The 144179-nt window shown below is 37.1% G+C and overlaps 5 protein-coding genes across 5 annotated transcripts; 3 read left to right on the forward strand and 2 right to left on the reverse strand.

Annotated features, from left to right (window-relative positions):
• Window positions 1-5870: 5870 nt before the first annotated feature.
• On the forward strand, window positions 5871-14424 carry LOC130723796 (gibberellin 2-beta-dioxygenase 2-like). The gene is made up of 3 exons (XM_057574926.1): window positions 5871-6448; window positions 12489-12828; window positions 13870-14424. Exons 1-3 carry the CDS (start codon window positions 6060-6062, stop codon window positions 14122-14124), a joined length of 984 nt encoding a protein of 327 aa, XP_057430909.1. The 5' UTR covers window positions 5871-6059; the 3' UTR covers window positions 14125-14424.
• A 14490-nt stretch (window positions 14425-28914) lies between these two features.
• On the reverse strand, window positions 28915-31106 carry LOC130726711 (transcription factor MYB108-like). Its single transcript, XM_057578008.1, has 3 exons — window positions 30708-31106; window positions 30054-30183; window positions 28915-29902 (listed from the first exon to the last, which is right to left on the reverse strand). Exons 1-3 carry the CDS (start codon window positions 30883-30885, stop codon window positions 29200-29202), a joined length of 1011 nt encoding a protein of 336 aa, XP_057433991.1. The 5' UTR covers window positions 30886-31106; the 3' UTR covers window positions 28915-29199.
• Window positions 31107-68846: 37740 nt separating this feature from the next.
• On the forward strand, window positions 68847-95850 carry LOC130723227 (E3 ubiquitin-protein ligase UPL6). The gene is made up of 27 exons (XM_057574196.1): window positions 68847-68930; window positions 69055-69331; window positions 71595-71692; window positions 71829-71956; window positions 72346-72457; window positions 73400-73580; window positions 74895-75077; window positions 86351-86533; window positions 86655-86730; window positions 87230-87345; window positions 87454-87755; window positions 87920-88016; window positions 88356-88499; window positions 88903-88986; window positions 89071-89157; window positions 89320-89460; window positions 89560-89685; window positions 90757-90855; window positions 91060-91127; window positions 91610-91676; window positions 92350-92520; window positions 92611-92700; window positions 93662-93742; window positions 94740-94813; window positions 94895-94966; window positions 95049-95138; window positions 95553-95850. Exons 2-27 carry the CDS (start codon window positions 69173-69175, stop codon window positions 95617-95619), a joined length of 3096 nt encoding a protein of 1031 aa, XP_057430179.1. The 5' UTR covers window positions 68847-68930; window positions 69055-69172; the 3' UTR covers window positions 95620-95850.
• Window positions 95851-102229: 6379 nt separating this feature from the next.
• Window positions 102230-116150, forward strand: LOC130726105 (uncharacterized). The gene is made up of 14 exons (XM_057577333.1): window positions 102230-102468; window positions 102559-102671; window positions 102775-102871; window positions 102975-103099; window positions 103592-104087; window positions 104212-104397; window positions 104681-104974; window positions 105708-105860; window positions 112210-112364; window positions 113107-113212; window positions 113530-114477; window positions 114802-114880; window positions 115226-115576; window positions 115695-116150. Exons 1-14 carry the CDS (start codon window positions 102364-102366, stop codon window positions 115886-115888), a joined length of 3402 nt encoding a protein of 1133 aa, XP_057433316.1. The 5' UTR covers window positions 102230-102363; the 3' UTR covers window positions 115889-116150.
• A 1488-nt stretch (window positions 116151-117638) lies between these two features.
• Window positions 117639-120653, reverse strand: LOC130724043 (30S ribosomal protein S1, chloroplastic). The gene is made up of 7 exons (XM_057575203.1): window positions 120316-120653; window positions 119637-119912; window positions 119363-119443; window positions 118705-118986; window positions 118510-118620; window positions 118152-118238; window positions 117639-117882 (listed from the first exon to the last, which is right to left on the reverse strand). The coding sequence occupies exons 1-7, from the start codon at window positions 120589-120591 to the stop codon at window positions 117781-117783; spliced, it is 1215 nt and encodes a 404-aa protein (XP_057431186.1). The 5' UTR covers window positions 120592-120653; the 3' UTR covers window positions 117639-117780.
• Between the last annotated feature and the right edge of the window lie 23526 nt (window positions 120654-144179).

Raw genomic sequence — 144179 nt, forward strand, 5'->3', positions numbered from 1 at the left:
AAAAGACGTGACTGACGGTTATAATGATGGCGATATATCAACGTAATAAGGGACGCGAAAACAGCGCCATATTGGCAAGAATGCGATAATAGGCCCCCGACTACAAAGAATGGCGATATACTATAAGGCAGCGCATCAAAGACATCTCGACTCAAGGAACCTAAGTCTCATGTCTTGGGGGCATGTGGAATGGGCGGGACATAAAGGATACTTATGCCCGCCCAAATCGAGTAACTAGATGAACGAAAGACGCCTTGGCGGGATTCACGGGACAACATCGAATCCCGCCCTTCCTTTAGTCAGGCCCACACGCCAGCTGGAAGATTCCTTTAGATTTGTCTTATATGCATAAATGCTTGGGCCTCGGTTGTCAGGCCCAAGTACAGTAAAGGTCCACATCATGATCACTTCCTCTATAAAAGGAGAGGTCAACACCTTGTAAAAGGCACCTTTTGAACATTTAATGAGAATATTTCTTTTATGATATTTTTAGTACTCTGCTAGGGTTTACTTTCTGTCAGTCTTCTACGTCAGATCTCCCTAGTACAGAACATATATATATACATATATGTTTTGTATATAGTCCATAATAGAATTGCACCTATGATAATATCAATAACAAATCAACTAGTTCTTATAAACAAAAGTGTAGGTGTTTGAAACAATAATGTGACACCAAACCTTGTAAAATAAACCAAGACAAACAGTTCATTTGGTTCCATATTAGACCAACAAATAGGGAAACCTCGTCTAGGAGGAGTTGGACTGTGGATAAAGATAAGAAGGAACCTTCTCTCCAACGTTGGGAAAATCATAGTTATGCCATTTTTGTCTAATGGTTAAATAGCATTTGGCATTGATGGGACTATATCTTCCGCATAAGGTAAAGAAAAACCACAAAATAGTCAATAGTACTCCGGGACAAAGCATGTCTACTATAATATCATGTTAATCTTTCTTTCAAAAAATATATAATGTTTTTTTTTTCAAAGGTGCAAAGGTTATCATTCAAAGTTTGCCTAACGACACTTACATCAGTGAGACTTTTCTCCCAAGAAGTGATTTTGCAATGCATAATCAGAACATAAATTAAGCTTAAAACATGCTCACTCATGCTGATCTAAGAAATCAAACAAACTAAGGAAAATCATACAGACTCTTAAATCCAAATCCTAGAATCACCAGCACAGCAACTCAACTTTCAGAACAGTTTTAAAGCTACAAATACAAATTTAAACATCTGCTCCCTACAAATCATCCGACACTGCCGGAGTTGCACAAACTTACAACCTTTAAAGAAGCAAACAAAGCTTCAACGACATGATCAAGAGGAGTCAAGTTAGCAGTACTAGCCCCATGGAAAGAGGCAGCAGATCTACACAGCAGCAGAACAGAGGGAGGGGGTGGTTGCGGTCGATGGAGAGAGCACGCAGTTTAGGCACGGCGACGGCGGTGGCACGGTGGCGCATCAGAGCTTCAGGATCTGGAACAGCAACAGCCCAACCCTTCTCAACCCAGAGCTTTGCCAAGAGGGGCGTTTGGAGAAGGGAGCCTCAAGACTGGGTTGAAGGGGCACGCAGAGCAGCGATGGCGGTGAGGTGACGGTCGCAACGTCTAGAAGCCAGATCTGCGTCTCTGAACACGGTGGGAGATGGAGGAGACGAAAACAGTCAAAGTGGGAGTAACATCGGAGTGAATGGATGAAGTGGTGGCTAGAGAAGAGGACAACTAGGAAAGCAAGAAAAAAAAAACCCACTTATTTGGGTATCAAATCCACCTGATGTGGAAGAAATCCACCTAATGTGAAAGAAACCCACCGATTGTGGGAGAAAAGACCTAGCAAGAAAGAGAAGAATCTCCCTAGAGGAGGAGGATCCCCAAGGGGGAGAAACAGCGCTGCACAAAGAAGCAAACCCTAGCAGAGCGTGTTTTGGTTGTCCCACATATAATGTTTATCTTATGATGTGTTTTCAGTTTTTTATTTGTCAAGGTGGGTCTTCCTGGGCCAGGTTGGTCCATCATGAGTGGATAAAAAGTGAACCAACCCAACTTGTCTTACTTTTTAGTGCGTTAAAAATTGAAAAAAGTTCAAATAATTTAAAAAAATAAAAGAGTACAAAAGAATATTGTTAACATTAAAAAATAAAAGTTGATTCACCTCAACTAAATTTAATTTGTCTAACACATTTAACTCTAGAGTTAAGTGAGACACTTGTAGCTGAATGGTTTTTTTCCCAACAATTGTGAGTCGGGTTGACTAATGAGTCTGAACTTATATCAATAGCATAAGATTTAAGAGGCTTTAAGAAAAGAAAGAATGTGACAATTGAGAGAGGCAAATTCATCCCTAATTTGGTATATGTAAGAGGAATAATGTTAGTCTCATGATTTTTTGATTGATCAAAAATTTATTTATGCAAAATTTAGTTCAGCTCAACCTATTTAGGGTACTTAAAGCTCTCTCTTAAAGGAGAGATTGTAGGTTTCAAAATAAGAGAGAAAATAAATGTGATTAAAGGTTTTCAGGGAATCAAACTACTCTCTTTAAAGGAGGAATTGAAGGACACGAGTTAGAAAGTAGAAGAAAATCAAGCGAATAAAAGGTCTACCTTCTATACATTGCCATGAATCAAAAGGCTAATGAGTGACCAAGTAAAAGCGTTGCCACTCAGTATGACAATGGACTAGTGTAACAATATATACTTGGAAATGGGGCCTATGCATACAACTTGTATGCTATTATCAGTCTATCACCTATATAGTACTTACATTGCACTCACACGTCAATTCCATGAGATCAATTGGAACGGCCAATTACTGCATAACGATTGCACTCTATGCATGAGTTAATGCTATGATATAGCATCTTTGAAATCCAGATGCTTTAGCAGATTTGGGCACAAATTGGGTAAAGAAGAAAATGAAGTATTGAAAGGATTTTGAATGGTGGAGGTGTGGATTTCCAGATGAAAATGGTACTATGATATTTTAATTAAAGGGATGTGAGACTACTCAATGACAGTTGAGGTGAGAGGGACGCGTGGGATAGTGATATATATGCTTGACCATAACCAGCAAAGCTTGGACCTCAGATGTCCATTATGTGGGAACAAGAAATAGCCTATTTGAAGAAAGTGATGGAAGCTTAAAGAAACCCTATAGTTTGAAGGCACAGACCAAAATAAATTGGTTTCTTTTTTCTTCCCCAAGGCTTGAAGAATATATTGATGATTTGTAAATGCTTGAGTACACTCCACTCAAGTAGGTAATTCAAAAAAGCAAATTAGTTGTTATCAAATTAGTTTCATGTATGTTTCTTTTCTTTTTGGGTGCCTTGTGGTTCAACTACTTTGTAGTGAACCAGGGAGCCTTGAACCTTGTTGTTTCTTTAAAACGTATTGTGCTGTTTAATGCAATATTTTTGGCTTCTAAATTTTTTTTTTCTTCCATAAAATGTGCTTCACTTCAATTCAATTCAATTAATCTCTTCTCTTAGGTAATCAAAGTTCAACCCATTGAAGAGTTTCTAAAGGTCTTTCTGAATTGTTAATCACTCACCCTTCTACTAAAGTAGAATTGCTTTTGATCACAATATATATTTTCAAAGCTAATTAAATTGATGGTAGGAAAGAAGAACATTGTTCACGACGAAGATTTCTGCTTCATGAGCCCAAACATGCCCAATTGGTATCAAGAAGCATCCCAACACTAATCCCTTCCAAGTTCTCAAAGCTCCATGATCCCACTAATGTCGGTATTGTTTTTGGAGAATCCATCAACATTGAACTTTAAAAGTTTTAACGAGTGAGGAATTGGTATACCCAAGCTATTAGTCTTGGGCGCAATCAAAAACTTTATATTTTCTAGGCATCATAAACTTTATATAAAGCATATTCTGGACGAACTGAGAAGACGGGTAGAGACAATTTTTCTAACCAGCTTTAATCCACCATATGATGCTTAACCTATCAATTTCCCCAACTTGATCTTGAAAACATATGGTTAAAGATCAGTTCATTGCGCCCTATCTATAATGACCCACTCATGGGAAGTGAGACAGGTCCTAAATTGTGGTATTAATGAATGTAATGTGTGAGTTTAGTTCAAAAGAAATTTATTTATCTTTAACATTTTGTTAATCATCTTTCGAAAAAAAAAAGAAATATTTTGTTAATATATCAACGCGATGTTGACTTGGTGTATTCTTCTTGAATCTAGATAAAACTCACTACATACTTATTAGTGGACAGTTTCTCATCGCTCAAATAGTATTCCATCTGGTGAATTATTTTGAGCTTGATGAGATCTTCATTATAGTGGTCATGCACGTGTTCGTTATCATCGTATGAAATCATGGCATGAATTTTAGGTTTTATAACATCGTCCAAGCAAACAAGATTTGGACTTAACAAGAACATTGAGAGAAGGAGACATGGCAGTGACATTGTTGGCTTCAATTGACAAGAGAGAAACTTCTCTAAGCTAGATGCATAATATTTGGATTTCATCATAAACTTGAACGCTAAGATAGATTTAAATACAAATGTAATATTAAATTTAGAAATATTAATGTTCGAAGATCGAACTTATATTTTCACTCTTACGCTTGTCTATTAGTACTAGACAACTCCATGTTAGTCTTATCATAATGTAAAAATTAAACAAATCACAACAATATCTTAAAAGAAAAATAAAATCTTAGAAATAAAATAATCGCTCTTAATTGCAGCTGTTTTTTTTTGACAGGTACAATATCTTCTTTTCATATATCTCATTAATTCTTGCTATAAATATTTCATTATTGTTGTTATAATTCTCACATTATGTCTCTTTCATGCGATCGTAATTTTTTAAATTATTAATTTTATTAATTTTCCTTAAATTGAAAATGTTTTTTTATAAGCAAATTGAAAATATGTGATTATCTCTCTTCATATCTAATATGAGATTAAAATATATTAAATATTCACACTCTTTAATTATTAATGAAATTAAATGAGATAGACACAATATTTAAATTGACTTATCAAATATTCACCTGTCATCTTCTTTTCTATTGCCCTTTTGCGTGGAATATTTGGATGGCCTGTTACAAATGGTTCGGTATCTCAACTGTCCTACCTAAAGATGGTGTGAATCACTTCCTTCAACACACCTTCTCTTGCTGGTCAAAGAATCAAAGAAGGGGGGCATGGGTCATTTGGATTGCTACTATTTGGTCTATTTGGTCTCAGAGAAATGCAAGTATATTTAAAGAAGAGGAAATTGACATTGATAAAGTCATTGACAATTTACAATTCAGGTCTTGGGTTTGGCTTCGTGGAAAATTCAAAGATTTTGGATGCTCCTTCTATGAATGGCAAATTCATCCTTCTTTATATCTGTCTTTGGTATAGTTCCTTGGATACATTCTTGACTGTTTGTTGATCACAGGGAGCTCTCGATTGATTTTTATATTGCTTCTGGACCTTGCACATACATTACTTTTGAGACCTGGTTTAGGATTGCTTTGTGGATACTTTGATAGTTCTTACTGGGATTAGGATTGCTTAGTAACTGTTTTTCTTTTCTGTTTTTGTGTTTCTCTTGGTTTGAAGTACACCTAGTACTTCCCTTAATACAATTGTTTGGCTGATAAAAAAAAAATCAATTCACTTAAGATTATCACAAAACCTTACAGTGGAAAGAGCTAGAGGACATAAGGGTTAGAGAGGTGAAGGTTTAGGGTTCCAATCCTGAAAGGAAAATTTGAATGGATTTTCTAACTTACTAATAACTAATCACTAACATTTGTCCATAAAAAAAAACTTTAAGATTATCTTAATCATTCCCTCACACACTCTCTCTCCAACACTTATGATACAGTACAACCCAAATCTTCCTTTCCTTCCTTTTATTTATCATCTCCCTCTCCCTATATAATATAACCCACCATACACCACCAACTCACTAACCTATCTCCCAAATCCCTCTTTTGCGTTCCCTCTATTTCCTAATACACAAAACCATATAGTTTCCTGCTTCAATATATTATTCACTTTCCACCACTAATACCAAATATGGTGTTGGCTTCCCCAGATTCAATTCTGGACGAAAGAATTAAACTCATCGACCTTCCCAGGGTGGACCTTACGGCCGAGAGGTCCACCGCGGCGAAACTCATCGTGAAAGCGTGCGAAGAATACGGTTTCTTCAACGTGGTTAACCATGGCATCCCTCATGACATCATAACCAAGATGGAAGAAGCAGGTTTCGATTTCTTCGCGAAACCGCTGCAAGAAAAGAAAGAGGCAGCGTTTGGCGATTACCCCTTTGGTTATGGCAGCAAGAACATTGGTTTCAATGGAGACAAAGGTGAAGTGGAGTATCTTCTTCTCAAAGCCAGTAGTGCTACCGATTCTGTTGCTCCGCTGTCAAAAAACGTGTACAATGATCCATCAAACTTCAGGTACGTGCACTCACTCGTACGTTTTTTTAATCTGTCATTGTCTATTACTTTTTCATTCATTGCGTGTGTTTTTTTACTATATCGATCGTCATCTTTCTCCTCTTGTGTTTTGGTTCAAGAAAATGCTCTTTCGTAATCTTGAAAGAGTAGTTTTGTGTTTGAGTGAAATAGTAGGTATGGGGTTTGTTTGTTTTGCCCCATGGCTTCTTGCAGTATGAGAAAAATAACAATGGGTATTGAAAAGTCCATATTCACTAGAGATAAGGCCACAATATTCCTTATAAAAGGTATATAAAACATTTCTCATTTTTAAACTAGTTTTTTTACAAGTTAGACATTACTTAAATTCTGATAATTGATGAACAAATAAGACTTAGATAATGAATATTAACACTTACTCGGTGATAAAAATTGAATAAAACACATGAATTAAAATAAAAGTTAGTGTTGTATTCGAAACAAGTTTGCCAAATATACACAACAAAATAGTTGTGCAACTTTGTGCAAGGAGATTTTGACTCACTATGAAGGATTACATGTTTTTTTGTTTTGTGATTATTAAAAGTAATGTTTTTTTTACTTTTAGGTTCAATAATCTATCTTAAATTATATTAGGACATCACCTCTATCCCACTATCTTTCCCTTCTTCCAACTACTCTCCACCACAACCCCTGCCCTCAACCTCCATGCCCTTCGGCACAACCACCACCACCCCAAATCTTCTCCACCCACCAATCACATTTCCTACACTCGCTCCATCTCCTCTCCACCACATATTTTGTTTCGCTCCCTGTCTTCTCTCATGAAGATGTCCTCCTCCTCCTCGCACTTTGCGAGCATTAGGTTGCGGAACTATCGTGCTTCGCCGCCTTTTGTGATATCCCATATCCTTCCTTTGTGAAGTGACATGGTGATCAAAACTGAAAATCAGCAGAGAAACTTAGTGGCCTTGAAAATTGTGAAACCTTAGGGGGCGTTTGTTTCAAGGTTTGAGATCACATTCCCGGGAATGTTATTCCCAAGAATATGATTACCGAGTATGTTATTCCTAGGTAAATTTTATAAATGTGTTTGGTAAGTATTTTGTATTCCCGGGAACATTTTAAAATTTTCTTAATTTAAAAATTAAAAAAACTTAAAAATAAAGGTAAAAATGATAAATTGTGGGAGAAGTGGGAAGTTACATTCATCTTTCCCATGGAAATGTAAGATTCCCAACCTTTTTCATGGGAATCAATATGAAGGAAATCATGAGAATTGTAGAAGTTATTTTATTCCCGGGAATGATTGATACCCAGGAATCATAGTTTTCAATCTTGTAACAAACGCAGGAATGTTCATTCCCAACCTTCATATTCCCGGGAATCTCTTTCCAAATCTTGAAACAAACGCCTCCTTACACTCGATGTGATCTGAGGGCTAATTTGATGACCCGAACGAAAACCGCACGAGAAATGGTGGACCTCAACCCATGATTAAGCTAATGAAAATGATGGTGATAATGGTAGCGGCAAGCATTGGGTGCGATTGGGTAAGGTTCAAAAAAATGTTTTGAAATCTCTATTGAAAACGATAGCAATAATGTCGATTGAAGAATCAAATGTCGATTGGGTGCGATTGGGTAAGGTTGGGAAATACATTCCCGGGAATAATATTCCAGGGAGTCTGTTTGTTGGGAATATCATTCCTGGTAAGACTTATAAGTGTGTTTGGTTAGGATTTATGATTCCCATGAATATTTTTAAATTTTACTTAATTTAAAATTCAAAATGAAAAAAAAAATATGATGGAATTTGTGAGTAGTGAGATGTTACATCACTTTCCCATGGGAAAGAATCAAATGACGGAAGTTATGGAAGTTATTTCATTCCCGAGAATGTTTTATGTCCGGGCATCTAATTTCCAACATTATAACAAACACGAGAATATGATTCCCTACCTCAACATTTCCAAAAATGTATTTCTCAACTTTGTATCAAACTTCAAAATTCACAGATGACATGAATTAATTTGGATCAATTAAGGGTCATATAGAATCACTGAAAAACTTGTTTTGGACCTTATATATTTTAATTTAAATTATAGTTACTCGTTAGTGAGCTATGGTAGAGAATCAAAAGTACTAATACAAAGGTTGCACAAGAATTTTCTTGTGCCATACTAGGGGACCCATCCAAAACACGTTAACATATTAAATAATGAAAGATGATGCACACAGCTCTCTTCACATCACGTAGCCCCTCTCTTAGAAAAAAAAATTGTGGGGCTAACTGGCTAAGAATTTTTGTTTAGTTACTTTACATTTTTGGTCCCCTTTTTCAGTTGGAGTCGAAGTTATGTGTGTTTGTCACTATTCTTATCTAGGGAGTCAAAACAATTTCTTATTCTGTAATTATAAAATACAATATATCACCTTAATTATATTTATATCATTGAGAACATAAACAAATGAGTAATGTTACTCACACACCTCTCTTTTGAGGTGTGTGAGGTGGAATGATGAGAGAGATAGGAAGAAAAAAAAAAGTAAGGGAGAGAAAGTATGAGATGTGATAGATGGTAAGAGGAGAGAGATAGAAACAAAAAGAGGTGGAAATGAAGTGTTTTAAAAATGAGGTGTGTACTGGTAGTACTCCCTCCATTCCTAATTATAAGACCTAGTTTTAAAATTTTCTAGTTCCTAAATATAAGACCTTTAACAATAATCTAGCAAAAAGTATTCTACTCTTCCATATAGAACTCTTACATTAATGGTGTGTTTTCAATTCTAAAGTTTTAATTACCACCTATCATTTATTAGTGAGAGAAAATAACAAAGGGTAAATATGAAAGAATGTATGCATTTTTAAAAAACCAACACACTAATTAGACACATTTAATGTTTTCTTAATAAGCGCAATTTTTTGTATTAGATCTCATAATTAGGAACGGAGGGAGGGAGGGAGTAAGTTTTTGCCAGCTTAAGATGTGACTCTCTGTGAGCAATGAATTATAGTTGATACTACGTACCTTGTGCTCCAATGAGTTGTATCTGACCAAGAAAGAACGGAGAGAGAATATGAATTGTGAGTTTCAACGTTAGTTAGTCCTTCTAGTTCTAGCTGCTAGCTAAGAGTGACGGAACTGTGCCAAGTGCCAACCATCCTCTATACAACAGCTAGCTAGCACGTTCCTACTGTGGTCCTATCCTATATAGCCTCTGCAAATTCTCATTTTCAACAGCAATTTCATTTTATTTTATTTTTTCATGTTTTGGAAATTTATGGTACTTTATAAGATATGCAATATTATTTTTCAATACTCTCATCCTCATCTAATGGTCATGGATAATTTACTTTGGTGTGTTTTTATTTATTCACATTTTGGTTTCTTATTCACCTCATTTTTATCTATTTAATCTTTTTATATTACATCACATATCATATTTTTTATTTTTCTCAATTTTTTTCTTATATCTCTAAGTTATGTGGTATTATAGAAAACAAAGATAAAGGGAAAACAAAGAATAACATGAACACTTTAATCTCTAGTTTGATTAAATAGAAAAGGAGTAAAATCAGAAATTGTTTTCTAGGAAATTACACTTTTATCTTAAATATACAATTTCTTTTAAAAATAATAAAAATTGAGGGATAAAATTGAAAAGTATGTTTATAATAACAAGTTTCTCCTCTCTTTCGTCACAATTTTAGGCGGACTCCTAAAAGGTGGAGTAACTCACCACTGATTTTTCTCATCTGCTGTAGTAAAATACAACCAAATGAAGGATGAACTGCATCTTACTCATTTCTCTATTTAGAGTATCCTTAAACAAACTAAGTGTTAGAGAAAGATAGAAACAAAAGAGAGAAAAGTAAAATATATAATAAGTGATGTCATGAGAAAATAATGGAAAATAAAAAGAAAAAATAGATGTAAATCGAATAAAAGATAAAGACTAAATGTAGAGATTGTTTAACTCATGATAAAGTTTATGTTAAATAACCCATCATTCAATCATATTGGAGATAAATTAGTTGGAAATGAATTAATAAATAAAATATAGAAATTACAACTCACTTATCTCCAATATAATTGGATGATGAGTTATTTAATCCAAATTTTATCATGGTCATTTAGAAAACTCCCTAAATGTATATTGTGTATAACATTTATTCCTTATTTTTCATCTCCTATTATGCCACAATGTACAACAATTTTTATTAGAGAAGAGATTCATAATGCACGTGAGAATATTAAGGCATTGATGTCACACACATGGGATAATGGAAAAAGGAGTAGGTGCTCCTAGGAGGTGGGATTGTATGTCAGAAATCCTTTTAGCTTCTTTCTACTCTTCAATGTCATGTCAACACAGTAGTGAATTATTACTCTGTCATGGTTATGATTAATTTGGTAAGTAGGTGAAATCAAAGAGGAAAGGTCAGAAGAACAGAAGTACTGTTAAGATAAATTGTGACAGAGATCTCAAAACAAATCAATAACACGTCCATTCAAATCAATGCTAAAAGCTGAATTTCAATGAATGTTGAAAAAAGTTCGTTATTAATTAACAATTTTTACCAAATTAACCAAAACCAGAAATGAAACAGAGCAGATGGTGGCAGTGTAGTGTCTGCTCAACCAGAGCCTGATTTATTAATTGATTTCAGTTAACTTGCAATGTGATTTACAAATTTGAAATCTTTGTATCTTTTTCTCTTTTATCATAATAAATTTTGAAATTGAGAAGTTATTCACTACCTCTTCTTATACTCAAGTGTGATTTATTTCAAATTAAAGGCTTAAATATGTTGGAAGTCCCTCTAAAATAGGGGTGCTTTGGTTAAGGTCCCTACAAACTTTTTTGGGTGGAATAAGCCCCTAATGTGAAAATAATATATGGTGATAAGCCCCTGCCGTGAGGTTCCGTTTAATTTCTGATGATTCTGTAAACGGCGTTGGCGTGGATTATATTTTGTGAAAATTATTCAATTAAAGAGGGTGCTACGTAAGTAAATGAGGGATCAAAAAATAAAAATAAAATGAAAATCCAAAGTAAAAAACACAAGTACGTTTGGGGATTTTACTTGAGTTTTTTACTTGGGTTTTTATTTTTTCAACCCTAATTTACTTACGTGGCACCCTCTTTAATTGAATAATTTTCACAAAATATAATCCACGTCAGCGTCGTTTGCAGAATCATGAGAAATTAAACGGAACCTCACGGTAGGGGTTTATCACTATATATTATTTTCACATTAGGGGCTTATTCCACCAAAAAAAAATTGTAGGGGCCTTAACCAAAAGACCCCTATTTTAAAGGGACCTCCAACATATTTAAGCCCAAATTAAATATATTTGTGAAAAAATAATTATTTTTCTAATGTTGTGAAATTTAAGTTATACACTTGAAGCTGGGGATTCTCCCCTGCCTCTCTTCATGTATGCAGTCATCTAAATCACCATTATTTATTCAAATGATAAGTTGATTTTTTAGTTTGGTTAACCTTAACCATTTTAACCAAAAATCAATGGTTCAAATTTTGCTAGAGGGGATTCCATCCACTTCCTGAACTTCACATTAATTGATTTCGATTGTGAACCTAATTCTTCATATAACTCTTGAACATCAATACTTTTTTTTGGTGTTTGGTTGATTTAGAAACTAATATAATGCTTTATGTAACTCTAAAACATCAATATTTTTTGTGTGTTTTGCTTTCAATTCATCCATATTACAAGTAACATCTTAGAAAAATGGATTGGATGTGTTTTCAAGTTGAATTTACTCTAAATTCAAACACACCTCATGTAGAATTAATTTTATTCTACCAAGATTGATTCTCGTTTCCAGCAGAAACGGAAGCACACTTTTTCTAAACATGTAAACTTATTTACTTTTTAATTTTTCATGAATTGCTTTGCTATTTCAACTGCCATGTCATTTACATCCACATATATTTTGGTATATCCTCCTCTGAGCATTGTTTTGGTTAGAGGAAAAGAACAGCCACCTGATTTGCTCTGAATGTGTTACTGTTTGATTGTACATGACAGCTCTACTGTGAGTGCATACACAGATGCTTTGAGAGAGCTAGCATGTGAGATATTGGAGCTAATGGCAGAGGGTCTGGGGGTCCCTGATACACTGGTTTTCAGCAGGTTGATCAGGGACGTTGATAGTGACTCAGTCCTCAGGTTCAATCACTACCCTCCTTTACTTAACAAAGACCCCTATACTAAGGTTGGGTTTGGGGAGCATTCTGACCCTCAGATACTGACCATCCTCAGATCCAACGATGTGGGTGGCCTCCAAATCTCTGTTCAAGATGGCGTGTGGAACCCAGTCACTCCTGATCCCTATGCTTTCTGTGTTAACGTGGGAGATCTACTACAGGTATGATGCATGTTCTTAAGATCTTATCTTATGCATCAATTTTTATGATCTTATCTTATAGGTGGTGGTTTCATTTTGCTATGAACAGAGAAGGTAGGGTAGGGTAGGAACTAGGAAATATATCTTAAAATTAATAAGAAAAAGCTTGACTTGATAAGAAAAGTTAAATGTAGAAATTATCCTATAGTGGATTAGTGGTTAGCCTTTTAAAATTCTTTTAATTGATTGTGAATAGATAATCAATTGAGTAATGTTTTATTCACACCTCTCTTTTGAGGTGGAGAGGTGGAATGATGAGAGAGATAGGAAGAAAAGAAAAAGTAAGAGAGAGAAAATATGAGATGTGATAGATGATAAGATGAGAGATAGAAATAGAAAGAAGTGAAAATTGAGTGTTTAAAAAATGAGGTGTGTATATATCATTACTCATAATCAATTATTTCTGTTGGATAAACGTCTTTTTAGTAGCTTCAGCTAGCATTTAAAAATTGATTCCTGATAAAAGAAAAAATGATGTAAACATACTAATAATGTGTTGCTTGCACCGTCAAATTTGTCAAAAACACATTCACTTCAATGTACAAAAGACATTAAGTTAATCCGTGAGTTTATCCGCACACCTTAGTGAGTTAAATTTGTGGGTTATGTGTGTTGCAAGTTAGATTGTCATACCCTCCGACCTACCTGATAGGTTAGCTTGGCGGGTTGAACCACATTGCTACTCCTAGAGTCCATGCATACTGAGCTGAGTTGTAATGGATTTGGATTGGATATATATCTCACTCTCCCTTGAGTGATGATTTTCTCTCTGATTTTAAAATGGGGGTACACATAACATGTTACAGAGGAACAGGACAACCAACATGTCGTGTACTACATCTTAACAAATGGATGGAATGAAAATTAATTGCGAAGGATTTTGGATAGAAGTATAGAACAATTAAGGCTTGGTGACAATTTAGCCTTCAATTTTGTGGTTAAGTAATTGTGCAAAGATGGAAGTGATTGATCAATACTAAGTGTTTATTTGTTGTCTTGAAGGTGATGACAAATGGAAGATTTATGAGCGTGAGACACAGGGCCGTGACCAACTCATGCAAGTCTAGAATGTCAGTGGCATATTTTGGGGCTCCACCACTTGATTCCTTCATTGTTGCTCCTCCAGTTATGGTTACACCCGAGAGGCCCTCCCTCTTCAAAGTATTTACTTGGGCTGAATACAAGAAAGTCACCTACTCTCTCAGGCTTGGAGACAGCCGCATTGACCTTTTCAGGAAGTGCACACAAGTAGAGTAATAGGGCATGAGCAATCAAAAGTAGATTTGGTACTAATAGTGTAAAGGTTTTTTCCCTTTTCTGTTTGTAAAATGATGGCCTCAAAGGAAAGACACCTAACAGTAGTGCACACTTAATAGACGTTCACAGTGGAAAAAAAAAGAGAAACTAGATAAGTAATTTAGTGTTTAATTTGTATTGTTTAGGTGTTGAAATACCCATTAAAAGTTTATATTTTGCCAAAATGTGGCAACAAATTTTTGCATTTGAGTGGAATTGTGAAAGTTAATAGAAAAAATTAGTTACTACTTTATGGCAACTATAATCTATAGTGCGTATGATTCTTGGCACTGGCAACAGTACATTATTAGCTAGATAGTGGTGTGTGTGTTTGCATGATATGTTTTTATGACATTTGTGATGGATGAGCAGAGCTCATAGTGGACAATTGCAGTGGCCCTGCTAGTCCTGTATAACGATTAGGTGGTTTGTGACAAGTGAATTAGGCCCAATAAGATGATAAGATGGGCTTCTTTGAGATCATATGTTTATCTTTTATGTTGGGCTGAACCCTGGATATCAAACGAAGTTTAAGCCCTTTAGGTTTGGACTTCGATTGTATCTATTTTAAAGCCCTTTATTCAATTCAACAAAAAAAAGTCATTTATATGTGTATGAATGCAAAATTTAAGCTATTTGAAATGAACTTGGAGTTCAATTGGTATTTCAAAATTTTGAATACTATTTTCACAAGTCTTCCACAAAACGACGTGATCACCAATAATTAATTGATTTTTTACTACTTTTTTTGCATACTTAGTATACAAAAGGACATTAATTTATTAAAATGGTTCATTTATCCACTTAATATTGTGGAAAATCACGAACTAGCTACTACTATATGATTGATGGGAACCAGAAATAACAGTGAAATGGAGATAGAGTAAGCAATGAAATGAACAACCGATTTTGATTAATTGAAAAGGGAAAAACAATAGCCTAAGCTAATGCCCAGAGTAGAACTCCTATAGAGAAGAAGAGACTCTCTTCCCTCTATTCTTACTCAGCAATTCTCATCATAATCCCTCTCTCAACTAACAGAGATCCTATATAGGGTCACACACCTCACACACTCCTTCCTCTCCGCAAATATCGTAACTAACTTTGCCAGCTCAGCTTTCTCTAGGATTCCCCTCGTTTGTTCTTCCTTGCATAGACTTTCCACACTTTGGGCCCTTTCTCATACTCTGCGGCCCAATGCTCTTCTGAGGCTCTATCAATCCCACCGGCTTGAGAGACAACCTTGTCCTCAAGGTTGAAAGCGGGAAATTGATTTAAAATAGTCAAAGCGTCTTCCCAGGTAGCTTCTTCTGCGGACTTCCCCTGCCACTGAATAAGGTACTGTGTCACAGTTGCCCCTTGCTGCTGTATGGTCCGGGATGCCAGAACAGATTCAGGTTCCACAGAGCTGGGCAACTCACCAGCTAACCCTTCAGGGAGCTCTTGTTCCACATGATAGTTCCCAATAGCCTTTTTAAGGAGTGAAATGTGGAACACCGGGTGAATGCGGGAGGTCTGAGGTAAACGGAGCTTATAAGTGACCGCTCCTATACGTTCCAGGATTTCAAAAGGACCATAAAAACGGGGTGAAAGCTTTGGGTTAATGCGTTGAGCCAAGGATTGTTGTCGGTGAGGTCGGAGCTTCACGAAGACCCATTCCCCAACCATGAAACTGGAATCCTTTCTCTTTTTATCGGCCTGGGATTTCATATACTCCTGAGCTCGTAGAAGATGACTTTTCAGTTGACGCAAAGCTTCATCTCTATCCAGAAGTTCCTTGGCTACAGCTTCTACCTTCGTTTCCCCAATCGTGAAACGCAGCAAATTAGGAGGGGCGCGGCCATAGACGACCTCAAATGGAGTCACCCCGGTAGAAGCATGGTATGTAGTATTATACCAATACTCTGCCCATGGTAGCCAATATAACCAAGCTCGCGGCTGATCAGCAATAAAACAACGTAAGTAGGTCTCAAGGCAGCGGTTAATTACCTCAGTTTGGCCATCCGTTTCCGGATGGTACGCTGTGCTCATAGTAAGGTGAGTTCCCTGCAACTTAAAAAGTTCAACCCAGAAATTACTCACAAAAATGGGGTCTCGATCACTGACTATAGACATTGGAACCCCATGAAGACGCACTATTTCCTTAGCGAATACCTCGGCCACGCCTCTGGCAGAAAAGGGATGACGTAAAGGAATGAAGTGTGCATACTTTGAGAGTCGATCGACAACCACGAAGATAGTGTCAGCTCCTTTAATTTTGGGGAGTCCTGTTATAAAGTCCATCGACAATTCCTCCCAGATGCGGTCGGGAATTGGCAAAGGCTGGAGCAAACCACCAGGGGATGTGGTTAGGTACTTCTGCCACTGGCATACATCACAGGCCTTGACAAATTCTTGGATCACTCCCTTCATGCCTATCCAGTAGATGTTTGCAGCAATACGACGATACGTGCGATAGAACCCCGAATGACCTCCTTGAGGAGTCGAATGGTATTCTTGAAGGAGGGTCGGAATCCACTTAGAAGAGGCAGAGATGACAAGACGCTGCTCATAAAACAACACCCCTTGCACATAAGTGAAACCCGGTTTACTAGTCGGGTCTTGTTGAATTGCAGCAATGATTGCAGCAAGCTTCTTATCTTCGTGAGCCTCACAAATGATCTCCTTTCCCTCAGTCCATTGGGGGTAAGAGATAATAGACTTGAACTCGCCTTCCCCAAACCTGCGAGACAGGGCATCTGCCCCTTTATTGGTGATTCCCGGCTTGTAAACTATATCAAAACGGTAACCCAGGAGCTTGGCGGCCCAGTTTTGTTGATCAACTGTCGTGATCCTTTGATGCAGTAATTGACGCAAACTCTTTTGGTCTGTGCATACTGTGAAGTGTCTACCCAAAAGGTAGGGCCGCCAATGTTGGATAGCAAGTACAATTGCCATGAGCTCTTTCTCATACGCTGATTTGGTCAAATTACGTTCGCTGAGTGCCTTGCTGAAGTAAGCTATGGGTTTCCCATGTTGGAGCAGAATTGCCCCAACTCCATTCCCAGAAGCGTCGCTCTCAATAGTGAACGGTTGGGTGAAATTTGGAAGGGCCAAAACAGGTTCCGTGATCATGCGAGCCTTTAGAGCTTCAAAAGCTTCTTGAGCCTTCGGGTTCCATTTGAACCCCTCTTTCTTGGTCAGTTCTGTCAAGGGACGGGCGATCTTGCCATAGTCCTTGACGAATTTTCGATAATACCCTGTCAGACCCAAAAACCCTCGCACCCCTTTGACATTCTTAGGGGTCGGCCACTCTGTGATACTCTTGACCTTGCTGGGATCCATGGCCACGCCTTGGTGTGAAACAATATGTCCCAGGTACTCAACAGCTCCTTGAGCGAAAGTGCATTTCTTCTTATTGGCCACCAAACGTTGTGCCCGGAGTCTATCAAATACCTCAGTCAATTGTTGCAAATGCAAATCCCAGCTTGTACTATACACAAGGATGTCGTCGAAGAAAACAAGGACTCCGCGGCGGAGGAGGTCACGAAACACTTCATTCATCAAGGCCTGAAACGTTGATGGGGCGTTCATCAACCCAAAGGGCATTACCAAGTACTCGTAATGTCCTTCATGGGTGCGAAACGCAGTTTTATGGACATCACTTTCCCTCACCAAGACCTGATGATACCCGGATTTGAGGTCCAACTTGGAGAAATATCGCGCTCCATGAAGCTCGTCAAGAAGCTCATCAATGACCGGTATCGGGAACTTGTCGGGGACTGTGGCTTTGTTCAATTCCCTATAATCGACACACATCCTCCAAGTCCCATCTTTCTTCTTAACTAAGATAACGGGACTGGAAAAAGCACTCTGGCTTGGCCTGATGATCCCCGTATGCAGCATGTCCTGTACTTGTTTCTCAATCTCATCTTTGTGGTGGTGTGAGTAACGGTAGGGCCTTACATTGATAGGGCCTTGGCCAGGAATCAGCGTGATTTGGTGTTCGTTCTTCCTTTTAGGAGGCAAACCAGTAGGAGCAATGAAAATGTCCTCATACAACTTCAGTAACTTAGCTAATTGGGTGCTCTGAGTTTCAGTTAGCAGCGAAACCTCTCCTGCATGTCTTCCTGGGTCTTGTGATTCTAACACTGCCAAGTGTCCAGTCTCTTCTTTTCCATGATCTATGATGCTCTGCAGTGCCCACTGCCGGAGCTGTAGCCCCTTTTGTCCCTGTAAAAGGATCCATTTCCCTTCCTGCTGGAACCTCATGGTTTGCTTTCCCCAATTAACCAACATATCTCCCAGAGTGATTAACCAAGTGACCCCCAAAACCAAATCAATATCCTCGAGATCAAAAAGGATAGCATCCACAGCAGTTTTGTAATTCCCAATTTCTACCATTACCTGATCACACCTGCCACTGGCCATAACCTTACTGCCATCTCCCAAAAGAATGCGCATCTCAGAAGTTGCTTGCACCGTCCAACCCATCGCCTCAGCGACCTTCTTGGAGATGAAATTGTGGGTCGCTCCACTATCCACCAAGATGAGAATCGGAACCCCTTGCAGTGTGCCTTGTAACTTCATTGTGTGTGGTTGCAAAGGCTCTGCGCCTAGTTTCATGATGCTAAGTTCCCCGTCAATAGCTGTGGTGTCACCTATCTCAGCCTCCGGCGACTCTTCCTGGTCTTCTCCGTTCTCGTCCCCTTCATCCAGAAGCATGATTCTCAGCTGACGATCGGGGCACTGGTGGAGCGGATGGAATTTACCACCGCATTTGAAACAAAGCCCTTTTTGCCGGCGGTCGATGAGTTCCTGATAAGGGAGGTGACGAATCCCCTTATCGCGCGGTGCAGTACGTTGGATTCCCTTATCCTCTCGACGATCAACTTTATCGTCTCGATTTTTCACCACGACCCAGCCTTGTCCCGGTTCACGACCCGTTGGGCCTGACCCAAGGTTTGATTGATGGGCTGATCGGTTAAAAGAGCTTGCTCCGTACGGGTAGCGAGACCCGCTACCTTTTGACCCGCTTAAAGCGCGACCCGAACCATGAAGCTCTGTTTCAATTGCTCGGGCTAAAGGGATCAATCGTGAACGAGGAAGATGGGTGAGGGCTCGCATACTGCGAACACGAGCTCGAATATCCTCTCGCAATCCATGGATAAAATACCCAAAGAATTGCTCGTCAGGGAGATTCGGAGTTTGGGATAAGAAGCGTTCAAACTCAATCACATACTCATCGACGGTTCCTCGCTGCTGCAAATCCGAGAGTTGCTCGAAAACATCTCCCCTGTTGGCGGTGCCATAGCGTTCCAGAAGCTAATTAGTGAGTTTCTCCCAGGTCAAGCCTGGATCCTGATGCAACAATGAGTTGAAGTAATGAATAGTAGCACCCTCCATGCACAGATGAGCTAGGTTTACCTTGACTTCTGGACTGGTACCCATGACATGGAAGTAAACTTCTGCCCGTGCAATCCAGCCTGCAGGGTCTTCTCCATTGAAAAGAGGAAGCTCCACCTTCTTTGCGGACTTGCGGAATTCATCGAGAAATCCTCCATCCAATTTGGTCCATCCCGAAACATACGAAGGACCTCCTTGCTCAGTACCAGATCTAGCTGGCGTTTCCAGGTTGCGTACGCTTCCCGAGTCGTCTTGTCCCTGAGGTTGTTTGGATAATTTCTGGGACAGCAGGTCAATCAAGCGAGCCTGATTGTTCTCCGCTTGCTCTTGCATGGTGACAAGAGTCGATCGGAGATTTGCGACCTCAGTTTCCAGAGCAGCAACTTTCGATTCCATTTTTTTTTAGGTGGCATTCGTCGGTGTTACTCCGATCGTCGATTCACTGGTCACCGTTTTCAAACGATCCGGCAGGTCGGACCAATTTGATGGGAACCAGAAATAACAGTGAAATGGAGATAGAGTAAGCAATGAAATGAACAACCGATTTTGATTAATTGAAAAGGGAAAAACAATAGCCTAAGCTAATGCCCAGAGTAGAACTCCTATAGAGAAGAAGAGACTCTCTTCCCTCTATTCTTACTCAGCAATTCTCATCATAATCCCTCTCTCAACTAACAGAGATCCTATATAGGGTCACACACCTCACACACTCCTTCCTCTCCGCAAATATCGTAACTAACTTTGCCAGCTCAGCTTTCTCTAGGATTCCCCTCGTTTGTTCTTCCTTGCATAGACTTTCCACACTTTGGGCCCTTTCTCATACTCTGCGGCCCAATGCTCTTCTAAGGCTCTATCAATGATGGCCATATATTAAGAAATTTAATAGGGATTAGCGAGTTGTTGCATCACGTAATAAGATTTGGTCTTATCCAAATGTTATGGAGATCAAGAACGTGTCCTATATGGCTCCATGAAGCCATGCCCAGCTAACCACGCACGCTTAAGAACATGATTTATTGCTTGTCATTATAATTTTTACTTTAAATGAAAGAACTCTCTTTTTTATTTCATCATAACTAAGCCATCCTTTTGACTAATTAAGATAAACCAGTACATGTTATCTACACTAATTAGTAATTAGCATAACTAGATTTTTTACTCGTGTGATGCACGACATGAACAGTGACACTCTAGCATACTCTGATATTTCCCACACTGAATCTTAGGAAATCTTGACACTTTTTGCCAACATTTACAAATTTTTACAAGGAGAAAGTTGTAAATATTCTCAAAATCATTAAGTTACCCAAGCATTCAATTCATTCGATAAAAGACTGAAGTTGTCGTTGTGAAGGAAGGGGAGGAGGTTGGGATGGTGGAGCGGAAGGATGGATATCAGGAGGGGGAAATGGAACCTTATATCCAGTCGCATGTCATTCGTTAGAAAACGACCGTAGCCGCATGAGCACATTTGTTTCATAGCACACCACAGGTGGGTTTGAGATTCTCTGTCATGTTCGACGGTGAAGCATCGTCATCCAAGAAGAGACTTGGAAGGTGCTACGTCCTCACCAACCTTCTCTATTCAAGATTGAACAAGACAAAAAACTCATCTCATGATTCGTGCAAACCTTCTTCATCATTATCTCTTGTCGTCGTGGTCCTCGATAATCTTCCCTACTCACCAGGGAAAATGACTAACGAGGTGCCGACAATTAGATTGGGCGCCATCACTGATTGTGATGACCAAAGCATAATAAGAGGGAGGCAATAGGAAGGATTGAGGTTGGGAGAGAGGGGATATCTATCACATTCTTACCCTTTTAACACTAATTAAATCATACTTATTTAAACAATTTTTCTATATTCTCACATCCAACCGTTCATAGTCCTTGCTCCATGGTGAACCAAAATATCTTTAGTCCGCTCTAATCAAACCTTGTGTCATTTTTATCTAAATTGACCAAATTTGATTTAAGGAATATAAAAGACAACTAATACATTATAGAAGAAAATGAAAAAAAAACCATTATATGCTATAGTATTACACCAATATGTGTTGCTTGTAATTGGCAACTATCCTACTCCATAGGAGCGTTTGGTAGAAGGAATTTTTAAACATTTTCGAGTAAGTGAAGTTGGGAATGTAACATTCCCATGTTTGTTACAAGTTTTAGAAAAATTATTCGCAAGTATTATGGATTTTCATACATGTAATTTACCTTGTTTTCTCCAAAAAAAAAATATCATGTTCAAAGATGGGTATCTTACATTTCTATGAGAATGGAAGTTATATTTCCCAATAACTTTTATATTTTACTTCAAATTTTAATTTTTAAATAATTTAATTAAATCAATTTTAAGAACATACATGGGAGTTGAATTTATTAATCAAACACTTTTTTAAAAGATGTCTAGGAATAACATTCCCATCGTACTAGAGGGCGATTGGGACAAGGTTGACAAATACATTCCCGGGAATGTGGAGGTAGAGAATCATATTCTCGTGTTCGTTATAAGATAAGAAATTGGATGTCGGGCATAAAACATTCTCAGGAATGGAATAACTTGCATAACTCCCGTCATTTGATTCCCATGAAATAGGTTGAGAATCTTAGATTTCCATGGGAAGGTGAATGTAACTTTCCATTACTCACAAATTTCATCACATTTATATTTTATTTTTGAATTTTTAAATTAAATAAAATTAAAAATATTTCCGGGAATCCTAAATCCTAACCAAACACACATATAAGTCTTACCCATAAATGATATTCTCAATAATCAGACTCCCAAAAATATTTTATTCCCGAGAATGTATTTCTCAACATTGTACCAAACGCCCCCTAAGATTCCCAAGTATCATTTTCAAGAACCTGTAACAAACGCCCCTTAAGATTTTGGAATCATTATGTAACAATTATATCTCTCTAATTAATAGAACCCACCCCTCTAATTTGGTTAATTAAACATGTTTATGTACGAGATAACCGCATAATTAGAATTTCTAAAATCAAACAATAGACAATAGTTTCTTCTAACCAATTCACAGCTATAAATCACACTTTTCTTCTTAAAGCTAAGATTGAATCCCATAAACATGCTTAAGGAGTATGGATATAAATATAAACATGTTTTTCCCTTTAGTGGAAAGCCTACACAAGCATTCACTTTTTTTCGTTACGGGTTGGAAACATCTTCTCTGCATTTCGAGGCAATGACCTATGAAACTTGACAAGAAATGATCACCGTTAATTAACTCTAGTTAATTGCGCACCTTCAAGTCTTCAACTTGTGGCTATGAGGATTACGACGAGGCCTTTGAAACATCCTTAACTTCAATTAAACCATGATTTTATTCGTCACAAAGCTTCACGCAAGTGATCTATGTACGATCAATGAAAAGGATGTAACGCGGATGTACAATATCATATGACTGTACTAATGGATTAGAAATGGAACAAAAGAGTGGAAGACTCCTTTTGAAAATATCTTGCAAGTTACGCATAGGCTTTTGTTTGAAGCTAGCTTTGTAAAATTTCTCTTCCTCCTGATGTAGTTGACTGAATTTGGCTGCTGATCTAAAGAAGAATTTACTTAAATTAGAGGGAAAATATGTTGTTTCAAAGTGGATTGGGCGGGACCTGCCCATGACCGGATCTGTCTAGAGTTAGAGTCAAGCATGACTATAGGACGGCTATGCGAGGTCTCCTTAGGGCGACCAGATACATCTCTAGCTAGGGCGCCTTGACTCTTATAGAGAGAATAGGCCACGCCCATACAGACTCTTGGGCCGAAGATTTATGTGGCTCAAGAGCCCATAGGGCTAGCATTAGGATTTTATACCATCTCACTATAAAAGGGGAGGTCACTCATTGTAAATGAGATCCATTTATTATTACATGATATTATTATTTCTCCTTTCTAGGTTTGCTAGGGTTTGGTATCAAGGTCTCTATTAATTACATGTCCTTCCTAGATCTAGAACACAAGGGTAGTACTCATCCAAGTTCCAATCAAGTTGTGTGAAGAATTTGTGAGATGTTTATTTATTATTCAATTATTTTTTTATTTTATTTTTTCGTTCACTTTCTCAATCGTGATTCCTCTATGATTCCCAACAAAACTTCGAATCCAGTAATTCATCAATAATGGGATATGGGAAACGAAACGAATCATTTATAGTTATTGCATTTAAGGCTCTGTACTCGATCGATACAAAAATACCCTTCCTCCGAAACAAAAGAATATGGGCTAAAAGATACTGCTACTAGGGTTGAATATGTCGGGTTTTTATTTTAATTATCTATTTAAGTTGTGTGGATTGACATTAATCAAATAATTAGAATATGTTTTGTTTTCTCATTAATATCAATTATATGAATTATTAATTTAATTATGTACATGTATTTTGTATTATGATAGATTGTAAAGTGGACTTTTGTTATTAACTGACCTATAATGAGAGGACATTGACCTCATATGATGATATATAAACTTTTTTCTCATTAGACGGCTTACCTAAAGCGAAAAACACGCATCATCAATTAGATATAGAGCAATTTTTTTAGATAAGCCAAATATGTATTAAAAAAAATATAGAGCAGTTTATTCTCTTACGTTCACACTTCTCCTGTGGAACTAATAACAGAACCATGAATCCCTCAATCATTCCAGGTGCACAATTACTTCTACACTATTGAATCACAACATGCTATAATTTATATGTATGTGTCTATATGATCTATTTGAGTTACTTCAATTTACCAAAATAAGACCTCCATCTAGCATCTAAGCAACCATATGTTGATTATTGGTTTAATAATATTACTCCCTCTGTTCCTATATGTAAGAATCAAACCACCAATGCACACCCTTTAAGAAAGTGCTTGGTAGTATTAAATATGTTCAAATTTATCTTGACTTTCCAATATTACCCCAACTTATTTTTCTTAATTTCTACTTATCATTAATAAGTTGCATAGTGGAAAGAAAGAGAAACCTCAATTAAATGAGGGTATTGTTGCCAAAATATAATTAATGCACCTTGAAATTTGAATTGATTCTTACTCCCTCCGGTCCTATTTATAAGCATGAAAGAGAAGAAAAATCTTGGTCCTTTTTATAAGAACCAAATGAAAGTTTGAGCTATATTAATTATTTTTTTCCAATGATGCCCTTATTAATTCTAACTTGTAAAATGTGTCTCATTAATTATTCTCTCTCTTTCTCACTTTCCAACACTAATAACAAAGGGTAATTTTGGAAGTTTATTTTGATTCAAGACAAATTTAATGCATTTTATATAGTTTAACTACATTTCTTAAACTATGTGAATTTTTTTTTGTTGCTTATAAATAGGACCGGAGGGAGTATAAAAAAGGACCAAGCTACACCCCTCATTTGGTTCTTACAATAAGGGACTGAGGGAGTAATATTTAACTTAATTATTTATTAATGAGAATAGGATCAATACTTTTTCAAGTTAATTAATTTTAGTAACCCCAGGTGGCCAGGTTCATTGTAACTTGTAAGGGATACTTGGATGTTATTGAGGAGGTGTGGCTTTCCAACAGTAACCAGATAATTAATGGTTGGAAATTTGGTCATAGAAATTACTTTGAGCCTGGTGTGATGCCCACGTGGGTTCAAGCAAGTGTCTCAGTCCTTGACTCCGAAGTCCAAAGTCATCTCCAGCTGAAGCCCGAAGGTCGCTTGCAGGAATTGTGGACCAAAAATACAACATTGCTGTAATTCAAAACGTGGCTAAAAGGATCAAAAGTCTTCTTTGCGCCGTTGGCTAATTGGGGTTGTATTGTGGAGTCCAGTTATATATTTTGTTTTCATTCATTCCCCCTTTTTCTTTTAACACTCAACTTGGTACTAGGATACGTTTCTCATACGTATCTACGTTCTATTCTACCTACATCAGGTGACGCATAAGGGACACGATGCCATATGTATAATATAGCATTCAATAGGTAAAAATCATCAATTGATAATAGACTGATGTAAATCTTCATTAATTTGTTTCAGTCTTGGATTAATATTATTAACAACTTTATTATTTAATAGATTAATATTTAGGATTTATTTCGCAACACTTGGTTGATAAACTAGTTGAAAGGTAACAAACAAGCAAGGTAAGAATTGGAGACGAGACTATAAACATGGAAGGAATTCAACTATCCAAGTCATATGTTGCGTTCAATTAGGTTCAACTTTAAACCAATTTTACAATTTTGAGTAAAAAGAGTTCATAAAACTAGGTGTTGAACACTTGAACGAGCTGAAGTTGCAAAAAGACTTAAAAAATTAAAACACACTTATACTTATGTGATTGTTCTAACCTTTAACATTATTTTATCAATATATATATATATATATATATATATATATATATATATATATTAAGAAAAAAGAGGTCTATGAAAATGAAGTGTAAGAGAAGTAGAATGTGAATTAGGGATGGTAACGCTCCGCATGTAAAAATCGATAACCGTACTCGCTTCATACTTACATGAACATACATTAAGTGAATTTTAAAATGTTTTTGATCATCCATAAATACCCATGGACATAATAAATTCATAAATATTTGTTCAAATGAAAATAAAATGAAAAATGAAATTAAAATTACATTCAAGATTAAACTCACAACCTATGCATGAATGCAAATACCTAGCCTCCTTACTTTTGCGTCTAAATACTTCTTTTTTATCAGTATTGTATAAGTTTACTTAAAGAAGAACCACAACATATAACCCGAGTATAATGTTATTAGTGAAGCTACCCATTAAATAATCTTCAGACGAGGAAGAAGTACGTAGTTAACCGATAGCTTTGGAATTGGGGATTTCAGTAGGAAGAACTAGTTATACAATTTTTATTAAATTTTAGATTAAGTGAGTATCCACGATTATGTATACCTCAATATTCGTACCCAACTTGTTAACAAATGGATAATAAAGATATCATTAAATATTCCGTGAGGGCCAATTATTGTGAATAATTTTTACCCATAATAAACTTTTTATACACAAATATTCACGGTGTGTAATGTAAATTTTAACATCCTAATGTGAAATGGTGAATGAATAAAATTAGGTAATTAAAATCGTTGCGCTGCGTGCAACTAGTACTATTATTTTATTTATTTTTTTTGGTACAAACTAGTATTATTACTAGCTTAGTATGTACAGGTAAATAGAGAATAGTCATACATATACTACTACAGTATTTAATTGGAAGCCTTTTTCAATTGCGGCTGTTATCCACTAGGGGTGTTCATAACCAAACCAATCCAAATAAAACCGACAAACCGATTTAAAAAAACCGAAATCTAATCAAACCGAAAACCGAACGGACTGAAAATTGAAAAAAACCGAAATTATTTATTGGATCGGATCGGATTTTGGATTTGATTTCCAAAATCGAACCAATCCAATCCAAACCGAACATTCACAAATATGTATAATTTTAGTTATACATATATCATTCCATTTACACTTACATAGTACATATTTATTGTATATATTGATTATATCACACATGCTTATTTATAAAATTACGTTTTAATAAAAACAGTTCAAGTAATTATTTGAACTATATACATGCATCAAAGTAAACAATTATAATCATAATTTAAAAATATGTTGACTATGTTATAACTTATGAATGTTATATTAATGTTATAAATTATGTATCGTTGTATTTATCATATATTATATATTTTTTAAATTTATACAACACAATTTTTAAGTACAAAAAAGTGAAACAAAAACCGAACAATCCAATCCAATCCAAGCCGCTATAGATTGGATCGGATTGGTTCGGATTTGAATTTAGTAAAAAATCTATTGGATGACAAAATCATAAAACCGATGAGATCGGATCGGATGATTTTTCTCCTCAAAACCGATCCAATCCAATCCGCGAACACCCCTATTATCCACGAACCCTAAAATTTAAGTAATTTATTATTTAAGCTTCTTTTTTTTATCTTTTTTCCTTTTTAATTAAAAAATCAATAAATTTATTCCACAGTGACACGTGGCAACTTCTAAACACATTGCTCTTCGGGACCACTTCGATGGCTTCTCGTATAGGCACGCGGCCTACAAAGATTCCCCGCCGCCACGACCATCTTCTCTCTCTCTCATCAAAACTCAAACTATTCCCTCACGTTTTGCAACTCACTCTGCACGTGCGCTTCATCAATTTACCAAATTACCCATGCTTCTATGGATTGGACTCAAAACTTGGATCTCACTGGAATTAACTTAATTTGTTCGTACGATATCCAACAGAGCTTGACACAGATTAGAGTAGGGTCCTTGCTTTAGAATCGCACTTAGGTGTCATGCAGCTTAATTAAGCTTTTTTTAATTGTCTTTATCGATGATGGTAATAATTAATTGGGGCTCAAGTTTGAACTTTTGAAAGTTTTGTCCCTAATGAGGGCCAACTTTAGCATTCGATGGAGCTGCTAGCCCTCCAATAATGCACGACCACGTCTTAATATAAAATTACATTGGCTTTTTTCACTGCTTTTTAACAATCTAGAAACACTTTGCAGGGCTTGGTTCAGGTCCCGTGGACAGGGTTTCAAAAGTCGGGGATTACTTATATAATACTCCCTCCGTTCCCTATTATAAGTCACATTTTTTGAAAATTTTTTGTTACAAAATATAAGTCACTTTCTAATATCTAGGAAGCATTAAATAATTTTTTCCAAGTTCACCCTCATATTTAATATGAAAGAGATGATAAACTTTAGAAGTATTAACTTGGAGAGAGAAAATCATAGGAAAGTAAATAAGGGTAATCTAGGAAAGTAAATCATTTTTTTTACAAATTTATTACTAATAACTACTTTTCTTAATCTAAGAGAATTAGTTATTTGTGACTTATATATAGGAACGGAGGGAGTATCACTTTATCTTTAAGCGTCTCATGAATTAGCTCAAGTAATGGTAAAAGCTAGAAAATATAAGAGATGTGTGAGACAAAGGGCAAAGAGCTTAGAATTCAAATACTGAGAAGAATTAATTTATTAACATTATTAACAATTAACATATTCGTTGCAATTGATAGAGCTAGTTTCATAGGATATGAATATTTAGTTATTTACACCTCAATCAATATAATTAGCTCATATGGAGAATGTCTCTATTAAAAAAATGGATATATGGACAAATGAATTGTGTGGAATCAATTATATGCACACACCATTAATTACAGTATTATTTATTAATTTAATATCTACAATCATGCATCGATAGATAAATTAATGCACTCCTACTATTATCCCTATCTAGCTAGGGAATTATAATCAGAATCAAAATAAAATAGAAGGGAATAGAGTTTAGTAATTTCAAAGAATGAAATCTTGTACTAAAAAAGTAAAAAACAGCTTAAATTACAAACATCTCTCACATCACACCCCTTCTAAAACAAGAAAAACACCGAGAAGAAAGAAAAACCCTAGGCAATTCACATTTTCCTGCTCTTTGCTGATCTTAATTATATAATCTTTGGTATAAAATCTATGTCCATCGTGGATACTAAATTAATGTGTGTCCTACATATGGATTTATTCTATTTGTTCATTTTTCTAACATATCTGTAGTATTTTCACACTAGCCTTTTTCACATGTTAAGCTGTTGAAAGAGCAACATGTTATCAACATTCCAGAAATTGTCGGTTGTGTCCCCGCTTTGAATCCACGGCGTGTTTGGATCCATGGAATTGAAGTAATCCATCTCCATCTCCTGAGTAGGGAACATCCCGGAGGGGCTAGTGATGCAGTCTGAAAACCCCAGTTGATGAGCTTGTTGGTAGTAATAATCAGGGTTAGGGACATTATTATTACTACCAACAGGGACATTATTGTAATAATCCTGATGAGTCAAGTCCGAGACAGGTGAAACTTGTGTCCCAAACGAGTCTGATGATGCCGTTCCATTGCTGCTATTCTCTGGAGTAGTGTAACTTTGTGTCACGTGTGAGCCACCAAAGTTGTTGTTGTTGCTCATAATTGTGGGAGCTAACATCATGTTCCCACTATGAACCTCAAAATTGTTGTATGTGGTGTTGTTGTTGGCTGTGACCGTTGTGTTGGCACCGGCAGAAAAGGCTGGAGAAGCGGTTGTGGCCGTTGCAGTGGAGGCGGCAGCAGCTTGAATGCGCTCCACCAGCCTTGGCATCCATAGGTAGCGCATGGCATCCTTGAATTGCTTGCTGTTCACGTCACATTTGAGTTGTTTGGCATGCTTTTGGACACGAGTTCTCCAATAGTTCTTAATTTCATTGTCGGTTCTTCCGGGTAGATATTGTGCAATTTTAGACCATCTGATCAATATCAATAAATTAAATAACAGTTAAATTTTAATTGAGAAAAATGCGTGCAACTATACGTAACAAGAGTTTTAATCACCCGGGTTAAACATGAATAAAACTCTTCTTATGTGTTGAGAAAAAAAACCGATTATTTTATGCTTACCGGTTTCCCCAGCGACTATGGAGCTCGAGAATAAGAAGTTGCTCCTCGAGTGTGATGTTACCTCGTCGAACATCAGGGCGGAGATAATTCAACCACCTCAACCTACAACTTTTGCCGGTTCGTTTGAGTCCTGTAATAACAAAAGAAATTGTTTCAATTGGTAAAGTTTTAGTGCGATCAAATTTAGTAAAGAAGAAAGAGCATTTCCTTTTTTACTTTAAACTTAAATGATAGAGTTGTGGTATCAATATATTATTCTTTGTCCATATTCACAAACAAGCAATTACCGATGGCAACCTATGATTATATATTTCATTTCATAATGTCCCACCACCACACACAATTAAGTACATGCCATTAAAGTCATGGCTAACATCAACATGATCCACTAAAATACCATGATGCTCTTCATAAGAAAACCGCAAACTTTGGCTTTCTATTGAAAAAGATTGATTGGTGCAGATGAAATGGTCCATATGAGAAGTGATGGATGGGGCTTTCACCCACAATTATAGAGACGTATAAGCTAGCCAGAAAGGAAGTGTTTGATGAAAATAATAGAAGTGTTTTCTAGTCAAAAATTGCAATCATGAATAGTGTTGTATTTGGTTTTGATTATTCAATCAAACCATGAAAGAAAACTAAATAACTTACCAGCAGAACGAGCAAGGGAGTTCCAGCGACCTTCACCGTTATTGGCAATGTAATTGATGAGAGCAAGGTCTTCATCAACGGTCCAAGGACCTCTTCGAAGATCCATCTCATCTTCACTTTGGATGAGTGTGTTGTTGTTGTTGAAGATGGAGTTGCTTACCCTTCCTTTCACTTCCATGAGTTATATATATCTTACTTTTGGATATATATCTTGAAATATGATTGATTAGAAGCCAAAGAGAGAAAAGATGAGGTAGCTAGCTGTGTTACGTTTGATATTGGTTGATCGAAGAAGTAAGCGGATTTGAGAGAGAGAGAAAGAGGGTTTTGGCTTATTACAAAGAAGATAGAGAAGGGTGGGGGCCTTTTATAGATGATATTCAAGGATGGGGGAGAAGAAGAAAAAAGAAAAGAAGAAAACGAGATGATGAGAGAGAAACCAAGTCATGACATGAAGTTAGTAGTAGTGAAAGTTAATGATTTGATTAACAAACACGTTAATGAGAGTTTGGAGGATAATAATTATAGTTACGGCTTGTAAGTATGGAAAGGCTACTATGTTTGACGCTTTGACAGTTTGACTTTCCTGGCTTTGTTGTGTGCGCGCGTGCGCTTTGATGATACCCTCAGTTTGTGGTTTACTTGTTGAATATGCTAACATGTCATAGCACATAATATGATAATATGATCACCTTGAATATTATCGACATGTTGAGTTAAAAAAACACTCAATTTAACACTTTCATTTTAATATTTTTTCATTAATTTAAGTTTATGTGAGTTTCATTAAAGTTGGAGCGTGACGACTCATTTGTATTGAATAACACATAAATTTCAATCAATATATCGATATAAAATATTGAAAAAATAGTGCTAAAAATAACGTTGCTAGTATTTTTCTAATCAACTTTTGGTTTAATTGCAAATAAATTGGGACTAAGTAGCGTGTGGGTCGGCTCAGTGAAATAAACGTAGCGATTTTCTAATCAAGTGATTGCTCGATGAAGAAATTGTGTTCCTTAATGTAGGTTCTTCAGACACTCTAAAAAGTTGTTAGTAATTGCTATTGAAAAGTTTGTATCAGTGACAAAATTACTGAACTAAGGTTTTGGCGAAAAAAATGATAAATAAAGATTTAAATATATATGCTGAAAGTAAATAACAGAAAGTTGAATAAATAAAGTGCTAGAATGGTAAATGCTAAAATGTTGTGAAGGGATTTAAAGGTTGAAAATTAAAGACATAATATTAACAGACAAAGGTATGTGCAAAAAAATTGTATTTTGATTGATTAATGAGTAGTGTGTTCTATAAATAACAATTCCTCTATTTATAAAGGCAAATTCGGCTAACCTACGACAATTAACAAACACTTGCCACCACCCACATTTTGGTATCTACAAGCATTTACAATCGTAGGGGTATTGACGGTCGCTTCTCCTGATCAGTCGTCTAGAAGTTTGGTTTAAGCTGGTCTTCCTTGCATCGGCTGCTTCTTGGGCAATAACTATCTTCTCTATTTTGATGGAAATTTTTTTTTAGTGTTCTAGCACATGGGGACCTTCTAGAAGCTTGTAAAATATCCTCTAACTTGCGTTGAGACCCTTGTACCATTCCTCAAATCTTGTCTAGGTTTAAACTTCTAGTCGTTTCACTGCGTGGAAATAATGGATGGCAAAGTGTCGGGTCGGACTCGGGTTTTGCCTTTCCCAAACTCAACCCCGAACACTACCAACCCAAACCCATTGTAGCCTCAAGCCCGCGTCCTAACCTAACTTGATGCATAGACTTTTTTTGCAAGAAAATATGGTATCTTGTTATTCAAGTATAACCAAATTATTAACAAATATAAGAGTAGTTTTGTAATTTCATACATATTGTTCGGGTTCGTGTGCGGGTTTCACCAATGTCAAACCCAAACTCCATCATATCGGGTTTTACCCATAAAATCGGGTGGGGTTTGGGTAATATTGTCATCCCTACATGGAATTGATTGTTCTCACTTTCTCAATCCAAGCTATTAACTAGGTGTTGAGAATTCAAGTATGAATTGGAGTCCCACATTGGTTAAGTATCGTTGAGGGGAAGATTTTATAATATATATGACTCATAAAGCTAATGCCTTAAAGTTTTGGGCCAAGATGTGGCGTTGGTATCTCTTGGTGTCTTCCTCCTCGACTCATGGGCTCCCATGTCTCCCTAGCAAGTGGTATCGGAGCCGATGATTTGTGGGCCCATGGTAACGACTCCTTGTGTCGAAAGTCTTCCTAGCAGTGTGGCTAGGTGGCGGGTTCCATTGACGCAGCAAACGACGGTGCGGAGGGGACCATGATAATGTGGTGGTGACTCGCACTTGAGGGGGAGATTGTTGAGAATTCAAGTGTGAATTGGAGCCCTACATTGGTTAAGTATCGTTGAGGAAAAGATTTTATAAGACATGTGACCCATAAACCTAATGCCTTAAGGTTTTGGGTTAAGATGTGACATCAGTACCTCTTAGTTTTGCTACTCAGCCCATGAGGTCCCTTGTCTCCCCTAACTCTAGGAAATTGGAATAGAACGCATCACCCTTCATAATAATAGACAGTAACAATTAAAATTGTAATTAATAAATATCAGAGGCTGCAGTTAGCTTTACAAGGGGGTGATATAGAACTTTGTTTATGTTTCTCTGTGATATCTGGTTGTAGTTTGTTAATGGTTGGGTTAGGTGTTAGTTAGTCAGAGGAGCGCTATCTCCTATAGCTAGTTGTATGTTAGATTAGGTACTTTAAGCATTGCTGTTACTATTTTGTAGGTTTTTGCTACTCGGGAGGAGCTTTTGGATTGGGCTAAGAATGTAGGAAAGCAGCATGGCTTTGTGATCATAATTAGAAGGTCTGATTGTGGGAGCAAGGTCGTGGGAGAAAAGGCAGACAGGTGGCTACTTTGGTGTGTGAGATGAGCGGAAAGTACAAACAATACAAGCCTGTGTTGGTGCGGAAGGGGACAGGAACCAAGAAATGTGATTGTCCGTTCAGGCTCAAGGCGAGATACACATCAGAAGATGGTTTGTGGAGGTTGACTGTAGTACGTGGCGACCACAACCATCAGCCAGCCGAGACTCTGGTTGGTCATGCCTATGCCGGTCGTCTTACAAGTCAAGAAAAGGACATGGTTGCTAAAATGGTTGACAATAGAGTGAAGCCAGGTAACATGTTGCTTGCATTGAAGGATGCCAACCCTCAGAATGTGACTACCATAAGGCAAGTGTACAATGAGAGGGTGGCACACATTAAGGTCAAGAGGGGACAATTGTCAGAGATGCAGCACTTGATGAGGTTGTTGGAGGAAGACAGGTACACGCACTGGTCCAGAACTGAAGAGGGTTCCACGGTGATCCGATCCTTATTCTGGGCTCATTCAGTTTCCATCCAACTATTCAACCAATTTCCTACTGTTGTCTTGCTTGATAGCACGTACAAGACCAACAAGTATATGATACCATTGTTGGAGATGGTTGGCATGACATCAGTTGGATTCACATACACAATCGGTTTTGGCTACATGTGCAATGAACGTGAACCTGAAGTTACATGGGCACTTGAAAAACTAAGGGGGTTGCTACTTAAAGAAGAGGACATGCCTAAAGTCATGGTTGCTGACAAAGACACTGCTTTGATGAACGCAGTTACAGCCACATTCCCTACAGCAGCTCACTTGCTATGCCAATTCCATATTGCTAAGTGTGTGAAGGCAAAGTGCAAGCTCACTATCCAAGACAAGGAGATGTGGGATGATGTCGGGGACGCATGGAATAGAGTCATGTATGCCGAGTCAGCGGAGGAGTTTAATGCAGGCATGGACTTCTTACGTTCACTTGTTGGGGAGTACTCTGACCTCATGAATTACATTAAGGAAACTTGGTTGCCGTTTAAGCACAAGTTTGTGAAGTATGCGATTGACCGTTACATGCACATGGGTAACACAACTACTAACAGGTACATTCTTAGACACTGACATTTCAATAAGTTTGCTACATTCATTAACTATATATTAATGTGCACATTATAACTTTGCACATGGTTGAAGGTGCACAGCAAAACTGAAAGCGTGCATCAAAGATAGCAAGAGTGACATGTGTGCGGCTTGGGCAGCTATACTTAGGTGCACAGTTCTCCATCATACAAGGATTAATGCTGCTTTTCAGGCAAGTATCTTCATCAGAGAGCATACGTTTAAGGAAAAGTTGTACGACAACCTACGTGGTGTAGTCTCAAGATATGCCCTCACGTTGATCGCAAAGGAAAAAGCGCGCGTTGGAAAATGCGGCTGCACTATCAGGAGGACACACGGCCTGCCTTGCTCATGTCGCCTTGGTATGATGAACACTATTCCATTCACAGCAGTGGACCAACATTGGAGGAGGCTTACATCAACATCTGCACCTGATGAATCCCAACCTGTTTTGGGATTGAGCATTGCGACAGAGTTAGAAGTCATTGCAAAGATGTTTGAAGAAGCTAATGTTTCAAGAAGACAAACTATCAAAGAGAGGCTTCGGGAGATTGCATACCCGGATCAGACTTCTATGTGTCATCCTCCAAACAAGTTTCCTACAAGGGGTCGCCCAATGAACCTAAGGGTTCTACCAGACGCATTCCTTGTTCTTGGGAGAATGTTGATGCAGTACTTGGGTCAAAGCAAGGTAGCAACTCATCAGCTCCACAAGGCAAGGGGCGTAAGACCCGGTCAACAAAATGAAAGAGCATTCCATCCAATCAATCTGCACCTAAGAAGAGAAGCAAGAGGATAGCAAGCAAGTCAGCTCAGCTCCCGCCAAAGCACCCGAAAGGCAAAGTTTACTCGGCCAACTACATCCATGAAGTGCCCGAATTCCTCCGTGAACATGTCATTGACATTCACAATGCTGAAGATGATGGAAATTGTGGATATAGATGCATTTCTTCCTTGATGGGTAAGGGAGAACAAAATTGGAAGCAGGTCCGAGAAGACATGATAAAGGAGCTTACATTACGGCAAGGTGTTTATCATGGTATGTATGGCACCGACAAACATTACGAAAAAGTACTACAAGCCTTGCATCTTGCTCCAAATGAGTTTGCAACGGAGGAGAAGTGGTTATCCGTTCCGGATATGGGCCACATTGTTGCTACGATGTACCAGGTCGTGTTCGTGACCTTGTCGAATCGGGGGGGCGCCACCTACTTCCCTCTCACCGGTCCAGTGCTACATCCGTCAGAGCACCAGATTATATGTTTACTCCTTGTCAACAACAATCACTGGGTGAAGGTACTGATCAATATTACATTTAGTATGAATTTACCTTACATTACATGAACTTTATGAGATACTTAACAATATAATTGATCATTATGTATGTGCTTATTTCAACTGACTTTCCTTTGCCAACAGTTAATCCACAATGGATTTATCATTGTACTGTTGAAGCTCGTGGTTGGCAGTTACCATACCTGGATCGCATGACCCTATTCAACAAACTCTCCCGAGAGGCAAACATGCATAAGGTCGATGGAGGAATCATAAATCTCGCTGAAGATTAGTTTCCAAATTTTCATATTAGTTGTAATGTATCAATGACAGATTATACTGTAAGAATTAACTTGAAGTTTATTAATGTATCAATGACATATGTAATACAATTTTAGTTTCTATTGCTGTTGTGTTAAAGTAGTTTATGTTTCTGTTGGAGTTCCTGTCTCTGTCAAGTTTCTGCAAAAACTCGCACTACGGAACTGCGTCCACCACGCACGCTCAGGGTGCGATGGTAACGCATTTGAAAACAGCGACTCATATCACGTTCTTTGTAACTGCGCGACTAACGCACTTCACTAAGGGCGCATATGTGCCTCTCCTATGTATAGTCAAACACTGGGACATCAACTCTGACCCTAATTAATCGCACCTTCAACATGCGCCTGCAACGCATATTGAAGGAGCGTCTACGTCGCTCAGTGGGCAGGTGCGAGGGAAACGCACTACAAGGGTGCGTTCGAAAGGGGTACTTTCGGGTTTTAAAAATTTCCTTCGATCTAAATAGGGGTGGGGGTCTAAATAACAATTCCCTAAATTATAAAGTCAGTGGGTTGAGAAACATAACTATAGTATATAATTAACTGTGTTATGACACTCAAGCCTTTTGTTTCGGACAAAATCACACTCCAACTGAATCTAATACACGCACCCCCAACATGTGGTTTACTTTATTTTTGAATTTTGAGAGTTCTCTCTTTCTTCAATTTCTCAATCACCCCATTTTACAGACAAAACCAATTTGAAATGTGCTAGTGAATATTTAAAATATGCCAATGAATGGCACTATCTGGACAAAACTAATAGAGAAATTGAAATGAATGTTTTATAAACCCATATGATCCACATGGGATTCATGTATTTAGTAATTAACTTACCGACCAGTAAATATGATAAACACCCATGTATGGAGCATACCGGCCGGAGTATAAGCAATATAATTTGAATATATTTTAGGGAATATCATGATTTTTTTCCATTAATGATTAATCTATATCTTTGGAAGTAAATGGTCTGTTCTTTTTGGTATAATAGCTTGGCAGATTTGGAAAGACAGGTGCGACCTTGTCTTTAATAACCACATTGCGTCGCCCTCTAATCTTGCTGTGATTATTATCAACTACGCAACTGAGGTAACTAGAAACCTCTCCCTCCCTAAGACCCTCTCTGACTTGCACTTGAGAGAGACTCAAATTGGTTGGAAAAAACCACCCTTTGGCATTTTCAAACTGAATGTCGATGGCTCCTTTCTCCACCACAACTTGCGTGCTGCGTGTGGTGGATTAATTAGGGATCACAATGGCTGTCTTATTCAAGGTTTTGCTTGTGAAACCTCCCAGAACAACCCTTTGAGAACTGAGCTGTTTGGAGTGATCAAAGGCTTGGAGCTTGCTTTGAATTGCAGTCCTGGAGAATTGGAAGTGGAAACTGATTCTTTGGTGGCCTTCGAGCTTATCACTGGCAGCTGTCCCCACAAAATCACCCCTGCTCGAATCTGATCCTGGAGATAGTGAGACTAACATCCCAATTCAGAAAAGTCTCTTTCAACAACATCCGAAGAGAAGCTAACAAATGTGCTGACAGTCTTGCTAAACTTGGCCACCAGATGAAAGACTTAGTCTTCAATAGCGAGAATGCCCCTCCTCTTCTTGTCTCTGCCTTAAAGAAGGATGTAATGGGATTCTTATCCCCTAGGTTTGTGTAATTCTGGGGCGTTTGCCCTCCCAAGTAGCAAAAAAAAAAAAAAATCTATATCTTTGTTTCTAATTTAGAAAAAAAATTTATTATATTCGTTATTCCTTGATCTTATTTTAACACAAAACAGGGTGGGGTGGGGACGAAATCTTGGAATTCCACTGAATGTACATGTACTGCATATTGAGGAAGGGTGGTATTATCTCTTAAAATATTAGTACGAGCTTGAGTTTCCATATGGTCCACCATATGATTATCTAGTCACAATAGAATTTTTAATGTGGTTGGAGGAAGTGAATGGTGTATTATCGACCATTATTTTTCTCAAAATTATTTGGATTTGAGAAGTCATTTTCTTTTGGATAAAATTGCAAAGTCTTTACACAAGCTGTAATTACGGGTAGAATCTATATATACATATTGTTTGGGGGTGGTGATTGGTGTGGACACCACTAATTTAGCGCAATACTCGCAATTTGAGTCAGCTTTTTTACTGCCACAATTTATAGAGTTTTTTTAATATAGATTATACAATTTGTAAAACAATAAAAGTAAAAAGGTGTTATCGCCTATCATAAAGGTGTACGACTTAGGTAGTGTTTGGTCCGGCTTATTTTTTACTTTTAAGTCAAAATTAGACCAAATAGAATTTTTAAAAAGTTCTAAAATTTTAAGAAGCTTATTTTTTATAGTGTAAAATAGAGAAAAGATCTTTTTTAAAATAAGTTAACCAGAGAAGCTTTTTACTTAAAAGTAACTTATTTTACCTCGGGTACGACATCGCTCCTCCCGTTCTCACCCTCCGTAGCTGTATGTCTCAATGTGGCCTTTCTCTACATTTCCTTCACCGCCCACAATCGGCTGCCACCTTTCTCTCCATCACTTGTTTTGGCTTTCCCCTTCAATTGTCCTGTGATCAATGTTTGCAAGATCGCGACTCAAAGCTTAAGATGGCACGATTATGCGACTTTGTCTCTTTTATAACCCTGAATTTGTAACCTGTAACTATGAAATAAAACAAGAAGAAAGGGGCTAAATGGGTTCGGTCATGGTGTTGGGGTTGGTGGTGAACTCTACGGACAATGGTCATACATCAAATGCCCTTTCTACGTTTTGTTATTTTTGCTGGCTTCTAAAAGAATTCAATATGATACTGAGTCTATCACTGTGTCCAATTCCAGAAGTTAAATCCTTGCTATTGCCTATTGTAACGTTGTCGCTTTCGCTATTGCAGAATCCAAACGATATACGTTCAAGAAGAGATGTCTCTGCATATACACATTCCCTTGTATCATGATCGCGAATCACCATGGTCATATCCAATCCACATTGTCTCGTCCATCCAGCGTCTATATTAACCTTTATTACTCCATTTGTTGATGCTCTCCATCCAGCGATCGACGAGATTGAATCATCCATATGAGCCTGCCTCTGATCTGATTGATGCTCTGCCGCTTGCTTCCATTCATTCAATATCCCACAACCATGGTTGTTGTCCCATGTATGTCACCTACAGCAATGCAAAACATCACACTATTCCTCTGTTTCCATATTGTTCCATGTATGTGATGCTGAATTACTTATGTTTCTATATCAATGTATATTAATTAAGAGTTTAATTTTGATGCACCGACGGTGTAAAGTTTTTTTACACCGTCAACCAATCAGATTTTAAGGATGTGAGAAAATCTCTTTTTTCATTTAATTTCTTTAATTGACATGTCACATCCTTAAAATCTGATTGGTTGACGGTGTAAAAAAACTTTATACCGTCGGTGCATTAAACTTTTTCTCATTAATTAATGTCCGTGTGTATATGTATGCATATATATTGAAAATATATGGAGATGAAAAAAAAATATTAATTTTATCAAACTTAACTATTTTAGAGTGAGTCATTGGTTTATAGGGAAAGAATAAATAATTTGAATTATTAAACAAAAAAATAACAGCTGAATGAATATTTAATTATTATTATTTTTTTCATTATAACTCGTGTTTTTTTTTAATATTTTTATAGTAAAGTAAATTAATCAATTTATAAATATAAAATCCAATTCCATTACACGACAATCACGTGGCATCAGATGTAAAGTTTTTTTTTGAAAGGACATCAGATGTAAAGTTAAAATCAAACGTTCCAAGGTTTTCTATTTTAGAGGCTAGAGTTTGTTTACAAGAAATAGGGATTGAGATTTTAGAGGTATGGTTTACAGAGCTGGGTCGGGGAGAGTCTATTTGGTCGTCACTCATATGTGTGGGGGTTTCCTTCTTACTCATCTTCATCCTATTATTATAACATATACAGTGTCCACAAGAATTCTGCTACTTTGTGTTTCAGTTTTATTATATTCAGTATGCGATACTTAAATTTTGTCTTGAAGCTTTAATATATTGTGCTTTATTATCATTTTTTCTATTATTTTTTCAAGTGTCTATCATCTCTGTACTCGGGAATTCGGATTTCCATACGGGTTGTTTGGAAAAAGGGGTTTATAGATAAATGGAGGTTTTTTTTTTCATTAAAAGATGATCTAATAATTTTTATAACAAGTAAATAATCAATTAGTATATATAATTATATATTATATTTATGCTAATTTATCATTACATCAATTTTGTATCTAAAGATGAGCTGACTCATATAATTTAATAAGTATTAGATACTATGGAGAGTTATGTACCTAATATCGGTCTTAATAGGTCAACTTATAAAGAGGAGTTGACAAACAAAGCCCAATAAACATAAAATGCTTGAGGGCTTAAAGAGTTGTGTAGCTACTCAGCTATCAATCTCATAACTCTATCTATATATATATTTAAAGCACACTTGTGTTTTTTTGCATGCAATAAATGCATTAAATCATAAAAGCTCACATACTTTTATATTAAATACATTAAAAAATAAATAATTTAATAAATTAAAAACTGAAAAAATTTGTATTATAAAAAACTATTCAACTACTTATATTAAATTACAACATTCATAGACTTAAAATTGACTTGAGCTTTGCATTTAACAAATTTAAAAAATCAAAATTAAAAACAAAATAATATTTATTAATAATTAATTTAGATAAAATACTTTTAAAATAAAAAAATTTCTATATATATATATATATATATATATATATATATACACACATACATATGTAAAGTAGACTTGAAAAAATAACATTAAACACATAAAAAATAGTAAATTTATTTTGAATTAAAAACATTAAATAAAAAAATTGTAAACTAAAATAAAAACTACATGAACTTTATAATTCATTATATTAATTATTAATTGTTAAACTTTTCAATTTTTCATATTTAAAAGTAAATATTAAAATTTAAAACTTTTCAATTTCTCTTATTTAAAATGAAATATTTAAATTATTTAAATTTTAATTATTCATTACAACTTGAGGTGAATTTTTAAAAAAATAATTGAAATTGACTACCTTACATTAATGACAATAATTGATTGTTAATAATAATTTGTTTATATTCTTTACATTATTGTTAATAATAATTATAAATCTTACTAGTTATTAATCATAAGTTGAGAAATTTTAAAAAAATAAAAAATAAAACTTTATTACTATTTATTACTTATAAAAAAATATTTATTAATAATTAATATCGAAAAATAGTTGAAAATTAAAAAAAATGTCTCTATAAGATATTAATATTATTGTATCGAATGTGTATATTATTTGAAGAAAAAAAAATATGATTTTTGATCTATTATATAGAAGTAAAAATAACTTGAGGAAGCATAACAGAGAAAAATAATTATAACAAAAGTTGAATAAATTCAAATTTACTAAATAATAGTTTACGATACTAAAATTATAACTTATTATAATTTTTAAGTTAAAATTATTTCAAGTTCAAAAAAAATTTAAATTTATTTTATTGTTGATAAAAAAGTATAAAAAAATATGTTATTATAACTTATATTAAAACCTTATTACTTGATTTAAAATATTTTAAATTCACTTAAGGATTTTTCAAATTATTAAATTGGTTTTTAAAGATTAGTTATGATTGAAAAATCAAATAACATATGAGGACAATAATTGAGTATCAATGTTTACAACCGGATATATGATAAATCAGCACCTCTGCAATTGAAACCACAATAATAAACCTAAAAAAAGAGAACCCAAATCAATAAAATATATTACAACCAAAGTTTTTAAAATTAATTTAATACTAATACAAAAGAAATTTAATTACACTGTAATAATTTTTATACTATATTAAAAAAATAGTGTAAATAAACCCGTGCAACGCACGGGTATTATTTCTAGTATAAGGTAAGAGCAGGTGAGAGGAGGATTTTATTATCTGAAAGTGTCGTTTCTTAATTATGAAGTTAAGAGTTAAATTCTTGCTTATCAAGTACATTTTATAGACTTGTGAGGTATTGGTTTCAGTGGCACTTGACCACTGTCATGGAGATGAAGCTAAAATTTGGAATTGGTGACTTTATGATGCTATTATTGAAGGAAGCTACTGTTTGTGCTGGTGATCAATGGTTAATTTTTGGATGATAAATATTCATTGGGGCTGGTTCTGTTCTGTAATGGGATCCTCTTGAAGATTACGCTTTGATCCTAGATAACTTGTGCTCTTTTTTCTTATTAGGTTTTTCCAAGGGGGTTTTATCCTAGTAAGGTTTTAATGAGGCTTGTGCTTTAGGATCTTTCTTCAAGGGGTGTTGGGTTAGTTTGGTTGTTGTTGGGTTCTCGCTTTACTGTTTGTGTACATTTGTTTTTGTTTTACTTTGTATCATTTCTTCTTTTGTATTGGGTTGAAGTACCCCTTATACTTCTATTCAATATATTTGTATTGCCTATATATAAAAAAAGTACATTTTATAGGCAACATGCAACCGCAGTATTTAGTACAAACACCCGTGATAAATAATTAATAACCACTAGAAAGTACTCAAAAAATGAAAGAGATACCGTAATTAAAAAAAAAAACTAATGTTTAGTAACAAGAAAATTCATGAAATATGATTTACTTAAATAAGAACAGAAGGCGTATTTACGAGTTTTTAAAATGTTTAGCATGCATTTTTTATTTTACAACATTCTTGATAGTATTTTATATATGAATTAAAAAAGCGTGTATAAATGCGGTTGCAATAAAGCAGATCCTATATTTTGAAACTAGGTATTGAGAATATTCAAATTACTACTTATTCTTTGGTTCAATAATGCATTATCCATTTCAACAAAATAATGCATTATCTTCATGTTTTTTTATAAAGTCGATGGTTTAATTAAAAGGACGTGCTAGCTCTAGCTAGGTAGGTAGGGGCTTTGTTCTCTCATTAGTTGCTCTCAAGAAAATTGCGATTCCATAAAGTTGATGGTTCATTAATTGGTTCTTATTCTGCCACAAGTAATTCTGCACTGTTATTCAATAATTTTGGTTGTAGAAGGTTCTGAATTGTTGTAGATTCATAGCCATGTACACCAATTTAATTTAAAAGGAATATTATATTTTAAAATCTTTTAAAAGGACACTAACATATTCTACTGCCCACAGCCATTAAATTATACCACACGAGATTTTGAAATTATATGAACTGGATAGACATTTTTCTAACAAATTATTCGTCATATACATCTCCCATGCTAAATTCATTATACTGTTGATTTTCACAATTTAGTGTGAAATTAATCAATGCTAAATGATCTATGAACAAGCACTATGGTGTTAACCAATTACCTACTTACCATTTTTATCCTTCATTTGTCTCTCATGTTCGAACTTAGGCGTCACACAATCACTCTAGGCCCTATCAACTTGACTCAACAATCGATAGAAGAGTTTTAGCCCAGCTTGGAGAAGCAGTCTAGTACTGCCGAGAAAGACCACCGGCCTTGTCATTCATTCCTTGCTCAACATCCTTTTGACTCCGAGTGATTTGGTCAGATTTGTCCGATAATAATCTATATTTTATTAGATGAATTAATGAGTGGATTACACATGCTATTATATGAACCATTAAATAAATCTCCAAAAGAATTATGGATTTGCTTATTAGTTAATATGGTGGTGTGCAAATAGTCATTAAACACTGCACTTGTTCATGGGATGCAGTGTGAAAGGGGATTTCCTGCTAAAGAGACAGAGCTCTAGAAATATTCTGAAAGCATCAGCTTCCTACTCCCCACAAGGAAACTAAGTGCAAAAGCTGATCACAAATTAGAGAAAGAAAAATTTAAGTTGGATGATATTCATCGCTTCATATTTGACACGTGCCAAGCCCACTAATAAGAATTAGAATTTCAGAAAACCAGCTGTATAAAAATCATACATGCCCCACCAAAACCACCACCTATTACAGGTTCATGAGCATTATTGCCTTAATTTTAATCCTGTTTTGATTTTTCCTCTCATCATTGTTCTTCAATATTTGTCTTAGATAACTATCTCCAAAAAATGGTTTTGAAATTTATTCAATTGGCGACTGATTTTTATGGAAAGTGTATCAGATTAGTGAAGGGGTAACGAACAAAATGGAAGAATTAGGAGAAATCAAGGATCAAAGACGAAAATGTAGGCAGTTAGCATGACAATTGAAGATTGCAGAAAAGTCATAGGGGTCAAGTAGCAAAGTAGAAATTGCTGAAATGTGACATTACTAATTAAATAGCCAGTTCTTTATGTAATCTGTTCATACTTGTTTCCATTCAAAATGTCAGAACACACCTAACCCAATGTTAATTTTGTAATTAATGAGTTATGCCTCAAAACATGTACATAAATTCTTGCAATGAGCATCAATTGCGGTAGAAACTTGTATTTTTAGTAAGAAGTTAAGTGGATGAATTAATTGGTATAGATTGTCAGAGGAAGTAAGAGCATGTCAAGCTAAATGAGAATATTTCAGCATTCTTGACCACTGATTATACCATAAGAACGCATCTATGCCAACCCCAACTCTTTGGTTTTTTTTATACCTTAAACAAGCTATTACCATAGTCAAGGTATGAGACTAATCACTGATTTCATAGTCAGTAGAAGACTAACCGATAAACCTTTCCATTCACAAAAATTGTGAATCAGAATTTTAGCTTAAAAGACGAAATGTTGAAACACTACACCAACTAACTAACTTGGTTGAACTCTTTGAATCTAACATTCTTGGCTTCTTGCTAAGTAATAATTGCAGCAATTTGCAAAATTATTTTAATTTGTTAATGGAATGTGTTATTGGGATCCATGTCACAGAGAATAGATTATGGGTTCAATGAGAGTGACAGCATCCATAGTTTCCTAGTCTTTTTGTCAAAAGATAACCGGTTTTTTAGGATCCATGGAGTTGACATTACCCTTTTGGACGGTGTTACATCAAATTATCAAATTCTAAACATACTCTGAATATTGTTTCAGAATGAAAAACATCTATCTTCTTAAAATTTATTATCCTGTTGCCCTCTGTATTGTTGTCTCTGAATCGTGTTTGACTCAAACTGTTAACATTTGCTTGTTAACTGCTTTTGGTCTTCCCAATCTTTTGACCTCTTTGAATTGAGGCAAAGCGTGTGTTTTCTCCCCAATTAAGAACTAAGGAAAAATATGCTTATGTTAGGTATAGAGAAGAAGTAGATAAGTGAGCCATGAACATTGAATTAATCCAATGTATTCAAATAACTTACTGTTTGCTAGATGAATGTGGTTTTATATACATACTAGTACTTTTGACCCGTGCGATGCACGAGGATACTCAATTTTTGGTTTGTGGGTTTTTTTTAATTCTGTACTTTTTTTAAGATATTTTATTAATTATAAGAACTAAATTTATTTTGATATAAGAAATCATGAATTTACATGTTTTTTTAACTGAGTATTCATTTTTGTTCTTTTGAGTTATTGTTTTGTTTTTATCTTTTGTACTTGTTGTTTTAAATGCTGGATTGATGTTATTTTTGTTCTTTTGAATAGTTTATTACACGGATTTTTTTGAATAGCTTATTACAGGGAGTTGAAGTAACATGTATGTGCTAAGAATAGCTACTAAATATTTTGATGTTATTATTTGGCAATTAGAATAATTTAATTAAAAATAGAAATGAGAGCGTAACGTTGCACATTTTCTACAAAAGATCTTCTTCATATGACATTGCGAACGACTTCTTTGTAAACTACAGTTGAAGTACTATGAGAATTGTTGTCATCACCATCGCAAATGAGATTTTTAATCCTTTACGGTGCATGACTCTAGAGAATGCTACATATAACTGGTCATGTGAAAACACTGGTTTTGACAAATATAACCCCACTTTTTTAATGATTGTCCTTGACTTTAGTTTATTGTCATGGCAAAAGAGAGTGTTATAGGAATATGTCTCCTTTGAAATTTGAAAGAAATTCTCCTATCTGATGGAATTAATGTTAATCTTGGTATGAACACTCTCTGTCTGAGATTTGTTCTAGATATAACATTTACTTCCAAAACATATCTTCATTCGAGTATTAATCAGACGTGTACCATTACACAATCTTGATCGATGTTTTTTAGAAGCATTATTAGAGCACCAATTTTTAGCTTTAATTGACCTAAAGAGTTTATTATTTTTAAAAACTCTCGGTGTGTGGATATCAACTGACATGACCATTTTGACCTGTACGATGCATAAGGATATTCATTTTTGTTTATAGCATATCATTTTAATATATTCATATTATTTTTCTTAAGTTTATTAAAATATAGTTTATGAATTAAAAGAATAAATTTAATTTTATATATGAGAAAACATATATTTGTGAGTCATTTTCGTGATGCACGTCTCAGAATTTGTATTGTAGTACTGTTATATTAGTTTGTGTTATTCTTTATTATTTATGATTGTGGGCGGAAGAAAGTTAAAAAAAATGTAAAAACAATTAAGATTATGTTAAAGTGTATTTTTCTGCTAATAATCATATGTCAACCTAATCTTGAATAAGAAGTTCATTCCCATGTTATTTTACATTTATTTACATATAAACATTAATGTTTTTTCAGCTTCGTACATAATACTTTCACTGTTAGATTATCATATATATATATATATATATATATATATATATATATAGATAGATATATATTAATGACATATTTTCACAGAAATTGATAAAGCATAATGACTGAACTTCAAAAATTAACATGAGCAATCATATAAAATAACTCTTATACCATTAGAATATAAACTCTAGAATTATCTGATACAAATAGAAACACAACAAAAGGATAAAAATAATGAAAACTAATTGGGGCTTTGTTCAAGTGAGGAGCTCTAAATAGATTACATAATATCCCTTTTCTTACAACTTGCAGTTCCCTTGTTAAAGAAAATACTCTCTAAACTGTATTAACGTCACCATTTTCCTCTTCTTTACCTCTGTAAAAGCTCTCAAGCTCATTCCTCAATTTTTCCAGAACAACATATCCTCAAATTAATAATAAGCCTCTGTATCATGTCACAATTAATCAATTGAAACTTGAAAGAAACAAACAATAACACATGAATTGAAAATTTGGCTACTCAAAACCATCTTGATCAAGAACACGTTATCCAGGTACTTCACACATGTTGTTATCTAATGAAAACCGCGGCTAAAAATAAAGCCCACATCACTTCAACCCTCGAAGGACTTTCAGCTGAAGAAAGATGAAAACAATTATCTAGAGCACCAAAATTTCATTGAATATGTTGAAAGTTTATTCATTTTACATGCAACAACCCAACAGATTGGAGAATGAAAAAATCAGGGAATGGTTTATTTTCGCACAGGCTTCCATCTGTCATGTAATGTACATCATGCACAATAATATAATGGATCTTCCAATCGTAGACTTGGCAGATTCTCTTTTTCATTGTGTTATGTGATCAAATCCATCAGTGTGAGTACAAAGACAGCTCACTCACCAGTCTACAAAATGAGTAGTAATGCTCTACATTTAAGTTTAATATACCACTGCAAATGTGCAACTTCCTTTGAAACTTCTATCCCTTTTTTGCTTAAAATAAAGAGGGGTGAACTGAAACTCAGACTCTTTCATTGATACTTAGGTCACTTAAATACATGAAACTCATAACTAATAATTGACTAAAATTCTAACTATTAATCTCAAAGATAAATAACAAAGGTAAATACTCATAAAAATGTAACAACTCATTACTCTCCACTACAACCACTAACTATGCTCATAATAGTAAGAATTGTACAAAGAAAGCTTCTGATTCTAGGAGGAGTGTTGAGAATATGAATCAACCTATTTATTAGAGTTTATTAGATTTAATTTTAAAATTCCTATGAATACCTGGGGGGTACAACAATACTTAAAATCTTTATTAAAATCAGTTATTAATGGGGCGGTTCCAACTTCTAACCTCTACTTGTGGGAACTTTCTATTCCATATAGTTGGGAAAAAAGCACAGAAGCTTCTGTTTTTTGTGAACTAAAATGGCAAATAAGCAGTGCAAAAACGCACAAAATGCCATGAGTTGTGCCAAGCACTCCCTCCCTTTATATTTAGATGGAACTGGATTCAAATATAAAGAGGTTCAAAATGGTATAATATGGAACTGAAACTAATCACATGAATAAGTATCTTACCTAAATCCCATTTCCTTAACTCGGATCCTGGGACAAAATTGTAGGGCCCCTCCCCTGGAATCAGAAATAGTTCCTCTACCTTCATGACAATCTTCCGGGTAAATTTGTGTATTGCCACCTGAAACGTTACATATGCAAAACCAAACAATGATAGTCATGATCTTGCAGTGTGATTAGCATCTTTCTTATCCAAGGTGTTCAACCATGAATTTCTAACTATTAGATACAGGCAATTTCATATATATTAGAATTTGGAGCTTAGAGGTCCATAATCCTTGTATCATGTAACAATTAAACATTTTAAAGTGAGAAGAATTCATTCTTACTGAATGCACAATTTTACATACAAAACAAAGGCCAGTTCAAAAAAGTCTAACAAAACCCCAAGCTAATGCATAATCACAACATCCAACCACAGCTAAAAGGAAAAACGAAACCTGTTTCAGTTGAATCCTCACATGTCTCAAAACTACCTTCCACTTTTAAATTTGAATCCAGTGGTCCAGCCTCCATATGATTAACATTCGCTAAAACCTCCTCTTGCTGCTCATCCTGCAACCCTACCTACATGTAAGCAAACAGTTCATATCAACTGGATAAAGGCAAATACGCATGTTATACAGAGGTCAAAAATCTTGCCATACCTTATCCATGCCCTATCCCTTGACATCATAGTTGTAACTCTTTCTCGTGCAGTACCCTTCCACCACCGCCTTAGCCTCCTCCAACTCCATCTTCAAGCCATCCCTACAAAATTGAGCGTTGAAAACGGAAAATTTTTCAAAATCGTTTGAGCAGAAATTAGGAAGAGATAATTAAACCTCGACTCTAAGACAAAACCCCCCAAATCTTTCCAATTCAGGCTTTATCTCCACGGCCCTCACCCTCAAAATTGTGGCTGAAACCCATGTTTCATATCAGATTCTAAAGAACAGAGAAAACAAAATCACGTTCATAACCAAGATATAGACAAATCAAAGAAAAGAAAATGTTACCTTCAGATTGTTCATGGGGAGAAATAGCTCCGGAAGCCATGACAATGGCGAAAACAAAAACACCCGGAGACGACTGTTCCGCGTCTCTCCTCCTTCTTCCTCAACTGGGCGGAGTGATGATGATTTTGGTGCTGAAAGCGGCGGAAATGCATCTAAGCTAATTGGGTGCTCCGCCAGAATCATTCTCTCTGAAGCTGCGCACATCTCGGTTCCCTTTCACATGCCTGATTATTGGGAACGAACAAAACCTAATTTCAGAGAATCCAGAAGTAGAGAATGCAAATGAGGGGATGCATTTTTTTCCGCAATACGCGAATTACAATTTCATGTTCTAATATGCTTCCTTTCTTTGTTGGTACAATTCTATTAGACTTCCTATCGGCACAGAGAAGGAGAAACGGAACAGAAGAAGAACGTCAAAAGGTGCGTTTCAAATGTAATGGAATGGAAGGGTGTAACTGATGTAATTAAAAACTCAAATCCTTGTGAATCAACGGCTGAGATTCAATCTAAGTAAAATAAATTACATTTTTACTAAAATATCCATGCCCAACTTTCATAGTTTTTGAAATTAAATGTGGAATGACAGGTTTGCCCTCAAGACTGCACAAACTCTTCCTTTATATATAGTATAGATAGATATATATATATAAAGGATGCCATTTTATATGATGTCTTGTCATCGACATTCTAATACACTTCACAAAAAAAAGGCTCATTCCAAATATGTAAATTGCTGGAGTAAAAATAACAAAGAAATTGAAATTGCTAATTTTTAGTGAATCAACAATTGATTAAAAACATCAAATGATTAATGTGAAGCATGGCTTTCATTGGTTTATACATTCATTTTTTTTTCTTTAAAACATTTTGTCCTAATCTTCTAGAAAATCGGATTGGACCGACCGATCCGATTGACAATCGATCTAGTGACTAATTGAGGGTTACTAGAAAAAACTAGCAAATTCAAAACCGATAAGAACTGCTTGAACCAACCTAAATCAATGAAAACCGGGCCATAACTATTGCTGAATACTAGGTAGAACATGTAAATTTTTAAATTTTTAGCTTTTCTATAAATTAATTAAAAAAGTATTGTAACCATTTATTTTATTTTTAATTATATAAATTATATAAGAAGAACAATCTATAATGATTTGAATTCGTAAAAATTTATTAATATTTGTGGAAATATATTACATATTATAGTAAAGAATAATATAATATTATTTAATCATTATATATAGGTTCAACCACAGTTCTACTATTAAATTTTGTATTGGTATACCTTAACCGGTTTAATTTGGTGACTGTCTCAATATTCGAACATTACTAATTTAACTTTGAGTTTAATGGATATGCACTGCTGACAACCAATTACAACATGTTACATAGGTGAAGTAATAACTCTCACCTTAAATTTTAGTTAAAACAATAATATATTTACTTGATGTAGCGGAATTTAATTTAATGACTGTGTAAACAAAAACTGAGGTGCATGCAATGAATTATTAACGTTAAAGCGTTTCACATTTCCTTTATAATCTTTCTTAATTTTAAATATCACTTACATCTAATAGGTTCAAATCATCAGGAAGTTTCACTAACTCTTACGCAACATGTGATTCATGAAATTTCATTTGGCATAAAATAATTATACCTCATTGTAATTGGCTGTGGATGAAAATTATACTTATTGTATATTCATTAAAATTTACCTAATTTTAGTTACAAAATAAAGTGTCAATCAAAGCGGCAAAAAGTGATTGTTTTTTAACTCCTAAACCAAGAGTTCGGTTGTTAAGAATTGCGCACTTTTTGGGAGACCTGTGCGAGAAAAATTTAATATAAAAATCCTAATTTCATAAAATTAAACGACATAATTAGACATGAGTAGTAATCCACCGTGAAAATAAAAGCTATATTATATAAACTAAACAAATTCATTGATGCATTGAGAAAGTAGTAAAAGAAGAAGCCGCCAAAAAGAAGCAGAATTAGTATTTTTGGACACACAAGAGAAGACAGCAAGGAAAAGATGACCCCAATGTCCCTGGATCTTTAGACGCACTTCAGAGTTTTTGAACTAAATTATTAGCTTAATCAATATTATAAGCCTAAGCGTGAGGCATTGTTACCCATATAGTCTTTGCCAATTTTATAAAGTACACGTAACTTTGTTTGTCTCTAACTCTACATTTGTAGCAAATCCTACATTAAATAAATAAAACTGCTTCCTCTATCATTTACAAACACCCTCGTGTGGTCTACCACCACAGCATGATGTTTTGTTCATTGTACCCACCACACAATAATTAATAAATAATCCAAAATTAAATCTTCCACAATGATAGTAAAATTTGTCTTGGTCAATTTAATTTAACACACTCCTTTCTTCTAAGTGTTAATCATACAACACCGATCATACATCAACCATTTTTAGAAGACACTCTAACACCTATAATTTATGACAGTTTAAACTGCCACGTAACTATAAATTGCCACATATTGCATTGCCGGTAATATTTGAATTGGTTGCATTGCTCAAATGCCTCGAAATTGGAGGGTATACCATTATCATTTACCCTTTTTAAGTAACTATGGTGTGGTTATAGTTTGGGCTGCGCCACATGTCCAGTGAGCATGCAAAATGGGGTGACACATGTCTAATTGTCTATAGTGAAACTGAGGCGATGTAGGGGACCATTCAACTTTTGTGTTGGAAACGTTTCATATACAGTGGATTCGAGTCATGGTGGTACTGGTTATTATGATCTATAAAAGTTGGTTGAATGAACTAGCTAGAAAATTAACTAGATATGGTTTTTCATAAAGCAAGCAAGTTTAAGATCTTATAATTAAGATCAAATCCTAGATTTGATTGAGTATTTGTGCTCTTTTTAGCTAGGTACATTGTTTTTGTTGGATTCACAGGTAGGATCAAAGATTGAGAAGGTTAATTAATACATTCATGTGTGGAAATTTGACAACCAGCTAGCAGTAGCAGTAACTATCAGACATTCAGACCTGACATTTTACTTGGATCTGATGCATGGCCAGGTCACAAAAGTCCCTGTTCTCACTAGACGATAAATGCTCAAAAGCCGTTATCGAAGGATCATATTATATAGTATAAGATTAGTTATTTTGTCATGATATATATTCTCCTATGAATAAATTATAGTGTGGTTAGTATATAGATTAAGGAAATGGATAGAAAAAACCAAACAGCACTTATAGTTCTACATGTACTAACAAACTTGCAAACTTGCAGGTTCTTGGAGAAAACGAAGAAGAAGAAGTGAAATGTATATGAACTGAAATTTGATTCAATCGAATGACTAGATTGTACAGTAGATATTGCTTATATACAAAGAGTAAAGTTCCTACTAACCATGGTTCAACTAACTAACCAGAATGGTTAACTAACCAACTGCAACTAACCAACCATAACAAACTAACTAACTAGTATTTACAACAGTCAGTGACTAATGCAGTGATAAATCTACCATTTATTTTCACTAAGGTAATAGCCCCCCTCAAACTGGAGAGTGAATGTCATGTACTCCCAGTTTGGAGAAGATACTACGAAACGGTGCTGGAGTTAAAGGCTTTGTGAAGATGTCCGCGAGTTGATTAGAAGATGTGACTGGAAGCAGATGAACCAGTCCTTGTTGCAACTTCTCACGAACAATGTGGCAGTCCAACTCGATGTGCTTTGTTCTCTCGTGGAAGCTAGGGTTATGAGCTATATGGATAGCTGATTGATTATCACAGTACATAGACACAGGCGACTGAGATGGTGCTTGAAGGTCCTTCAATAGGTAGCTCAGCCATTGAATTTCACATACAGCAGCTGCCATGGCCCGGTATTCAGCTTCGCAGGAAGAGCGAGATGCAGTGTTCTGTTTCTTAGAACGCCACGAGATCAGGGATGAACCCAGGAACGTGCAATACCCCGTGATAGATCTACGAGTGTCAACACAACCGGCCCAATCAGAGTCGCTGAAAGCTGTAAGTGTGGAAGAAGAGCTAGCTGAGTAAAGAAGACCACAACCTGGGTTTCCTTTGATGTAGTGAAGAACACGGTGTGCTGCTGCCTCATGAACATCAGTGGGAGCGGAGAGATACTGACTCAACTGGTTTACCGCAAAAGAGATGTCGGGTCTGGTAGTGGTAAGGTAGAGAAGCCTGCCAATGAGACGACGATAAGAGCTGATATCAGCAAGAGGTGTGCCAGAGGAAGCTCCCATCTTCATAGAACTATCCATGGGAGTGGACACTGGTTTACAGCCAAGCAAACCTGAGTCTGACAACAATTCCAAAGCATACTTGCGTTGATTCAACACTATGCCGGCGGAAGACCTTGCAATTTCCAAACCAAGGAAATATTTTGCCTCACCCAAGTCTTTGATTCGAAACTTAGCATGGAGAGAATCCTTTACTAACTGAATTTCAGTCATATCATTCCCTGCCAACAAAACATCATCTACATAAAGAAGTAGAGCAGTGAATGCTCCTGATTTTCCTTGCTTGATGTATAAAGTATGATCAGCAGAACTCTGAACAAAACCAAGAGCTTGAAGAGCTTGGACCAAGGTAGAGTACCACTGGCGGCTGGCTTGCTTAAGCCCATAAAGCGACTTTTGAAGAAGACAAACTTGGTTTGGTTTTGGTGAGTGGAGTCCTTGAGGTAAAGCCATATAAATTTCCTCATCCAAACTAGCATGAAGGAAGGCATTATCAACATCTAGTTGATGTAGAAACCAATTATTTGTAGCAACCAAAGCAAGCAACACTCTGAGGGTTGTCATTTTTGCTACTGGTGAGAAGGTGTCCATGAAGTCAATGCCTTCTATTTGTGTGTACCCTTTGACAACCAAGCGGGCTTTATACCTCTCAATTGTCCCATCTTGCTTATACTTGATTTTGTAGACCCACTTACACCCAATTGGTGTCTTATCAGGTGGCTTATCTACGAGTATCCATGTCTTGTTTCTTTCCAGGGCCTCAATCTCTTGTGTCATAGCCTTTCTCCAACATTCATGCTTCACTGCCTCTGAATATCTACTAGGCTCAACTACTGTGGTGATATTCATGATGAAGGTACGATATGAAGGAGCTAAATTCTGGTAAGAAAGTACTTGGGATAAAGGATAAGAAATACCTTTGTTTGTGGAAGGAGAACCATTGCTTGTTGAAGAACTTGGCATAGCAGCTGAGACATTGAGAGTACAATGATAATCTTGTAAATAGGAGGGTGGTCTCCTAGCTCGTGAAGATACCCTCTGGATATTACCTTCTTCCTGTGGAACAGGGCCTGCTAATACAAGCTGGTTGGTAAGAATAGGGTGATCATTGGAACAAGTGTAGTCAAAAGGTTCTGCTGTGATAAAAGTGGGTTGAGGAAAAGTTGTGTGGTCATTGTCAAAAGTAGATAAAGAAAAATAAGGGAAGATGTTTTCATGGAAAACCACATTTCTAGAGATGGAAATGGCTTTAGTTTTCAGGTCATAAACAATATAACCCTTGGTTCCTGGTTTGAACCCAAGGAAAATGCATTTGTGGGCTCGAGGATCAAACTTTTTCCTATGATTTTGCAAAGTGGAAACAAAGCAAAGTGAACCAAACACCTTGACAAAAGAAACATCAGGAACCTTTTGATAAAGACACTGAAAGGGACACTTATTGTCTAGTACAGGAGTAGGCAACCTATTGATAAGAAAAACAGAATGAACAACAGCATGTGCCCAGAAGATTTTTGGAAGATGAGATTGAAACAAAAGTGCTCTAGCAACATTTAAAATGTGCTGATGCTTTCTCTCAACAATTGAGTTTTGTTGAGGAGTTTCAACACAGCTAGTTTGGTGCACAATACCTTTACTAGCATAAAAACTGTCTAAGGCAAATTCTTTTCCATTATCACTGCGAATGCTTTTGACTTTGGCATCAAACTGAGTTTCTACCAAAGCACAAAAATCTTGGACTAAGAATTTAACCTCAGCTTTTGACTTCAAAAGATATACCCATGTATATCTTGAATAGTCATCTACTATAGTCAAAAAGTAGGAATAACCATGCAAAGAAAGCACAGACACAGGACCCCATATATCAACATGAATTAAATGGAAAATGCCTGAAGTGGAAGAGGTACTTAAAGGAAAACTCAATTTCTTTTGTTTAGCAATAGGACAAACATCACAAATGTGCTCTTTGGTACATTGTACATAAGGAAACAAATCTGTTATGGAATGCCCCTTAACAAAAGAGGGGTGACCTAACCTATAGTGCCATAAAGTGGACACACTAGGAACAAATTTACAAGTAAGGTCATTATTGGAAACAGATGAAACAGAATTATAATGGGAAGCAGATTTACAATGTGCTAAAAGGGTATCTGATGCAACCGAGGCCTTGTTGAAGATGTATAATCCCTTGACTGCCTTAACTATGCCAATCTTCTTGCAAGCATTGGAATCCTGGATCAAACAAATATCACCATAAAAGCTCAGTCTATAAGCAAGGGATTTGACTAACTTGTGTACTGAAATCAAGTTGAACTGGAAATTTGGCAGAAACAACACATTATGAAGAATAAAAGCTGGTGTGAGTTGTATTGAGCCTTTTATCAAAGCTGATTCTACAACCCCATTTGGGAGTGAAACTGGGATTGAAGCTACATGTGTGTAGGAACTAAAGTAACTCAAATTGTTACATATATGGTCAGTGGCTCCAGTATCAAGAACCCAAAAAGTATCAAGAGGATGAGGCTTACCATTCTTGGTTGGCACAGATGAGCTAGCTGAAGAACTACCTTTACCATGTTTCTCAGGTAGAATTTGTACACAGGAATTCACACTAGCCACTTGTCCTGAGGAAAAGCCCTTGGATTCTGAGGTAGGAAGCAGTGCTAGCAAGTTATGATATTGATCAGCAGTAAAACCAAATTTTGTATCTTGTCCTGAGGTATGTCCCTGAGAATCTTGATCATCATTCACTGAATGAACACAATTGGCAGATCTATTAGCATATTTTGAATTCTTAAACTTGAAACCAGGTGGAAAGCCATGCTTCTTGTAGCAATCATCAACTGTGTGGCCCATTTTGCCACAGTAGGAACACTTCTTTGAAGAATACTTGTTCCCTGAACCAGAATGATATCCTCCTGAGTGTGACTGAGAATTTCCATGTGATTGATAGCTAGAAGATGCTCCTGATGCACTTCCACTTGAAGATGCACCACCATTCTCCCTCAAAGCCATCAATGCCTTGGATCCAGAGACATTCTCAGCAGAAAATTGCCTTTCTTGCTGAGCAATAAGAGCAAACACTCGATTCACATTAGGTAGACTATCTAGCAACATCAGCTGTGACCTAACTCCTGAATATTGGTCATTCAATCCTCTAAGAAACCTCACAACTTGGTTCTTATTCCTCTCATCATCTATGTTCTTGATTGCTCCACACGAACATCGAGGAATGCATGTACACACAGGCAATGGATTCAAAACATCTAATTCATCCCAAAGAATCTTCATACTTGTGTAAAATTTGGATACAGAATTATCACCTTGCTTTAGGCTGAAAATTTCTTCCTGCAGCTCTGAAATTCTGAACAAATCGGCATGAGAGAACCTTTCGCGAAGCTCCTTCCAAACGTCGCTGGCCTTGTCACGCCACAAGATTGATTGTGCGATCTCCACGCTCATAGACTTGATGAGCCAGCTAAGAACAAGAACGTTGCATCTCTGCCAGAACGATGAAATTGGATGATCTTGAGGAGGTTCTGGAATCGACCCATCCACGAACCCTAACTTGTTCTTCGTCAGAAGACTCATCTTCATGGCCCTCGCCCAATTGTGGTAATTCCCTTCCGAGAGCGGTGGTGAAACCAGAACGGTGGAGGGGCTCTCGTTGGGATGAATGTAGAATGTGTGGGAAGCGGTTTGTGCATCTTGAACAGAGTAGGGATACGCGACTTCTTGTGCAGCCGCCATTGATGCGCAGCAGAGCTCTCTCTAAGAGAGCTCTGATACCATAACAAACTTGCAAACTTGCAGGTTCTTGGAGAAAACGAAGAAGAAGAAGTGAAATGTATATGAACTGAAATTTGATTCAATCGAATGACTAGATTGTACAGTAGATATTGCTTATATACAAAGAGTAAAGTTCCTACTAACCATGGTTCAACTAACTAACCAGAATGGTTAACTAACCAACTGCAACTAACCAACCATAACAAACTAACTAACTAGTATTTACAACAGTCAGTGACTAATGCAGTGATAAATCTACCATTTATTTTCACTAAGGTAATATGTACCGCAAAATAGTAGCAGACAACTTTCAACACTCATTTCCATGGCAGTTCTTAATAGCTATAAAGTGAAAAAATAGAAGAAAAAATGATTAATTTTACGTTTAAATACTCTGGAGGTTCATAGATTATATAACGTATGAAAATAAGTCCCTCAGAAAAAATTCTGATTCCGGATCCCTGATTTTTTTTTAATCAAAATAAGTCACTATCTGTGTTACGAGCTTATGTGACTCTATTTTTGCACAGTTATCAATTTCACGTGCCTTTTATAATTTTCTTTTATTACACATGGATTAATAAATAATAATTTAAAATTTAAAATTTAAAATTAATCCCTAAACCTAAATCTTAAAACATTTTAATCTTAAAACATTTTTTCTCATAGCCCCAAAATAACATCACACAAAATTGACAGATGTGAATTGCCATAAGTTTGAGTTTTTCTTAATTATTCATCCTCCTCTGAACAAATATCTAATACAAAAAATGATAGAAATTATTCATCCTCATCATCCCTAGGCCAGCCACCAAAACGTAAAGAAACGATGGCCGAATTCACCCCACCATCCAAGCCTCAACCTTCTTCCACTTTTTCCTCCGAACCTTTTCCTCAGAACCTTTTCCTTCTCCCGCCCCACCGTAACCTCTGTCATCCACCTTCTTCTTCCACTTTTCAGTGAAGATCTACACGATGATGGCAGTTCTCAGGGGAGAGATTGACGGTCCAAAGGGCGAAGGAAACGACGCGAAATTCCTCGATCACTGAACTTGAACTTCGCTGCCTAGATCGCGTCACCTCCACCTCTGCCGTGAGGTCCGCCTCATCACCTTCGTACCCCGCCGCACGCAGAACCTTCCTGCCAACCAGCAAGTCATTGTCGAGGTCTCCGAGAGCCACGATTCCAACCGCCATCGTCTCTTTCTCATCCGCTCAGATCTGTTAATGGTGGTGACCAATTTGGTGGGGATGAAAATGATGCAGATGATGGAGGTCATGGGGATGAAGGAGATTGGAGTGTGAGTGGATTTGAGGGGATTGTTTTTTTTTTATTTTATGGATTTTTCTGGATTTTATGTTAAAGATGATGATGAAGATGTTTGCAGATGATGAAGATGTTAGAAGAAGATGAAGAATGTTCTGGGTTTTAATTTTTTATTAATTTTTTTATTTTCAGATTTTAATTTTTGAGTATTTAATAAGTTGTGAAATTAAAAAAAAATGTCTAGGATATATAAAAAGCCATGTGGACATGATGACAGGTAAAATATGTGACACATAGGCTGAAAACACTCGTAGAGACTTATTTAGATTAAAAAAATTATAGGGATCCCGAATCGAAAAAAAATTCAGGGACTTATTTTCGTACGTCATACAATTTCAAGGACTTCCAGAGTATTTAAGCCTTAATTTTATTACTTTGTGGTGGTAAAAATCACTATAAAATTTTGTGTTAAAAGTGGTTTTTGCGGTTCAATAGTTTATAGCTTTTTTGCAAAACCAATGGTCAATTGTATTCTGAATGCATGCAAAATTGAATGCATGTTCAGATACAAGATACAGGTGAAAAATCACACACCAAGTGGATGCAAGTAACTTTTCTTAACTTTTTTATCTTCACTATGATTTTTCACATGTATCGAAGTTTACCCTAAACAGCCTCATTATTTGAACTTTGATGATTGTGAGTTATGGCACTTTAAACATATATATTTTGTAATAGTTTTTAGGCCCAAATTGTGAAGTAAGAAAAAATAAAAATAACCATATGAAACACTATTGACGCGGTTTAAAACACCACAAATTTTACATATAAAAAAATATCTAAAATTTGCAGCAATTTTTAAACCATCACAATCGTGTTATATAAAACCGTCACAAAATCAATATGTCTAAATAATATTACAATGTAATGGGGTTTAGAAATCACTATCCATATACTTATACTTTTTTTGGTTACTATGAATGAAACTATCCATACCTACATTAGTAAAATGGAATGTTATGTCTATTCTTGGGGTTGATTATATATATGTGAAATAAGTTCTACACCATGTAGTATAGTGTAGTAAATGAAGTCAGTTTAAGATGAAGAAATCTCCCATTGCCTATAATAATTGAGATGATCGAAAGAGATAAACTTATATAGTAATATAAACAATTAATTAAACATAACTCTAGTGCGTTGATTAGAAATACTTTAAGCGCGTAAGTGATTTTTTTTCTTGTCTTGCATTTTTTCATTTTATAATATTTTAAGATGTGATTATAATATTTGATTTAAAATCTGTTAGTGTACTAGGGCCCTATGCAATTTTGTGTTCTAATTGTGTTTAAGTTTCTCTCTTAGTACATGTTTTTTCCTTTCCAACACAAATTACAATTTTCTCTCTTAACATATTTTTTTAAACCAGGGGTATATTTACCGCGGCAATTAATTTTCTTTGTAAGCGCTTGTATTAAATTATGACAATTGATCGTGAAATGTGCTACATTTCTATAGGTAATTATTGGACTCATAATTTGTGATTATAAGTGATGAGACGCAACCATTATATCATTTCTCGTGGTTGAGATTAAAATAGTGTTTTTTAGGTAAGTCAAATTGTATAAAAGAAAAGAGTACTAGGGGTGCTCCAATCGACACTAATAATAATAATTACAAAGGAAGAAGAAGGAGAAAGAAAAAAGAAGAAGATAAGAGACTAGACAAAATAGGTGAAAAACAGGGGATGCACCCAGGCAGAAACAAAACCAAAAAATTGGATGCCAAAACCGCTCCTACCCTATACCCAATCAGCCAGCAAACCAGTAGAAGCCTTGAAACAGCAACAATTACATGATGTTGCAGCAAAGAGACCGAGCAGCACAGTAAGCACAACAGAAACAGCCCAGGAAAGCACCCAAATATGCTAGGTTGAGATTAAAATTAAAATAGTATGAAGATGATAATGACAAATTGGATATAGATGTAACTACAAGTAGTGATAAGAGAAAGATTGAGAGTGATGTGTGAGACTTCAAAGTTACTAAGAGAAATCTGACTGAGATTTGGAGATAGGTAAGTTACTTAGTCTAGATTCAATGGCTCCTATTAAATTAAGTCAACATCCTTAGAAACGACAAGATCTTTAATTTTAAACTATTTTTGTTTTTATTTTTCTAAGACCATGTTAAATTGAGAGTTTTCTAAAGTCTAAAGTTTACCCTAGTGTTAGGTGTACCAATAATATTTAAGATAAGTATGGTAAAAAAATTATATTTAAATATTATTTGTACCAGTTTCAAAAAAAAAACCATTGGTATCTAAACTAGGGTGATTTAACTCAAACTTTATCTATAGTCATTTAGATTACTCTTTATTGAATTCGCTCTAAGAATGTAAGAATATGGAAATAATTTGGTGAATATTATTGATGAATGTTACAATATTTATACAATGCATAGTTGGTTAATACATAAATGCTAAACTTAATTATAGAGTAATTACAGGCAATCAAATATGGAATAATTAACATGTTTTTATTCTATCACACCCCCGCAGTCGAAGCAGAATGTTCACTAACGCTGAGACTCGACCGAAAATCATCAAAGAGAACTCGAGGGAGGCCTTTAGTGAAGATGTCTGCAATATAGTGACGAGAAGGAACATGAAGGATGCGTGCATGACCACGGACGACCTTCTCTCGAACAAAGGGAATGTCCATCGCATCAATGTGTTTAGTGCGCTGATGCTGGACAAGATTGCCGGATAAGTAAATGACACTAACATTATCACAGTAGACCAAAGTAGTATGAGAAAGAGGAAAGTGAAGCTCCAAAAGCAGGTTGTGTAGCCAACATGATTCGAAAACCACATTATTAGCAACGCCTCGACACTCAGCCTCAACACTGGACTGGGAAAGCGTGTTGTAACACCCCTAATTTTATACACTATAAAGTAACATATATTTAAATTGACGTGTAAAAAGAAAGAATCATAATTGTGTTGAAATACTTAAATACTAAAAATAAATTTATTTTTAATAATTCTTTCAAAACTACATTATCAGAGTCATGAAAATAATTTAAGGACTCCTTATACACGTGGTGACCTATATAGTGACCATGATCCGACTACCTGACGTGTCTCTAACTAACTACTTATGATCCTGCGTACATGACACATACTCCCGTCTACTATCTGGAATGTCTCAAGCAAGTTGCTTTCTTTTTCTGAAAAAAAGAACATGAAAGTAAAGGAATGAGAATTTTACAATTCTCAGTGATAACAATATCCACTCCAAAAACAAGAAAAACTTACATAAACGTAAATTTAAGTAGTTATATCAGCGGTAAACATTTCAAAAACAACTACTAGTTTCACCAATGAAAATAACATAGTTAAATATCTTTCAAATTAAAGGTTATTCTTTAATTCATTGTTATCACTTGTTTTTCTTGGCCCTTCGACCACTTTTGCATATTCCACCTGCGGCTTAGAGCTCTATCCGAATGCAAGGGCGTCCCCTTGCCTAGGAACCTGTGTTCCAGGAACTATGCAACTAGATCACCTCAACTGCTGGAGGATCATTTCACTTAAAGTGTTTTAATTAATCATTTCATATTTATGTCTTAACACTCAGGATTTGCCTTTCAACTGGATCCGACCTTTGAGTATCCAGGTTTGCCCTGCAGTGTTGTTCTTAACATAACATTCGGGATTTGCCTATACTGGTCATCTTAAGGTCACCAGGTTTGCCCCGCAATGTTACATGATCTCTTAAGTGGTATCATATAAGTTAAACTGAGATTGTACAAAGTTTAAAATACTAAATGAAACTAAAACGGCATAAAAGTCGTCTATAACCATTTTCATTTCAGGTAAAACAACTAAATAGTAATAAACTGAACTTTTAAGTAATCAGAGAGAGGCGGCAGAGCCGACCATTTCAAGGCAAAGGAATATAATAACAATTTATATTCACTAACAAAGTTAAATAAAAATCAATATCATAAACATAAACTTAATAAACTTAATATTAAAAGAGAATAAATAGATAAAAATAGTAATTATAAAGTAGACAAAGTTAAATAAAATTGACGTGGATAAATGAGAGTATATGTAATCATAAAATTAAAGTTCAATATACATAATTAAAACTGGTTAGACATACTTATAAAAATATAGAGTAGATTTAATTAAAAAGAGTAGATATAGTTATCACCTTGCTAATTTATCTTTTCCCCTTTTCATTTTTCTTCTTCTCTTTGTCATGTCCTCTTCTATTTTCATTCGTTCCATTCTATATTTTGTCCCCTTCATACAGTTTATATCTCTTTTGCTTCTCCTAAGTCCTAACTCATCTCCGTCTCCAAAATCATGCATTATTTCTTTCTTTCTCTACAAACTCTCTTTCTCATAGTTCTTACACTCTTCTCTCTGAACTCTCAAATTTTTCTTCTACTTGACCTGTTCTCTTCCAATTCCTAATGAGCCTATTTATAGGCTAAATAGGTCGGTGCATTCAAGACACCGTGTACCACACATTTTTCATTTTCACCATTTTATTTTACTTATATCAAAGATTTTTATTTTGTAACTCATGCTATGCTACCACGTAGTCAAAGGGGTAAGATAATTTTCTAGAGATTCATATTTACCAGCCACGTAGCTTCAAATCATTGTACATATATGTGTGTATTTTATTTTATAAATTAAGAACACCACCACTTAATAGTTCCACGTTGCTTCTTCATCATTAATTTTAAAAGATCTTTTTGTAAAACCAGATATTTAGGTGGTAAATAATTATTTACCACCACGTGGCTTCTTTGTTTTGAAAAGCTGAAAATAATTGATACTATTAACAATATTTTAATTATAGATAATTGGCTAAGAAATCACTAAAAATCACCCACGTGGCTTCTCTTTGTAAAACTCTAAAAATAATATTTCAGTTGATACTAGTATTGTAATATTATGTATCTTGATATTTTAGTACTTTTGAAAATGTAATTTTTATATTAAAAATATTCTTACTATTCATATTAATTAATTATCATTAAATATAATTTTAAGAAAATTTTTACAAGACCAACAATATAATTATTCGTATTAATTTAAATTCATTTAAAGGTAAGGTTTAAGAAATTCTTTTAAAGATTAAATGATACTAATTTATAGTTATAAACTATACTAAAAAGTGGGATGTTACACGTGTTCTATTCTATCATTCGCGCTTTGTCGGGAGTTTTTTTCCGCATTGTAAATTTATTTTTCCATTAACAAAATATTCGCTATTGCTCATGTCTTTAGGCGAATGTTGGGATTAATCCTCGCCAGAGAACTTGTCTACAGTGATGTTGTCTAATGATAGATCAAGACTGACGTGACATGTCCATGTGTAATTTTTAATTAAAATTTAACTTTCCAATCAGGTTGTGCCGCTAATCATCAAGTATGTTTTAGGTTTGTAGTTGTTGTGTTTAATTTTCCCATTAAAAAACAATTATTGTCCAACCTTGAAAAAAAAACAATTACGTCCTAATATGATTTTTTTTAAAGGCCGAATATTATTAATGGGGTACAAGGGGTGCCCAATATGCATATAGTATCTCATTTTTTATGAATTTGGTGCACCACATATCGCCAATTGGCTAGCTCTTTCATTTTAATTTCAAATTTATCTTTTGAAAATTATATATACTTGCATAGGCATAAAATCTAAGTGATTTATGTAACATTTGAAGTTTCTAGGGGTAAAAAATTATCACAAAATATAAGTATCGCACACATTGCCTAAATTCTAGAGTACATGAATTATAAACTGCCACTATTTATCTTTTGTGCTCAATCAACTTTCCTCATAATAATGAACAACGTGTGTGTTGTGTAGTAGACATATCCTTTCATACACCTTTCTAAAAAACATGATCTAATTCCATTAATTTGCACCATTATAATGCATGGTGAAAATTAGATTTTTGCCATATATGCTTTGAAAAGAGACTACAAATAACGCGGTATATGGGCCAAAATGTTTGGGACCGTCTAATAGAGGTGCATGAGAGCCATTATATATGCACTCTAAAGTATATTCACTTTAATTATTTACAGAAGTGGGAACATAGAATCTAGCTCAAGTTACAACATAGCTTTAGAGATCGAATTTGCACTAACATTTCCTCCCAAATTGAAGGCAAAACCAAAAAGCACTTATGTCAAGAGAGTAATCATATTTGGAACTGAGAACCTCCCTCACCATCTAGCCTTGAAATATGAACTTCGAATACAGCAATGTCCCTTCAAAGTGGAAAGCAAAGCTAAGCAAGCACTAATTAAAAACTTCTTTCCTTCTCGAAACCTTAGGGAACAAGTGGCTTGGTTAAAGTCCAACATCATCATTCATTTAGTCGTATTAAACTTGCTTATGGGCATGTTTTCTCTACTAGTTAATTAATCACTTTTAATCTTTAAATAAAGTTAACCAACACAACAAATTTTAAAAAGTTAAAACACACAAGTCTTGTTATTTGTTTCGTCAACTAGAACCTTATCAATTACCAAAAAAAATTATTGGATACTTGTTAGATAGTACGTGAACGTAGATCACTTAACATTGATGATCACTTTTGACACCTCATTTTTGTGACGGTTTTTAACTACCATAATTTTAAAATTTAGGAAGAAATTAACTTTTAATTTTTTGGCAGTGAAAAACTTCTATTAAAAATAGGCGTCTTAAGTGATAAGTATTGTTCGGTATTCTAGAAATCTTTTTGTGTGTGCTTGTCTGGTGGTGTTAATGTTTATTTAAAATTTAAACTAGAAGAGGACAAACACATGAAGCCATCTCTTGCAGTGTTCACACCTGTGCATAGTAAAGTCCATGAAGTCAATGCAAACCATTCGTGCGCTTGCTTAGTGCTTGTCAACAAAAGGATGCTTATAAATTATGGTATTTTGATGTCATTATTATATCCTATGGGAAGATATCAGTCAAATTAGGGAACTATACTTCCAAGCGATATATATAATATAAGTATTCTAAATTATGATTGCACAAACCAAATTGCTATAAAATATAATAATAGCTAGATGAGGAAGAAAACTTGGTTTAATTTGATCTTTTGAGCAAATTAGCCATATATATGCATGATTTAACTTCATTAACTTTAAGGGTCACCCACTGAAAGGTATCTTAATTCTTAAACATGCCACTTGATTCACATACACATTCAACTTTGCCTCTTCTAAGCTTATCTAGTAAAATACAAGGTTAATTAAGTACCTACCTGAAAATGGGGGAAATAAAAGGGTCAACAAAGCAAAACTAAATGTCAACTACTAAACTAAAATATCTTCTTACATTGTTTAAGGGATGTGAGTTAGTGAATCAGCTAGGTAAGCATTGTGAATATAAACAAGGTTTTCTGTTATAATATGGTCTTGGCCATTGATTAGAATGAAGCACTCAATCCTTAATTGAATTGCAACTGTTCTTATTTTGCAATAACACCTAATGTCCTTTGACATTGCAAAACAATGACTTGTATTTCATTTTTGGGACTCTTTTGTCAGGTCAGCTCTACTATCCATTTCTTGCTTTATAGATCTGATGTTTCCGTGTAATAAATTTGTTGAATTTGTTCTTGGTCAACAAGGAAATACAATATTATTTGGTCAACAATGCATACATGTTGAATTGGTAATCTATTAGTAATTTTATGGTAGTTAAAAATCACCGTTAAACTGTATGTTTCTAAAAAGCGTATGTTTTAGTAACATTTTGTTCTACTTATTTGTTGCTGGGTGAGTTTTTTTGTGTGTGTTCAAAATTCAAATGCTGGGTGAGTGAGTTCGTATGCCCGGATGCCAACGTACTAAAGAGCCCATGGTATAATCAGAACTGGACTGGGATTCATGATCTGTCCAGGGAGTGTTTTTTGTCAACTTTTTTGGAAGTTTTCTATTTGGATAAAAATAGATAGTTCATTCATTGATGGGAGATAGGCCCAGAGAAAATACAAACGCTGCAAAATATGCGATTGGGCCCTTTTATGCATCTCGTTTTAACACATACACATGTTATGGGTCTAACAAAAGCAAAAAGAAAAAGAGCATAGTGATGGTACTGCGGATGTTGACGTAATGTGATTTTTGTCTAGTGTTCTGATACTATGTCAAGTAACTAATTATTCAAATAACTTAAGTTAGTGAATAATGGTCACATAAATGATTTTATATTATTTCTCTAACAAGATATACTATTCAACGCCACAATTCTATTCACATCACTTCACTTACGTGTCTTTCAAAAATTAATCTCTACAAGCTTTGTTGGATGATGTGAATGGAAAAAAAAAAGATGATGTTGAAAGTGATGCTCCTTGCTTATTTTTCAGTCTTCAAAATTAACATGGATCGATCATGTGACTTTTCATTTAATGTGAGTTTCAATACTCTCACACACAAGTTTATATGAAGATGGTGTGTGATGAGGGGTCATAAAATAAATATTCTGGAGTTGTTATTAAAAGAGACATAGGAAGGGAAGTTCGAAGATTTCTATCGACGATAATATGAAAAATGAGAAAAAGCGATGAAGATCTTAGTGAAAGTCAAGGAGATAAAATAAGAAAAAAAGGAACCCGATAGACCTGGTGCTAGTCAGAGTTGGAGGATTCAACAGACCCGACTCAAGTTGAGGGAATCAAGAGAGATGACATATATTGTATACACGGCGTTTTGAGAATAAATAATATAATATTATTATCAACTCAGTCAATATGTGTCGGTACATCACGTCACTTCTCCAAACATGTTTAACTAATTATTAGTTATAGACGTAAATTTCCATCTTGTCTCTCATTCACAATCATAGTGCAACAATCATTATTAAATAATTTTAAAATAAATAGAGAGATTTCACTAAAAGGGTAAAAACAATTAATCATATTCACTATTTTGTTGCCGTTTTCATTTGAACACACTATACGACAAAACACTTTGATATTTTTCCATATTCAATCCAAATAGTATATAATTTTTTATAATTTTTTCATTTCCTTTCTATTATTTTGCTTTTCATTTTCTTATTGCATCCAAACAAATCTTAAATTAACAATACACAAAATAAAACTTAGGCAAAGAGAGCGAGTCTCACAGCTTGAGAGCCTCCAACTCAAAGGGGGAAACCTCCGACACTTGGACACCCGCTGCTAAAGAACGAGATCCCATCCTAACAAGTCATAAGTCTAAGACAAAAACAACATTTACGCTTGACGCAAGAGAGCCTAAATATCGCCTAGGATTGGAAAAAATCTCACATTGTCTTCATCATGAATCAACTGAAACAAGTCCCAACAATCAATCTCACAAATAATGCGCCCACACCCTCGTGCCTAAGTCTAACGCAATCCCTCACGCATAGCAAAAGCCTCGGCCAATATAAGATTACCCCCAATTTAATGTGAAGCAAAACCAAGCAACCATCTCCCCTGGTCATCTCTCGCAGCTCCACCTAGCCTCATGCAATTATCACCTTCGCGAAAACTCCCATCAGTGTTCATCGATCTTCACGAACTCGTCCGAAGGCACGCGCTAGCAACAACTCAGTCGCTTCTCCAAAGGAACTCCTTTGCTTAAACTTTATTTTTTTAAAACTCCATGTAAAATAGAAGCTATTTTTTATTAGTTATAAGATTAGTTTTAATGTTTTCAAAAGGTAGCATTAATTACATATATATATTTTTTACATGCAGACACTAAGCCCAAAAAAAGAGAATTACGCACTGGAGCGCAGAAAAGTAACTCCCACACGGTCAAATAAAAGAAGAAACCTACTACTTCTCCGTGTCTGACTTTTGTGAATGGAAATAAATACATTAAAATTTGAAAAAGAGTTTTCATAAAAAATTAAATCAATTTTTTTTCTTAAAAAATAGTTGAAGCAAAAATGCTATATAGCCCATAAGAAACAATAAAAAATTTTCATTTGCAGCAAACTTGCTAGTGCAGTAGTGCTCCTGAACCGGTGGTGTTTGCTTCCTTTCTTCCTCCGCGGTAACCTCCCTTCACCTCCGTCACAAGATTCCAATTCTCTCTCAATTTCCTTCATTCTATTATTTTCTTTTCTTCATTTCCCCTTTATCAATTCCAAAATCTGTGTTCTCTGTTCACACTTCAGAATTATCGTTCTACCTACTACATCGTCTTCGATTCACCACCACTATTCTAGGGCAAGTTTCTCATCGGAACCCTGAACAATCGCTGTTTCGCGCCGTGAATTTGTTAAACGAACCACCATGTTCTTCAGCGGCGATCCCTCTACTCGCAAGCGCGTCGATTTGGGTGGTCGCAGCTCCAAGGAACGGGACAGGAAGAATCTGCTCGAACAGACGCGATTGGAGCGGAATCGCCGTTTGTGGTTGCGCCAACAGAACACTGCTGCTCTTAAGATCCAGGTTTTCATGGTTTACAGCACTTTAGGTGTTTTTTATGATGCGTGTTTTGCTTATATGGTTGATTTTTGATATGGTTTGATAGTGTGAAATTGCTGTTGTGTTAAGCTGGTTTTAGCATTTTGAATCACCATTCGAAGTCGAAGTGCTATCACATTTGACATTTCCGTCCATTTTAGCTTGTAATGTAGCTTTAAACTACTTGTTGCTAATTGCTATCACCTTTAGCATAGCCACTTAGGCACTAATTGCCATGAGCCAACGATTTCGAAAGCTTAAGCTATTAACCGTGAGTGTTGGCGTGGTGGTTTCACACCTCATTCGTTAACCATGTGATTGGAGTTTGGTCTTGGTCAGTCATTTACCGCATAGTGTGAGCATCCACGATGAGAGGATTAGTTTTGGTTTTGGTGGTAGGTACACCCTCGTATGCATGAGTTCTTTGGGCTTGAAGCGTGGGGCATTGGGCCATGCTTAAGCCCCTCAACCACTTGTGCTGAATTTTTTACTTTTATTTAGAAGAATAGAGGTAACAGGGATTTGATAGAGGTAACAAGGATTGAACTCTAACCCATTTAATAATTGAGGCTCTGATTTAATGTTGTGAACCGGCCGTTCTAAAAGTTTAAGCGATTAGGTGGACATACATCATTTATTTTATATTTAACATTAATGACTAATCAAATTCATGATTTCAATGTTTTTTATAATGTTATCAAATATCCGCGATGGCTCCGCCATGGCGGTTTCTCATGGCGGTTTTTTGGCTTTTAGCCATGGCCGATATCCCACCATATGGCCGCCATTTCCGCCACATTCCGCTATATTCCGCCATTTTTTTTGATAAGCCAAACAATATATTGAAATGAAGTACAAGGGGTACTTCAACCCAATACAAAGAAAATAATAAAGAGAAGCATAAGAAGCTAAAGACATTATTACATCTCAAGCTTTGCATAAAGAAAAGAAAAGAAAAGAGGCCCCTTGGAGACTAGACTTTATTTGTCATGTATGGCGGGATTTTGGCTTTCCGCCATTCGCAATTAGCAACACTCCACCTTCTGTGTGCAAAGTTAGGAGCATGATTTCTTTATTAATAGGATTTTAGCAAATATTATACTAATGATCTCCTAAAGAAGAGGCTCCTTAATCCTGCCTTCACCTCTGATTACTTGAAGTGCAAATTTTGTATATCCCTTCTTCCCCTGAGCTCCCATATTACGTTCCTAGATTGACTAGAGATATGGTCAAGTTAGTCCAAATAAACTATGGGCAATCCTCAAACTAGGAGCTAGATATTAGGGTTGGGTTAGGCCCATTCTAAATTCAAAGATGGTGTTATAGCATATCCTTGGTATGATATTGGGCCTCCCACAAATCAAACTTGGTCCTGGCGCTGTCCCAATGCCAAACTTCATGCACCAGATGTATAAACCTAAGCTAAACGGGACAAGGGTGTATAAGGGTGTATTGAGATTTTACACTGACTAGATAAATATATCACTAAAGTTGTCCATATAAAGGATGGGCAATTCCCACCCTACCAGCTAGCGTTTAGGGTTGAGATAGGTCAAGTTCTAATACTAAAACCTTTCAACAATGTCTAGGCGGGGGATTAGTTTGAAATTTTTGCTGTCATGATTTTTATGGCATATAAACTGATTGCTTCCATTAATTATACTCTGTATGCATAATGATTTCATCATGAAATAATTTGGACTTGTTTGATTCCCTTGTTAGTTTTTTGGATTTAAAAACATTTTCAAAACTAATATTTTTATTTTTAAAATCTAAAAACTGTCTTGTTAAACAGTTATCAAATAGGCCCTAGATTTCCTTTAAGTTGATACTAGGATACTTTTTTTTTTCCATCTCCATGATCAAGTTTTTGAAATAAGTTGATCTTGTTAGTTGTGGTACAGGTTTGTTGAGTGGTGCCATGTATTTTGCAGTAAAAAAGGCATTTGATATTGATGATGCAATATTTAATTTAGTTTTTAATTTTTGGTGGTGCTCCTCATTTGTATGTTTGATAAAATTCGCATTTAAGAAGTAAATTTTAATGTTAGCATCTGTATGGAATTAAGATTTAATATGTCCTAACTTTAGAGTTCTGTGATTCGGTCACCTAAATTCTGTTTTGATACGAGATTTAATTCCTAAAATCTATATGCCTATTGCTGGGAGGGTACTTTACTAATGAGTGGTAATCTACGGACTGCAATTCTTATGTGTCTGGCAAGTTGTTGACTGATTCTTGCTACAGAAATGCTTCAGAGGTAGAAAAGTTGTTAGAGCTGAACAGTCTGATCTGCGAGAGAGATTCCTTAGGATCCACGGGAAGAACTGCCAGAATTTAGACAGGTGAATTTGATTATTATCTCCACATTATTACACAAAATCTGTTATGTCCTTTCACTAAAAGGTTCTCCAAAATTTATTGATGTATTTCACTTTAGAATGACCACTCAGAGATTAATACCATTTTGTGTGCATTCAGGAATGCTTTTGGTCCAGATTCTGATTTCCTTCGCCAGTTCCTCTATTTCTTCAATGCAGAAAATGTTGATGATTTTTTAGTTCTTGTGCAAATTTGCCGATTGCTTCAACAGTTTGTTCAAGAGAGTGGTAATTGTTAATCATCATTCATTTTGCCATGGTTTTTGCAGTTTATTTTCTACTGTACTCTGTTTATAAGTTTTTAAGGAAGGTTTTGCTAATTGAAACATCTATTTCGTCTACAATTAATCTATCCATCCACCATAAAAAGATTTGCATCTGGTGCCAAAAACTTCTATGTTGTGTATCTGGAAGGATACATACAAAAAGGTTTGGCTAAGGATACATTCACAGATTCGCAATTCTTTATTTATCTGAATGCTGCAACACTTTTATTTAGAAGAAAAGCAATTTGAAATGTTGTAGATAATAGATATCTGCCTGCATTCTTGCTGTTTCTGCAAGTTTTACTGTTTTTGCATGAGACTTAATGTGTAGAATTAAAATACATGCAACAGGTGATATTGTGAGACTCTTGGCTGGTGCGGATTACTCATCCGTTTGTGCTTTGGTGAACTACCGAGTGAAGCAACTTGTACATACTTGTATTCGTGCCATACATCATAATAGGTTGGCTTCATTTGTTTTAATTGATTAAATTCATTTGTGATTTATTGTGTAATTTTAAAAAATCTAAATATGAAAGGTCAGAAAAAAGCGGTATTTTTCGAAATGGCACTTTTTAATGGACCGGACTTGTATTACTCAGTTTGTGGCTTCTTTCTTCAATCTTGTTGCCATTGGAAGCCGTGGCGGCGTAGTGAGTATGGATTTGAGATGGAAAATTTGGGAATAGGAGATGGAGGATGATGTTAAAACTTGTTGGCATTTTTGGTTAGCTTGTTTTAAAGACATATAAACAATCTTTTGTCTTCATCTAATAACTTAAGCTTCAAGGAAAGTTGGTCTTTGACATGACATTAAAGCCTTTATTGTCTAGTGTTCAGGAGTTTGATCCTTGCCGCTCCATTGTTGATGATTAGGTTGAATACTTGAATTTTAAGGACAAATGCACAAGTTTGAGTGGGCTTGTGCATTGTCCTTGCAAGCGTTGTCTGATAGCGTGTGTTAAATATATAGAACAAATTCCCATCTAACCAACTTTTAGAAGATTTGGCTTGGTTAGGGAGAAAAATGACTGGTGCTTGATGGGAATGAGTGTTTTTTTGGAGAGTTTAAAACGTAAATGGCTGCTATTTTTTTTCAGTTGAATTTCATATTCTGTCCTTTTTATGTTTTAAAAAATGAGGGATTTTATTAGACAGGAGATTAAGAAAACTTGGGTAAGGGGGAATTTCAAAATTTCCAACTGAATGTTGGGTTTTTTAAATGAATTTTATGATGCAACATGGTAGCTTATATTGTCATTGACTGCTTAGAAGTTTTGATATTGCTGTATTATTTAACTTCAATATTGTCATTTTTTTTTCAATACATAATTTTTTCATATTTCTGTTACTTTTATTTTTGGTTTTTTGTGCTATATTGCTTACATAGGATTTTGTTGGACAGAAATCAGTTGAAGGATCAACTGTTATTGACCTCGAAGAAATCTAATGCATCGGCTATTCCTTTATTGGAAGTTTTAGTATTGTTGATAGATCCCAAATTGCCATGGAGCTGTAAGATAGTAGGATATCTCTCTCAAAACAATGCATTCAGCCTACTTAGAGAGATTGTTCTTACAGGAAAGGTATCATACTAGCATTTGATTTTGATCTTTCTTTTCATCTTAATTTCCTGGGACCAAATAAAATTAGTCCCCATCTAGTGTATTTAAGGGCCAGTTTCTAGTTAGGATATCATAGTTAACATGTCTGTATTTTCGGATAAATTAACCACCTGGGCGGTTAATCAAGTCAACACATTAACCATCTTTGCACCTTTTTAACCAGTCTTTTTTGTTAATCAATAATCATCCTAAAATGTAAATATCTTCACCAAGTGAACTAAACTGTAATTCGTCCTGTTAGAATTCCCACATTGACTAGAGACATGACCAACATAGCCCTTATAAAGGGAAAAACAAGCCTTACCTTTGAGCTAAATTTTAGGGTAGAGTTATGCCTCCTAAATTCTAATATGGTATTAGAGTCTATCATAGATCCGTCTATTGGAGAGCACCCATATTTGGGCCAACCACAAATGTTCATTCCTGCAATTCTCACGCTCCAGATGTCCAGCCTTGGGCATAAGGGGGTCCGTTAGAATTCGCATATTGACTAAAGATATAGCCAAGATAGTCCTTATAAAGGGTAAAGCAACCCTGACCTCTGAGCTTAGCTTTTGGGGTTGAGTCGGGCCTCCCAAATTCTAATACTTCCTATTCTTTTTATTGTCTTTGAGAGGATGTTATTCCTGATACTAGTATCATATGAATGTTATGGTGTTGCAATTCAGTACCTATCAAGTTCATCCCTTGGTTATATACCCTTACAGACTACTGGATTTTGAAACTCATACTGTGCTTGTTTGTTAATGTGTTTGAAAAAACCTTCATTCTATATATACTTATACTATAATGGTCAATTAAGACTTACGATCCCAGATTGGCTAGGTATGCCAAAGTAGTGACTTGGACTATCATCAATTCGTTCCCCTCAAGATCCCAGTCCGTGTTTGGCCACTTGTAGATGTCCAATAGACAATAGTACAAATCTCATGCTCTGAATGTCCAGTCCTAGGCATGAGGGGTGTGTTTTAAGATCCATTTCGGCTAGGTATGTGACTGAAGTGCTCCCAATGACGGCTTGGACAAACTTCCGCTACCAACTTTTGGGGTTGAGAGATAGGCTCAGCATTCTAAAAATACACATCTATGTTATCCTTTCCACGTGTAATTATCTGTTCAATTAAAATACTGGGCCAGTGGATCAAATTTACCATAAAAACTTATATTCCATTTATCACAACATGAATCTGATTTCTTCGAGTTTTGTTATTTCATGTGATATTTGTTACCATGCTTTGCTTAACTTTATGAACTACCTAAATGATCTTTCTGCAGGATAATGTGGAAAGTTGTGGTTACAGTGAAGAAGGATCATCTTTGGAGCGTCTGCTTACAGTTTTAATATGTCACATTGGTCAGAAGCCATGTATCTGTTCACATATTGATCAAAGATATAGCTTCTCCTCACAAATCCTAACAATTCCTTTCTTGTGGCATACTTTTCCAAACTTAAGACAGGTATTTAGTACACTAGTTCTATTTCATTAAGGTACTTTTCTTTGTCATAAATAGAAGATAAAGGGAGGTCTCAATCATCCAGGATGTGTGTCTGTTTTACAAATTTTAAAGGGAACCTACTAAATACAGGAAACAATACTGGACTGGGCGAGCCCCTAGAGGGGCAACGCCCAGTGTGTAGCCCGCCCCGAGGCGAGGGCCTGGCCTTAAGTTGAGCCTCAGCCTCGGAGGCCCAATCGGCCCAATAGGTAGTGCCCAAACCCTATAAATAGGAGGTAGTTACCAATTGTAGAGGACTTTCGCTCATTTGACGAAATAACACATGAAATTCAGCATTCTCTCTCTCATTCTCATTCTCTCTAGCACAATTTTCCACTCTCTAGGTACCATCCCTATCTTCAATGTTCATTCCCAGAACATTTGGCGCCGTCTGTGGGGACTATAAACTTTCTATTCCCATTCACGTGGATTGATTGTGCAAGAAGCTATCTCTGATTACGATTAGGCAATTCTCGAGTTTTCCGATTCTGATTCTGTGACCGGCGTTCGTTTTTCGATCGAGTTTGCGTCATTCCTGGTTTAGATGGAGACTCGACGCAGGAAGCAGCATCATTCACCAGTGCGACAGCGAATTTCGCCGCCTCGGCGGCCTCATCGAGTTGTCCTGGATTCTCCGATACGAACAGCGGGAGTACAGCCGCCTTCTCCTCCTCCATCACCACCACCACCTCCTCCATCGCCTTCGCAGGTCGGATCTCTGGAGCGCTCACCAGAGAATTCACCTACTCCGGAGCAACAACCGGCGGTGACACAGGAGCAATGGCGCCATATGATGCGCAACATTGGCAACATTCAGCAGCGGAATGAACATCTACAAGCTCAGTTGGACTTCTACCGCCGCGAGCAACAAGATGATGGAAGCAGAGAGGCGGATTCTGTAGCTGAGTTCCGTCCGTTCTCGGAGGACGTTGAGAGTGTGGCAATTCCAGATAATATGAAAACGTTAGTTCTGGATTCTTACAGTGGAGATTCTGATCCGAAGGATCATCTTCTGTATTTCAACACGAAGATGGTGATAATTGCGGCATCAGATGCGGTGAAGTGTAGGATGTTTCCATCGACGTTCAAATCGACGACGATGGCATGGTTCACGACTTTGCCACGCGGATCGATTTCGAATTTCAGAGACTTCTCATCCAAGTTTCTAGTGCAATTCTCGGCGAATAAGAATCAGCCGGTGATGATCAATGACCTATACAACATTCGCCAACAAGAAGGAGAGTCACTGAAGGAATACATGGCAAGGTACATCGCTGCATCGGTCAAGGTAGAGGACGAGGAACCTCGAGCCTGTGCTCTAGCATTCAAAAATGGTTTGTTACCGGGAGGGTTGAACAGCAAGTTGACACGCAAGCCAGCACGTTCGATGGAAGAGATGCGTGCTCGCGCCAGCACTTATATTCTTGACGAGGAGGACGATGCTTTCAAAAGAAAGCGCGCGAAACTGGAAAAAGGCGACACGTCACCCAAGCGCGCGAAAAAAGATAAGAATGGCGAAGACAAGGGGGATGACAAGCAGCAAAGACAAGATAAAGGGAAGGCGGTATTGAGGCCGACCAAGGAGCAGTTGTATCCACAACGTGATGATTATGAACAGCGTCAGCCATGGCAATCTAAGTCTCATCGCCAGCGGGAGGAGGCTGACATGGTGATGAACACAGATTTAACGGATATACTCCGCGAGGCGAGGGGCGCAAATCTAGTGGATGAGCCAGAGGCCCCGAAATATCAACCACGGGACGCCAATCCCAAGAAGTGGTGTGAATACCATCGGTCCGCCGGGCACGACACGGATGACTGCTGGACTTTGCAGCGGGAAATTGATAAGTTGATTCGGGCGGGATATCAAGGAAATCGCCAAGGCCAGTGGCGCAACAAAGGCGATCACAACAAAACGCATAAGCGAGAGGAGGAGCGAACGGATACTAAGGGCAAGAAAAAGCAAGAATCGGCGGCTATCGCCACAAAAGGGGCTGATGACACGTTCGCTCAACACTCAGGACCGCCCGTAGGGACCATAAACACCATCGCCAGAGGATTTGGCGGTGGTGGTGACACCCATGCGGCACGGAAACGCCATGTTCGTGCAGTTAACTCAGTTCATGAAGTTGCTTTCGGATTCGTGCACCCTGACATAACAATCTCGATGGTAGATTTTGAGGGGATAAAGCCTCACAAGGATGACCCGATAGTAGTGCAATTAAGGTTGAATAGTTTCAATGTTAGAAGGGTACTCCTGGATCAGGGTAGTTCGGCTGATATTATCTATGGTGACGCATTTGACAAGTTGGGCCTGACTGACAATGATCTGACCCCATATGCGGGAACCTTGGTAGGTTTTGCGGGTGAGCAAGTAATGGTGCGAGGATTCATTGATCTAGACACAATATTCGGGGAAGATGAGTGTGCCAGAGTTTTGAAGGTAAGGTATCTGGTTCTCCAGGTGGTGACATCTTACAATGTCATCATTGGGCGAAATACATTGAATCGCCTCTGTGCTGTGATTTCAACAGCTCACTTGGCGGTCAAGTACCCACTAAGCAATGGAAAGGTTGGCAAGCTGAAGGTGGACCAGAAATTGGCGAGGGAATGTTATAATAATTGCCTCAACCTGTATGGCAAGAAGAGTGCGTTGGTTGGGCACAGATGTTATGAAATTGAAACTTCGGATGAAAATCTTGACCCACGTGGCGAGGGGCGAGTGAACAGGCCCACGCCAATTGAGGAAACAAAGGCGCTAAAGTTTGGCGATCGCACTTTGAAGATTGGGACTAGATTGACGGACGAGCAGGAGACGCGCCTGACAAAGTTGCTAGGCGAAAACTTAGATTTGTTTGCTTGGAGCTGCAAGGACATGCCCGAAATTGATCCAAACTTCATCTGCCATCGATTAGCATTGAATCCAAGTGTCAAGCCAGTTTCACAACTCAGGCGGCGCTTGGGCGGAGACAAGGGAAAAGCGGTTCAACAAGAAGTTGACAAGTTGCTGGCGGCAGAGTTCATCAGAGAGGTGAAATATCCGACGTGGTTGGCGAACGTCGTGATGGTGAAAAAGGCGAATGGAAAATGACGAATGTGCGTGGATTACACAGACTTAAACAAGGCATGCCCAAAGGATTCGTATCCCCTTCCCAGCATTGATGGTCTCGTTGATGGTGCCTCGGGCAACGAACTGCTTAGCTTGATGGATGCTTATTCTGGTTATCATCAAATCCGCATGCACCCGGCAGACGAGGACAAAACGACTTTCATGACCGCCAGAGTCAACTATTGCTATCGCACCATGCCGTTTGGATTGAAGAATGCTGGGGCGACCTACCAAAGGTTGATGGATAGGGTTTTTGCTGGGCAGGTGGGAAGAAACATGGAAGTCTATGTTGATGATATGATCGTTAAATCAGTACATGGTTTGGACCATCATCAGGATCTGGAAGAAGCATTTGGCGAGATAAGGAAGCACAATATGCGCCTCAACCCGTAGAAATGCTCTTTTGGTGTTCAGGGCGGCAAGTTTTTAGGATTCATGATCACATCCAGAGGAATAGAGATAAACCCAGACAAATGCAAGGCGATTCAGCAGATGAAAAGCCCCTCTAATGTAAAAGAAGTCCAACGTTTAACAGGGCGAATAGCAGCTTTATCTCGGTTTCTTCCTAAGTCTGGTGATAGATCTTTCCCTTTTTTCAAGTGTCTTCGAAAAAATGTCGCATTTGAATGGACACCGGAGTGTGAAGAAGCCTTTGTTCGCCTCAAGGAACTCCTGTCATCACCGCCAATCTTGTCAAAACCAATGCAGGGATACCCGCTGCACTTATATTTTGCTGTGAGTGATAGTGCTCTGAGTTCTGTGATACTGCAGGAAATAGATGGCGAGCATCGAATTGTTTATTTTGTTAGCCACACACTCCAGGGCGCAGAGGTCAGATACCAGAAAATTGAGAAGGCAGCACTGGCGGTCCTTGTCACCGCCCGGCGATTGAGACCTTATTTTCAGAGTTTTCCAGTGAAGGTGCGGACAGATTTGCCTCTGAGACAAGTGTTACAAAAACCGGATTTGTCAGGTAGATTGGTCGCCTGGTCGGTTGAATTATCTGAATATGGGTTGCAATATGATAAGCGAGGCACGGTTGGCGCACAGTCACTGGCTGATTTTGTGGTGGAGTTGACCCCAGACCGGTTTGAAAGAGTGGACACTCAGTGGACTCTCTTTGTAGATGGATCCTCCAATAGTAGTGGCAGTGGCGCGGGAGTAACGTTGGAAGGACCAGGGAAGCTAGTATTGGAACAATCGCTGAAATTCGAGTTCAAGGCAACAAACAACCAGGTAGAATATGAAGCTCTCATTGCCGGATTGAAGTTGGCGCGTGAAGTAAAAATCGGAAGGTTGTTAATAAGAACGGACTCGCAGTTGGTAGAAAGTCAAGTGAGGGGAACTTTCCAGGTCAAGGATCCCAATCTGATCAAATACCTTGAGCGGGTGCGATATTTGATGACACTTTTTCAAGAAGTTGTGGTAGAGTATGTACCTCGGGCAGAAAATCAGCGGGCGGACGCGTTGGCCAAATTGGCGAGCACACGGAAGCCCGGCAACAACAAAAGTGTGATTCAGGAAACGCTAGCGTGTCCCAGTATTGAAGGCGAGCTCATGGCATGTGTGGACAGAGGGGCGACGTGGATGGGACCAATATTATCCATCTTGGCGGGGGACCCGGCGGAAGTGGAGCAATGCACGAAGGAGCAAAGGCGAGAGGCGAGCCACTATACTCTCATTGACGGACACTTGTATCGCCGTGGTTTTTCGACGCCACTGTTGAAATGTGTACCGCCAGAAAAATATGAGGCGATAATGTCTGAGGTACATGAAGGAGTGTGTGCGAGCCACATCGGGGGAAGGTCTTTGGCCTGCAAGGTACTAAGGGCGGGTTTCTACTGGCTCACCCTCAGAAAGGATTGTATGGACTTTGTGAAGCGGTGTAAAAAATGTCAAGTGTTTGCGGATTTGTCCAAGGCACCGCCGAAGGAGCTGGTTACGATGAGCGCCCCATGGCCTTTCGCCATGTGGGGAGTGGATTTAGTAGGGCCTTTTCCGACCGCCAGGTCGCAAATGAAGTTTATATTGGTAGCGGTGGACTACTTTACTAAATGGATTGAAGCTGAACCCCTGGCCAAGATAACCTCGGCAAAAATAGTCAACTTTTACTGGAAGCGTATTGTTTGCAGGTTCGGGATCCCAAGGGCGATCGTATTTGACAACGGGACCCAGTTTTCAAGCAGCCAGACAAGGGAATTTTGCAAGGAAATGGGCATACAGATGAGGTTCGCCTTAGTGGAGCACCCGCAAACGAACGGGCAAGTAGAATCTGCAAACAGGGTAATTCTGCGCGGATTAAGGCGACGGCTTGAGGAAGCTAAGGGAGCCTGGTTGGATGAACTCCCAGTGGTACTATGGTCGTACAACACCACTGTGCAATCTACTACAAGAGAAACCCCCTTTAGAATGACCTACGGGGTAGATGCTATGTTGCCGGTGGAGATTGACAATTTCACACTGCGGACTCAGCCGGATTTCGAAGGGGAGAATCAGGCTAATATGGCGATGGAGCTGGATCTTTTGTCTGAAACGCGTGACGAGGCACACATTCGAGAAACAACGATGAAGCAGCGCGTGGCCGCAAAGTACAATAGCAGGGTTCGCGTCCGAGATATGCAAGTCGGCGACCTGGTCCTCAAGTGGCGATCAGGAGCCCCGGGAAACAAGCTGACTCCGAACTGGGAAGGTCCCTTCCGCATTGTCAAAGTTTTGGGTACAGGGGCCTATCACTTGGAAGAGCTAGATGGAAGGCGATTACCCAGGTCGTTCAATGGTTTGAGTCTGCGCTATTATTACAGTTGATCGTGAGCGAGAAAGCTGGAAAGGCGAGGAGTTCCAAGGAAGAACTTCTGAGGAGCAACGTGAATTCGCCAAAGATAGATATCTTCAATTTCTCTAAAAGTATCTCCAAACTCTCCGTTGTAACAAAAGCGTGCTCTTTTTCTCCGAAAGAAGTTTTTTAACGAGACGCTCCATCAATAAAACGAAAATTCATGAAATTCGCATCCAAAAATTCCAGGGATTCCCTGACGATTGGAATTGCCTATCGATATAAAGAATTACGGCGATCACTAGGTGGGACAAGCTTGATCCCCAAAGGGGCTCGCTGGAACCCTGAAGGTGGCGGTGATTTCACAAATGACCTTTGACGCCTGGGAATCACCCCCCGGAAAGTCTGACGTGATCGCCGGTCCCGTAAACGAGGTGCTGGGTAAGTCTCGCCAGAATACGACGAGCGCCATTAACTAGGCAAAAGTCTTGGGACCCCCAAATGGCCATTGGGACTCAAGCATTGTAAGCCCCGAGCGGGCAGAGCCCCGGGCGAAGCCCTCAAGAATGGAGGCCGTTTATCCCTTTGTGGAAAGCGTTTAAAGTCTTGGCGGAGAAATACCAAGCAACAAGCCCTAGTTAAAATTAACGCACAGAATCGTTAGGCGTAATTCAATCACATGACCCGTGAAAAATAGCGCAAGATATAAGGTCGGCGAATGAATAAGGTGGAAGGCGAGTGCTTGGTCACTCAGGATGTTGAGTATTTTATCACTTCGGGGCGTTGGGGCGTTAAACTATGAAATTCTTTCTTAAATTTTTTAAACAATAAGAATGCGGCGACCAAAAAATGTACGGCGAAAGCAATCCAACAAGATTTACAAAGTTTCAAAGGCGATATAAAAACTATGGCGAAAGGTTGCTTATATATAGGAATGACGGAAAAGTGCATTACAGAGGGCGGTAAAGGCTAAGTAAAATTAAAATTACACTATTCATTATTTTTTTCTTCTTCTCCTGTTTCTTCTTCTTCTTCTTCAGTTGCCGTCCAGAGGTGTTGGTCAATCAGAGGAGGATCATCAGGACCAACCAGTCCTTCAGCGGTGATCTCTTTCATTACTCCCATAGCGCTAAAATCAAGGTTCGGAAACAAATGTTGGGCCTGGTCTTTGGCGAGGTAGAAGCCGCGCTCGCGATTGTCATAGGCAATGTCAGCGGCTTTGGCTTTCTCCATCACCAGCTCGTCCTCTAGCCCTTTGATCTTCGCAAGATGGGAAGTAATCTCAGTATCTTTCGTGGCGAGGGCTTCCCCATGAGCTTCGTCCGCCTTCTTGATCTCTTCGGACGTGGCTCGCATCACCGCCTCCATGTCAGACTTCGCCGAAGCCAAGGTCTCAGCGGAATTTTTCTCTTGCTCCGCCAGCGCCTTTTTCACTGACTCCAGCTCAGCGCGCAATGCTTCGAGCTCTGACTCCTTAGCAACCAGCGCCTTGCCCCTGGCGGTCAAGTCCTTCTCAGCTTGGTCTTTTTCCTTTTTGCAAGCTTGGAGACTTGCGTCGAGATCATCCGCTTCTTCCTTCATCAGCGCTAGTTGTTCCTCCAGTTCGCCGATTTTAATTCCCGCCGTGCCAATCAACTTGTCGGCCTGGACTTTTTCTTTGCCCGCTTGGTCTAGCAGTTTGTCGAAGCGTTTCTTCCAAGCGGCGGCGTCCTCCTGGTGTTTGGTGTTCTCAGTCCTCAACCGTTCAGTTTCAGCAGCGGCGGCGTTGAAATTCTCAAACGCATGGGCAAAAATACACCCAGCGCGTAGAAGACAAGCAAGGGTTTCCTCCTTGGTTTCATTAATACCCCGGCTCAAAACTTCTTTCTCTATGGCGTCACGGTTGAGGCCGGTAAGCAAGAACTCTGAAGGTTCAATGACGTTGGGAAGCATGTTGTAGTAGCTGGAGGAGCCGCCCTCATTACCAGGAGCTTGCTCGATCTGGGTCGCTCCAAAGGTAGCGGCGGCATCAGGAGAAGGTCTCTCTTCGCGGCGAGGCGGAGAAGACGCGGAGCGCCCATCATCTGTTGGGGGCGGACTAGGAGGTGCGTCTTGGCGAGGGGGAGACCTGGGGGTTTCATTTTCTTTTTCTTTCTCCCCAGCAGGAGCATCGGAGGACGCGGCAGCTTTTGTGGCATTGACGGCGACAAGTTTCTCAACAGCTGAGGGTTGAGAAATGTTGGTGGTTGTGTCAGCGGCTGGTGACTGGTCAACAGTGGTTGTTGTGGCACCGGCGGAGGCGGCTGTGGCGCCTACAGTAGTGGACTTGGCGGCAGCTGCGGTGGCCGCGCCCGCGGTAGCGGAATTGGGAGCTGGGATGGTGGTGGACTCGGTGGCCGTGGCGGCGGAGGCTTTAGCAACTTTTTTGCCTTTGGACGCAGCGACAGTAGTGGGCTGTGCGCCGGGGTTGGAGGAGCCGGCGACAGAGGAGACTTTGACCAATTTCCTCCTTTTGGGGGCTTGGGCGCCCTCAGTTTGGTTCTCAGCACTGTCCCGCTTTTTCCCATCGCCCTCGTTGTTGAACTTTGGAGAAAAACGGGCCATTCTCCTCTCACGAGCTTTCAAGAGCTCGGCGTTGGTGAAATTCATATCTTCTGCAACAATAAATAAGAAAAAAAGGGGGTCAGTAGCAACATAAGGGATAGGAAAGAAAATAGAAATGATAAAAGTAAACTATAAGTGACCTAGATATTTGGGTGTCTTGAGAGGCGAGCACCCTCAAGGACTGTTGAGCAGTCAAGAACAGGAAGTGGGGCGAGGAGATTCAAAAGGGCTTTGTCGTTGGCAGACAAAGATTCTTCTGAAGGATCGGTAATCCCATTAGGCTTCTCCGTCCAGTAAAGGGGAAAAAGGGCAGTCCCGTCCCTAAGGGTGAAGGCCTCTGGATAGGTGGGGTGAACCGCCACGCGGAAGTATCTTCGGGCAAAAGAAGACTTGGCGTTACTTTTATGAGGATTCAAGCATTTACGGCCAGCCCGGGCCTTTAAAGAAATCCACCCTTTATTTTTGATGGACTTGGGGTCAACATCGTAGAGGTAAAAGAAGCTGGTGAGGGATGGGGCGGTGCCAACAGCGGCGCACAAGATCTCAAAGCACCGGATGAAGGCCTAGGCATTGGGGTGAAGTTGGCAAGGAGCCGCGTTGATATCGCGGAGAACGGTCTGAATGAAGGGCGAAAAAGGAAGTCTGACTCCAAGCTCGCCGAACATATACTCATAGGCAAAAAAGAAATGAGATCCCTTTACATCGCCGTCGGCCCTGTGAAGCCAGGGGCGGTCTTCAGCACTGCAGGGCCAAATCCGGAGTTTGGCGTTTATTTCGTCATCATCAGACAAACCGCCAAGGCTACTTACGAATTCCACGATAGTCTCCCTATCCTGGAAAACGGAAGGTTGGTCAATGGCCTTGTGTGAGGGCGCTATTTGGACTGGAAGGGGGGTTGTGAAAGTTTTTAATCGGTATTGTGGGATCTCCGGGACCTCTAAACGGAGGCCGCCGGCTGCGGTAGAGTCAGGATCACTCCCAGAAGAAGAGGAGGTGTGATTAGGGGAGTTAGGGTTTGAAGCCATCTTCTATAATCAAATGAGGAAAAGGGGAAAAAGATGAGTAGAGATATGATGCAGAGATAAGGGAAGGAGGACTCACCGGAGAAGGATGTGAAGAGTGGGTAGCGGAAAGGGTGATAGGCAACGGCACCGGAGCGGAAGTTGGAAGAAGGAGCTTGGTAGGCAATAAGGGAGGTAAAAAGCGGTCTCGGAAACGGATGATTGTAGGGAAAAAGGGTTTTTACAGGCAGGAGGGAGAAGTTGGAAAGGTGACGCGTGTTGGACACGTGTGGAAGATTGGAAGTCATAATGGTTTTTGGGGAAGTGGAACGCGTGTGATGGGGGTTACTGCGCACGATGGGACAGTTATGAAAAGTGAAGTGACGGTTCCGGAGAAAGAGGAAAACAGGTGTAACTGACGCGTCACGTGGAGCAGTTAGGAATTTGAAAGGTTTTTGAAATTAGAGGAAGCGCGAAAGGCCTCGCCGCCATAGAAACCAAACGCCATCGCCTGACAAGTAATACCAGCATTAAAGTTTAGTCACTCGCCAGGGACATTGCCAGCCAACGCTTGGGTGATCAGTACATGATCAATGCCTGCCAACTTTCTCGCCAGCGAACGATCGCTCACCTACTCCAACCAATCGCCAGTACGGAGCGATCGTTCTCGCCGCTTGTAGACTTGTAGACTTGTGGACTTGTGGACTTGCCGGTTTGGGTTGTTCGCCAAGACCAAAAATGCTTGTTTCCTTTTGCTTACGCCATGTTGGCGACGTAGTTTACTTATTTTTTCTCAAGCCATGTTGGCAGCTTAGATCCCAGTGTACTATAGGATACATGTAAAGGCATTTAAAAGACACACTTAGCTCTCATACTTCGAGCTCGGTGTCTTGTGGACTAGTGGACTGGGCGAGCCCCTAGAGGGGCAACGCCCAGTGTGTAGCCTGCCCCGAGGCGAGGGCCTGGCCTTAAGTTGGGCCTCAGCCTCGGAGGCCCAATCGGCCCAATAGGTAGTGTCCAAACTCTATAAATAGGAGGTAGTTACCAATTGTAGAGGACTTTCGCTCATTTGACGAAATAACACATGAAATTCAGCATTCTCTCTCTCATTCTCATTCTCTCTAGCACAATTTTCCACTCTCTAGGTACCATCCCTATCTTCAATGTTCATTCCCAGAACAAATACATTTCAAAGGATCTAAAAAATTAATGTTGAGAAACCTTGGATGATTAAATTCATTTGAAGCTGTTGAAAGAAAGCACACACAGCCCGACAGTCGTACTGCTTCAGCTATTTTACTTGGTGAATTTTAAGCTCCTTTAAAATTCCATCTATATTCCTCTCTCTTGAAATAGACAAAATTAATAATTTAGTGCATGCATCCGTATCTTGTCTTTGCACCAACCGTTGCTCTTCAATGTGCAATCTTTTGATACATAACCCAGTTAATCAAATCTGGAGGGAAGGGGTCAATATGCAATGCATGACGCATAAGCAACTGAACTATGTTGAAAAAAAATTATTAACTTTATTATGCGCCTCAGGATCTCTGCATGTTAATTAGAATTGGTAAGCAACTTGAGCTGAGTAAGAGTGACTACTTAGTTTCATTCCTTTTATTGCTTATGTCCCCTTTCATTAGTACGTCTTTTTAATATTTCCAACCTTCACGATGGAGTTTTTGTGTGCTTGCTAATATTCTGCAACTATTTCTTTTACTATCTTTGGCAAGTATCGTGAAAAGTTGAATTATTTTTGGATACTCAGGTTTTTGCCAAAAAGGGCCTAAGCCAACATTACATTCATCAAATGGCTACATTTGTTCCAAATCTGATCAGTTTTCTACCTAAGGATATATCGGATGAATTTCCCACCTATGCTTGTCTTCTTGGAAATATATTAGAAACTGGAGGAATTGCTTTGTCTCAACCTGACTGTTCATTTGATACGGTAATGAGATTGTTCACTACAATATCCTATTTCTTATTGTAAGTTTGACTTGTGTCATATATCTCCTTTTATCCCTTATCTAGGATTAGGTCAAAACTGATTTGTCTCTGTTTATATTCAGGCCATAGACCTTGCAGCTGTTACTACATATTTACTAGAGGCTCACCCGTCTCTTGCAAGATCTGATAGTAGAGAAAGTATGCTCTCTGATAACACCCTCTGGTTTTTCTTGATTTGATTCAAGTTTTTTCATTTCTTTTTAACTTCTTGTTGTTTTATTTCATCTCATTCCTTTTATTATGTCTAAAAAAGGAAGAACGTATTGTTAGGAGGAAGTAAGAAGGAAAATACACATTTTGGGTGAGGATGGGCAATCCTCGAAAAAGGGAAAAGAGAAAGTACAACACTACAACTGTGGCCTCTAGTGTCTAAAATACGCAACCAAAAAACCTGTTGAAGGACATACCCATTGAACTCCTATAACTTCAAACAAATTATTCTATGAGACAGTAGTCACCCTAATACCCTATAATGCTATAAAAGTGGGTTATTGTTTCTGAATTAAGCTTGAACTTACTGCTGTTGTCTGCTTACTTTGTTTCAATGTAATTGTTAATTTTTTTTTTTTTTATGGAAAAAGTGAGATGGTTCTCTCTCCCTTTACCATCTGTTTAAGCTGATGAATATTAATGTCAGATTCTAAGACTGCTGATGATGATGCTGGTGATGATGAAGTCATGGAAATAGCTTTGGATAGGAAATTGGATCAACAAATTTGTAATTCCATAGATACACGCTTCCTTTTACAGCTGGTATATCATTCTACCAATGACTTTTGTATCCAGAATGTTAGTTGAAATTTTTCTTTACCATTTATTTTGAAAAGTTGATGGAGAATTGTGTCTTCTTGACACATGCAGACAAACATATTATTAAGAGATATTTCATCTCCCAATGGTTCGGATTGTGGGCCAGATGATAGGGAGGTTGCAGCTGTGGGTGCAGTTTGTGGGTTTTTATATGTTATCTTCAACACATTGCCACTTGAAAGAATTATGACTGTGCTTGCCTACAGAACTGAACTTGTTCCTATGCTTTGGAACTTTATGAAGCGGTGCCATGAGAATAAGAAATGGTCTTCTTTGTCTGAGCGGTTATCATACCTCTCAGGTGATGCCCCTGGTTGGCTGTTACCCCTGGCTGTATTCTGTCCTGTCTACAAGTAAGACAATCCCATACTGTTGACTTGTTAAATAAATATTTTGTTGGTGCATGAACTGTCTTTGTGCTTACAGTCAGGAGATTTTATTTAAAAAATGAAATTTAATCAGTCAAGTTTGAGTTTTGGTGATTGAAGTGTGTACTGACCTATTTTTCTTTTATCAGGCATATGCTTATGATAGTTGATAATGAGGAATATTATGAACAAGAGAAACCTCTATCACTGAAAGATATTAGGAGCCTCATCATTCTGTTGAGGCAGGTAATGTTTGGATTGGATTATCTACTATTGAAGAAAATTTGTTCACACTTGAGAGTTCATAGATTGCAAATCTTAGTCCTTTAGGGGAAAAAATCATAAATTGATTGCTAAATGGAATTTTTCTTCCTCGCACTTTAAGAAAGATCCAAATAATGTGTCAATTTTTGCAAGGTTGTGTATCCACCTGTAAATATTAGTCGATAAATCTGGAGTATGTTTCATTTCGAAAAACTAGTGGACTTGACCAATAATGTTGCTAACTTTCCTCATATTTTTTCATGCAAATGTAAACTACTTTGAAGTTTCATTTAATTTTTGTTAAGTTTGCCGTTTCTGCAGGCTCTGTGGCAGCTACTGTGGGTGAATCATACCACATCTGCTAATTCAGTAAAATCTCTCACAGTTCACTCAACTACTAAAAGGCTATCTGTTGAAGCCATTCAGCTGAGGGTTAGCAATGTGGTCTCTGAACTTCTGTCCCAGGTAGAATAGTATGAACAATATTAATTATTTTATATCTAGTTTTATGTTTCGTCTCCATTGGACCTAGAGGCTAGAAGCCATCATGATATTATGATATCTTGTGTATCAATGGCATCTCTTTGTGCTTTGCTTTGAGATGTTTTAATGTTCATGGCTTCCATGGTGCTATGCTAATGCTATAACTGTTTCAAGGGTGTTTTAGAGAGACTTGAAATTATAACTGCAGTTTTTATTCTTTCTTTTTCCTTTATAGTTTATACTTGTGCCGTTCCCTCTTCTTTCAATAATAATAATTCTAAAAATAATATTTCCTTTTCTATTAAATAAAAATATCTGGGGTTTTCCACACTTGTTGCTTTTCTTTATCTTCTTCCTAATTTGCCTTTCGAATTTCTTCCCTTAGCTGCAAGACTGGAATAACAGACGGCAGTTTACATCCCCCGTTGACTTCCATGCTGATGGAGTGAATGACTTCTTTAACTCTCAGGTATTGTCCCAACTCCCTTCTAATGTTTTTTAAGGTAATACTGATGGAAACTTAATGGCTAGCTGTACCACTTTTCCCCCACAGGCTGTCATTGAAAACACACGAGCTAATGAAATTTTGAAGCAGGCCTCTTTCTTGATACCATTTACAAGCAGGGTTAAAATTTTCACTGTAAGAATCTTGCTCAATTTTGATTTGATTCAGATATGGTTATCTTTGTATTAGGGATTTAATAGGTGGCACGTGGCAGTTAGAAGCTTTGGAGTTTCTGTATATCATGTCACTGGTGTGTTTTTCATATACTTGACTATTGTCTATTTATTTTTTGGTCAGTCTCAACTAGCTGCTGCTAGGCAAAGGCATGGGTCACAGGCTGTATTTACTAGAAACCGGTTCAGAATTAGACGAGATCATATTTTGGAAGATGCTTATAATCAAATGAGTCAGTTGTCAGAAGATGATCTTCGAGGACTGGTGTTATCTTTTTCTCAGGCCAATCCTCACGTTTAGCAACCATTCCCTGCTTTCTGGTCTTTAAGGTAACTTTCTAATCATCCTTTATGCTATTTTCAGATTCGTGTTACTTTTGTCAATGAGTTTGGAGTTGAAGAGGCTGGAATAGATGGAGGTGGAATATTCAAGGATTTCATGGAGAACATCACGCGCGCCGCCTTTGATGTGCAGTATGGATTATTTAAGGTGATATGAGTATTATGTTCCCCCCCCCCCCCCCCCCCCGCCCCCGCCCCCGCCCCATTTTTGTTAAAGATATGCAAGCTGATTTATGATACTATTCCCTAATAGCTTGAGCTTGGGGATAGTTCTTGACCTCTAAGGTGAAAGGATGTTTTTTTAATTCTATTACTGAAAAAAAAATCAGATAAAATGAATACATTTACATAATGTATAGACTAATCCTTATTACTGCTTTCCTAATTGAAGCTATATTAGAGCTGTAAAAATCTGCCCTAGAAAATAAATTAGAAGACATAATAATAATTGTTAAAACAAAAAAAAGAGAAGGATTAGAGTGAATTCGTGTCTTAGTTACACACCGGCGAATGACATATATAATAGGTACTTGAGAGCATTTAGGAGAGTCAGTCCTTGACAATGTGAAAGTGCTTTCAACACAGTAGCCAAGCTTGAGCATCAATTTGAAGCATTTTAATATATTCATGAGAGTATATATGGTTGTAGTACGCCCTGAGTGTCGTGGTCTCTCTTGGTTTTGGTTCTGGTATAGGTCTTTGGCTTTGTATCTTTTGATTCCTTTTTGCTTTTTCCCTCTAGCTCAAGGTGGTTTTTGTTGTTTCTTTTCTAGGGTTTCTAGGAGGTTGTGTTATCCAGTGGATGGTTGGGGATTTTTGTTTTTGTTATCCCCTTTGTTGGTTTGTTTTTGCTAGATCTTTGTTATCTGTCTCTGAGCTGTCCCTTACCTCTTTATCAATATATTTGGATTTCCAAAAAAGAAATATAACTAGTAGGGTGGTTGGTTGGAGTGTATAACTTTGAAAAGGGTGAAGTGTGAAGACATTCTAGTGAGTAAATATGGTCGGCTGTTGTTTACTAAAGTTTGAAAGTATAAATATGCTACTATCCCCGAGAACAAAAACAAAATGTCTTCATTGTGTCACTCATGATAATTTGGAATAAATTAGCATTGAATTATTGAAATGTCTGATTTAAAATTACTTTAGCTTATACTCCTTTCTTGATATTCCTTTTAATATAATTTGTTTTCGGCAATCTGAACATCAATGCATGCAGGAAACAGCGGATCATCTGCTTTATCCTAATCCTGGATCAGGATTGATACATGAACAACATCTCCAATTTTTCCACTTTCTTGGTACCCTTCTTGCAAAGGTATGTTTTTTTCACTTTCTCCCTCCTTGTCCTGTTAATAAAGTGAGGGCTTGCATAGCGCCCAAATCTACTACCCCCTTGAATTCTATCTTTTTAGTCACTTGGTGGATTGGTCTGCATCCCATTTTTTCATTGATGCATTCTTTACCCATATTTTTTGTGCTTGATCAAACTGAGCTTTGTACTTATAAATTTCATTTGCAGGCCATGTTTGAAGGGATTCTGGTTGATTTACCATTTGCTACATTCTTTTTGAGCAAATTGAAGCAGAAGTAAGACTTGTGGTTTGCATTAGGTTGTATTTAAATTTAAATTTAAATTTTTCCATAGAAACGCTGGTTGTTAAATGCTCAAATCCTGAGTTACCATGCATTTGTTTACTTGCTTACAGCTAGTGCTTTGTGGCTAATGTTTGAATTTCATATATGAGAATTGATTGATAGCTTTCATGTAATGTGTGAAAGGATCAACCCATTGTTGAAGCCTCTTGGAGGAGAGATATATCTCCTATTCTTAATCATTCAATAGACCTGTTAATTTCTTCTCAAATTTTTGTATCAACTTCCCTTTTTATTCCTGTGTTCCTGTCGGATTTGTATTTCTCAAAATTTATTGGCTATGTGCACTTCCATTGGAAGTGCGGGAAGTGCATTTCCATGATTGCAACAAATATTGGTTGAAGCTATTAGATTAGCATGCTATAAGAGGAAGATTTACTTCCTGCTTTCTTACACCCCTTTTTACTTTATACCAGGCACAACTATTTGAACGATTTGCCTTCCTTGGATCCAGAATTATATCGTCATCTTATATTTCTAAAGGTAATCCTACTCTGGCTTTCGTTTCTCATTAATGAGACAACTCTAAAAATCTACATTTTTGTCCTCCAACAATGTGTCCTCACATTAGTCCTCTATTGATTGGCAATATCAAGTTGATCCTTCAGTATCAGTTAATGCCATCAATTTTGTCCTTCTCAGGACTGATTTTATGGCACTTCAAGGACCAAATTGATGGCACAATTTAACTTTGGAGGACTAGTTTGATATATCGATGAATAGAGGACCAACCTCATGATTTATAAGGACCAAAAGGGCGTTTTTATTATATTTGCATGTTGCATCTGAATAGACAAGATCCAGATGGATAGTTACAAATATTTATTTCTGATTGGCAATTAATTTACTAGTTTTTTTACAAATCATGAAGAGTATGTTGAAGATTGAATAGTGTGTTCCTTTCATGCCTCATCCTAAATTAGTTCCTAAGAAAGATTGCTCCAAATTGATCATCCTACCATAAAAACATGATATGCTACCATATGTATCTAAGATATTCGAAAAAGATATGGTCTTCTGGTTAGAGCTGAGGATGAAGTGGAGTTTTTAACAAAGTTACTATGGGAACATATATAGATTACTTGTAGGGTATCCTCGATTTTCTTATCTAGTATCCCAATTTTTTCCCCTTATTTAATTTTGTTTTAACTTACAGCGTTATGAGGGTGACCTCTCGGACTTGGAACTATACTTTGTTATATTAAACAATGAATATGGTGAGCAAACAGAAGAGGAGCTGCTTCCTGGGGGAAAGAACCTCCGTGTCACTAATGAGAATGTCATTACTTTTATCCATCTTGTAGCCAACCACCGCTTGAATTTTCAGGTAAAGTAAAATTGTTCCAATTTGTAGTGCATCTCTTAATGCCAGTGCATTTATCTATCCATTACATAACAAAAACAATGGTGTTTTCAGATACGTCAACAAAGTACTCATTTCCTGAGAGGATTTCAGCAACTTATTCAGAAGGACTGGATTGATATGTTTAACGAGCACGAACTTCAGGTTTTCTTATAAATTGGTCCTTTTAGGCATCTAGAGTCTTTTTTTTTCTTCTGTTTTTTCTTTTTTTCTTGTTTTATTTCTTGATCTTGAATGGTGGTGTGAAGGATCTGTTCACCAATTAGATGTTTATCATTTCATCCTGAAAGCCATACCCTTTGCCACTGCTAGTCACTGGCTGCGTACATAACTATGTTATGTATGTAGTTAGAATACAAATTATGTTCCTAATAATCCATAATTTATAAATTGAAAAGTATGCCTTGACTTCCTTGTCTTTGCATCTAAGCTTTTGACCTGTCTCGAGCTGAGGTTATCCTTTGGATGTATCTGCTTTCTTTTCTTGTTGCTTGGCTGTTTTTTATGACATTTTTTCTCACATTTTGCTCTGTGAAGCTTGTACTTTGTAAATTAAAAAGACCAAAAACAACAACTTAATAAGATAATTATTTTGTTCTGTCCAATGTTAATTGTAAAACCAGTCTGTTTCGTAATCTTATTTCACTGGTGAGGCTATTTTTTCTGTTTTCGTGTTTCTAGGATTTTATCTGTAACAATGAATGAAGGGGCTGCCATGTTCAGAAAAAGCACAATGCTTGGGCCAACATGATTTGCTCTTTTTCCATACAATGTTACTTCTTCCTAGCCCTTGACTGTGCAATTTCTTTTGAACTTGATTTAAAGAGCATTGCAAATGGTATTATTGTACTTTAGCTAATAGCCACAGTTGTTCCTGACTTCCTGTGAAACTTCTAATACCTAAATGGTCTCTGAAAGGCTTGATTTGTTGGTATGAGCTTATTTGCTGATACTGTTCATTTCATTAGTTTGCTGCCTTGTCTTTTTTTATTTGCCAATTTTTTTTGGGATAAATCTTCAACTAGATCTCCACAAGTTTTTAGCATATGTAATGTTGCCTTAACGTGATTTGGCCAACTTGGCTTGACATTATCGTTTTCCACAGCTTCTGATATCAGGCTCACTTGATAGCTTGGATGTCGATGATTTGCGGCTTCACACAAACTACGCGGGAGGCTATCATAGTGTAAGCTTTCTGGCATTTATGAGGATTTAATTAGTAATCCTTTAGCAAGAAATGATTATGATAAGTTTGGAAAGGAAGTAGAATTATTATAAAAAGGAAAAGAGAGAAAAATTATCTCGGTTATGTTAGAACCACTGGTGTTCGAGAGCCAGCCTCTCCCTTAGAACCAGTTCCGAAATTCTCAATTAATAATACAGCAGTAGGTACATTCCTATTCAATAACTACCTTTGGACAGTTTTGAATTCAGACATACTAAATAACTAATAAAATTAACTACTAATAACTAACCCAAACTGACCCCAAAAAACTAACTACATTTAACCACCTGCAGCAGTTTGGAACCTTGCTTCCCGTGCTCCTTGGCTGCGCGGTTGTCCCAAAGACAGCAGTGGCTGTCGCGCCACCTTCTGTGCTGGTGGCTGGCCTTGATTTGTTCTGTTTACGGCTGTAAACATGGATCAATGGAGTGTTTCTCCCAATCAGATTAAATGATACTCTGAATGAAAAGCTTTACAAGATTGATCTTTCCCCTAGTGTTTTGTATAATTAATTAGGATTTATGTCAAAACTTTCCTAGATTGAACTTTGGCTCCGCCATGTTAGAACTGTTAGTTATTGTGTAGGTGGACTTAAGAAAGAAAGGGAGAAAAAAATGGGATTAGCACCCCATGTGAGCAAAATAAGGCAGGTTACTCCATGTAACTGCCCGGAGGTGATGGGAGGAAAGAAATTGAATGCTTAGTCCACACTCGACTGAATGATATATATGTACACAAATATGAAACAATTTACAAGAGAAGAAACTAAGCTAATACAATATCCTAATGAAATTAAGCTATACTGTGCATTAATCTACTTGGAAATAGATAATAATCATAATATTAAATTTCCAACTACGTCTTGTCGATCTTGTAGTCTTCAGTTTTGAATTTTTTCCATCCAGTCTGAAAGGCTTTTATTTGACTCTTGAATTCTGAATATGATTTCTTCTGATAGGAACATTATGTGATCGAGATGTTATGGGAAGTTCTCAAAGGATTTTCAATGGAAAACAAGAAGAAATTTTTAAAGTAAGATAACATAGTTATAGGATTTAATGTCTCTTCATATGACATATCTTAGTATGAATAGAAAATTTATCATCTTTACAGGTTTGTGACAGGTTGCTCTCGCGGACCATTGCTTGGATTTCGATATCTTGAACCTTTGTTTTGCATACAGAGGTGAATGCTTTTATTCTATTAATCGTTGCGCTACTATATTTTATAGTCAAAAGTATCATACAGCTGATTTCTTTTCTTGTAGGGCCGGTGGTAATGCTTCAGAGGAAGCTCTTGACCGGTTACCAACATCAGCTACTTGTATGAATCTACTAAAGCTTCCACCTTATAGAAGGTTTGTCCTAGTGCTTGCTTGTTACTGACATCAGCTACTTTTATGAATCTACTTGATAAGTTGCTTCTTTCCATCATGATTTTGACTTTACCGTGTATCTAAACATGCATTTTGTCCATGCCACTTGTCACCAAATTTGCATGAGGATGGATCTCTGATTTTTTATTTTAGTTGGTACTATGATCCCTTAAATTTTTCCTCGGGTCTTTGATTAGGATTATGGATAGGTCAATTTTTTAGCCACAATATCGAGTCGTGCATGCATCTTCATATTACCTTCATTCTGTAATTTAGATTTTATTCTCGTATGTGTGTTTGTTTGGTGGGGTTGGAGGAGGGTCTTGCTTGAATTAATTTTTGTGAGGGTTCGTTTGTTTAACATTTTCCTCGTCAAATATACTTTTTTCAATGCAGTAAGGAGCAAATGGAAACCAAACTTCTGTATGCCATAAATGCTGATGCTGGCTTTGATTTGAGTTAAAAGGAGGAATTGCAGGTTATCATATCTGTAGGTTTCCATTATAGTAGATGGCTCGCCAATAATCGTCGCAGAAGACAAAAATTATCAGATGGTGTGAACTGGGAATAGAAATGTCATGTACATATATTCATTTTGATAATGTTTGTCAATTTGTATTCATGTAAATATATTTAAAATATAAAGTGATTTTGTAAAATTCAGTTTTTGGCAGGATTTTTCTTTTTCTGGTTATATGGGAACTGAAATAGATATACAGTGGAATATATTGCATTACTAAATTTTCATAGGAAGTAAAAGTTGTAGGTAGGAACTAGAATAACGATGATTTTATTCCCACTGCATTGAAGCCTCCTCTTTCGTTGGACATAAGAAAACAAAACCAGTACATGCGAAAACAAAACCAGTACATGCGAGATTCTTCAGAACTTAAACTTATGAAAGGATAAAAAAGATGTAGTTGATTTTAAGACATTTGCTAACAAGTTCATCAAAGAAGCGTTTGACAACCTTACCTTGGTGTGTTGCCAAATTGTTAACGTGTTCATGACATCCCAGAAGCTCACAAACGGCTAGTGCTATCTTTAAGAAACATCTTCAACCTTTTGTACAACCTTGAATATGCACCTCCAACCCTGTGAGATTAACATAGAAGTCTCTCAGCCTCCAACTTCCCTCCATAGGTTTTCCTCCTAGGATACTCACCTTCAACCTAGGTTTTCCTCTTAGGATACCCACCTTCAACCTCCCTCCATAATTTTCCAGTTAGAATCCTTAATTTTCTACTCGTTACGTGTTAATGTCAACATGTTCTCATAGGACTATACATCCTACTCTGCTCACATCCTAAAGTAACAAGTTAGTTTTCCTTTTTAAGGCTTGCGATAACACAAAAAACCATTTTCTTCCTTACTGTCCGGACCCAAACAAATAGATGATCCCGAGATGTAAATATGGTAATTCATTTTGATCATGAAATAATCTGGTGGCTTTTTTTATAGGCAATGAGATGTATATATATTGAATGAAGTAGAATGGGTACTTCAACCCAATACAAGATGAGATAAAAAGAAAGAGAAAAAGTTTCAATAGCATAAGAAACGAAAATAGAAAAAGGCAACTCACCCCCACCCCCTCCAGGAAGAGAGATCTTAGGAAGAGACCTCATTAAAACCTTACTAGGAAAAACCTAGTGAAGGAAAAAGAGTACCGCTAACTAAGATCAAGATAAAACTTCCAAGGAGGACAAAAAATACCGAATAATTCAAAACCCCAAAATCATTCCAAAACTGCTTGAAAGAGTACATCACTAACAACCTTCAAGATTGCACAAATGTCTTTACTATCAAACAAGTATTTATTTTAATAGGAAAACCAGAGAAAGAGAAAAAGATTTGCATATGAAATATTCACTATGAATTGTTAACCGATACAATGAGGATTGAATCCTTATATAGGATTGAAGAAGCTTGCTCTACAAGCTAAACTAACAGCTAAGCTAACTCTAACTGAATGGTAACAACCTCTAACAGAATTGACAGCTGTTCCTCTAACAGAATTGACAGCTGTTCAAAACAGAATTAACAACTGTGTCCAGCTGGCATTCCAGCTGGCACACACACACTAAGCATAACCAATATTTTCATATCACCTATATACTCTAATACACCCCCTCAAACTGAAGGAGGTGACAAAAGCTGAAGCTTGTCAACTACATTCAGTTTGTCCTTGAGCTGTAGAAACCTTGTTGGGGAGAGAGCTTTGGTGAAGATGTCAGCTTTTTGATGTTCAGAGGGCACATGCTGAACAAGGAGACTCTTGTCCTGAACCTTCTCTCTTACAAAAAATATATCCATTTCCATATGCTTAGTTCTGGTGTGCAAAATAGGATTGTGAGTCAGCAACACTGTGCTCATGTTGTCACAATAAACTGTAGGAGTAGTAAAGGGAATTTTCAGTTCTGTGAGTAAAGATTGCACCCATAACAGTTCTGCAGTAGTATTTGCTAGACTCCTATACTCTGCCTCAGTGCTTGACCTTGCAACCAGAGTCTGCTTCTTAGCTGTCCAAGAAATAAGATTGGAACCAAGAAAAACACATGAGCCTGATGTGGACCTGCGATCATCAGGGTCAGATCCCCAATCAGCATCACAGTAGGCAATCAAAGGGAGAGGCCTGGTCATGGAACATGGTTGAAGAAGTACACCATGAGTAAGAGTGCCCTTTAGGTATCTTAGAATCCTTTTGACAGCTTTCCAATGCTCCTCATGAGGTTGTGCCAGAAATTGGCACACCTTGTTGACTGCAAATGAGATTTCTGGGCGAGTAATGGTTGCATATTGAAGTGCACCAACTACACTTCTATACTCAGTAGGATCCTTTAGAACAGAACCTTCATGTTTGGAGAGTTTGACGCCACATTGCATAGGAGTGGAAATAGCTGCAGCATCAAGCATGTTGACTTTGGTGAGAAGGTCTGAAATATACTTAGTTTGATTCAGCAGCAAGCTTCCACTAGTCAAATGAGTGACTTGAACACCCAAAAAATAGTCAAGTTGACCAAGCTGTTTTAGAGCAAAAATAGAATGAAGTTGAGTTGTAAGTTGTTGAATGAGAGTCATAGAAGCCCCAGTGATGATGATATCATCCACATAAACAAGCATGTAAATGCAGCCTTGTGAGGAATAGTAGGTGAATAAGGAGGGATCACACTTGCTGGCTTGGAAACCAAACTTGATGAGAACCTCTTTCAGCCTATGAAACCAAGCTCTTGGAGCTTGTTTGAGGCCATAAAGGGCCTTTTGCAACTTGCAGACCAGATTCTTGTCCTTGTGCTCAAAACCAGGAGGTTGTACCATGTACACCTCTTCTTCCAACACACCATTAAGAAAAGCATTGTTGACATCCAGCTGTTGTAGTGGCCAGCCTCTTGAAATAGCAAGTGAAAGGATAAGTCTCACTGTAATAGGCTTCACTACTGGGGAAAAGGTCTCAGAATAATCAAACCCTTGGACTTGACTATAGCCTTTAGCCACCAGCCGTGCTTTGTACTTGTTGATAGAGCCATCAGGATTCTCTTTGATTCTGAAAATCCACTTACACCCCACCGCTGTTCTGTTAGTTGGTAGAGGAACAAGAGTCCATGTACCATTGTTCATAAGAGCTGTGTACTCTTCTTGCATTGCCTTATACCACTTAGCATCCTTCATAGCTTGCTTGACAGAAGTTGGTTCCATGTGAGTAAGTAACAGAGTGGGTTGTAACCTTGGCTTGACAATTCCTGATTTGGCTCTAGTTTGCATAGGATGACTGTTAACAGCCATTGGAGGAGCTGCAACAGCCACTGAAACAGGAGTATCAGCTGGCTGATCATGAGCAGAAGATAATGCTGGGGAAGTATCTGCAGAAACTGATGAAGAAGGAACATCTGCTGAAACAGTAACACTTGGAGGCTGCTGCAGTTGTGGTGAATCAGCTGAACCTGGTGAGGAAAAGCCAGAACTAGCCAATGCAGGTGGTGTAGTGTGTGAAACTATAGGGATAGTAGATAAAGGGAAAAACTCAGCTGAGGTAGAAGAAGTAGTCTCATCAGGAAAAAGACTAGGATAGGGAAAGCGATGTTCATGAAAAAGAACATCTTTAGAGATATAAATTCTACCAGATTGATCCAAACACTTGTATCCTTTGTGATTAATTGAGTACCCTATAAACACACACTCTTTGGAATGCAAAGACAATTTAGTAGAATTATAAGGTCTAAGAAAAGGAAAGCAAGCTGACCCAAAGACCTTTAGACTCTTAAAATCAGGATGTTGACCATACAATTTGAAGTAAAGACTTGCACCTTGTAAAGTTGTTGTAGACATTCTATTTATGAGATAAGTGGCAGCAAGAAAAGCATGATCCCAGAAATGCAAAGGCATTGAGGCATGAGACAACAAAGCTAAACCAGTTTCAACTATATGCCTATGTTTTCTCTCTACACTCCCATTTTGATGGTGAGTATGTGGGCAGGTAAGTCTATGAATAATTCCCAACTTCTGAAAATGAGAGGATAAGGGTTTAAATTCCCCTCCCCCATCAGTTTGGACACTCTTAAGTTTGTGACCAAACTGCAACTCAACCATAGCTTGAAAATTGATAAAAGTAGCACAAGTGTCTGATTTTCTCTTCAAGAAGCTCATAAGTGTCCTGATGACGAACACAACAATGATTGGCATGAAAAGTGAAGAAAACATTATTATCACGAGCAAAACGACTAACACTAACAAGATTTTTAGTTATAGAAGGCACAAGAAGAAGCTTTTTAAGAATTAAACTAGCTGTAGGATTAAAAGAAGAAGGAAGAGTGGCTGAACCTATAGACTGGATTGGCAGTCCTTGACCATTTCCCACCAGAAGCTGATCCTGTGTTGGTGATGGAATATGATCCACAAAAATGCCTGGATTGTTAGTCACATGGTGAGTGGCTCCAGAGTCAGGGCACCAAGCTATCTGTGATGAATTCTGTGTAGGAACAGTAGCTAACATGGCCTGAGGAAGCATTCCAGTAGAGACTTGTTGCTGTGGTGGCCTAGGAAATTGAGGTGATGGAGCAGAAGGTGCTGAGAACTGACCCTGAGGAGTCCAAGGACGAGCAAATTGCATTCCAGCAGCTTGTGGATAAGGCATTTGTGGAATACACCAAGGAGGCCATTGAGGCATGCCAGAAGGTTGAATAGCACCTGAACCATACTGAGGAAACACTGAATTACACGAAGCATAAGGAGAAAACCCAAAATTGGCCATAGAGGGAAAACCCCCAAATTGCATTGAAGGAAACCCTAAATTGACACCAGGAGCAGGGTAATTCTGACCAAAATTCCCAGATTGACAAGAATTGGTACTGGAATTAGCATGAGGACTAACTCCTGAGGGACGCGACCAACAAGAAGCTGCATCATGGCCCCATTTGTTGCAGTAAGTGCACTGGACATTGCGTCCTCTTCCGCGCCCGCGTCCTCTGCCATAGTTTCCAGAATTGCGATTTTGATCATCGCGATTCCCATAACCAGAGTCAACAGCAGCATCGACTGGCTGGAAAGGAGCGACAGCTGTCGCTGGAGGTTGCGTCGCTGGTGGCGGCGGCGCCGGAGCAGGCTGAGTCCACAAAGCTTGTGGCGGCGGCGCCGGTGTTGTAGAAGACGCAGACGGCGCTGTCGCTTGCGTCAGAAACACCGAAGGAGTGGTTTCTGCGAGTTGCTTCTTCCGCATCCTGTCAAACCGCGCTTCATGAGAGATCACCATGGCTTCCACTTCAGAGATTGTGTAATAGGTGGTTTGATTGTAGATAACAGTCATCAAAGCACTGTATTCTTCTGAGAGACCATCGAAAATCGCTTCTAGATGATCACGAAAGGTGACAGGTTCTCCAATTGAAGCAAGAGTATTCACAATTGTCTTGATTCTTTGCAGAAACTCAGAAGCAGTTTTTGTACCTTTTGTGATGTTCTTCAGTTCATTCCTCAACTGTGTTGACTGAGCACGTGATTTTGCATTGAAGAATGAGTGAATTTCTTCCCAAATCTGCCAGGAGTGCACACACTGAATCACATTTGGAAGAATTGAAGGTGAAAGAGTAGAGAGAAGCCATGTGAAGAGGAGTGAATCTTGTTGCTCCCAATCTGAGAATGCAGGATTCACATTCTCTGTGATCCTATCTGCATCAGTCAAGAACTTCTCAGGAATCAGAGGTGGATCTTGCACAAATTTCTGAAGCTTGTGTGATCTGATGACCCCTTCCACTTGTTGTTTCCATGAATAGAAATTGGAGTCATCGAGCTTGATGCTCAATTTGTGAGAAAACGCTTGAGAGAGAGTGTTTGTAGAAGAAGAAGAAGAAGGTAAGGAAGGAGATGAAGCATCCATAGCCATGGATCTTAGGCTCTTGATACCATAATAGGAAAACCAGAGAAAGAGAAAAAGATTTGCATATGAAATATTCACTATGAATTGTTAACCGATACAATGAGGATTGAATCCTTATATAGGATTGAAGAAGCTTGCTCTACAAGCTAAACTAACAGCTAAGCTAACTCTAACTGAATGGTAACAACCTCTAACAGAATTGACAGCTGTTCCTCTAACAGAATTGACAGCTGTTCAAAACAGAATTAACAACTGTGTCCAGCTGGCATTCCAGCTGGCACACACACACTAAGCATAACCAATATTTTCATATCACCTATATACTCTAATATATTTCACTAACAACCTTCAAGATATGCTCCATAATAATCTGGTGGCTATAACATAGTAACTGCTACGAAATAAATACTTACTTGGTGGTAAAGACATATGTGCAATCCACAAGAACACTAGGAAATTAAAAACTACTAAATTTATCATTGTCACATGGAAACATATCCATTTCATCAGACAAAACAAAATCCATGTGTATAATACTACATAACATAATTCACAGTGTTAAAACACCACAATTTTTTTTTGTTACAAAAAAAAAAGCAGAATTTAAAACACCACAATTTAATTTCAGGTATTCACTTAAGCTGTATATTAAAAAGCAGAATTAAAGTTTATTGAAATACAAAATTGAAGTTTACTAGTGTAATGTGGAAGTAAAACGCCACAAATAAACACGAGTCCAATTTGTTCTTCCCTCCTTATTTCTCCTTTCACACAGCAGACCAGAGAGGCAGAGACAGTGGTTTATAGCCGCGGCGGAACCCTAACAAACAAACATCAGCGATGGTGAAGGTACGGATGAACACGGCGGATGTCGCCGCCGAGGTGAAGTGCCTGAGAAGGCTAATCGGAATGCGATGCTCAAACGTCTATGATCTCACTCCCAAGGTAACTGCCACCACCTCCTTCTCCTTCCTCTTCCTCAATTCCCTTCATTCCCTATCCAATTTCATAGTTTCTTCTCTTTCGATTTCGCAGACCTACGTTTTCAAGCTCATGAACAGTAGCGGAGTCACCGAATCCGGTGAGAGCGAGAAGGTTCTTCTCCTCATCGAAAGTGGTGCTAGATTGCATACTACTATCTATATGCGGTACTGATTCCAAATTCTAATCATTCCTTTTCGAATTTCAATCCATTTGAATCTCATAGAAGTAGAAATCATTGATAATTTTACTACCTTGTTTTGATTACAGTGATAAGAGCAACACCCCTTCTGGTTTTACTCTCAAATTGAGGAAGCATATTCGTACTAGAAGGCTTGAGGATGTGCGTCAACTTGGGTATGATCGGGTATTGTTCAAACCTTCAACTTTCATTTCATTCATTTTTTTTTGTCTCAGTTTTGATCCTTTTTTTTTAGCTGAACAATTTTTGTTTATGTGAACTGTGACAGATTATTGTGTTTCAATTTGGACTGGGTGAGAATGCAAACTATGTTATATTGGAGCTATACGCGCAAGGGAACATCCTCCTCACGGATTCTAATTTTGTTGTCATGACTCTACTTCGATCTCACAGGTCACTACTATCATCGGTTCTGCGCTCTAATTCTAATTTGGTCCCTACATATATATTTGTAAAATATAACCTCACAACTGAAAAATTGCTTGTAGGTAGTATATCTTTTGATTTCAGTTTTCACTAGCTTAACAACGATTGGATTCTTACTTTTTTAACATATACAAGAAGAACTTGTTTAGAGAGAGTAAATATGGTTATGGAGGATCATTAAACTGTTGCATTGATTTCATATGTGGCACTGTTAGTGTAGAAGTTTTCTAATGTCATGCGCGAGCTAAATTGCTTGGCATAATACTATGCTGGATGATCATGCCAAACCTTGCTTTATAAAACGAATTAATTAAAACTGTTTTAATTTGCTTTCGCAGTGCATTTACTTGTCTGTTTATATTATTGGAGCTTGAGTAGTCTGACTATTTAATTTAATTTTTATTGAATTTTGTATATGTTTATGTAATAAGTGGAGCTATTGCAATTTATTCGTAACAGGGATGATGATAAGGGGCTTGCAATCATGTCTCGCCATCGTTATCCTACAGAAAGTTGTCGAGTTTTTGAGCGGACTACTGTTGAGAAGTTGCTGACAGCCCTAACGTCTTCTAAGGAAGATGACGCTGATGAGGCTGTTAAGGTCGATGCGAATGGATCTGACCTTTCTAGTGTAGCAAAAGAGAAGCAGGGAGCCCGCAAAGGTGGGAAGTCATCTGCCACATTGAAAACTGTCCTTGGGGAGGCACTTGGTTATGGACCTGCACTTTCTGAACATATGATATTAGATGCTGGCTTAATTCCCACTGCAAAAGTTCCCAAAGATAAAACGTGGGACGATGCCACCATTCAGGCTTTGGTCCAAGCTGTTGCAAAGTTTGAAGATTGGATGCAGGACATTATTTCAGGTGAAATAGTTCCAGAAGGTTACATTTTGATGCAGAACAGAAATTTGGGGAAGGATTCTTCCATATCTCAATCAGAAAGTGTTAGCCAGGTTATATTCGTCTTCTCTATAATTTCAGTGGCATCATTTACGTGGAAGACGATAAGAGAAAAAATTACTTAGTCAGATGGTTTTTTTGAGTTTAGTGTTTATATACCTGTATCTTTGGATGCAGATCTATGATGAGTTCTGCCCCATCTTACTCAACCAGTTTAAGTCAAGGGATCATACAAAATTTGAGACATTTGATGCAGCCTTGGATGAGTTCTATAGCAAAATTGAGAGTCAAAGGTCTGAACAACAGCAGAAAGCCAAAGAAAACTCAGCTGCTAATAAACTTAATAAGATACGTAATGATCAGGTTGGTGCTCATGCCCAAACTAGAACACTTGTATGAAGGGAAAGTCAACTGAACCAGGTGGCATACAATATTCTAGGCTGGAGTTTTTCATCCTGGCTTGTACTTCATAGATCGATTCACTTTCTTTTTCATTTTCTCTACTTGTACATAGTAAACAGAGAAACTGACTGACCTTTGTCGTATGAAGTTGAGAAAACATTTGTTGTTCTTGTATTGTTGATCGTTGATACTTGATAATGCTGACAAGTTGTGCAAAATGATACATCTCATTTCTCTGATGCAGGAAAACCGAGTGCACGCGTTGAGGAAAGAAGCTGATCATTGTGTTAAAATGGCAGAATTGATAGAATACAACTTAGAAGATGTGGATGCTGCTATATTAGCTGTTCGTGTAGCTCTTGCAAAGGGTATGAACTGGGATGACCTTGCTCGGATGGTGAAGGAAGAAAAGAAAGCTGGAAACCCAGTAGCTGGTCTCATTGACAAGCTCCATCTTGATAGAAATTGCATGACTTTGCTGTTAGCCAACAATCTTGATGAAATGGATGATGATGAGAAGACACTCCCTGTGGATAAGGTTTTTATTTCTTTGAGTTTTTTTACCAAAGGAATTCATTAAGACAAAAAGAAGAAGTTATATAGATAGGATAATGGCTTCTTAACGAAGGAACATAACAGAAAACAACTATGATAAAAGAGAAAATCAATGGATCAATGCGGCCCAACTCCTCAACATGGAAACCTCCTTGAAATGCAAGAGTTTATGCTGTCTTATCCCAAATCAAGTGATGTGTCTTAGAAACCACCTAAAAAGTACAAGTATACCACACCTATGCTCCAACGAAATGCACTGAAGTGTAGCATTTTTTATGGATTTTATTTAAATTTTGTCTTTCACTCTTCTGTGCTACCTAAAATATTTATAAATTCAGTCTTCAGATTGATTTATTTGGTCTACAAAATTATTGAAGATATCTTGGTTGTTGTGCATAAGGAAACTTTCACATAATCATGTTTTCTTAAACTGTCTGCGAATTTTATATGATTTCTAACATAAAATAATATGATAAGGAAAAAAAAGTATTAACTGGAGAAACATCTCATTTGTATGCTTTCTAGTATCATATATCCTTTTTCTTATAGATTGTTGTATTATGCCAATAAGTCAGAATTATCAAATTTTCTTTACTTTTAATTTACATTGTCATTATCATCACTGAATTTCTAAGTTATTCACTGAAATGTGTGGATTTTGAACCTTTTTTTATAGCCTTTGATGGTTATTGTAACCATTATTTGTTTGTGTTAAGGTCGAAGTTGATTTAGCTCTCTCAGCACATGCCAATGCTCGGAGGTGGTATGAACAGAAGAAAAAGCAGGAGAGCAAACAGGAAAAGACTATAACTGCCCATGAAAAGGCTTTTAAAGCTGCAGAGAGAAAGACGCGTCTACAACTTAGTCAGGTGGTTAAAATACAATGCAAATCTTTTTTTTTCTTCATTACAAATTATTAGAGTATACTACTTGTGTTAAGTAAAGCTACTGATTGTAGCTGAGTTAGTGTGTTAGTTATGCTTGCTTAGCTGTCAAGCTTAGCTGGCATAACAGAATTAAGAGTTAGTTGTTAGAGTTTGTTAGAATTGTTAGCTTGTTCATCAAGCTTTATATTCTTCTATAAGTACTGAACTATGGTCTATTGTATCATAACCTTTGAAATGAATGAGAATTAGATTTACAGAGTTCTGAGTTTTCAACATGGTATCAAGAGCAGGTCACGATCCTTGAGATCTCTCTCGATTTTCTTTTCTTCTCCTTCTTCTTCGTCATGGCTGACGAAATTCCAGAGATTCCGATCCCGATTCCAGTTCCAGTGGCTCAACCGCAGTTGAGTTCATCCACGCTTGTTCACAAGCTTACGTTGAAGCTTGATGATACAAATTTTCTTTCATGGAAGCAGCATGTGGAAGGGATCGTTCGCACTCACAGGTTGCAGAGTTTCCTTTCTCATCCTGAGATTCCACCACGATTTCTCACTGAAGAAGATCGTGTGAATGCAGTGGAGAATCCTGCATATCAAGTCTGGGAGCAGCAAGATTCTGCTCTGTTTACGTGGTTACTTTCTTCGCTTTCACCATCAGTGCTTCCTACTGTGGTGAATTGCTCCCAGTCCTGGCAAGTCTGGGAAGCAGTGCTCGAATTCTTCCACGCACACGCTCTCGCGCAGTCCACACAACTGAGATCTGAGATTCGATCCATCTCCAAGGGATCGAAGTCGTGTTCTGAGTATCTCAAGCGTATTAAGTCGATTGTTAATGCGCTAATCACGATTGGAGATCCAATCTCCTATCGTGAACACTTGGAAGCAGTGTTTGATGGCTTGCCTGAGGAATACAGTCATCTTCAAACGATTGTGTACAATCGTGAATCACCGAGTTCGATTTCGCAGGTTGAAGCGATGATTATCGCACATGAAGCGCGTCTCGATCGCGCTCGTACTCGCCAGATCTCGACAAATCCTCCGTCGGCGCTCCTTACTCAGGCTCCACCGCCACCAGCGACTCAACCTCCGCTGTCGACACCGTCGCCGGTGGCCTCTGAAGCAAATTATGCTTCTGGATCTGTCAATTCTTCCTATAAGGATCGTTCTTATGATGATCGCAGTGATGATCGCACTGGATCCTATGAATCGCGTGGACGTGGTGGCTACACTAGCAACAATGGTGGAAACAACTCTCGTGGTGGCTACAATGGCCGTGGAGGAGGTAGAGGTAATAATCGCAGCGTTCAGTGTCAGATTTGTAAGAAGTATGGACATGATGCTACTGTTTGTTACTATCGTGGTTCTTCATCTTCATCCACTCCTTCTTCTGGCATTTCTGGAATGAACTCAGGCTATGGAATGCAATTTCCTAATTTTCCTATGATGCCTATGCCTCAGTTTGGCTTCTCACCTTACTGTGGATCTCCTCAGTTTGGTTTTCCCACTCAGTTTGGTCAGCAACAACAGTTTGGTCATGGACATTCATTCTCTGGTTTTCCTTTTGGTCCTCAACAGTTTGGATTTAGTTCCTTTGCTGGTACTCCATGGAGTAATTTTCCTTCTCAGTTCAACAATGGAGGACAGAGGCCTGAAAATTCCATTGCAAGGCCTCCACAAGCTATGCTTACTGGCACATCACAGGCTGGAGGATCTGCTTCAGCAAACCTGAGCACTTGGTTCCCTGATTCTGGTGCTACTCACCATGTGACAAATGACTCCTCAGTCATCTCAGATAGTGTCTCCCTCACTGGTAATGACCACATCTTCATGGGGAATGGACAAGGTTTGCCAATCCTCTCTATAGGATCTGCTTCTTTTCCTTCTCCTTATCATAATACAACCACACTCACTCTTAAAAATCTGCTTCTAGTTCCCAATATCACCAAGAATTTGGTTAGTGTAAGTAAGTTTGCAAGGGACAATCATGTTTATTTTGAATTTCACCCTTCTTTCTGTGTTGTTAAATGTCAGGTCACATCTAGAGTTCTTCTTCAAGGTCATGTTGGACCAGATGGCTTGTATGTCTTTGAAGGCATGCATACTCCTTCCCTTTCCAAGACATCTCCTATTCCAGCTTCTGCTTCTTTGTCTCCAGTGGCTGTTTCAGACTCAGTTTCTGCTTTGTCAGCTGCATTATCTAGCTCTACTACACCTAGTCTTAGTCCTAAGTCTATAGTTTCATCTTCTGCTATTGTAAGCCCAACCTCTTATGGTTTGTGGCATTCTAGATTAGGTCATCCTCATCATGAGGCTTTGCATTTAGCTTTAACCTCTTGTAATATTCAAGTTCCTAATAAAACAAAGTTCAATGTTTGTTCAGCTTGTTGTCTTTCTAAGTCTCATCGCTTGCCATCTCATTCTTCTACTACTGTTTACTCCTCTCCTCTAGAGCTAATTTTTGCTGATTTATGGGGGGCCTCCTCTATTGAGTCTTCTTGTGGTTTTTCTTATTTTCTTACTTGTGTGGATGCCTTTTCTCGTTTCACATGGATCTTTCCTATGAGAAAGAAATCTGATACTTGTTCCACATTTCTACAGTTTCAAGCTATGGTAGAATTGAAATTTAGCAAGAAACTTAAGTCTATTCAAACTGACAATGGCACAGAGTTTAAACCCCTTACTTCCTATTTTACAAAGTCAGGGATTGTTCATAGGTTGACATGTCCCTATACACATCACCAAAATGGTAGTGTGGAGAGGAAACATCGCCATATTGTTGAAACTGGCCTTTCCTTGCTAGCACATGCTCATTTGCCATATCAATTTTGGGATCAAGCTTTTCTTGCAGCTGTGTTTCTCATTAACAGATTGCCTACCTCTGTTTTAGGCAATGCAAGTCCTTACCTTAAGCTTTTTAATACACAACCTGATTACAAGCTACTTAGAGTTTTTGGCTGTGCTTGTTACCCACATTTGAGGCCTTACACACAATCCAAGTTGTCTCTGAGGTCTAAGCTTTGTGTGTTCATGGGCTATTCATCACAACATCAAGGTTATAAGTGTATGGACAATGAAGGCAAAATTTATATCTCAAGGGATGTGGTTTTTGATGAATTCAACTTTCCCTATCCACACATGTTCACTTCCTCAGAGGTTCCTCACCCAGATCAAGGGCTTTCTTCTATTATTTCTCTGGTACCAGCTGCTGTTCATGGTCCACCTCAAGCTGTTAATGCTCCTCCACTTTCACCTCCCTCTTCAGGGGACACTCATCCCAGTGGTTTTTCAGTTCAGCAGCAGCCTAGTCACTCACCTAGTCATGGATCATCTTCTGGATCAGCACAGCCAGGTCATAATAATTCTGCAACTTCTTCTTCTACTGGTGCAATTGCTCAGCCCATTGGGAATGTTCATCCCATGCAAACAAGGGCAAAATCTGGTATTGTCATGCCCAGATTATTTCCCACACTTCTCCTAACCCAAGCAGAACCTACAAACTCTACTCAAGCATTAAAGGATCCTAAGTGGAAGGCTGCTATGCAAGCTGAATATGATGCCTTGATGGCCAATGGAACCTGGACTTTGGTTCCACTCCCTAAGGATCGAAAGCCTATTGGCTGCAAATGGGTATTTAGGGTTAAAGAGAATGCTGATGGGACAATTAATAGATACAAAGCAAGGTTGGTGGCCAAAGGATATCACCAAGTGAAAGGGTTTGACTACTCAGAAACTTTTTCTCCAGTGGTAAAGCCAATTACTATTCGCATAATCCTCAGCTTGGCTATCACTAAGAAGTGGCACATTCATCAACTTGATGTGAATAATGCTTTTCTTAATGGGGCACTTCAAGAGGAGGTCTACATGACACAACCCTCTGGTTTTCTTTGTAAAGACAAGTCTTTTGTGTGCAGACTGCACAAGGCTCTCTATGGCCTCAAACAAGCCCCAAGAGCTTGGTTTGAAAGGTTAAGGGCAGCTCTAGTTAAGTATGGTTTCACTCCTAGCAAATGTGATCCTTCCTTGTTCACTTTCTACACCAAAGGTTGTGTTATCTACATTCTTGTTTATGTAGATGACATTATTATTACTGGGAATTCACTGCCATTAGTTCAACAAGTGGTGAAGAATCTTGATTCAGAATTTTCTTTGAAGCAGTTGGGGCAGCTAGACTATTTCCTAGGTGTTCAAGTTCATCATTTGAAGGACAGATCCTTACTTCTTACACAAACAAAATACATCAATGATTTGCTTGAGAGAGCAGAAATGGGGGAGGCCAAAGGCATATCTACTCCCATGATTGGAGGTGCTAAGTTGAGCAAATATGGCTCAGATTATTTTGCAGATCCAACATTGTACAGGTCTATTGTTGGTGCTCTGTAGTATGCTACTTTGACAATATTAGAAATTAGGGGGCCTATACTCAACCACAAAAGCTAGCTCAAGAGTTGAGGTTTGCACAACCCTTATAAACACTTGATTGGCCTTATCTCTAGCCAATGTGGGACTTCTAACACACCCCCTCACGTCCAGGATTGAACAGACTGGAACGTGGGATCAACAACGGGTGGCCCAAATATGGGTGGTCTCCACAACAAATGGATCTAGGATAGGCTCTGATACCATATTAGAAATTAGGGGGCCTATACTCAACCACAAAAGCTAGCTCAAGAGTTGAGGTTTGCACAACCCTTATAAACACTTGATTGGCCTTATCTCTAGCCAATGTGGGACTTCTAACAGACAAGACCAGAGATTAGCTTTGCAGTGAATAAGGTTTGCCAATTCCTCAGCCAGCCCTTGGAGGATCATTGGAAGGCTGTCAAAAGAATACTTAGGTATCTTAAAGGCACCATACATCATGGTCTTCACCTTAGGCCTTGTTCCTTACACACTTCTGTCCCTCTTGTGGCCTTTTGTGATGCTGACTGGGGATCTGACCCTGATGACAGACGATCAACCTCGGGCACTTGTGTCTTTTTTGGTCCAAATTTGGTCTCTTGGAGCTCCAAGAAACAGACCTTGGTTGCTAGATCTAGCACAGAGGCAGAATATCGCAGCCTGGCCAATACATCAGCAGAATTACTTTGGGTTCAGTCATTATTGCAAGAGCTTCAGGTTCCCTTTTCTCCACCTCGAGTATTTTGTGATAATATGGGTGCAGTTGCTCTCACTCATAATCCTGTTCTTCATACTCGCACCAAACATATGGAGCTTGATATCTTCTTTGTGAGGGAAAAGGTTCTTGACAAGACTCTTTTTGTTCATCACATTCCTTCTGAAGACCAGATTGCTGACATATTCACCAAAGCTCTTTCCCCTACTAGGTTTGAGTATCTTCGTTCCAAACTCAAGGTGCTTGAGCGGGTTCCTTCTCCCCCACCTTGAGTTTGCAGGGGTGTATTAGAGTATACTACTCGTGTTAAGTAAAGCTACTGATTGTAGCTGAGTTAGTGTGTTAGTTATGCTTGCTTAGCTGTCAAGCTTAGCTGGCATAACAGAATTAAGAGTTAGTTGTTAGAGTTTGTTAGAATTGTTAGCTTGTTCATCAAGCTTTATATTCTTCTATAAGTACTGAACTATGGTCTATTGTATCATAACCTTTGAAATGAATGAGAATTAGATTTACAGAGTTCTGCGTTTTCAACACAAATAGAATCGTAATTCTTAATTATCCCATTGCTGTCTCATATAAATAGATTGAAACAAGGAACTCGGAGAAAGTTAAATCTGTTGCCTGTGGTTATAGGGAGAAAGTGCTTAGTCATGCTTATTATAATTTGGTTACATGATGGGGCTTCCATTTGTGGTAGGGCATATAAGTTTCAATTGAGTTTGTGCTCACTATTTGAAAGATGCTGGTAACAGTTCATAATACTTCATTGGAATTTCTCTCATTATTCATCACTTGTGATATTTTTTTTCCTTTTCTTCATAGGATTAGGAGGATCCCTTGTCCTCTGCTCCTATACTTTGTTCTTTCTCTACTCTAATGAAAGGGGAAAAATTTATCCCCCCTAGGACTAGGAGGAAAATAAATTTAATAAATTAAATATAGATATGTAGTATTTTTTAAAATATTTTTTTTTGCTTATAAAAAAAATGTAGTATTTTTTTCAAATAAAAGGGGAGCATGGCTCCCCTGTTTCCATAAGGATCCTACCCAACCTAAACACAAATATCTTTCTCCCAGAAAGAAAGTAACTATAAGCTTTTAAATGTAGAACAGTGTGACAGGCAAACTATCAGTCTCATTTTTTCATACTTGATTGCTTTGATGTGAATTCTATTAAGTTATATTTAATTTGTTCATTTTTTAACAAATTTATCTCCAGGAAAAAACTGTTGCCACAATTTCACATATGCGCAAAGTTCACTGGTTTGAGAAATTTAATTGGTTCATTAGCAGTGAGAATTATTTGGTTATCAGCGGACGTGATGCTCAGCAAAATGAGATGATAGTGAAGCGTTATATGTCAAAAGGAGATCTGTGAGTATTTCTTACACCAGCTTTGATCCCTAGCTCCTATTGTTAAAGCTTAAGCATCAACAAAAATGAGTTATTGAGTAATGATGAAAATATTATTTATTTGGTTCAGTGCTAGCTTCTTTTGAATGAGTAATACTTTGAACTATATGTACACTTTGAACAATATGTTAACTTACTGGCTTTGTAAATCAACTGTATATTTAATCTGAAATTGCTATATTATACATGATTGATTAAGAATTAGAATTTCTTCTGGATCCCAGATCCCTATGATGTTGCAAATAAAATAAAAAAATCACAAGAAGTTTCCTTATGTCAGGAGTAGGAATACCTTAGCAATAATGAATTAGGTACTATATATCTTGGCTGTTGTGAAATTTGCGGCCAGCTTGTTATCTCAGAATATTATATTTATCATCTTAAGTCTTAACTAGCATGGGGTTATGGTTGTTTCCTCTTAAATCAACATCTTTCACCAGAACAGCTAGGATCATAGATATGAGGGATGTGGACAATACATACATTATTTCAAATTATTTTTACAAATTCATTTCAAATCAACAAATTATAATATTTTCTCTCAGCAGCAGCATTTTGAAGTGCATGGAACATATGCAATCACTAATCAGATATCAAATTGATTATACACTTCTCTAAATGTGCTGTTTATTTATTTTTTCCTTTTTTGAAGTATGATTTGATTTCTTATTCTCTCATTTTTGTGGTTTTGTTTATGTAATAGGTATGTACATGCTGATCTGCATGGAGCTTCTAGTACAGTTATCAAGAATCACAAGCCTGAGCAACCGGTTCCACCTCTCACCCTAAACCAAACAGGATGTTTTACAGTATGTTAACTTGACACCAGCTGATACAATGTTCTATCTAAATTCACTTTTTCTGCTTTACTTCATGTTCATGAACTAAATCAAAATGTTAGGGGTGCTGGTCCAAGTGGCAGATTTTACGTCAAGAAGTATAAGAAAGGAATTAATGTTAACTATTATTTTATTTGCTACTTTTTTGTTATTTCTAGCAGCTATATTTTGTTTTTAAGGAGCAGTTGTGCCTATCCAACACTTCTTGCCTTAAACTCTACCACTTGGACCAGCATACCTAACACAAATGCTAACCATTATCACTTCCTTAACATTTTGAAATATAGGTCTGTCATAGCCAGGCATGGGACTCAAAAATTGTTACTAGTGCCTGGTGGGTCTATCCTCATCAGGTTAGTAAAACTGCTCCTACAGGGGAATATCTGACAGTAGGTAGTTTCATGATCCGGGGAAAGAAAAATTTTCTTCCACCACACCCTCTTATCATGGGTTTTGGCTTGCTATTTCGCTTGGATGAAAGTTCCTTGGGATCACATTTAAATGAAAGGAGAGTAAGAGGAGAGGAGGAAACAATAGATGATCATGTAGAAGCTGACCCTCTTGAAGAAATTTCTGATTCAGAGTCTGAGAAGGATACCGCTGATGGAAAATCTGCCGGAGGCTCAGAAAGAAATGATAATTTATCTGTGGATTCACACAAATCCCCATCAGAAGTTTTTCATGCAGACTCATCTCAAGCTAGTTTGGCTACAGTTAATACTGAAACAGAAGTTTCACGTGATTTTCCTGTGAAAGAGACAATTACAACAAATATAGGTGACGGGGAGGAATTGTCTGACATTAGTGGAAATGGCTTAACATCTGTCACTCCTCAACTTGAGGAACTCATTGATCGAGCTCTTGGACTTGGATCTGTTGCTAAATCAAGTACAAATTATGGAGTTGAGAACTCTCAGATTGATTCAGGCAGTGAGCAGCATTTTGAACAGAACAAACCTTCTGTAAGGGATAAACCATATATATCAAAAGCTGAGAGAAGAAAGGTTAAAAAAGAACAGAAATATGGAGAAGCAGATTCAAGTGTTGAACATGGAAAGGATGAACCAAAACTAAAAGATATTTCTGCTAATCTACCTGAAAAAGAAGTTCAAAATTTGAACACATGTGGTGGTAAAAAAACCAGCCGTGGACAGCGGGGCAAGCTTAAAAAGATAAAAGAGAAGTATGCTGACCAGGATGAGGAAGAAAGGCGCATTCGAATGACATTATTGGCTGTGAGTTCAGAAGCTTGCTCGTCCTTTCACTTTTGTCCTTGGGAATATTTGATAAAATGCATGTGTTGTGTTTCTAAATTGAATGTATGATCTCTCTAGATACACATGTCATACATGCTGAGTTCCCGTATGGGAAATTTAATGCTGCAATCTTCCGTAAAAAATCTTTTATAAATAACTTAGAATTGTCAGAAGTCTATAAGAAATCACATCAAGAAAATTCTTAAGAACATAATACTGATTCCAAGTAATTCTTGCATCTTTCTGATTTCCCGTGGTAAAATTCCATCATCATTTAACTTCAAAGCTGGTGTGTATTTGTAGTCTTCTGGAAAAGCAATCAAGAAGGAAGAGACATCATCTGGAAACGAAGCATTGGACAAAGGGAAAAAACCTAGCACTGGTAAGCCTTTCTGAAGTTTCATCCCCATTATTGCTGACAATGAGCTGAGCCAAGCTGAGTCTGAATTTGGGCTGCCTTAAACTTCAGCTTGAATTTTTTGTGAACTAATTGTGACATCATGACTGAGTTCACGAATCCTTCTCTGAAATTTTTGGCTAATTTCATTATTCTGTTCATGAACCAAACTTTTTGAGTCAATTGAAGAGTTGAGTATTGACCAACTTGGCTCGTTGCCCTCTCCTGTAGACTAGTAGTGGGCTTGTCTCGTCATTCAATGTGTTACTCTATTGCTGTTTCATTTGTTATCTTGCTATTTGTTTTATAATGCTGATTTGATTGTGGCAGGTCCTTCAGATGCTCCAAAAATATGTTACAAGTGTAAGAAAGTAGGTCACCTGTCTCGGGATTGTAAGGAGAAACTGTTACCTGGTCATGCAATAGATGAAGCTGAACAAAATCCCAACATGAGTGCTTCTACTACTTCCCCAGCAGATAGGGTGGCAATGGAAGAAGATGATATTAATGAAATAGGAGAAGAAGAGAAAGAAAAACTAAATGACGTGGATTACTTGACAGGGATACCACTCCCTAATGACATTCTCTTGTATGCTGTCCCTGTTTGTGCTCCATACAATGCAGTTCAGTCTTACAAATACCGGGTGAAGATAATTCCTGGAACAGTGAAGAAAGGGAAAGGTTCTGTTTATTTTTATTTAATTTTTCGTTATTAATTCTCTATTTTTCTCCATGTGTTAATGATGGTATCTTATTTCAACATGTTGCCATAATTTTTTCTGCTTTTTTTTTTGTGTAGCTGCAAAAACTGCAATGAACCTATTCAGCCACATGCCAGATGCAACAAACCGAGAGAAGGAGTTGATGAAAGCATGTACAGATCCTGAACTTGTTGCTGCACTTGTTGGTAATGTTAAGATATCAGCAGCTGGTCTTACTCAACTGAAGCAAAAGCAAAAGAAAGGGAAGAAGAGCAGCAAACAACAGAGTTAGCCAACCCTGCCCTGTGAAGGATTTTTCCTTTTTTAAAGAGCTGACAGTTTTGTATGTTGTATATCCTTCCAAGTTCCTACACTATAGAGTAGCTTTTTTTTCCTGTAGATCTTCTGGTTCTGGGTAAGTGGCTAATCAGGAAAAATGAGTAAGCCGGTGAAGTTTAATACATTACGGAGAATTTACAATCACTAGTTGAAAATAGCAGTGTAAAAAGTTTAACGAGGTGAAAATGACTTTTAAGTACTATTTTACTAAGGAATTTATTCTCTTGGGTATGACGACTCCCTTAAAGCTCTGCCTCGGTCGCACAGAAATAATGAGAAATATACAAGAGGTTGGTAGCTAATCCTCTCTACATGCTATGCAATATGTATATTCAAAAGCAAAATGTTGTAAATGATTTTTTTATCATAATTACTTTTTTGGTACATCCTAAAGATTTTAGTTACCGTAACTACTAATTCAGCACACCTCCCATTTAATATCTAAAACTTGAATTAGAGAGGGCAACAAAAGAATATTGCAGGAAAATTGTGTCACAAAATATCATGTACACGTCACTAATGTATGCGTGGAACCTAATTTTATGTTTTGAAATTGCATTTCCTAATTACTTGTTTTTGTTCGAATTTTTTTCTAATTGCTTGTAAAAGAGTCATTTACTCATTTTGTTTAGAGTTTAACGTAAAAAGTAATCTAATTTAACAAATCACAACAGATAAGTTAAAAGTCAAAACATTGTCAGGTTTTCATTGAATTTAAAAATGATATAACTACAAATGTTATACGGAGTAAGCTTTCTTTCAGCACTTCTTCTCTACTTCATTTGAGTGATATGAATAAAATACTAAGTTATGAATCTTTGTAATGACAGTGACAATAATATGAAAGTACTAACTATGAATGAATTTAACGTTATAAGATTGATATTAGCAAGAAAAATGTCTACTAACTTACTGTATGTTAATAGGTATTTAAGCCTAAAATGATTTCAACATGACAATAGTATTTGTTCTTAAATTACCAAATATGTCAGCAGAAATTCCAACATTATATATGTTCCAAAGGCGTACCCAAACCTGCCATTCCTTGCTACCAATATGGCAGTGGCAAATCAGTCAGAGACATAACTATGCAAACCTGTTTTTTAACTGGTTAAACTAATGTTTTTGGACCAACAAAATGGTTAAATTATTGTCAATCTAGCTAAAGATAACAGGATATAGTTAGAGGCTGTTAGGCCCAAAGTCAGGCAAGAGCCCAATATCATGCAGGAAGGCTTCAATGAGCCTTTAGTCCATCAGGTTCCAGTGGGTCCCAAAATATGGCAAGTATATTCTAGAAGGGGGAAGGAAAAGATGACTCACAGTTAGTTAGCAAGGGGGGAGACGTGTCAGGTAGAGAGAGAGCTATTGCCATCATGATTAGTATAAGGAGTGGGGAATAGATTGGGAGGGGGTCATTCTGTTAGAATCAAGTTTGAGAGAGGGCAGAATGCATAGTGCATACCTGTAAGGAGCTTAGCTCTGGGCAAGAAGAGAGACTTTCTTTCTCTTTTCCTGTAATTCATTCTCCAATTCATTGTGAATATAAAGCTCTAACATTTCATTTTCCACTTGTGCACATTGTTATTTCTGGTTTCTAACAGAGGCAACCTCTCCTAAATTTGGACAGAAAAGAATCATTATAAAGGTAAGATGTGAAATAACTCAACTATGGTAGCAAGGGGGTAATTTGCTCAAATAGGTACAGAGAATGGAGTTGTTCATTTTTATGCTGTGAGAAAAGAAAACGTTAGGTTTATCATTGTACAACAATATTTAGAGCAAGGTACAAAAAGAAGAGAAAAAGAGGGGAGGGGGAGCAGGTTCTGAATTCTCAATTATGAATCACTCAGGTAGGGATACTTCATCACTCAGATCAAGCCCCTCTGCAGGTAAGTCTGAACCAAGTGGTCCTAAGATCCCATCACTGCTGAGAGTTAATCCACTCTGTAAAGAAATGAAGGATAAGGGTGAAATAGTTTGTAAAATGAGCCCATTACATATCTCTCCCACCATGCATGAATTCTATAAGGTGAAGTGAAATGCACAAATTTTGTTTATGTCCTCTAAACCCTGTCATTTCAGAAGCTCTAAGACTCTTCATCATCAGCAGCAAGAAGTGACTTCTTTATGCTATTTGTATTTTAGTCACCTAGGATCCCTTGCTTCATTTTCATGCAGTTTATAATTTAAACATATAATTAACAAATAAATACCTCTGGCTGGAACCTAAGCATATCAGCACGAGCCATAGCTTCTGCTTGGGCTATTCTCTGTCTGAATGTCTGAGCCATCTCTTCCGCCTATAAGAGCAGATTAAGAATTACGATTGTGCATTCTCATAATGAAAAGGGTTGAAGTAGATGATTAATCATTGAAGGGAAGAGCTGTAAAGAACTATAACATAGAACGAAAAGGAACCCTGTATTTTGACTTCTTTTAGGAATAAATCATGAATAGCAGAAAAGGCAGGAAGTGGAAATAAGCCATCACTAGCAAAGCCCCTGATATTCTACAATTACAGTTTAGATATGCAGCCGGAAAAAGGCCTGTGATCCTGACTTTGAATCATACCTTCTCAAAGACAAGCTTTGGATTGCGAATCATGTCTCCAGGTGTGGGTTCTAACTTCTTTGTTGAAAGACTTACTCGGCCTCTCTCCCGATCATGACTTAATATCATCACCTAATCAAAGATTAAATAAGATTATATGTCAACATGGCACCTGCAATTGTAAGCACATATACACGTAGCTTTATATATATTTACCTTCAGAATGTCACCGGGTTGAAGAACAGTTGAAATATCAGTTATACGATCATGACTGATCTGACTGACGTGAAGGAGGCCGCTGATCCCACCAATGTCGATGAAGGCACCATATGGCTTTAGGCTTTGCACAGATCCGGTGACTACTGATCCAATTCCTAGCTGTCCCTGGCTGTCGGCCACAGCTTTCCGGTGACTGAGGATGAGTCTAGACTGTTCCTCATCCACCTCCACAAACTTTAGAGGAATCTCCTTCTCAAGAAGCTCTTCTCCAGTCGATTTCTAAATGAAAATAAGCAGAAAGGGAAAAGATAAAAATATAATTGAGCAATTGAAGTTCTATAAACTTAAATGCATGACTTAGTTTCAACACATATGTAAGAATAGTGGAAGGGTGATATTCATAAGTTTGTGTCACCAATACTTGTCAAAGAATTACTATGTCTTTGTCATTATACATAATGCATGGTATATTGCATCAGGGCTTTGATTTTATTCTTTGATATAACACAAAAGTAGGTTACACTCATCTGATTTTGATTTCCACTATAAACCCTAATAACTTTTTTCACTGGCCATAAGTTGGCTCTTGTCAAATGGAAAGTTTGAACTGGATGCATGTAAGTCCATAAATATCAAAGCACGTCAAGAAGCTAACCGTTGATATCTGTGAGAATGGAACAAACCCCTTAAGGCCTTCCACTTCAGCCACCACACCACCTTTGTTTGCATTAACAATCTGCCACACAAAGTGCACATATGAGGAGAAAAAGAAAGATGGCTAAGGAGGAGAGAATATATAAATTCACAAAGGTAATAATAACAGTTTTCCTTTTAATAGAGATTACAAGAAATTGATATTATATATATGTGTGTGTGTATTCTGGTTTGAAATCAACACAAATATGAATGTCTTAGAACACAAAACTCACTTTACCCTTGACAACAGCATCTTCAGCCTGAAGCTGTCTACAGCGTTCCCATGCAAGCCCAAACTGAATAGACTTTAAACTCAAGAACAAGGTATCATCAGATTCATTTTCACCAATGATTACAAATTCGTCTCTCACGCCTGGAACTAAACCTGCTTCTTCAACATGCTTAATTTTGTGGATGCATGCCTCTTGGAGGGGCAAGTATGCCGTAGACTTTGCAGTCATATCAACATAAGCTCCACTGGCATCAGTACCAAACACAGTGCCCTTAACCTGAAACACCACTGACCCATTCAAATTACCACTAACAACCATCCCCAAAATAAAGAGCAAAATGCAAAATGTCCATGCTACAAGCACCTTGTTTGTTTTCATCAAACACAAACAACTAACAAATTGCCACAGACAAATTAGGTAAGCAAACACTCTCATCCACACACACACACAACAAAAACAACAATCAAAGCCCTTTCCCCATTCCCACTAAGTAGAGGCAGCAACATGAATTATCCATCCATACACAGCTAAAAAAACCAATTTGACAACAACCCTTTTCATCTTCAACTAAAAAACCTCTGAAATTTTAACAAAATCAATATCTAAACAGAAAATCACAACAACCCAACAGAAAAATCCGTGAAAACAACCAGGTACAGCGATCAAGTTGAAAACATGCCTTGGTCCCAATCTCAGCATCGAAGTCATACTTCTCGAGAGCGGTAGTGAACTGCTCGAGGGTGAAGGAAACACCATCTGTAGGAGCAGTGCGGCACCTCTCGTAAGCATCTTCAAAGAGCTGTTTGAGCTTGGCTCTCTCTTTGTTCTGTGCGTTCGAGATTGCAACCGAACAGACGATGGTACCAGCACCGCGCCTCTGCTTCTGGCTCCGCCTCCATAGCATTGGAGACCACCGAACAGCACTCAATTGCTGAGCCACAGATGCCATTGCCATCTTTCCCCTTTCTCAGTACCCTGTTCAGATAAGGTAATCAGAAATAAGACACAACACAACCAATTTTATTTTGTTTAGGATGAACTATGAAGCTAAAAAAAGGAGTAGTTTTGTTTAAAATTTACTGTCTTCATGTGACAGTTTGGTAAATGAATTTACTTGTCATTATTGGACTTGGCGAGACCTCCACCCCAAAGAGGTCCTGCCCAGGGCGCTTAAGCGGAAGAAAAGCTCCCAAGCCAAGGGCGACGGAACGAGATCAACTAAAGTGGTATATGCGACCGCCATAGGGCGTTCACTAGTGTGTATGAGAGTTGGGTCGAGCGTGGCAAAGCCTAACTAGGCCAGTTAGCCTAGAAATTAATACTTCTGGTATTTACCCGATAAAAGGAAGCTTTGAGATTATGTAAAAGAACTTTTGCATTTATCTAAAAACGGATAAGTTATTACCAGACCTTACCTCAGCTAGGATTTGGGGCTTATACCCGTTCTGAGTGTTCATTCCGAAACAATCATTATTTTATTTTATTTTTTGGGAGAATTTTATCCTTGATAATACCATCTTAAAAATTATTGAAAAGAATATGGATTCCAAAAGAAAGGACCAATGTCGCACTTGCAAGTCAATCCGCCATCAAATTGAAATCTCGAGAACCTGATGTTGCCATGCATAAAAACACCATGAGTAATGTGGCTAATAATCTTAGTGTAGGGATGGTTCTGCTCGCACACTTAAGATGCGAAACGAATAACCTCTATTGAGTCACTCTCAATAATGAATTTGCGGGAAATCATGATCGAGAACCAATTGCACTAGTGAATTGATGGCGCACAACTCTGCAAGGAGAAGATTCGCATTGTCCAATTTGGGGGATTGGATTTGGAACTCCATGGGTTAGATTTGCCACCCCACTTTAAAGTGGGAAATACAGAAATGTCTGTGCGTGTTTATTTTCGGAAAATGAAGTTCCGAAGAGCTTCGAAAGTTAAAGTTCTGAAGCATATCAGTATTAAACAGAACACAGGGACTCAACCCTTTCACATTCATCAAACCTTTCACTTTCAAATAAGTATTTGGAACTTAAAGTTCCGAAGGGTAGTTCTAACATTTAAAAAAAAAAACCTAGTGTGCCAGATCTGGTATCTGCCGTGCCAAATCAAACTCCCTCCAATTTGTTGCAAAATCTTGTAACCCAAATACCATTGTCATCTTGAAGACGCCCTCACAATTGGCTGAATTGTCAGCCTCCACCGCATGTTAGGTTTGCATAGGCTTGTGTGTTAGGTTTATGATGCTTTTATAATGAATTGAGGATCAGATGATGGTTTTAAAGGAAAGTTTCTTTTTTGACAATCAAACTAAAGATTTAATATAAATCACAAATAAAGTGACTTGTACTTTTCCCTGTACGTTCCTAGGTTCTCCCTAATATACACCACCTGCACTATTTTTAGAGTGGTGTAATTTTACATTACTTGCTTTGACAGGTTATAATAGATCAACACATTCTTTTTTTTTAAAAAAAAATTTCATTAAAAATTTGTTATATGTTAATTTAGAAAAAATGTGTTAACCTGATATAGCAGGTTAAAGCAAGTGGTGTAATATTGCACCGCTTTTACCACTCTAAAAATGGTGCACGTTAGGGGTCATTAAGTTCTTTACTATTGGTACGTGGTAATATCTTATGTTTAAGTAAAATTGCACCACTCTTCCATTTTTTGTCTAAATAAAAAAGGTGTTGTATGCCACAATACTTCTTCATAAAACCTAGTGGGAGTATCGTAGCATTCCTCGTACATACATACATACATACATACATATATATATATATATATATATATAAAATATAATATAATATACATGGTGTATCAAGGGAGAACAATGTTTATTGTAAGAGATGAGAACATTAAATCATGACCGTACAATTATAAATGGATGGTTGAGATTTAATGTATTTAATGATCATATGACTTTGACTTTATGTTTTAATCTTGATCATTCATGTTATATTTAATAATCACAATTTAATGCTCTCATCTCTCACAATAAACATTCCACTCACTTAATACGTACCTAGGGTAGTTACTCATGCATTGCAATTTGGACGATTATTGTGAGACCCAAGTTTTTAAGCTTAGAATAAGTGGAAGAGATTTCCATTTACGATTAGGCTTGACGTATCGTGAAGGAAAACCTGAACAAGAGTTTATCGGAAGGAATATATTTATGAAGGAGAAAGTTCAAGGATTGCATTATGATCGATAAAAGATATAGCACGATCGTTTTACGCTTAAACCTAGGTCAGAAACCCTAGTATATAGCTAATTTTCACTTTTAGGCACGATGGAAGTTAATTCCAAAAATCTTCAGAGAAATGTTAGAACTTCTCTTTTTCCATATATTACAATCGTTTCGAGGCGAAACTCTAGGATCTACGAACGTCCGATTCCAATCATCGGAAGTTTGCCGAAATCGAAACCCTGGTATTTCAAAACCCTAGAATTTCTCGACAATGAAGACTTTTTCTATTCAGAGCTTCAAATGAATATTCTACACGCGTACACCCATTTCTCTTGATAATTTCAAATCTTTCTTCAGAAGGAAGTTTTCCATTCCGACATTCGATTCAAAAAGCAACTTATCGGGTAAAATAGTTTTATACCGATTATGCATTAGTCGCTAAAAATACAAGGAGACTTCATTTTAGTTTTGGAATTCTTTCGCCAAAACATATCTTAGAATTCATGGAGAATGAAGCCGGAAAAATCAGATTCGCAAAACTTTCATTTTACCGCGTTTTGCCAACCTCTATATATAGCCAAGAAAGGAAGAAAAACACAAATTTTCCACCATTTTCCCCACCCAAACCCGCGGCCAAGAAGAAGAAGAAGGAGGAAGAGATTTTGTTCAATCCTTGCTTGATCGTCGATCAATCAGTTGCTGCTTCAAGGTTTCGAGGTATAGTCGCTAATCCTTACCTCCGATCGCTTTTTCCATAGCTTTTCTGTAGACTTTTCTGAGCTGATAGTTTATGGGTTTTTGCAAAACTATCCCGAATCTTTCATTTCTGATTCTAAACATCTTCTTTATGTGCCCAAGATCACTTCTGCCGGGTTAGATTTTCCGTTATGTCGCCGGAATTCCGCCGGAATCAATTTTAGCCTAAAATACCCATTTTTGGAGTTTTTGGAGTAAAGCTTCAAACTTTAGGCTGAAAACTATCGCCTTAGCTTAGTGCTAGTAGGATTAGTTGTCATAAACGTCGTTGGTGACGTCCCTGCAAAATTTGGTTTTTGGGATTTCAGTTTTGAAATTTCTAAGTTAAAAATCATGACCAAAATACCCCTGCGACAGTTTTTGATCCGATAATTTTTCCGAGTTCAGAATAACCTTAGTTACGGCTAATGATAGCATAGGAACCAAGTTTGATCGAAGAAAAATCGAGTCTCCTAATTGTGAAAAGTGGCCGAACCTATTAAGGGGGATGAGGAAAATTTCCTTTTCCGAAAACTTGTCTTTCGCGCTAGATTATCGTACCTTAGAGTATAGATTACTTCGAGTAACCTTAGTAAGTATCGATAGCTTAGTTTCGATAGATTCTGATAGTATTTCTGTGATTTTGTTTTAAAGGAACTTTTGAGGAATTTCCTGAGGAACAACACTTTGATTGTGAGGAAGAGTTGGAAGTTCATCCTGGAGAATCTGCAGGTGAGGGCTTCTCACTGAATCTCTAGTTAATGCTTAGGGTCGATGCTTTCGACATTGTTTACTGTTTATGCACTGGATTGTGTGTGATTGGAAAATGTTTTCTGAGGCTTCGGCTGACAATGTAGATGATGCATCTACTGAATGTTTTGATGAGTGAATTACATGCTAAGTGCTAATTGGGTAATTTAGGATGTGTGGTGCATGCCTTATATGCTAAGTGCTATGTGGTTATTGCTTAATATATTGATATATGACATGTTGATTGATTGTGCTGAGTTATTTATACTTTTGCAATGAAATCTGAGTTTCTGAACGGTGAGAATAGCGGGCAGGTCATGCCGATTTTATTTTGAGAGTTTTGAGAAAGTTTGATAGGACGAATGAGATTCGGGCCTTGTTATGATGTTTATGGATCGAGACATTCTCTGGAGTCATTTGGGGATTAGGAGATCCCGAGAACTTATAAAACTAAAAGGATATTATTTTGAAAAGCAAACTCATAAGACATTAAACAACCTCTAAATCTTTAAATAAAGATAATAAACTCGAAAGGAAGCTTCGGATGCAAATCTTAGTTTTGGAAAACGAGAAGTGTCGTCGGATCCGAGTGTTGAGAAAATGGAGAGGCGTTGAGTATGTGTTGTTGTTGTGCTGTTGGAGCAGCGTTTGTTGTTGTGCTGTTGGAGCAGCTATGTTGTTGGGCTATCCTGGGGATAAGTCCGGGAAACCGTTAGTTTCCGAGAGTGTGATACTCTGTGCTCGTTGAGCAGTTGTGACCATCGGATTGAGATGAGTCGGATGATTTGGAGATCATCGTGGATTATGTGTTGTTGTGAAGAAGTGTCTTTTGTCGCAGAATCGACTTTACCTTAGGGTAAGCTTTTAGAGACATTAATTTAGCTAGAACACGTGGCGACGTGTCGAGTGAGGTCGGAGACGTTGTTTGGCTAATCACTGCATTGCATGCACTCATTAAGTGGTTTAAACACGGCGAGATACCGGACCACGGCGGATTCCAAAATTGGTTATAAGACCAGGATTTCCGCGTAAGAGCGCTGCTAGGTGACTCTTAGTAGCAGACCTACGGGTTATGGCTGATCTGGCTACCTTGGTTTGGTGTAAGAGACACGCGGGCAGAATGGTCCCACCGTTGCTGGTGCTAGGATTGATCCGGTTGATGTCCATCCCAGAGGCACGCGAGCAGAATGGTCCCACCGTTGCTGGTGCTAGGATTGACTCGTTTGATGTCCATACCTATGTTTGGTGTAAGAGGCACGCGGGCAGAATGGTCCCACCGTTGCTGGTGCTAGGATTGATCTGTTTGATGTCCATCCGTTTTCGGAATGCATTTGGTTAACTGGGTTAACCGCCATATCATCTCATGCAACATGCATTCTGACTTAGTTGATGAGTGTGTTTGATACTTGATAGTTCTACTTGATGCATGTTAACTGTGATTTACAGTCGTTATATTCTTTGTGGAATAATGCAACCCTAGGATGTTATCCCTAGTTATAAGCCTAAGTGGCTAATCTTTTATCGGTATCTATTGGTGGTATTATTTATATAATTCTTTGGAGTTGACCCTCGCGTCTTCTGTGTGTGCTTTGGCGAACAAACGCCCTTTGTCAGATGTCTTCGGCGGGCTGATTCATGATGGTTCCCCCTTCGGGAGGAACTAGGGGAGAAGCTGGAACAGGAGCGTATCGCGGTAGCGAGAGGAGGACGGAGGATGTACATAGACTAGGTCGTTCTGGATTTCGAATTCGGACGACGATCATGCTAGCATGTAGGTCTTAGTGCTGGAGTGAGCTCCTAGAGATGGGATTAGTGTAGGAGTAGAGTCTAGCTCTGAACATCATTTGCTTCCTTTGGGACAGGGTAGTTTCCCACCTATAGCTTTTTGTGTGGTTTCTTTACGGGAATCACAGAGAGTTGGTTGGACATAGGAGGTCTTGTTTCAGGCCGATGGGCCAGCTTATTCTCAGTTTTGAGGGATGGTGTGGCGGACACTTGTAAGATCAAGATTTGGTCATGTGGTACAACTCTATGTTTTGATGATAACAAGTATTTATTTGTGGATGAACAACTATGATACTCTAATGTTTGTCTTGAGTGTTTTGACAAACAGGTTCTGATTCTGACACCAGAAGATATATTCGTCAGAGGATCTGAAGATCAGAAGATCTGAAGATAAGAGGATCTGAGGATCAGAGGATCTGAAGATCTGAGGATCAGAGGATCAGAAGATCAGAGGATCAGAAGATCTGAGGATCAGAAGATCTGAAGACCAGAAGCTCTGAGGGACCAGAGGCTCTGAAGGTCCAAAAGCTCTGAAGGTCCAGAAGCAGAAGTTACGAAGGTCAGAGGATCCAAGCATCCCTCTGACTCTGATCACCAAGCTTCACAAGTTCCAACACGAAGCATAACTCTGATCAGAAGTCATTGGTTAAAGGCAAATGTCTCTATCAAGAAGTACAAGAGCAGTGTACTATTCTGACAAGCCTACCTACCAAGGTTCAGCTACAGCAGGTTCTGGAAGTTCCAGAAATTCCCTCCAACGGTCATATTCTCTCAACAGAAATATCCTTTGCACCTTGGACTATAAAAGGCTGAAGAAAAGAAGAAAGCAAGAGAGAGAAACCAAGAGCTGCAATACAAGAAAAGATTCAAGCTTCTACTTTCTTCATCTGTTCTTATTTAGTTTACACTCAGCTTATTTAGAAGCAAACCTTTGTAAACACCGACCTCAAACAGTTGTTTGATTTTCCTTAAGGGACCGGGTAGGTCAGTATCCTTAAGAAGACTAAGAGAGTGAATCTTAGTGGTGATTCCTTTAGGAGATCAAGGTTGATCGGATCCTAGAGAAGACTAAGAGAGTGAATCTTAGTGATAGCTAAGTCAGTGTATTGTTAGTCACTTGTAGGTTTCAAGTGCAGTTGTAACAATTATCTGATTAGTGGATTGCCTTCATTCTAAGAAGGAAGAAATCACCTTAACGGGTGGACTGGATTAGCTTGAGGGATTTATCAAGTGAACCAGGATAAAATACTTGTGTGCTTCTCTCTTCTCTCTATCTTTATCCGCTGCACCATCTATCTTAGAGAAACCGAAAAGATTTACATTAAATCTTAAGGGGAAAGTTTTTATATTGAAAACGCTATTCAACCCCCCCTTCTAGTCGTTTTTCACACCTTCAACACTTACCTTTAGATTTGGTTTGTACATATTGCCTACGGGCGCTACTTTTCTTTTTACCCGTCACTGGAGGTTTACTCGTGACGTGGTTAGCTACCTACAGCGGGGGCTGTAGTATATATTGTATATTAGTTCTGTTGATTTCGCTTTTGGGTTTTATTTAATTCAGTCTTGTCTTAGTTATTATCGAAAAAAAAAATATTCACGTTTTTCCGCATTAAGTTTACTTTTGGTTACTAAAGTGACGCCATCGAAATCGGGGTGTTACAATTATTTTTGTGTTTCTTTTACATGATTATAATTGTGTGAGCAATCAAAATTTTATGCACAAATCAAAATGGTATTATTATTATTATTATGATACATATAATAAAAGTTCATATTATAAATATGAACATTAAAAATCTATATAAACATTAAAAAAACTATTAGGATTTCATAGCTACTCCTAAAATGTTTTAATTGTTCATATCAATATTATAACAGAAATATGCATGTGAAAACTTGTAATTTATAAACGTACTAGTATTTTTTACCCGTGCGATGCACGGGGGATTTTCATTTTTTATTTTTTGTGTGATTTTTTTTAAGTTTGTGTTCTTTTTTAAAAGGTATTTTACGGATTAAAAGAATTAATATTTTTAGATATTTAAAATCATAATTTTATAAGTTTTTTGTATTGAATGTCTGTTTTTATCTTTTCTCTTTGTTTTCCTAAATGCTTGATTGATGATTATTTTTTTATGTATTAAATAGTTTATTACAGGGAGTTAAAGTAACATGTATGTGCTAAAAATAAATACTAAAAAAAAACTCATTGATCAAACCCTGCGTTGATTATGATGTTATAAATTAGTATCGTGTGATTTGCATCTATCGCTTATAGGAAAAGTTTGTTTATTGCCTCCACGATCCAAACCTATGCACCTCAGTTCCATAGTAGTTGCTAAATACTTTTAATATTTAGTTAAGAACGACAAACATCGCAAAATCCATTATACGCTGATTAACTTGTTGGTCAACATGATACACCAAAAAATGTTACATTATTAACAATATTCATTAACATGATTCACACCCTTTTCAAAGAGTTTATTTGAGCTTATTTTATAACATAAACATTTATGCAAATATTTCGGGGAGCTTACGTAAATATATGTTATTTTAAGCTTATTTTCATGAGATATTCAGAATAGCTTATGAAAAAGAGCTTATACTTATTTATAGTTTATTTTCAATTTATTTCAAAAAAAATTCTCAAACTAACTTATGAATAAGCGCTTGTTACCATATGTGGTTAATTGAAGTTTTCTCAAACGCAATTTTAGAATAAATTTATCATAAGGATAATGAGTAATTAGCTCAAAAAAATTCACATTCCCTTGCTTGCCATTAGTGGGAGAACCCAAATACTATTATTTCAACCTTAACTATTTTTTCAGTTTCAAAAAAAAAAACATAACTATTTTTTTTGGTTAGTCAATCAAAATATAAAAACATCAAATGATACTTAAATCATTTCTATAAAAAAATCAAATGATATTTAAATAATTTCTTTCAGTTTCAATTAAATTGAGTTGAATTTCAATTAAATTGAGGTTTCAACTGTTATATTTTTAATGGCAATAAAAATTAGCTTCATGATAAAATGGTCTTTTTATAATTTCTTTCAGTTTCAATTTAAATGAATTGTCAACTGTTATGATTTGAATGATAATAAACATTAAATTATGATTGAATCACATTTAATCATTAACTTTTTGATTGGGTGCTACAGTTGGAAGGGAAGTGAGACAATAACTATATAAAAGTAGAAAAGTAAAAATTTCCTTTTTGAAGAAACTTATTTTATATCCTTTACAATTTTAATTAACAAAAAAACAAAGCCGACATAAAACTCTTAATCATCCACAATGTTTCAGTACAAAACAACAATGCACCAAATAAAAATAAGAGTATATTGACTTTGTGTATAATCCAAGCATATACTATCCTTTTTCCCTTCCTAATTTGACGCAACTGAAAATGAAGAGTGTCGGAATAGGAAGCACACTTCTCCTCTTTACATATCTCCCAGAAGAAGTTATAATCTTAATCTGCAGATAAAAAAATATAATAGTATAAATTTATTATAAAGATAATGAGGAATTCAATTTGCTTAGAAAGTTTTCCACTTACTTGTTATTAGTTGGGACTGAAGAATTAATGATACTCAAGTTTTTTTTTCCACCTTAATTATCTATTCAGTTACTGAATCAAAATATAAGTAGATTAAATGGATTTTTTTTTGTTACATACAGAAAGATTAAATTTTAATGGTATTTAAATCATTTCTTTCAATTTCAATTTAATTGAATTTTTTTAATCTAAAATAAATTAATTTATTTTTTAACTGTTAGTCTGTTATGTTTTTAATGGCAATAAACATATTAAATGGTATTTAAACTCTTTTTTTTTTCTTTCTGTAATTTTCAACTGTTATGTTTCTAATGACAATAAACATTAGCTTTATGATTAAATGACATTTAAATCATTTCTTTCAGTTTCAATTTAATTGAATTTCAACTAATAATTGACCACCTTTTCAGATTATTAGTTATTCTGAGGAATTGGGAACTTCAATTTATCTTTCAAACCGCATCATAATTGTAATAAATATACTACAATGTCTTTGAAAATAAGATCAGTAACATAATTATCTAAAACAGGTCCTTAGGTAAAAATGTGAGCACACATGAAATAGCAATTAAAAGGTAAAGCATTCAGGGTCAAATTGTCCAACATGCTACCAAATTGCAAAACTTCAACCACTTAGCTAGAGGCCAATTCAATGTCAAAGCATTATCAAGGTATTCATTAGCAGAACCTGAACCAAAAGTGCTATTTGATGAATGATTTGTTTGGTTATTTGCCCCAACCATCATGGTTTCAAAGGTTTTGGAATTTCCACTATACTGACCTGTACTTAACACACAAAATAGCTACCTTACTCATTCTCTCTACTATCTCATATTTTTCTCCCTTCCCACAAACTGTTCCCAACTCTTCAAATTTTCCAGAATCAATTTTTCCCAGCCCCACCTTGGAAACTATACTTGACTTTCTAGAAGATTAGTATCATGGTTCCTTCTCCTATCTATAATTTCAAACAATAGCATTCCAAAACTAAAAAAATCACACATGAGTCACATGAAATGGCAACCAAATAGATAAATGGAATAGATCAAAAGCTATCATTTTGCTAACCCATCTATTGACAAATATTCGAATATGAACCAAGAATGTATAAGACTTACATTCAATGAAGATTGATGACTAAGATGATGATCGTGATAAACATCTCCACCTGAGAACAAATGCAGCGAAGAAATGACGGTGAAGACTGAATGCAGAATAAAGAAGCCAGAAAAAAAGGCAGAAAGAAGGTGAAATTAAAAGGTTCCTACCGGAACAGAATACGACAAAAGTGAAGAACGACCCAACTGCTAAGATTGGAGCCTGAAACAAAATATTGAGAAGAATCAGTGGTCAAGTCAGAAAAACAAACTTAAATTACAGCCAAGAAAGAAAAGCAAACTTAAATTGCAGAAATAAGGAGTAGAACAGAGAGTTCTTACTGATGTTGAAGTGAGAGTAAGGGTGCTTCGAATGTGGAACATGCGTGCACTTGGATAAATTTTCCTCACATACTATTTTTTCAACCATGGCACACTTACCTCTACGCTTGTATTTTCATTCCGACTACACTTTTATTCACATCTCTTTTTTTCAGCTTCCAATCACACTCAATGAGAGAAAATTAAAGTAGCGTAAGACACATGGGTTATGAATTCATATTCTCCATTTATTAGTGCCTAAGAAGTGTCATAAATCATGAGTAGTTTCTTAAACCCAAATAGCTCCTGCGATGCATGTTTGTTGTGTGTCGATTCACGTCGAAGAGAATGGCATGCAATGTACAGCTATTAGCATCAGTTTGTTCAGTTAAAGAATGAAGCAAATGCTTGACAAAAATAAAAGAATGAAGCAAATGGAGGTTATGATTTTTCCTATGACATGCATATCAGTAAGAAATTTTGCCAATTCTACACAACATTTCCTTAACATCTGAATAAGATGCATTGATGTTGAGTGGCTTTCGGTGTAAAGTATTCTATGTGATGTTTTACGTTCCTTAACTTCTTAATGCAAGTTGGGATCATAATAAAGAGTATAATGAAACAGTAAAATGGTTAGGAAGATGGAGTTTACTGTGAGTTGGGTTCATTTTCATAGTTGAGAGAGCTTCTTCTTCCTTAGATCTGTAAATAGCCTTCACATTGACTTGTTTCCGTTGGAATAGGAAAATGAGAGAAAGAGAAGATAAACATAAAAAAGCAACAAAAAATGAGTAAAACTAAAAAATGAAACGAAATTGAAAAATAATGCAACAAACCTATGAGATATGAGCAGTGGATTCTGTTCCTGAGTTGTAAACCGAGCAAGATGGTTCCACCAAAATCCCTTTATTCTGTAAATTAGCTCTAACAGAAAGGATATCTCTGCAGCCATACAGTAATGGTTCTATTTGTCATGAAAAAGTTAAGATACTATTACTTGTTATGTATGCATTTCCATAATGACGTCAAAATTTTCCCCAACCTGGTACCATCCTTATTTGTTCATGCTCATTCAAATTTAAAGCTCTATATGTTTAAAGTAAAAAACTTCTAAAGCCAAAGCAAGCAAATATGAGATATAACATATAGGGGAAGAGAAAGAAAAAAATTAGAGTAGAAATTCAGAAACCATGAAGTGCATATATACCACAATATCCTATCAAATAAAAGTTAAGGAGTATGTATCTCACCAACAACTGATTCAGACTTGTTGCGTGTGTCTCACCAAATATGTATATATGTATCTCACCAACAACTGATTCAGACTTATGTGTGTGTAGGGAACAGACATGATTGTGGCCAAAGGAAAAGATAAGGGCGTGTAATGTGCCGCCATTACATACAAATTTCTGTCCACTTTTATTTGGCATAATCATAGATTCCTGAATGGTTATAATCATCCCGTAAAAGAAGAAATGATGAAATGATTAGATGAAAAGGGGTTCAAAGGATAAAGTGAATGAATGAAGGAAAATGGAGTGAAGCGCCACACAGCAAGAATCCAAAGCCGCAACCTACGAACCTCCTTTGCGCATTCCACGTTGCCTCGTTCATCTCCGCCAAGAAGCTTGGCCTCGTCGGGGCTCATTGGCCGCTCAACGTATGTCGCCTCGAATCTAATCCTATCTCTCTCTCTCTCTCTCTCCCTCTCTCTCGATTTCTCTCTATTTGACGTTGTAGATTTTGGGAACCGTCGAATGGGAAGATGGGAAGGAAAAGGGAAGTGAAACGTAGCACAGCGAGAAACTTGAACGTTCAGACTTCAGAGAGAAACCTTTTCTCCTACGGTCAAGATTAACTGAAATAGACGGTTAAGATTTGATTCTTTCTAAAATTTTTCTAAAATTCCTAAACTAACCATAGAAAAACTTCACTCCATGTATATTCAATTATTAAATTACAGTTTTACCCTCCATGCTGCAGAAACTCTGCTTTTATAGATAGATAGATAGATAGATAGATAGATAGATAAATAGATAGATAGATAGATAGATAGATAGATACTAGTTTCTTATATTGTATATTATATTAACTAAATATTCTATATTTGATAATAGTGCAATAAATGTTATTTGTGAATAGTTTTTTGTTGCTCTATGTTGTTAGGTGAATAGCTTTTTTGTAGCTCTATTCACTTTCTTACCCTGTGTATTCACCTTTGCTTTGTTCCCAAAGCTGCTATCTAATACATATTTTGTTTTCTTAAAAAAAATTAAAAAATGTTATTTGTTTTTATCTCACACTTCACTTTTATTATTGTATATATTAAATGTTTTTATCTTTAAATTTTTATTGTATTACTTATAGAATTAGTTGTAGAAGTTTCTTAGCTTTAAACCTTGATATAAAATTAATGTGTATGAGTGCAGGTCTTCTCGGGGGAGGTGGTTGTTGTGGCCTTTGTTCTAAGGAGAGTTTTGTAGGGAGTTACATTATTTGTTGGTTCTGAACTTGTGTCTATGTGCTATGTGCTCTCTTTGGGTGTTGCCATTTTTTGGGTGATGTTTGTCTGTGATGCTTCATGGGTGGCATTGATCTAGACATTTTGTGTTCGATGGTTTCTATGGGTTGTCGCTAATTTGGCGGGCCTTCTCTAGTCTTTGAGTTCTTTTGGTCTTTAACTTGATTTTTTTTATCTTAGGTTGGTTTTTGTTGTGTTTGGTTGGTTTTGGGCTCTTGGGTGTTGTATAGCTTTTTAATCGCTCGTGGTGGTTTTTTTCTTAGGTTAGCTTTTTGTTGTTTTTAATCACTTATACCTTCCTGCCTCTTTTTAAGTTTTGTTTTCAAAATTGTTATTAATACATTATTTTGCTTTCTAAAATAATATTAACAATGCGTATGAGAAATAATATATTGAGTGGTTGTATAGTTACTTGTATAAATTATTTTTAATAATATTAAAAATGATAAATTTTCTTAATACTTTTAACCTATAGAAACACATAAAAAGTAGTTATAAGATCCTATAAAAAATAATCTAAAAATGATATATGTTATAAACCTAATATGATATATGTCACAAAATAAATATTTTGCATTTGACACTGATTGGAAGCACTAACACGATCCCTCATTTATAATTTAAAGGCGCTACATCTAATAAAGTAGAAAAGTCGGAACCGACCACCTTTAATTGTTGAGATAAGTAGTTGAATGCCAATAAAAAAGTTAAGGTTATGATGAAATTTAGCACGATAAATTTCCTCATAGTTTCCACCTCCTTATAAACTCTAGAGTCAAGGAGGATATAGGATGATCGTTCAAACTTAAACAATCACTTTTTATGAGAGTATATTCTTCCATTCGAGAGCCTGATAAAACATCACATAAATATTTACACAAGGCCAAAGTTACTAAATCCTTCGTGCTCCATGATATTTCTTATGATATGTTTCCTTAGAATGGAGTTACACCGAGCACGCTTGTAACACCCCCTTTTTCCCATTGTTTTATTTAAAAACGTTTATCAGAGTTTAAAAACATATCAAGGGAGTATTACACTTCTTCACGAAAACTCATTAAAATTAACACTGATTGTGTTTGAAAATTTATAAGTTCATATGCTTTTCAAAGAATGAATTATTCCTGCCAATGAAATTTCTAAACCAGTCAGATAATCCTAAGATGCATAAAATCACTTATTTAAATAGGTTTATCTTCCATGATATTCCAATAAAATTCATCATACTCAGAACTGAATTTCATAAGCACTTCGACCGTCAACAGTACGACATCGCCATCATTTAGAAAATTATTCAACAACTTCCATAAGAAGAGATTATAAAATCCTCTCAACATAAATGTAAAAGTAACGTAACATATCTAACCAGTGTTACATTACAGAGCAAGACACTTATTTTATAATAATAATAATAATAACGTAAGCTAAGACTCTCCGAAGCTACTCCTCATGAGCCACATCTCTACCTCCTGTACCTGAGCGATGTCGCATAGAACATCATTCCAACAGAAGGGTAAGAACTTACATTGTATAAAATATAACATAACAAAGAGCAAGTAAACAATTCAGATCCTGCTTTATAAACTCTTCACCTTTACTTTAAAATCTGAGTGATTATAATATTTTCTCTCAAGACAGTTTCACAATTCTTATTAATGTTTCGAAAAATTATAAGCTTAAAGAAGAATAATAATTCGACTTTACCACAACAGCAAAACAATTCACCAACAAATCACCAAACACATAAAACCACTGAAAACGTGAAACTTAGTGTGTGAGACTCTAATGTATGCATGTGGTACCAATTGTTAACCTTAGCGGTATCACCGCGTCCACTCCAGACAGTTAACCACCAATGAAGTCCACTCCAGACTTCCAGAACCACGCCAGTTCTGGGACAAACCTCAGTTTTCCGATGAAAACCGACACGTTGCCTCTTGACTAAATGAAGTGTATTTCGTGCAAAAACTCATAAATTAAAACATGCAATTTGAGACCACTCCAGCCCCAAATATATAACATATTTTCTCACCAAATTCCATAACGAAAATCACACCAAAATTGCACAAAATAACACTTCAATACAATTATCAAATCATTCACTATTCCACTGACAAAATAGCAACACAAAATCATCAAATGTCTCATATCAATTACTAGAATCAGTTTCAGAATCAATCTCAGAAATAAGCAGAAACATAGCAAACTTGCATATAATCCTGGTACTAAATGAGCAGTCCAAAAATTATGAAAATTTTACCAAACATAGCCTTATACGTTAGCTTTCATATAAAATTGGTTTCACCCAATTTGGAATTCTGTAGAGAGAGTTATGGTCTCTACAGCACAGGCTGTTAGGGTTTCTGCGAGCAGAAACAGAGTGAACTTGCAGATAATTCTGGTATTGAACCAGCAATCTAAAAATTATGATAATATTACCCAATATAGCCCTATGAGGTAGCTTTCATAAAAAATTGGTTTCACTCAATTCGGAATTCTGTAGAGAGAGTTATGCTCTCTATAACACAGGCTGCTAGGGTGTCTGCGGGCAGAAACAGAATAAACTTGCAAATGATTCTGGTATTGAACCAGCAATCGAAAAATTATGAAAATATTACCCAACATAGCCCTATGAGTTAGCTTTCATACAAAATTGGTTTCACTCAATTTGGAATTCTGTAGAGAGAGTTATGCTCTCTACAACACAGACTGTTAGGGTATCTGCGGGCAAAACATAACAGAACCCAATTTTCCCCGGAACCTCAATTTCGCTCAAAATCAATTTTTCTCACCACATGTTAACACTCAACACAGTCTCTCAGTTCTGAATTTTCAAAAAAGATGAGGGTTCCTTCATGTTAAACTCAACCTCTGTTATTCTACAATTATACAAGATAAATTCAAACCCTTACCTCTTGAAGATCAAATTCTAGGTTTTTTCTTCTCTTTTCTCCCCTTCTCTCTTTCACGCTTCTTTTCTTCTCCTCTGCTAACTTCTCCAATTCTCAAATTCTGATTTCTCTCTTTCTAATTCACTCATATCCCTTAAATAGTCATACTAATGGGCCCCACTCTCAATTACTCACACAAAAACCTAACAAACTTATTTATCTAAATCTTATTCTATATCACATGAGATTTAAATTATAATCACATAATTCATCAAATTACCATATAGCATAATAATAATTAAGATAAAATAATAAATAACCTAATAACGAAAAGTGGGGTGTTACAACTCTCCCCCACTTAAGAATTTTCGCCCTCGAAAATTACCTTAAATTAACAACTCGGGGTAGGACTTCTTCTATCCTACTGACCAAAACAATATCGATTGTGTCATAGACACATATCGAATACAAAAGGAATTAAACATGTTAATAAACATGCTGATAAACCTAGTCTACTAACCGACCATGCTCTGATACCACTAATGTAACACCCCCTTTTTCCCATTGTTTTATTTAAAAACGTTTATCAGAGTTTAAAAACATATCAAGGGAGTATTACACTTCTTCACGAAAACTCATTAAAATTAACACTGAATGTGTTTGAAAATTTATAAGTTCATATGCTTTTCAAAGAATGAATTATTCCTGCCAATGAAATTTCTAAACCAGTCAGATAATCCTAAGATGCATAAAATCACTTATTTAAATAGGTTTATCTTCCATGATATTCCAATAAAATTCATCATACTCAGAACTGAATTTCATAAGCACTTCGACCGTCAACAGTACGACATCGCCATCATTTAGAAAATTATTCAACAACTTCCATAAGAAGAGATTATAAAATCCTCTCAACATAAATGTAAAAGTAACGTAACATATCTAACCAGTGTTACATTACAGAGCAAGACACTTATTTTATAATAATAATAATAATAACGTAAGCTAAGACTCTCCGAAGCTACTCCTCATGAGCCACATCTCTACCTCCTGTACCTGAGCGATGTCGCATAGAACATCATTCCAACAGAAGGGTAAGAACTTACATTGTATAAAATATAACATAACAAAGAGCAAGTAAACAATTCAGATCCTGCTTTATAAACTCTTCACCTTTACTTTAAAATCTGAGTGATTATAATATTTTCTCTCAAGACAGTTTCACAATTCTTATTAATGTTTCGAAAAATTATAAGCTTAAAGAAGAATAATAATTCGACTTTACCACAACAGCAAAACAATTCACCAACAAATCACCAAACACATAAAACCACTGAAAACGTGAAACTTAGTGTGTGAGACTCTAATGTATGCATGTGGTACCAATTGTTAACCTTAGCGGTATCACCGCGTCCACTCCAGACAGTTAACCACCAATGAAGTCCACTCCAGACTTCCAGAACCACGCCAGTTCTGGGACAAACCTCAGTTTTCCGATGAAAACCGACACGTTGCCTCTTGACTAAATGAAGTGTATTTCGTGCAAAAACTCATAAATTAAAACATGCAATTTGAGACCACTCCAGCCCCAAATATATAACATATTTTCTCACCAAATTCCATAACGGAAATCACACCAAAATTGCACAAAATAACACTTCAATACAATTATCAAATCATTCACTATTCCACTGACAAAATAGCAACACAAAATCATCAAATGTCTCATATCAATTACTAGAATCAGTTTCAGAATCAATCTCAGAAATAAGCAGAAACATAGCAAACTTGCATATAATCCTGGTACTAAATGAGCAGTCCAAAAATTATGAAAATTTTACCAAACATAGCCTTATACGTTAGCTTTCATATAAAATTGGTTTCACCCAATTTGGAATTCTGTAGAGAGAGTTATGGTCTCTACAGCACAGGCTGTTAGGGTTTCTGCGAGCAGAAACAGAGTGAACTTGCAGATAATTCTGGTATTGAACCAGCAATCTAAAAATTATGATAATATTACCCAATATAGCCCTATGAGGTAGCTTTCATACAAAATTGGTTTCACTCAATTCGGAATTCTGTAGAGAGAGTTATGCTCTCTATAACACAGGCTGCTAGGGTGTCTGCGGGCAGAAACAGAATAAACTTGCAAATGATTCTGGTATTGAACCAGCAATCGAAAAATTATGAAAATATTACCCAACATAGCCCTATGAGTTAGCTTTCATACAAAATTGGTTTCACTCAATTTGGAATTCTGTAGAGAGAGTTATGCTCTCTACAACACAGACTGTTAGGGTATCTGCGGGCAAAACATAACAGAACCCAATTTTCCCCGGAACCTCAATTTCGCTCAAAATCAATTTTTCTCACCACATGTTAACACTCAACACAGTCTCTCAGTTCTGAATTTTCAAAAAAGATGAGGGTTCCTTCATGTTAAACTCAACCTCTGTTATTCTACAATTATACAAGATAAATTCAAACCCTTACCTCTTGAAGATCAAATTCTAGGTTTTTTCTTCTCTTTTCTCCCCTTCTCTCTTTCACGCTTCTTTTCTTCTCCTCTGCTAACTTCTCCAATTCTCAAATTCTGATTTCTCTCTTTCTAATTCACTCATATCCCTTAAATAGTCATACTAATGGGCCCCACTCTCAATTACTCACACAAAAACCTAACAAACTTATTTATCTAAATCTTATTCTATATCACATGAGATTTAAATTATAATCACATAATTCATCAAATTACCATATAGCATAATAATAATTAAGATAAAATAATAAATAACCTAATAACGAAAAGTGGGGTGTTACAACGCTGCTTAATATTTTAGCTGAAGTCAAACGAAATAGACAAATCGGCAATAAGAAGGTAAAATTCAACTCTTTTTTGCATTCAATGAATGCAGTTGATCATGAAGTCTTGATAACTTTCCCTATTGTTATAATTATTCGTGATTAGTACTATGATGCAACATCCGAAGTACACTAGGATGGAAGGCCAGTCCATCCTAGGTATATCACTTACGTTTATGTTGAATATGCCAACATCTAACGATAATGTCGTCATAAAAAACACTAAATAAATAAGCGTCAAACCTTTAGAAGTGGCCTTACTGTTTGATGTTAGCATGTTCAATATAAACATAAGTGCTATTTGTAGGATCGATTGACCTTATATTCTAGTTTACTTTGCATGTTTCATCATAGTGTCACATAATTATGACAATGGGGAAAGCAAGACTTCATAGCGAACTGCATTTATGGAAGGCTAGAGAAGAGCTAAACTTTACCTTTGCTATGGCTGATTTGGCTATTCTGTTTGACTTCAGAAGAGCTAAAATAAGCAGCGTTCTCAGTTTCACTTCATTCTTAAAGAACTTATCATATTATGTAGTGCTTTATCAGGGTCTCGAATGTGTCTTTATCACTCATGGTAATGGTTTCTAATGTGTTCAAGAACATGCCCATGTCTCTATCTTCTAAAAGAAACCAAGGTCAAATAAAGAGTAAAAGATTTTCTGAAAATTTATACTTCAAACCAGTATTTCATACATTACATCAGCTTTTCACATTCACGTAGAATTTGAAAATGTTAAATCAGAGAAAAGTGTATTAAAGAAAAACAAATTTAGAAAAAATCTTCAAGAAACAAAAGCAACCAATTGTGATGAGAACATAGCTATTGTGAAAATTTATACTTCAAACTATCATCTCATATTCTCATACTCATACGTTACCTCAGTTTTTCATATTCATGTAAAACTTGAAAATGTTAAATTACGAGAAAATTATATTTAAATGAAAAAAAATGATTTATAAAAATTCTTCAAGGAACATAAGCAACCAATAGAACAAAATGGTGATGAGAACAAAGCTAATGGAAAAATCTATACTTGAAACCATTACCTCATACATTTTGTTTTTATATTAACCTCGAAATTAAAAATGTTAAATCAAGAGAAAAATGTATTTAAATGAAAAAATAAAGAAATTGTAAAAAATCATCAAGAACTAAAACCAGCCAACAGAAAAGAATAGAACCTAAATTGTTGTTGTAAGGAGGACCTTTAACTGTTGCAAGGCCGACCCAAGGCCCATGTAACCTTAGCAAGGGCTTTAGGCCCCAAAAAAATATTCTAACACTGTGTTTGTTTCAAGGTAATATGGAAGGACGTAAGTTGGTAGGCAGGAAAATGAGTGTAAAATAGAATCTTGATGTGTTTGGAAGAGAGGTGAAAATGGAGGGGATGGAAAACTGCACATAAACAGTGCTGTGTCAGTTTTCCTTCCATTTATGCCAAGAAAATGACTACAACGTGAGGATAGTGGTAAGATTACTGCACAGACCTTTACCACTTGCAAGTGGTACCGTTAATTTTTTTTTGGTAATGAAAGGTACGTTAATGAATACAAAGTTATTTTCAAAAAAAAGAATACAAAGTTATTTTTAAATATTATAGTTATAATCATTATAGTATATTATAATAATAATTGAACTTGTTTTATATTATGAAAAAATTGACTTTTTAAAAAAAAATATTTGTAAAATACTAATGCACCTTTTAAATTTTAATTTAGTGTAAAATCTACGTAATAATCATTTCAATATAAATTAAAGAGTAATATTTAAATTTTATTAAAGGGTAAAACAGTACTTATCAAAATATCACTTTCACTTTTCCTTTCACTCTCACTTCTTTTTCAATCAATCCAAACAACTTCAAAATCACCTCATTTTCCTTTTATATTCCTTCATCTTATATTCTTTCCACTCATTTTCACCTCTGCATTCAAACAGATCATAAGTAAAAAAGACCTCTCTCGTTCATGTGATAAGTCCAATAGTCTTTTGTAAAGAATGTCTCAAAAAAAAATCAAGGTCTCAGTTCAAAAAACCAAGCTCAATAGTCTCCATGAAAAAAATCTTATCCTAGATGAGTTATGTCTCAACAAAGATTAAATGGATTAGTTTTATTATCGATTGAAAAAGACATGTTAAATCAAATTGATTATTATAATTTAATAAATGATTTTACATCTCAAAAAGCTTGAAAATTAAATTTTAAATAAAAAAATTATTTTTACGTAAAAAGTTTTAATAAAAGAAATATTTTTTTAGGTAAAAATACCTCACTTTAAAGGTTATTTTAGTCCTCGTTTAGTGTTGGGTCGGCTCGGCTGAAAAATCAAGAACATGCCAACAAAGCTTGCTAGCAAGAACCATGGTGGGACGGAGGCACAGAGCAACTTGTGTCACTTGTACTCCTTACTTTCACCGACCTTATGAGAACTTGCCTCTTTTATGGGGTTGCTAAGGTGGTGAATTTTGTGGTACTTGCAATTTCAATAGATAATAGATAAATGATACATGAGAATTTAATATGTAACTATTATATTTATTTAAAAAATTGTGGACGGATTTACTGGTGCAATAATAAAAAGTTCAGGGACTCAAGAAAATAATGAAGTACTGTTGTTGAGTCATTTATGTTACCATAGTGTTTACGTGGATTTTTGGTAAACAAATATCCTCTTAGTTCGACTAAAGGAAGTTTAGATTCAGGGTCATTTTGAGAAAACGCTTTGCCAAAGTATTGTGTGTGTGTGTGTGTTTTTCGACAAAAACGAATTGGTTTAGACAAAACTGAATTTCATTAAACACGGGTCAATTACAAAGGAGTCGCATACATAAAATAACACAAAAACTAACAAGAGATGTGGATCTCGACAAGACAATGCATAAAGGAACTGGGAATTAAATAAGCTTAAACACGAGAAAACTAAAGCGTTGGTTCTGCAACATACTCCTCCATCATCACGTTGTGCTCCTTGAGTCTCATTGATGCGGACATTTGGAGCTTTTGGTGAATTTTCAGAGTTTGAGTTGGGAACCCCTTTTTCTGCTGCTGCTTCTTCTATTTATAGTGCTGTTCCTGCCCACGTTCTTGGCGGTTTTTCTTGGATGCATGATGGCTTCGTGGGTTTTGAATTTTGGCGCCATGCCCCACGTTTAGCCGGTGGTCTTCGCGCACGTGACTCTATTGCCACGTGGATGGTTCTGAGTCGTGGGCAACCGTTGCTATTCGTGGCATCGTGGGTATATGCACGTGCTTGTAGTTGCTTGTTACTCGGTAACTGCCTCTTCCATTAAGATGATCGAGATTTCTTCATCTGCTGAGTTTGTCGAGATATAGCTCTCACTAACTTGACTTTGAGGGACACCGTGTGCTGAGTTGCCGGTTTCGCCATAACCCTTTCTGTCGAGAACCCACCTTTGCACCATGGTGTCGAGAGTCGTAGTACTCGTAATTTTTAGCTTAACAGTTGCCCCCCAAGAATGTTGGTTGTCGACTGCTTTAGCTTTAAGACACCAAGCATTTTTTATCGCAGCCGTTCGATTCCAACGATTCAAGTACTTTGTGCTCTCGACCATTCGATCTTCAAGTCCAATCAGCAGCCATAACGTCTGATGACTTCTCCACTAGCTGACAGTTATAGCCTTTTTAGGGCCATGATTTCACCTATGCCAAAAAGCTGAGAGGTGACATGAGTTAACTAATAAAATAATCGCTTGGACCCTAAATTTTTATAAATTACTGCTCAATGCGGCCTGGGTTCCGTTTGCCTTTCTATTTATAAATACCCTCTTGGTATTCCTCGTTCAAGCTTTACTCTTTTCTCAAACCTTCAGCTCCTTCCCCCAGCGCTCTCACTTCATCTTCTTCCGTTTTCTCTGGAATATCTACCGTTTTCTTCAATGGCTTCCAATCCTGAGCAGACCATTCCGTTGGCCACTGAGCTTAAGCTGGATGAATCCAAGCGCGTGGCAATCCCGGAACCCCCCAATGAAGCAGAGAAGAGAGCTATCTGGAAATCCCAGGTACTCATTCCTTTCTCTGTTAATGGTACTTTACGCGCCATTTTGGGTCCTTTGAAAGTAGTGAAGCATGATAGGCCCAATAGTCTCCCTGAAGAACATGAATCATTTCACCCTAGCGTTAGGGGAGAGTAGCTTATTTTGGCATTTCAACCTTCTTACCGTATGCCATTTCTTTCCGACCCAAAACGAGCCTTTCGTTCAGCTCCTCCTAACCCCTCTGCTAACGACAAAGCCTACCTGAAATGGTTAGATAGGGTTGAGGAAGATAATAGGCAACACTGGAAGGATGTCGGGATTCTCGACTTGATTCAGCTGTCGAGATCTCCAATCTCGTATAACCCTGCTATGTTGTTGAGTGCACTTTATTTCTGGGAGAGGTCCACTAATTGCCTTCATGTTCCCTTTGGCATGATCACCCCCACCCTCTTGGATGTTGCTGCTATCACCGGATTATGGCCCATTGGTGATGATTATCACTCTGCACCTGCCACTGTTAAACTCATCTTGATTCCTACTGACAACATTTCTTTTAGTCGATTCATTAAGGACCATTATGTCGAGAGTGGTGAGGTGTCTGATGCTGAACATGTCGCTTTCTTGCTGTATTGGCTGTCTGCTTATGTTTTTTGCACCAAGTCTTTGCGTATTCCTGCCAAGCTTTTGCCCTTAGCCAATCTACTTCACGAGGGTCGACAACTCGCTATGGCTATACTTGTCCTAGGCAACCTATATCAAATGCTGAATGAAGCTGTCGAGGATATCCGGAATACCAAGACCGTCT

This window comes from Lotus japonicus, chromosome 6 (genome assembly GCF_012489685.1).
Source record: "Lotus japonicus ecotype B-129 chromosome 6, LjGifu_v1.2".
In the NCBI taxonomy this organism is placed as follows: domain Eukaryota; kingdom Viridiplantae; phylum Streptophyta; class Magnoliopsida; order Fabales; family Fabaceae; genus Lotus; species Lotus japonicus.

Excerpts from the sequence above, each read along its gene's own strand:
- LOC130723227 (XM_057574196.1), top strand. The coding sequence starts at position 69,173 with ATGTTCTTCAGCGGCGATCCCTCTACTCGCAAGCGCGTCGATTTGGGT. Across the intron at positions 86,731-87,229 it reads AAGATCTGATAGTAGAGAAA|ATTCTAAGACTGCTGATGAT; the intron begins GTATGCTCTCTG and ends TATTAATGTCAG. Across the intron at positions 92,701-93,661 it reads TTAACGAGCACGAACTTCAG|CTTCTGATATCAGGCTCACT; the intron begins GTTTTCTTATAA and ends CGTTTTCCACAG.
- LOC130724043 (XM_057575203.1), bottom strand. The coding sequence starts at position 120,591 with ATGGCAATGGCATCTGTGGCTCAGCAATTGAGTGCTGTTCGGTGGTCT. Across the intron at positions 118,987-119,362 it reads CATTCTCACAGATATCAACG|AAATCGACTGGAGAAGAGCT; the intron begins GTTAGCTTCTTG and ends ATTTTCATTTAG. Across the intron at positions 117,883-118,151 it reads TGCTTAGGTTCCAGCCAGAG|AGTGGATTAACTCTCAGCAG; the intron begins GTATTTATTTGT and ends ATTTCTTTACAG.
- LOC130723796 (XM_057574926.1), top strand. The coding sequence starts at position 6,060 with ATGGTGTTGGCTTCCCCAGATTCAATTCTGGACGAAAGAATTAAACTC. Across the intron at positions 6,449-12,488 it reads AATGATCCATCAAACTTCAG|CTCTACTGTGAGTGCATACA; the intron begins GTACGTGCACTC and ends TGTACATGACAG. Across the intron at positions 12,829-13,869 it reads ACGTGGGAGATCTACTACAG|GTGATGACAAATGGAAGATT; the intron begins GTATGATGCATG and ends GTTGTCTTGAAG.
- LOC130726105 (XM_057577333.1), top strand. The coding sequence starts at position 102,364 with ATGGTGAAGGTACGGATGAACACGGCGGATGTCGCCGCCGAGGTGAAG. Across the intron at positions 105,861-112,209 it reads CGCGTCTACAACTTAGTCAG|GAAAAAACTGTTGCCACAAT; the intron begins GTGGTTAAAATA and ends ATTTATCTCCAG. Across the intron at positions 114,478-114,801 it reads TTCGAATGACATTATTGGCT|TCTTCTGGAAAAGCAATCAA; the intron begins GTGAGTTCAGAA and ends GTGTATTTGTAG.
- LOC130726711 (XM_057578008.1), bottom strand. The coding sequence starts at position 30,885 with ATGGAAGTGAAAGGAAGGGTAAGCAACTCCATCTTCAACAACAACAAC. Across the intron at positions 30,184-30,707 it reads CTCCCTTGCTCGTTCTGCTG|GACTCAAACGAACCGGCAAA; the intron begins GTAAGTTATTTA and ends TTGTTATTACAG. Across the intron at positions 29,903-30,053 it reads CATAGTCGCTGGGGAAACCG|ATGGTCTAAAATTGCACAAT; the intron begins GTAAGCATAAAA and ends GATATTGATCAG.